Below are 144179 nucleotides of genomic sequence, written 5' to 3' on the forward strand. Positions count from 1 at the left end.
TACAAAAATTGTATTGGCACTTATTTTGACCTTAAAAAAGTAAAATTCTGGTAATTATTCATAAATTTGTTCAGCGCGAAATACCTTGCGAGTTCTGTTTCAGGAGGTCAAAATTACAAAAACCTTGGTGGATCCTTGGATCTCGATGGCCTACGGCCACGATGGAGCTGCGCAAGGACTAAATCTTCAAGTTTTAACATTTTTAATTTTTAAAATACTTAACTTATACATTTTTTATTAAAAAAAATTGTTATTACAATTTTAAATAATTGCAAATTTTGTTAAATGTTGCAGTTTTCTACGATAATGAAAAGCCAAATGTTCCAGTTTTCACGTCGGGAGTGCGAAAAGTACCAGTTTTTGCCTCGAGCGCGCGAAATGTACTAGTCTTCGACGCAAAATTGCGTAATGTACTAGGGTTTGACGCAAAAGTACGTAATGTATGAGTCTTCGACGCTAGAAATGCAAAAGTACTATTCTTCGCTGCGAGAAATGCAAATGTTCTAGTCTTCGTTATGAGCGACAATACAGTCTTTAACGAAAGAGTTAACAAAATTAACTATATCCCTATATAAAAAAGTCATGTCCGGATGAAGTGAAGCCAAGAATGCGTCAATATGATTGGCTTATGTAGTGCGCATGCGTCAAAAGTATCGTTAGAATTTTTTGATTTGTTTTTGATTTCTAAAATTGATTCTAATATTAAAAATGTAATATAATACTATAATACATATCAAATTATAATTTGTGTATTTATAATATTCTAGAGACATTCTACTCTCGAGACTATTCTATTTTCGAGACATAACCTTAAAATTTTAAAAGGAAGTTGGCGACGAAACCGCGGCAATTTTGAAATTTATATGATCGCGAAATGAATCATATATTGAAAAGTTTGATATATTTCCGTGATAGAAAACAAATATTAAAAATATCAATCAAGTATTTATATTCCATTTAATAAGTTAATGAAATTATAGTCTACTACAGTGCGCGCAGCGCACTGCGCCAAGTCTAGTCTTAAAAAAATTACGTGGTCAAGTTGACGATAAAAAATTGAGGTACCATGTAAAAGCCACTAACCCTTTAAACTTAGATTTTCAGATGTTGGAAATAGCTAAAAAGTGTTTTGCTTACTGGGTTTAACAAGATAGCCAAATATGTATCATGTCGGCGATTTACGTTGTTACTATAGTGAAGAGTGCAACGAAAAGACGAGTGACGGACCCCGGGCTTGAACCGAGACAACGAATTAAAATCGGTAAATTAAAATATTTTGAAAATGTATGAAAAAAGTCGTTATTGAATTTATCCATATAGATCGATCACTATCTATATAAAAAAAGTCACTTTTACAAAGTAAGTGTTTGGCAAGTTTGATGTATTTTGTACTGTCGTATATGCCATTTACATAATTTTGTTCAGAATGTTATTACAAATTAAAAAAGAATTGAAATCAACCAAAAAGTCGAGTTTACTTCCCGAATGAAAATCCAATATAAAAGTAAATAGTGTGACAGTTGCCGCAAGTCGTCTGCTTCTCAAACTCGGCTTTGCGGGGCTACCGCGCCGCTTGATTATATTTATTTTCATTGATTCAACTCTTTCGAAAGTTCAAAATAAAATACTTCCCACGAAAAAAAGTCTCTAGCAAAGTAACTTCTTTATCAGCACTTGTAAATCAGTGTACATCTGCGCGCTTGTTTTATTTCCCTCGATCCATTTTAATTCTCCGGTTTTTTTCAGATCAAGCGGACAGTGCATGGTGGATCTCTCGCGACTACGATCGCTATATAAGCCGAGTAACAGCTTAGGCGCCTCGATACAACGTTCAGGAATGCGTGTTTTGCGTGTCTATAAATCCAGCCAGCATCGTCCGCTCAGGAACTCGAAGCTCGAAGAGCAGAGTAACGTATTCTTGTACGAAACTGGCCTTGTCTAGTTTTATATCGCTCCTGCTTCTGTGTGCTCTCTTTGTGGGGCATTTATCTGACTTCTTGATGAGATTGATCTCGATTCCGATTTGGAAATTGACGCTCGACTTTTATTGGATGTTTAAGGCGCGTATTATATACTTATACGCGCTGATATGATGAATGTATGGAGTCTGTGGTGAGTATGTCTTGTATTATGAAATGGAATGGAATTAATTTTTACTTTCTATTTATTTGGGTGGTTTTTCTTTGAGAATTCGTCTATCGTCATTATTCAGGCGATACATGCAGTTACCGATGCTGATATTTGATGGAATCGGGGGGGGGGGGGGGTATATAAACATTGAAACATGCTCTGTCAACAAAACACATTACGTATATCTTATATTCAAAGGCGATTCTCCTATTGGCTTTTTTGCCAGTCTACGAACTGAATTGCATGTGTTATTTTAAGGGTCGTTTAGGCGTGAATAACTCACTTGTCTATTTTAATTGCTATAAAATATGTTGTGAATCCGATCCTTATGAATCCCTTATGAATCCGATCCATTTAATCGGTTTCTTGATTGAATCGATTATCTGTTGCGTAAGCATTATATTGTTAAAATGCTAATAAAAAAGACAATTTAGAATAAAAAAATCGCGATTTGTATGAGGTTGGCTATCAGTGCCACTTAGATTGACCTTATAGACTTTGCTTCGACGTCATTTGCGTCGCGCCTAATAGTCGACGATATATATATATATAATTGCTCAGCCCATGATATTTCTATTATACATATGGCATTTATTTCTTAATGATCATTGTGAAAATCGTATGAGATTATGATGACAACTCGCACACTGATGAAAATTGATAATCAATAAAGCATTCAAGTTCTTGAAAAACATTCATTCGTAAACGACGCCGTTAATATCAATAGAAGTTTTCACTCAACCAAGCGATCGCATAACAACCTTAATATATTCTTACAGCTATACCAATGCATACATTACATGAATTTTACTCAATCGCTTCCAATAATAATAAGTAGGGCAAAAAATTAAAAAATTGCTGTTTAGCGATTAACTAGAATCGCTGCGGACATCCGTTGCGAGCGCTATTATTACTTACGTGCTGGCGTGTGTGGCTTATGCCACGGCGCTGCACAGCCTGGAATTATAAATCGCGGAAGGCGCTCTATATACTTGCGCGAACAAAAAGTGCGCCTGAACCCATATAGCCGCGCGTACACACTTACCGCTCAATCGAATCGACGCTGTATATATTGATTAACCGATCCCGAGATTAGGTGTGGTAATCCGATTATGATCGCGCTCTGCTCTCTCTCTCCCTCTCTAGAGAGCAGGCATTTTCTCGTTGCGCCGGTTTCTTTTTCCCTCTGCAGCTCGCGGTTAAACTTTTTCACACGCTAAATTATACGAGCGGACGTCGGTGCGACTGAAAAAATTGAACGTTTACGAGCTACATAAATTTCGCTTTTTTCTATTCTGCTAGATTCAGCCACTTTTTCGGCTGCGTTTGACTTCTATTGTGCAAAGCTCTACTTTGAAGTAACTTTCGAACTATCCACGGTGCATAGCTCATCTTTTTGGTACCGATAACAGTTTTTGATATAATCGCGGTAAAGTTATTTCAAGGAGGAATGCAGCATAGGGTGTACGTTAAACGATAAGTACAAACACAAAATAAATAACAGCATTCTAATGCAATTTACGGCTTGTGCCAAAAGCTCGTACGTACAGCGTGTCTTTCAATCAAAAGCATTTGTCTAATCTCCATCTCTCGGCTAAATCCACTGCTAAATCACCGCATCAGTCGCTGAAAAAAATTCGATATCAACGGCTCGACTAAAATTCTCTCCGTTCTCGATCGCTAGGAGATACTTACACACAACTGTAAATAAATAACACCATGCGCGCACTCGTATACGCGTGTATAACGCGCGCATTCCAGGTCCGCGTAGCCTATTTTTCCCTTCGATGAAATTCCGTCCTTGTGAATGTCGAACGCAACCGGCTTGAAAATACGCGCGTGGGCGAGTTTAGTGGCCTACAGATACACGAAAGGGTAGGTCGCGAGAGAGATATCGCTGCGTGTATTGCACCGCTTTGTGCGCCGCGGAACTGTGTGATTTACGTTAACCACGTGCTTCTATATAATGTCTCTTGGCTGTGGCGGCTGATTACGTGACTTTGAGACCAGTGCGTGCGTTTTAATATGCAGCGCGAAGGTGTATAAGTAGGTATACGCGCGTTTGATCGGCCGCGGCGCTTTTATGATTTCGGATCATTGTACGCGCACTTTACGAGGGCTTTTCGCGCGTGGAATCTTGTTACTTTCCTCGGCTTGGTTTTATTACGAAAGAATTTTCGTCTTCTCGGCTGCGTGTATAAGGCTATGTGCGTCGGCGAACGGAATATCGGAGCTATAGGAATTCCTTTGTTTTTGCTAGTTGCAAAAGTAGAGCAATTCGCATTGTATTGCTTTAGATTATAAGTATATAATGTTGTTCCGAGAGTAGACGAATATTTTTTAGAACGTTACGAACTACGATGTATTACTTTTTTCTGTTGCTAACCTATGCGTCTATTCAAGCATACAGAATAATTTGCAAACAATTAAAAAAAATTGATGAAATAATTAATACATAAAAATTTGAAGTCGATTATCGCATAAATATCAAGCCAAAAATTCACTAGGTTAATTAAAAAATAAAAACTTGAAAATGCAGTTCACAAAATTACGACGTAGCACACAGGCGTCCAGGTGTTTTACCTTTGCGCAAGGTGCATCGCCAGGTATCAACGCATGTGAGGTAGAAAAAAGTGGTCGACGCTGCAGACGCCCTTATTCTCCACCTCTCTTACTCGCTCACTTTGGACTCGGGGTCAAAATAAATTGCGCAGCAGAGCCGAGTCACGGCGCGTGAGCTAGCGCACATAACGCGTTTCACAAGAAACACGTGTTTACCGGGCGTTTTATTGTTGTTAACTCGGACCGCCGGGAGCAGCTCGTGCCGAATATGCAAATATCGCGAGTGTTTGGTCCCCCCGTCCCCGGCAAGGCTTTCGCCGGATTCTGGTTTTTTCGTCGATTTCTGCTCCTCGACTCCTTGCCGGGATCCAGTTTGCCATGAATTTACGAGACTGCAGAAGAATTCGAGCGCTGAGGACACGATGCACCGTTGGCTTTTAACGAGGCGGAAGTGCGACAAGAGGCGTCGGAAGCGCAAAATTGAAAAGAAATATTATTTAAACGCTATGTGCTCGAGGCCCCCAGTGTTTTGAGATTGAATGGCGTGAAGCATTTTGCTCTTTTGTACTGACTCTAGTCAATAATGAAAAATGTGTCACCTTTCGAAAACCAGTTTCGATTTTAATACAAATACGTGGTCTATAGGTAAGTAGAGACCAGGAGGAAGTATTCTTTAACCATTGAAGCTAGGTATTGCTATAAGTACGTAAATTAATCAAATACTAGCTAATCTTACCCAGTTATGCTTACCCAAAGTTATATGTACATTTTTTTGGAATTCTTATAGCAATGACATAAAAGAAGTTTTGTTGTTGTGTTCTACTATAATTGAATATTTTATTAAATGAAAATCTCCGCACAAATTAACAAATCGCCCAGAGCTAGATCACCATGGGTTAGACTATTTCAAGCTCCGAAGAAAAATCTAGCTTCCACATTTGTGATGCTTATCGAAAATAGTTAAAGCTGTACGCCTCCGATCAAATAACTATATTTTTCGATCAATCGAGAGTAATCCGAAACTTCTGCGATGTTATCTGATGCGACTTGGATCTTATCTATGAGGATGAGCATAAAATGACCGAAGCGGAATTACATGTACCAGGCATACCTTATTGCTAGCTACCCGCGTACGCATATTTTTTACGGTGACATAAATTGTTTAAGGCATCAATTATATAAGCTTTACCAATAACATGATGCAAATTTTTGCATGGTGCTTATAGAATTTCAAGCAAAAAGTTATTTAAATCTAAATAAATAGTCACAAAAATGTTGCTGTGATAGAACTATATTTATTATTGATATTTTACATCGATTGATCCATGTAATTTTACGTGAAATTATTTTCAATTATCTTATTCTAATTTTTTATTCATCGCATTATTTTTTTAACAACTATCCTCTTGTTGCAGTTTAAAAATAAAGGTGAAATTATTTGCAATAGACGTACAGAGTATATAAAAGCACACTTACTTCGCATAATTTTCTACGTCCTTCTTTTTTGCAAACTCATTCCAGATCTTGACACTTGCTAAAATCCGCTTACTAATAAAATATGATATTTTATGAAATAGCTTTATTAAATTTTAAATCAGTTTGCAGCTACCAAAAGAATTGCAAGACGAGTGCAATGTCATTCAGCTTTGAAATTTTACAAAACTCTTACAATACTAAGAAATTTAGAAAAATTTTGATGCATAAATAAAATAAGTTACCACGGTACACTGCATAGCTAAGATCATTAGAATCATGAAAAGTAAAAAAAAGTAAAAAAAGTAAAAAAAGTAAAAAAAAGTAAAAAAAAAAGCTTCTTCATTTTTTGAGTTTTCCACAAGTTTCTATTCCTGCAGCTGACTAAAGTATTATGAAAACTATTTCAAGTTTTTATGAGTTTACTGCAATTTGAGTGGCTGAAACCTGTGACGCAATAAAACAAATAATAGACAGGTGGACTGCCCGTGACAAATATTGTTAACAAATTTAAATGTCTTTGAAGACTGAAAAACGAAAGGAAATCTTTCTTAAAAATGTTTGGTACATGGGATTGTGAGAAAGCTTTTCATTTTAAGAAACTAGCCAGTATCATTAAATGAAATAGTTAAACAATTTATTCTCAAACTGAATGCTTTCAAATTTATTGCGACGTATAACTTGCTGCTATCTATTTTAAATTCATAAGTAGGTCTGCGTATGCACAACATCAAGCATTTCTAGCTAAAAAAGGGAAAAAAGAAATTTCATTTTTTTCTTTTTTTTTGTTAAAATGATGTGAGATAGCACGCTTTTCAACAAACCTAAAGAGGTTAAATGAAACGAAAACAAGCTAGTTCATCTTTAAAGTTATACATATATAAACTCTTTTTATTACGATTAGACTCGAGTTTTTTTATTTCCAAATGATATGGACTATCAAACGTACTGCCAGCTCCATGATAGTCTTCCTATCACTTCTGCGTAAATAACTGAGGCAGATTTATTGTTTTGAGATTACTAGAGCGCAGACAGTGCAACTTGGTCTTCTGAACTAATCACATCGTCAATAGTTTTCTCATATTACATGAATAAGTTGTAATCGGTGGCTACTTAATATACCAAAGTTGAAAATTTTTAGATATCATTTTTAAAATACAGACGAAAAAAGTATACAAGTGCTTAAAGCATTGTGCTATGCGTTGTTCAGTACACCACACTGTATAGAAATATTTTTTAATCGAAGTTTTTAACATCACAAAGCTTTGATTTAACGTGCATCACGATGTTGCAGACTAAAAGACTGTTTATATGTTTTGCCGTTTTGTATCTTCACTCGTATTTTTGCGTTTCGGAGCATCGAAATTTTAAGAAAGAGTGGAAGTTTCACAGAAAAGCACTGTTTAGATATGGCCGACATATAGCATCAGAAGCCAACAGTTTCCTTTTTGCCGTATGTTCAGAAGATAAACTACCCAGAGAGATGAATTGTAACGTGACGATCGACACTCCGATTCTTCCTTGGTAAATCTCAACTCTTATTAATTATAACTCTTTATAGATAATTTAATTCCTTTTATGCTTCTTTTATTATATTTTCAACTCATTATTTATTAACAACGATTATAATTTTATGTAGGAACGTCAGTAATACACATCGCCAAACATGCCACTTGAAACTCGTTGGAAGCGAAAAAGGCGAGGTGAAGCACGAGATCACAGGAATATCCTCATTAGATCGCTTAACCAGAAACAGAGCTATAATGGTTTGGTGGGAGCGTCGCCAGGACAGCCAGTTCAAGATTCAAAATATCATAGTCAGTGTCATCAACATGGCCAAGTGTACGACCATTCACTTATCTTTTCCCATCGAAGAGCATGGCATGATTCTTCTGGGCAACGTTGTGATATATTCCAATTCTTTCGATGTGACGATATCCAATATAGCCATTTGCAAGAATACTCCTACCTGCAGGATAACTTATGACGTCGAAGGCAAGCAAATCGGATACCCAGCGCCTTTTATACCAATTTTCACCAGTGTTCATACGGAGCCAGTTGCTGCTTTGTCGCCAAACAAGGGTTTCTATGCCTGTGGAGTAGACTCTAGATCTTGGAGGTTCAAAGCGATGCACGTCAGTCCCACCGGACATGGAGTTAACCTCATGAGGGTCACCGTTTCTGACCCGACAAAGATACACTATGCGGTTTCCAATGCTCACGAATTATACGGGATATGTCTGATGGATCAGAAGAGGGCCTTCTGCGCCCAGCTGGACGCCTCAGCTAATGTAAAGATGAACGCGACAATGAGGATTCCTGGACATGCACAGGATGCACATTGGATAGGTGTACACAATCTGAAGGATGGAGGAATCCTTTTGTTGACGGGAAAATGCTCCGGTTACAAGTGCAGAAAGTTTCGAATTATCCGAGTTTTGGATAACGGAGAGGAAGAAAAGGAGGTTGATCAAGAACTTAACATCAAGTGCTCTAATGTGCCAGATCAATTGTCGGTGGAAGTTGCAGAATATGAAAACGATTTCTGTTTCTACTTTGCATGCTCGCACACACTAAATACAGATGGCAAAATAAAAAGCAGCGTGAAGCTCGTCAGCAAATGTGTGACAAAAAGTGACTTGATGGCGTAGCTTATCATTTTAATCGTGTTTAATTGATTGAGAAATCATGTATTTGTTGGTTATTTTCATTTTTATTGAGTCATTAGAGAAGTGATGCGTTAGATTTTAACTTATTGGTTACGCCGATTATAGTGACTTATTTTTGACTAGACTGCGTGTTATAGTACTTTAAGGTTTAGCATACCTAAGCAAGTTGGAAAAATGTTTTTAGGTATTCGAATAATGAGATAATTTTTTTTATGTATGGACTCTGTGCATAAATTAATGTTTATAATGGTTATTTTACAATAAAAGCATTTTAACAAAATGGTTTTATATGAGACACTTTGGTATATGAAGTGCGGTTTACACTGAAAAAAAAACACAGCCATTTTAACTGAACTCGCACCAGTAATCTGTCATTGTACGAAGACTCGCCAAAATGATCGTAGTTTTTGCTGTTGTCCCGCGTAAGCGACCAATTTTACGAGTCGCGACTCGCCAAAACTACCAGTGGCACACCGTTGTTCTTATTGAACAGTCGTTACGGTAGCAGAACGGTTAATACTACCGGACTTTACGGCAGAAACGACTGTGTTTTTTTTTTTCAGTGTAGTGTCAACAGATATAAAAAAGTGTCCAAGAAATAATTGATTACTGTTGACGCAATCTTTTTACTAGTATTTAGTCAGAACTTCAGTTCTTTTACCTACAAAAAAAAAACGTTCTGTATTATAATATTCAATGATATTGTTAGATGGCAATAAATTATGAAAATGTCAAATCTTATTAAGAATTCATTAATTCATGTTTATAAGTATAAAGTTAAACAACAATACAATAATTTCATTGCGAGTTATGTAAAATTATAAAATTTATCAAAATCAAGTTATCTGTTAGAAATAATTCCTATATGCAGAATTCCATGGATGCTAGGAATTTCACTTATTTAAATATTTGTATTTGTATAATATAAATACGTTAGGTTGAATTGCTTGTAAAAAATAATTTTAACACTCCCCAATCATTCTCTCTGGTTTGCTGATCCAACCAGGTCTCGCTGTGTACTTCTCCACGCACCTGGTTAAATATCAGTGTGGCCTTATGTTAATCATTAAGCGATAAAAATAATTATCATTGTGTATAATTATAACTTTTCTTATAATTTTAGAGTGTGAAGAAAAATGGCGAAGATAATATTAAATAATGAAATAGGATATAGAAAACAAATATTAGTGAGTAAATTCTTTCATCTCGTTCATCTCAAAATTTATCATCTGAACTTCGAACACGCGATATTAAGTTAAATATAAAAATAAACAAATTGTAAATATTTTTATTTTGTTTACTAGAAAGATGTGTTGTCTGTAAGTTATTTAGTATAATACATGCACATGACTGAAATATGCACGATGAAATTTTTGGGTTAACAGAAAAATCAAGGTTAAAAAAAAACTGTTCATTAGATGATGATCCAATTTAGTTTAATCAAAATAAAATAAATATTTTTATTTCATTCCTGAAATTTTTTACTTAACATTTTAAAATGCACGTTTTATGCTAGAATGTTTAATTAATTAAAAACAATGCGTACACTGTGCTGCACAAATAATATATGATTCACGTATAGATTATTATGAACGATGGTTTATCAAATTTTTACCCGTAATGTGTGTAGTACGCATTGGCCAAATTCCAACTTATAAGAATTAATTTTCGTACAATATATTAAATTAAATAGAAGAAGATTTGTTTATCCAATCCTTCTGTGCATACTTCTTCACGCACATGCGCAATCTTTTCTGCATTCTCTTGTTCAGCTTTTTATCTTCCATGATTTTGTCGGGAGTAGGAACCATCTGTTTCAATATCCGCAGTTATAACTTTGAACATGTAGGCACAATGAGGAAACTCCACAAAAGCGTCGATTTTCAGTCTTTTTTCAAACTTTTTTCTCGCAAATCACTCTGTATCGCATTTGAGCCGCCTTAAAAATTCAACTAAGTTTTCATGGTACAAGTTCAGTAATTCGTCGAATTTGTGATCCATTACATCATCGTTTAGGCTGGTCATAAAAAAGAAGATCAATTCACGAAGTGGGCTCATATACTGATAATTTTGGAAATCGATGAACTTGATGTTGTTGACTATGTTAGTATCCGGATTTTTTTGGAACATAATATTATTGACCCAAAAGTCTGAGTGAATGATAGTCGACCAGGATTCAACTAATCGTACTCCCCAAGATTTAGCGGAATTCTGGCTCATTGTTGCCTTGGCAAAGTTCGAGTAGGCCGAAGTTTCGGGATCATTGCTTATAACGTCAATGAATATTTTAGTAAGTTTTACAAAGACACTCTTATCTGGAGGGGTCAGACCTTTGCAGCGCTTCTTGAGTGTCTCGAAATATTTGGATTTATGGTGCTTCATCGCAAATCCCAATACTTGAAAACGGGCCAAAGCTTTCAGCGCGATCTCCGCATGCTCGAAATCCAATCCTGTATATAAACAAGTACATGCAATTATTAATTATGATGCCTCAAACACAATTTTCGAGCATTGTTCATAAAATCTAATACTTTTACGTACACATACTATCTCGCAATCATGTAATTTTTTTCTGAAATTCATCTTTCTCATGGGTAACTAAAAACTAGAGCTTACCTTCTCGTCGGTTTCGTGTAGTATCCCAACACCTTGAGATTCTGCATAACTATAGCAGCATCGTCATCAAAATCTATCTCGCTCCTCAGTGAATATCTTGCCCCATAGAACTCTGGTACGATGTCAAAAACCTCGTCATCTTTGACTCCGAATTCTCGTTCCAATTGTTGGTATGACGGTATGAGCTCCTCGTACAAAAAGGCTTCCTTCCTGAAGGTATAAGAGCTGTCAAATATGAGTCGTTGGATGTCAGTTGGTGGCATCATCTTAGCTACAAGGTCAAAAATGTCCAGTTCTGCATCTTTTGTTTTCTTCACCGCTGCATGCACTTTCAGTATGCTACTGCCGTAGTTTTCACCAGGAGATAGGAGAGATTCAACGCTAAAGTGAACAACAATTAACTGGTCACCTAACTTCTTTTGTAAAAGCGATTCCAATTCTCGAAATTTGATCAGGTGTATTTTGTTTTCTTTCACCATTGTTTTGCCAATAAATTTAAAATTTTGAGAAGTTGGTATGTAATGCAACTAAATTTTGTAGTGGCTATCAAACAGCTCTATCTAATTTTTTGGCACGACTGATAGTTTAGATTTTCTGGCTTGACATGAAAATTAGCAGCTGTATTAACGACAAGTGTTTGCGGATATCTCGATCATAGCGACCATGAAAATACAAGTGGCATTAGAAAGATATCGTCGGTAACTTTGTGCTCTGTCACGAATGTCAAAAGATAAATGGACCACAAAATTTTCTATTATGCACATTAAGTAAAGGTGATTTTTCTACTAATTGTTATCTAGTATACGTGACTGAAATGACTAATAAGGAACATTTGATAGACATTTTTGTATTTAATACCTTTTCCTTATTTTTATATACGATAGGATTTTGATATCTATAAAATCTGTTAGATATTGATCAGATAATCAGTCATAGTTGCATAATATGTCGAGATTACTAACAAAAAGCTGTATCCGTACTTTTAAAATTCTTAAATACAATTTTTTCTTTCATATATTTTGTTAGAATTCACACTATCTTATTTTGAATCGCAATAGCATATGTTAAAACGCAATTTAAAACTTTTTCTTTGGCATTATTTTACTCTTGCTCTATCGCAGATGTGCCTTATTTGGAGTGATCTAATTTAAAGATTCGATCAGTTGCCAATTCAAAAATTATTTCGTCATCTTTACTTATTATAAATTGAGTACAGTCACGATTAGCTGGAGTTTATTCAATTCGAGGACAAGCTATTTTATAAGCAGGTGGCAAGCATTCGAATAATTTTGGTGAAAATTTTGTAAACATGGTTTGAAACAATAGTGTTCTATTCGGGTCATTTTGTTCGCAATATTGCTGGCATATCACAGTAGCTTGCAAATACTATGCCGAAAAAAATTAATCATTATAAATAAAATACTACAGTTAATTTTTGGGCACGATGGCGACATGGAAGTGCCTTATAGTTTTGTCAGCGAAAAATGTGTGACATGCGACATCTCACGCAATTTTTGACCGATCGGGCTGAATTTTTAGGAGTCTCCACTTGCATAAACTAAAAATTTTTTTCTTTTCATCCCGATCCTCTATGTTTTGTTGAGATGCGGGCATGTATCCGCAGAATGCGGTCACCTCTAAAAATCGCTAAAAACGGTTTTTTGGTTTTAACTCGAATTCTAAGCATTCTTCAAAAAAAGTTAAATAAAAAAGTTGTAGATCTTTAAAACAACTTTTTCTTATTAACATTAAATCATGAAAATGCTTATAACTCGAGTTTATAGCCCCTGGTAGAAAATAGACCTACTAAGAAGGCACATTTACCAACGGTTGGCCAACGGCGTTTGTTAACCGCTGCCCAACCAAATTAAACTATTAGAAGCCTGCTCTGTGTGTATTAGCAAACATGTGCTCTGTAGCTGATGCCGCGTATGCGCACTACAGTCACTCGTGGCGACTCGTGCGTACACCTTTTCACATAACCCCAAAATTTAATGAAAGTTTATACTTACTTGAAATCTAATTCGACGATGTCAAAACCATATTTTTGTTCGATCTAATGCTTGTTTATTAATAATAGAGTTATATTAATAAATTATTTGAGCAGGCATTGATGATTTATTATATTTTTGTACGAGTTTTAAAATTGGACAGCCGTTGCTCAATGGATAGTGTAAAAGCGTAACGAAATAAAGCGTCTTTTGGCCAATGGCTGCTAGAACTGTTGGTCAGACTTAATAAAATTGGCCCGCCGTTGGCGAATGGCTGGCGAACGTTTCTACAAGGGGCTCAAAATCGATTTTTTACAGCTTAAAAACCAATTATTTGCCATAATACTTTGCGGATTTACACATTTTACATAAAAATGTATGTATGTATTTTCTCGTCGTGGGAGTACAAGGCGTATACACCGCTCTGACCATCGCAGCGAGAGAGAGAGAGAGAGAGATAGAGAGAGAAACACAAAAATCAGACGGTTATTTCTCTGTTCCTTTTCATTTGGTAACACTTTGGTGTATCTAATAATTTATGAAAAAGAATGTGAACTAGAGTCCAAATTAAACTCTGATGAATCCGCTCTAAGAACCACCATTGCGTAAAGTAGGATGTGCTCTCCGTTCTAAAAGAGTGCTCATACCCAAACCTCCCCTGGATGATGTATCACTGTTGCTTCCTCTTCAACCTTGCATTTCACTGTTAATGTACATTATCAAGATTGACATCCCGTTTTCAATCAACGCGCATCATAAACAACTGCCCACGCGCGGCTAAATGTATGCATTAGCCGGAAAACTACTCATCTCTCAACAAAACCAAGACAAAGCTTTATGAGATACACGCATCGCAATTCTCGTCCATCTGCCTCGCTGAATCCACCTGCACCAGGGCTGTAATAATAAATTAGTCCTCGATAACCTCAGCCGACTCCGTTACGAAAAGGCACCATCATGCGTACGTTCATACGATTTCTGTATGGATTTTCCTATGATAAAGTATTTCTCAAGCCTTGATCGCCAGCTTTTCGAATACACTGAAGAGTATTTCCCGTGCGTACTCGTACAAGCACACTTACGCGATTGCCCAACATTTCTTCTTTTAATCTCCGAACACCCGTGCATACGAAAGCATAATTCGAACGCCTCTGTCCAGAAAACGACTTTCGCGAGAGACGATCATTATTATATTTTGATCGCAGCGCCTACTACTTTAGCTCGCGCGCGAGCAAGCTTTTTAATTTAGCCTCGAACCGCACCCGGCAACACTATACACGCCTATACGCAGCTCTGTATAAAATGTATCAAGGATCGCGGTAGGAGGAAAGGATGGGAATTATTTTACGCCCCCGAGGTACGAACGGAAGCACCGAGCGCGTTATCTGCGCGTGCGCGCCTTATTGCTTTGGAGAAGGGCGTGTATCGTTATGCTTGATGCATTCATATATCGCGGCGAGGCAATTAACCCTCTTGTGATTCGAAGCCGCATTCCAGCTGCATTTCTTTTTGAACAAACGAATCGCGTTATTCCCCTCGAATTCAATTAAACAATAACGACGCCGCTGCGCATGCTCGATACAAATGTCTGGTTAATAAACAATGTTCGAATAAAGGATGAAGAGGTATCGCAGTAGGAAAATGCTGGAGGGTGACGAGCACCGGAGCTACCTGAGCGAGAGATAATTTCAAGTACCGAGAAGGATTCAGAGGAGCGGGAGCGGAGAGAAAGCTCCGCGTGCTGATAAACATGTGTAGCTTTTAGCGTGGCATCCCAGGAGAGAGAGAGAGAGAGAGAGAGAGAGAGAGAGAGAGAGAGAGAGAGAGAGAGAGAGAGAGAGAGAGAGAGAGAGAGAGAGAGAGAGAGAGAGAGAGAGAGAGAGAGAGAAAGAGAGAGAGAGAGAGAGAGAGAGAGAGAGAGAGAGAGAGAGAGAGAGAGAGAGAAAGAGAGAGAAAGAGAGAGAGAGAGAGAGAGAGAGCGTAGATCCTATCTCGCCGAGTAAAATATGCCCGCGGGAGACAATATTAACTGCCCGCTGCAGCTTCTGCCTGTCCCTCCCACCGCGGACTACAACCTCCTCTGTATGTATACATATGTCTAAGAGAATCCGCCCTAATGAGCCGTACCCACACTTTGTAGGCTTGTGTGTGCGCGTGTCGCGCAGCGACTACACGCGACGATTCGCAATATTTGTCTCGGCGTTATTTTACTTTTGCTTCATCGCAGACGCGCCTTATTCGAAGCGTTCTAATTTGAAGACTCGATCAGTTGCCAATTGTAAAAATTATGAGTAATCAAACGCAAGAAAAGGACACAAACACGAACCCCTCGGCGGGTAGGTCCTTAAAAAAGCGCGAGGTCCTTCCATAAAGCAGGTCTATATCGTGGATTTTCAGCGAGCCTCGTTACCGCTGTCATTGTCCGCGCACCTGCCATAAACTTGTCGGCCTCGCTCAGCTATGGAGTGCGAAGATCGCGCGCTGGATTATGCGACGAGATAAGGAAAGGGAGAGAACTCGCTTGTGTCGCGCAGTGCTTTGACCCGCCGTTATTATAAATTCACCATGAGCGACGAGTCGTCGTTAGGCTCTCCATTAGACGCCGGCGCGTCGTCCTACTCCCGCATTTTTCGTTTCGGCGTCTCTCGTCGCCGCAACGGCACGCGTCGCGCTTCCTCTCGATGCGCTGGCATACATCTATACAACGCGTGCGTGTAATTGAGATAATTCCGAAGTAAGTGCGTCCAGCGAGAAATCCTGATCGCTCGGTGCGGTATGCGAATTTTGTTATTATACGAGAAAAAAAAAGACTGGCACTGTGCGCGCAGATACACATCGGCAGGCGGCGGCTGGTAATTGCGCGACGAAATCGCTCGGCGGTTAATTTATGCATGAGTCGCAGTGCTATATTGCCGCGGAGAGTCGTGTATTTTTTCAAGGAAAGCACGCGCGCGCGACAGCAACGACGCGTGAAGCAAAAACAATCGCGGCGCGCGGCGAACCTAATTTCGTCGATCGTTTTCTTTGCGCGCCGACCGCGTTGCTTAATCTATGTACTTTGATCAAGTTAATGAGCTGTGGGATATATCGGTGGAGGAGGAATTTTGAAATTGTTTATGAACGAACTAATTTGCGCACGTTGCAGCGTATAGATGTATTGCGGAAAAGCCGGTTGCCTTTTCATTTTTCGCGCGCGCAGCTTATTAAGTCTCTTAATGCGACTGGTGAGTGCGTGTGTGTGTGCATATGTGTGAGAGAGGACGAGAATTTTTATGATTAGACCGGGACATTATGTGATTTTTTTCTCTCGGCTTAAATATGAGATATTTAGCTCGCGATACTCGACATCTATTTACATTCTCTCCAACTTGTATGATTTTTTGCACATGTACGCGATTTGAGGGAAAGTCGAGTTGACACATTGTTTTTGCTAATAAACTTGAAAACTCGTTTGTATGCCAGAGAGTTATACCTTATCTATTGTTAATCTGCTGAAACGTTTTACATGTTGCCAGATAAAGAACAATACGGTTGTCTTTCTTTAAGATTTTTCACGACCTGTACTACATCATACGTGTTAATACAAATTCTCTCAGTAAGAGATAGACGAGAAGAATTTTATATTTCTGTATACAAAAAACAATTCCGCAAACTTTCACACCCGCATTTCTTTGGAGTATTCCATGTACTTCCCTCACGCGTCATAAGAGCTTTTCACGGATAAAAAATTTTCTGGTTTAAAAACGACTACTATAATCTTTTGAAAAAAGTTATGAGAATGGTTATACGAGTAGAATTCACGTAGTGTGACTACAGTCAAAATCAATTAACGATTGCGTAGTGAAGCAAAACGTCTCCCCTTATTCTTTGTCTTTTCTGTCTCTCCCACAAGTCCGACCGCAACTCTCTTCGTTTTCCCTTAAAATACATATCTTCACGAGAGCCAGGACTGCTTTATATCCGCGCCGCCGCAACTCGCGCTTGCGCGCACGCCCATTGTGGAAGGTGATAGATCCGGACAGCCGGACAATGCGATCTAGATAAGCGGAGCTTCTTCTCTCTTCCTACACACACAGCACTCACACAGAAGCATGACGCTGCCGCGCGTAATGGCGCCGCGTGTCACAGCTTCGGCCTCTTTAAGACCCGCGAAAAAGGCCGAGAACAATAGATGACCGCTGCCAAGCCGCGCGCGAGTCTGTATAAAATGATGCTGAACCTCGATATTCCGCGGCGATCGAAAGGGCCAGCTAGCTTGTGTCCTGTGGAGACGACGGATATAATTGGATTTCCATGGATTTCGTGCGGAAGAATTGGAGAAAAACCCTTTGTTTACGAAAAAAGCAGCTACTTCCGCTTTCAGCAAACCAAACGAATCTCTCCCGCTATCGAGTCCATCAACCGGCACTCAATAGCCGCGGCGCTTATAAAGTTGATCGCCTCCTCGTCCTAGCTCACTGTATTTAATCGCGTCGCGAAGGAGAGAGACAGAGAGGTCCATTAAACTCTCGGCGGTGCGATAGGTACACAAGTAGCTACACGCAAACGTGGGAAGTGCAAGCGCCTTCGCTGATTCTAGAAATAAAGCTAATGAAAATTTAGTGCCCGCCGGACTTTTCGCGGATTTGCATGCGCGCGCGACAGCGGCGGCGACGGCGGTGTTGCACAAAAGATATAATACGAGAGTCCCGGCGGACGAGAGAGTGAACGACGCTAATTAACATTTGTTTCGAGTACGTAAATCAGAGCCAATGATTTTTTGCCACAACAGCGAGAAAGAAGTGGACGAAGGCGTGTAATTAACGAGCTTGTGCTGTGCACAATCGAATAATATCGCTGCGACTGTAGTGGACGCGATTGGTCTCTTGGCGGCTGATTAATTAATAGGACTTCTGTGTGCAGTGTGTGTATCGATATATCTGGTAAGTCCGGGGACTCGAGCACTTACGGATTGATTGTTCGGGGTTGATAATAGAGACAGGTGTGCGGTATCTCTTCCGAGAATGCCTTACATGATTGGACGCAGAATTTTCGTAAAACAGCTTCCTCTTGCGTAGCCGATGTTATCGAAATCAAATTAAGAAAAAACAAGTGTTCCCATCGCAGGGGAATCCTTCATCGAACCATATAAAGTCGGGGTAGTCATCCTGCGCACTTTCTCATGTCAACTTTTCATAAGACCGAAAAAAACTGAGTGATCCTCTTTCGCGCGAGTCATCGAACGAGGCAGTACTACTTCTCGTGGTGAAATACCTCAAATCTATCGGGACGGAGAAAAAGCTCGCCGAGTCGACGTTCCCGTACTTGTCACTGCCTACTTACACTCCTCCACCTTCGCGCGCGGCAGCTTCGGCAGCCCCGAGAGATATGGCCCGTGTTCGCACTGCAGTAATTCTCAACCGGTGATCTCTTGGTCCTTTGATGGAATTTTTCTTTTCCGTTGCGCCAAATGATCGTGTTTTCATACGACAATTATTTAAAATTCCACGACGATTTCAGCCACAAAATGCGTATACTAAAAGTAACGGTACTCAATCGCGATGTACACTCAAAAACTGAGCGTTCGCATAAGGTGCCGAAATTTCTGGCAACCTTTTCTCAGAGTTTCCAAATAACCCTCATTATACTCGAAAACTGCGGCAATCATCAGTCGCGGCGCAATCTCGTGCGGCGGCTTAACCGGGATTTCGAGAGAAGCCATCAGTCGCCCACGCAGGTTTCGATTCTCCGCGGCAGACGTAAAAACCGCGCAATTGAGAACCCGCGAGGCTGATTGGGACCAATTACAGGTGGGCGCGCGGGCGTCTCTGTCGCGCCGCAAGGAGACGAGTTATGCGATCGCGCGCCGCGACTGCACGCAGTTATGTACCCGTGCACTTCTGCTTCTGGGGACAGGTGCGCGTGAGTGCAGCGTATGCATGCCTGAACGCGACGCGATGTTTTTTGTGCGCTACTTCTTTTAGACTTGTAGTTTTGCGAGTAAATTTTGAACGTCGACAGCGTAAGAGTAGCCCGCCGGCTTGTGGATTTTGTTGGCTTGTATTTCGGGGAGTATGCCTTAGCCCTCGAGTTCGAATTAAAATTCAAAAATTTTAAAAAGCTTCGAACGCTGTTTCCTCTCGGTACACCGCATATTTCTTCATTCCACTCCTCCCTCATTCCCCTTTACCTCGTTCTTATATCCCCAGAGTCCTTCAAGAGTAACATACAGCCGCCTCTTGTCCCCTTTCCTTTCATGACCGCCCGCACCAAGGAAATTAAGGCCCACTTACCTGGCTGATTATCGTAGTCACGTACGGGCCCGTTCAGCTCTCTCTCTCTCTCTCTCTCTCTCTCTTTCTCTCTTTCTCTCTCTCTCCTCTTGACGGGTGCAAAAACATCTGCGGAAAAAAGGAACGAGTAAGCGCGTGCGCGCTCCGAAGGAAAACGCGCGTGTTTTGATAAAGTCTCAGAGGAATCGGTCTGCCGCGTTCTCAAGTTAGGTTTGATTGATGAGACGATTGGATAGCCGGTTGTCGGGAATTATATGCGGTGGCGATGTCGAAATTTCTCTCTCCGCGCGGCTCAAGCCCCTTTTGCGAGGCTCGAGAACAGTTTTACCGCTGTTCTCGATTTTCACTGTTTGAAGATCGTCGTTGGAGATAGTTTCCGTTCGATTATTGCGTTATGAATATTTGAGCAGCGGAATGAGAACGTCGCGTGGGCTTATCAATTTTCTTAACACCTGCGCGGTTAATAAGGAATGCGTACTTTGCTGCCAGGCGCAAATATTTTAATTTCGATATGATTCTGTGTAAATAATTATCTGACATTGATCATATTGGAATTCGATACTCGCTTAATCGTTTTTCGTATAGATGTATGAGCGATTCCGATTAATGAGGTTCAACGCACTTACGCGTTTTTTTTTCTTGCGCCAAAGCGGACGTGTGACTTTGAAAAAGAGCGCGATTTCCAATTTAAGAAGCGATTCACAATCAATCTCTTCAGATTAAATCTGCTCATACATGCAGGTGATGCTCGCTCCCTTCAGATCTACCGCGGTGTCCATACTTTTATCGAATGATTCATTTCTGAGGTAAACTTTTACTGATATCAAAAAATACTTCCGACTGATCCGTTGCTCATCCGCTATTCATTATGAAGCCAAGAAGGCAAAAAAGAGCTCAGCTGTATACCCAAGCGCGGTGCGATGTAACTCACCGGTGTAGTCCATATAAAACACCTCGAGCAATTTAGCCGACCGCAGCGCGCAGTTCACCGAAAGAAGAGACAAACCTCCGGTGTATATACACGCGCTTCTTCTTCTTCTTCCTCCTCTGCTGCTGCAACGACTAGCTGCATGTATACCTATAGGTGTACGCTCACGGCTCGTCGATTACGAATTGTGATCCTGCGCGGGCGCATATAACTCCCGCAGCTCCTCTCGCCCTCGCAATTATCTCCTCATTAACTTTTTTTTACTCGGCGGCGCGTATACACTCGCGAGGCTTCTTTGTTTTATTCTTCCTTCTCTCGTGCGCGCACGCGGCTCAGATGTTTTGGATCGACATACATACAGACTTGCTAAAAGAGCAGTGCGCGTGTGTGTGCTTTTGTAGGATTTTTGCGTAGTATAGATTTTACCGGTAGTTTTAATTATATACTGATGTATTTTATCCCCATATTCTCTGTATGTCGTTCTAGTGTAGTTGCAAAGGAAAACTAGAAGGAGTTATGGTGCAAAAGAAGAATTTATAAATCCGAAAATCAAAATAGTTGGATTCGACAACTATATGAATCAGAGTGCAGATCAGGTAGAAAATTATCTAAACTCGAGGAACTTGAGCAGTTTTCCAAATGAAGTCGCAAGTTCTTTCCAAGATATACAAGTTTACCAAGGAAAATAAAAACAGAATCTTTGCAGGATACCAAAGTTGCAAAGTTCACGATTACATAAACATAAAAACATGTTTTAACCGTGGAAGATAATTATGGCCACAATGAAAACATTGTGAAAATAATGCTGCGCGCCTAAATTGTGCATTTCTTATCTTGTGAATCAAAACGAGAGTTTTGCTCACGCCGTAGGCCTCGGCTTGAGCGAATACGAGAACAGCAAGTGCGTTGTAGTTTTCGCCAACAGTAAGGTGAACATTTTGGTTGAATGGCGTCCACCTATTTTATGATTTTTCCTCAGAGAAAAGTAAATCGGCTCGTATTCGGATCTCAAGTCGAATGCAGACATCTGGCTGCGCACGGCCGAGTCGGTCTGAGTTGCGCGCAGTATTTGGGCTCTATAGCGTTAATTTATTGTTTTATGGCGGCAGGGATTAGCGCCGGAGACAGTTTCGACGCCAGACGTCGGGATTTTCTTCGCATTAAGGATTTGGTAGCTTCTATCGGTTTACCCGAGGCAGAAAGCCTAATCCTTGTTAATAAATTTACTTTTATAACTGCAAGGGCAATTCCCCTAACTATAACAACATCAAAAACACAAGTACTTGGAGCGTACTTCAAATAAATTAATTCTATCTTATAAAGTCATTCATTGATAAATATACGACTGTGCGCAAGTAGCTTATTCTTTCGTTCCATTATCAACCTCATATTCCAGCTTTCAATTATAATAATTATTTATCTTGCTTCTTTATTCGATTACTTCAGAACAACTCTCGCTCTGTGTGTATCTCTTTCTCTGAGTTTCGCATTTTACAGTCTCAGTTCCTCAACACAGTTTCTTTCTTACGCCGGTTCATCATCCTCCCCCTCTATACGTATATACTATACATACTGGTCGTTGGAGTCTCTCTCTCTCTCTCTCTCTCTCTCTCTCTCTCTATCTCTCTCTCTCTCTGCTGTTAAAGGATTTCGCCGTAATGAATTCCACCCTCAATGGGTAATCACTGGGCTCGATGCCCCGGGGTAGAAGAGCAACAGCGAGTGTATTACAAGGAGCACAGCCCGCGAACAGGAGAAGAAGAAGAAGCAAGCGGGCGAGCAGCGGAGGAGGAGGTGAGCCTCGGGGATAGCACTTAAGGCTCTACGTGCCTCGGAAGATGCCCTACAAGGTATATACACATCGCCGATAATGGGCCAGCAGTGCTCGCGAGCTTCCAAGGCTGCTGCTGCTCCCGCTTCTGCTGCCGATGCGTAATGTTTCATGTGCTCAGTGCGGAGGTGTCTGCGGTTTATACGCGCGTTGCGGAGGACGCTGTTGGGAGTTTCGATGCTGTAGTCGATTCTCTGATTGAGACTTGAATGTAAGTGGGTGGATAGAACGAGTCATTTGACTAGATATTTTGATCACTGTCGTATCGAAAGAACCGATTCTGTCCCGATGTTGAATGTGTGCGCTGTGAAGGCTATCGGTTATCAAACTAAATTAAAACCGCGTACTTTCTAAAACTTACTACGAGTTCCCGCGATACAATTCACAAAGCAGTCCAATCAAAAGCTTCGCAGTGCACATACCAAACCTCCCGCGGTCCAGCTAATTACCGCAGTGATGAACGATCGTCCATATAATCCTTAGTTACACGCCTGTCAAAAAGCGCAATCTCCTCTTACATAGGTATACGAAAGAGAGAAAAAGAAAAAAAATGAAAACCATCGGCCACCAAAGAGACTGCTAACGTATCATTGCTCGCTGTAGCTGATAATGGTAATCAGGGCCCGAGTATAGCCCCCTACGCGTCCGGCAGTCAGGTATCCACACTTGGCACATGCGCCGGTATATTTTCTGCTACCTCTCTCCCTCTCTCCTCACATGCATGTATATATACCATACACGTCGCTCCCGTACGCTATCATTAGCGCCGTGCGGCGAAGCTGGAGAGAATAGAGTTCGCGATGGATGGATGGCGGTGCACTTTTCTGCAGCAGCAGTGGCTTCTTACCTTTTGTTTTTGCAGCGGCAGAGGCAGCTTCTTGGTTCGTTTTCTCGAAAAAGCCGGAGAAAATGAAGAGGGAGTGGCGCGAACGTGTACGTATACGCGTATACGGGGGAGATCGGCACTTCGGTAGCCGAGTCGTGCCCTCGAGGCAGCTTCTGCCGGCACTGCTGCTGTTGCGCGGGCACGTGTGTGCATCAGAGGTGATTTTCGGGATCGCCGGCTTCTTCTTCGAGCCGCTGTGTCTTTTTCTTTTCCTTCCTTTCGAGGGAGCTTTTTTTGTCGGGGGAGAGAAGAGCAGGCAAACTGACGCGCTGTTGATGCTGAAGTTTTTCTCGTTCGAGGAGCAGAGATACGAGTCTCAGTCGGTGTGAATGTTGCAAAATTTTCAAAAACTTGTATAGTGATGCAAATGCGCGAGTAAATAAAACGAGGATAATTAGCAAATGTATAACGCTACTTTCCATATCCCAAAAAGCATATTAGTACGCGGCATTGTACGAAATGACTCCCCCCGAAGCACTGTCGTCGTGAGCTAATTTTGAGAGTCATTTTTAACGCCGAAAAGCCGCGCAAAAAAGCACGCGTATAGGCAAAACAAGACTGCAGGGCACAGACGCAAAAAGAGAGAAGAGAAGAGAAGAGACACGAGCGGCAATTTTTCGCAAGACTGCGCCGGACACCGGAGGGAAGCGCAAATATCCCGTTTTAAGTCGAGCGTCGGAGTTTTGCATATGCTCGAGGCTGGGCCAATAAACGCCGCGCGCGCGACGCGACGGACCCAAATCCAGAGGAGAAAGGCGGAGAGAGAGAGAGAGAGAGAGAGAGAAAAAAGTTGCGTGGACGCGAATTATAATGAATGAGAGTGCGCGTATAAAGTTTGCATCGCACCGGCCAGTTCGATTTGACCCGATGGCTATGTTCTGGAGGACCGCTGAGAGAGAGTGGGGTGTATACTCGGTGGTTTGCATAAATTTCGATCGGAGTTTGGATATTGAAAGGACGGGTCGTATAGTGTGTTTATACACATGCTTTCTTGGAAAGAGCTTCGGATTTTCAGCTGATACGAGCACTTTTGGAATTTTCTTCGATTGATTAGAACTGAAAAACATTCGCAACTTACAGAAAGTACTTTTTAAAATTCGAATATTTTCACATAATATTAATTAATAAATGCCGACATTTAGCATCACGAACAACCATAACAAAGCATCACTCGATCCTTTCATTAAACGCGAAACTTACACCATCAGAGCCACATTTTCGAACAATAGCGACAACGTCCGTTACACATCGCTCGCAGCTACGCAATAAAAAATCTCTCTCCAATCTGTTCTCCTTCGACTGTACACACCGTCGAGCTCCGGGTTCTCAAAGAGCCAAAAACAGAACAAAAAAATCTTCAGCAACTCACGAGCAACGGGTAATAAAAAGTACACGACCCCGCGGGCGATTCGCCCATTCATGCGTACTCTCGAGCCGATCCCATTGAGCTGCTCCGTTCGCGGTATCGGGATTTCGCGATATAGGAAGCATTTAATTGATTGCTCGCTTGGCCTCGTTGGCCGCGCGGTTAATTAATTGTTTATGTGTGGGAGCACTTGTAATAAAGATACCCTGATTATATAGAGCGCGCGGTATTATAGCAGGGTAACTTACGCTGTCCGTGGTAATAGGCGAAAAAGGAAACGCGGGAAAAAATATGATTTCGCGATAATGCGCCTGCGTGTAACGATTCGACTGCGATTCCGCGTAAACGAACGAATAAATCGGTGTCGGTGAACGGACTCTTTTTTTTAAAAAAAGCTTTTCAATAACGTGGGATCGATACGCGTGTGCGCCTTGCGTCACGACGACAAACCGGTTCGCGGCTCGCGTGACGAAATTTCGACAAAAGTTCAAAATTCGAGTCTCGCGTTATACGTTGCGCGGCGAGAATATAATTTCCTTCGGCGCGAGAGCTCGAGCCACGGGCGGCGCGGAAAGCGGGCCGAAACTACATCGCGAATTACACGCTCCGAGAGTGCCAAACGCGCTATTCGGTACGCGCGATGCTCCTTTTTCCTTATTCTCGGAACGTTTATACTAGCGGCGCTCCAAACTCCGCTGCCCGCGCGTCGCGTCGTTATATCCACCATCGGATCAGAATATACGCCCCCCGTATGCAGGCTCTCATCCGCTACTTTCTATATATAATTCACGCTCTCTCTCTCTCTCTCTCTCTCTCTCTCTCTCTCTCTCTCTCTCTTCTCTCTATAGCTCGCTGGCTTTGCAACACGGATATGTATATATATTTACACGTAAATAGAGTGAGCGGCAAACAGACGTTATTATCCGAGGCGACGAAGGAAGCCCGATCGGGTAATTAAGAATAATGGCCGGGCTAATGCTTTTAACGAGATGAACAATGGACAGGTGCTCACTGGATCCGCACGCGCGGGTGGCTACAATTATAATGATACGTCGCTTTTCGTTTTTGGATCGTAGCTCGACTTTTTGTGCGGAGTTTTGTAAAAATTGCTGACGTTGCGTACAGAGTTTTACAGTATGTTTGACCTCCCGGGACAGGCTGCTAATTATAAACAATCTAATTTAACATGCTCGTATTAAAGAGCGATAATTTGAGTTGATAATCATTAAAAATGAATAAATCCTAATTTTCTCCTGCTGTATGTATACCTTATGTTCAGTGATAAATACAGGTCATAAGTAAATCTCACATAAATATGCTGAATAACTCCGCATACACGTGCCGATCTATAACTAAAGTCTGTACATAATATAGGTCTACACACAGTATACTGTGAGAGTGGCTAATTAATCTCGGTAATTTAATAAAGCAGGATAATAACAACAACAATCTCTTAATCACCATGGCTTTCCAATTTTTCAAAACACCCCTCGTTACGCAATTTTGCGATATAATTCTGCCGCCGCAGCCTTGTTAAAACAAACTCGTCGTGTATGCGGAAGCACCGAAAAAAATCTTCCCGGAGAGCAGCTCATTAATATCTTTCCAATTACGGTTGACAAATAACTCGTGGCTCGAAAAGATGCTCTATACTCCCTACTTAATTTCTCTCTCTCTCTCTCTCTCTCTCTCTCTCTCTCTCTCTCTCTCTCTCTCTCTTTCTCTCTCTCTCTCTCTCTCTCGCGAAAGCTACCACTTATATGTATATGTACACATCGGTGACGCGCCCGACGAACGGCAGAAAATCCACTCGCGCGAGCGTGTATGATTTATGACGCCAGCACGTGATTTATTTCCGAATGAGGAAAAAAATCGGCGACTCGATCGAAAATTTCTTTCTCAGAGCAAGAGCGCGGTACGTACACTAACGATCGTCACCTTTTGTGTGTGCGCGCGCGCGTGTGTGTGTGTGTGTGTGTGTGTGAGAGAGAGAGAGAGAGAGAGAGAGAGAGAGAGAGAGAGAGAGAGAGAAAGAGAGAGAGAGAGAGAGTAGATGCCTCTGCATGTACGTGGGCGTGGCAGCAAGAACGGTTTGGGAAAAACGTAATTTAGCGGGCGTGACCGCTCACGCGAGCAGCGCAGGCAAGGTGCAACGAAAATGAGATTTTTTATCGTGACTCATCGTGTGAGTGCGCGGAAAGGAAATATGACGAGGGGAGCAAGCGTATATACGAGACTGGGCTGAGTGGGTGTCATGGTCTTGGACGAGGATCCGAGGAAGAACGAATTGTGGGTGCGATTCGCGAAAGTATTTAAATTCAGATACTCATTTGTTGAGGTGTATGGAAAGGATTAAGGGATTTGCGATGCCAGCGATATTCGAGCATGTGGAATCGGATGTAGTAGCACGTATCGAGTCGGAGAAACCGTACAATATATAGCTCTTGGACTGGCCTTACTCCTGCATCACTTCAGGTGTACTACCTGCGACAAAAGTGCCTTGTAAGGTCTGATACTTTGGGCCGTTCATGCTATATTTTGTTTTAAATGTATAGATTTTGCAAATACATTTTAAAATATTTTAGAAAATATCAGCATAATGTTATAATATATTACATAACATTGTAAATTTAATTATTAAAATATACGTGTTTTCCCTCTCCAAAGATTGAATTCTTAGCATCAGATGAGTCGCTCGATGATGAAAAAAATCAATAATTCGTACTTTAATTCATGAGACAATTTGCAAAACGGAACCGGCCACTTATCCCCACCCTATCAATAGACCAGAAGTTTCGACATCGACAAGCGGGTCAGAATCTGTACACCGTTGTCGGGAAATAACCGTCTCCGAAACTTCGCATCGCCGTCTCGCACTTGCGCTTCTCCGAAAAAAACGATGCCAAAAGACGGATGCCCCTTCAAACGGCGAACGTGTAATAAAATTCCGCGACCGCTGCGCGGCAGCGGCTAATTTATCTCTGGCTGCTTAATAAGCGCGCTCCCCTTTTTACACGCGGGGCGGCGCGCGAATCATTAATTAAAATCTTCTCTCTCAAAATCGTGACAATTGAGCTGCCACCGCCGCCGCATCGCCGCGAGAAAATTCACGCCGGATGAAAAAAGAGGCTCGTTAATTAGAAAGAGAGGCTCGATTGATTTCGCACCGCTAGCTGTAATTTTTGCGCGCCGATCTGATAAGCCGACGGATTGCGGAATTTTAAAAACGCCGATTAAATTCGTCGTCTTTTTTGGCTTTTGCTTGCGCGCACATATGGGCACTCGCGTATTATAGGTGTGTATGTATGCGTCTCTCGGAAGGTTTCGAGTTCTTATAATTGCGAGCTTTCCGCCGCTCGAGAAATTGATTTCCATCCGGGAATATTTTATTCCGCGCGTGTGTGCACGCGCACGCGCGCGTAAAACCGGATTTATCGATGGATTTCGCTACAAATTATTCTTATGTAGAATTGCTCAGTTGCGCGAGCATGGAAGCTCGAGAATCGCGGCGAATTTGAAAAATTCGTAATTGCGGACATGATTCCCTTCGATTTTAAACTTCCGTACGCGCGCTTGCGCTTTTAATCTTGCGTGCATATAGACAAGAAATATTTACACTGCTGTAATTTTGATTTTCAGGAGAGAATAGTATTCATCAAAAATTCCACTTATAGCTTACTTCAAGAAAACTTTGATTTCAGGCGAGCAGTTATAACGTCTCTATAAATTCTGGTCTCCAGGTTTCGTTATATAACTCGCCTACAAGCTTTTATCCCCCTTTCGAGATCCCACATAGCGTCTTCTACGTCGTTAATTTGATTCTCCTTTCATTCACGTGATTTTCGATTCAGAAGATTCCCCGTAATCGGACTCATCGTCGGAAATGCCGCTATAAAAGTTCGGTTTTACGACGTTTCTTTTTCCCCCTAACACCGCACACTAAAGCGCGCGGCGGCTGACTGTCCGCGCCGCAGGTGAAGGTGGATTAAGGCTCTTCAGGGAAAAAAATGCGCAGGCGGCTCGTAAGAGTAAATTAGAAATCAGGATTAGAACTTTAGCCGCGTAATTTTGTGCACCGGCTTGATTTCCTTTGAATTCCGCTCTCTGTATGGGTGCGCGTGTATTATAAATTCCGTCATTAGCCGATAGTAAAAATGGTTTATGGCTTTGTCATTAATTGGAATTTTCGGTATGTACTTCTATGAAGAATTCTTCTGTATATACACTTTGTAAAAATCATTGTTTCATAGAGGTGAAAGCCGTAAGCTAAGCAGCCCTAATGGCAGAAAAAGCTGGCTAATCTTTATTAAAATAATTATAGCCGTACAAAGTGCGCGCGCGCTTGCAAGAAAAATTTACGCAACACAATAAATTACGCTGTTCAAACACACAGTGCACTGCAGCCGAAGAGTGTGCGTTGAGAGTCGTTACATCGCGTATAGTAGGCGTAATAAACGCGCTCGCAGAGCGAGAGGGAGAGAATTATAATTTTACACGTCAATTTCGTTTTCAACTCAAAGGCTCGAAGTTTTCGTTAATAAAACGCGATTTTAACGACAGCCGAGGAGAGGAAAAAAAGGATCGGGGAAAATGAAAGTCACACACATGCGAGCGAGAGTCATTACCGCGCGAGAGCCGCGCGTCGCTGACGTAATCGCGATTCACTGGCGCAGCGCATACAGCTAATAATAAAACGGTATATGACGCAGTCTCGAAATAGATTAATCGCTCTCTTGTATTTTGCGTTTTGCGCGGCGCGTATTATTAATCGTGCGACACTGCTTCACGTGTCGTTTCATCGATATCAATCGATAGCGACAACTTCGATGGATGTAATACCTGTCGCGATCATCAATCGCCGACTTGTTGTGCTTGCGGTACGCCCGTTATGCAGGATGGATTTTGAGACTTGATGCAATCGATGCTCGGCCTGCTCGTATAATTATACGTGCCGGGTGAAATGTGCTTAATAGTATAGTCATTACGTAGACGTTTAACGATGATACATCGCGCGTTTCGCTTGCTTATCCTCGGCTCTTTGCTATTACCACACAACGCACTACGCATCGGCAAATAAAAGTCGATGAAGTTCAGCTCCGCAAATAGATCAAACTTCTCCGGGTGCATAACCTGTATACGAAGATCCGGCTCAGCAAGCGCTAACCAGGCAGTAGCTCGGCCCATCACTCCACACCTAGGCGAATTGGCCGAAGCGCGAATCAGCTGCGCGCGTCCGTCGCAGTTCACGAGTAAAAAGCCCGCGGGAAGATCCGTCATACACTGCAGGCGAACTTGAAGCGCGCGACGCGTATCATAAGTTCGAGACGAGGCCGCGCTGCGAAGCTCTTTTGAAAGTGGAAACGCACCGGTGGCTGAGTGTGCATAAGCCAGTTTGCGAACGCTTGAAGGATGACGCGAGTGGTGTGTTGCGGCGTACGCACATCAAAGCGGAGAGCTGCGCGCTGCCGTGCGCGGGATAATATTAGATTGTGACAGGTCGATGCCGAGGAAGACCGACGACGAATTTAGATGTGCGGGATGCACGCGCACCCCCGCTTTCGGGGATTCGTTACTTTTTTGGCTAGTCTCGTTGATGTGTTAGCTGAAGGCTTGCTTCTTTGATAAAAATTAATTGATTGTCAAAATATAGCAAAGTCTTTAGTACCCAACGACATGCGCAGATACACGGAAAAAATGGTTAGTTGTGGTAATCAAGTTATAATTGGTTAATCAAAAATTGGTTGTGAGAACTAAGTGCTTGGTTAATTTAACCAAGCCGATTTTTTTACAATGAAAAAGTCGGCTTTATAGGTTACTAACCAATTTACTTGGTAAGGACAACAATTTTTCTGGTACATCGCTGTTTTCATAGTGGGTGAACCAACATTTTTGTTGTAATTACCAAGATATTAGTTGAAATCCGAGTTGCAGCTTATATTTTCAAAAATTTTCTTATTTACTAACTGCATCGCTATCGCGACGACAGTCTCCGCCTTTGGACTTGAACGACCCGAGTTCGATTCCCCATTGAGAGAGAAATTTTTTTTTCAGATATATTAATTTTTATTATAAAATTGTAAACATGTAAATTAAATGTAAAAAATAATAGCACACTTGTAAACGGGCCTATAAAATAAATCTGCATGTATAAATAAATAATAATAATTAATAATAAATAAATAAACAATAAAAAAAGTAAAAAATCAGAAACAAATTTTTTTCTTCATCGTTCTGGAAACAAATTTGACTATTTTTTTAGTAATCAGAACTAAATTATTTCTTGAACAAACAATTATCTTGGTTGTACTGACAAATTAATCATCATCGTCAATATATTTTGTTTGTATTACAAACCAATATATTGATTAAGATAACCAAGATTAAATAGTGTTTGTCGCCTCGCGACTACACAAAATACAACCATAAAGTTGGTTATGGTTACCAATTTTTCTTAACTAAGTCCACTTGGTTAATGATACCAACAAAATAGTTGGTGCGTATTTTCCCAAGCAATTTGGTTATCCCAACCAAGTACTTGGTTATCACAACTAACTATTTTTTTCCGTGTACACACGGCAAAGTGACCAGCGAGAGCCTCACCTACGTCCCACATAAATTCTGCAACTAAACATAAGCTTCTCGGGCCATACGTTATAAAAGCAGCATCAGTCGACAGAGGCCTCGCCGCCACTGCATCCCACTCGTAAAAGTATCCCGGTAGGAGACAAGAGCAGAGACGCGGATCTCTCTGGGGTCCAGCGACGCGCGTAAGCAGCGAGCGCTAATTGCGCGGTTTAACGCCGCCGCCACCGGCCATGTTAATCATAATGTGCAGTAATATTGCCGTCATCGGCTATACTACTATCCCTTCTTACCCTCCTCGCACATATATTTAGAGCTGGACGTATATTCCGAAATTATTGTCGCGCGAGAGAGCGGTAGCAGTGCGCGGAAACAAAAGGAGAAGATCTCTGCGAGGAGGAAGAATAATGGCAAGAAGATGGGTGGAGAACGAAGGAGGCGCGGAGAGACGGTAATGTCTCTCATGATTCAAAGCAGAGGGATGTGTGTGATGTTGCATTGATTTTGGTGGAATTATTAAATTTATGAATCATAGCTTCAGTCCAAAGTTCAAACAAAATGGCTTGCAGACCTCTCCTACGCCATCACGACAAGGCGGTTCTCTCTCCTTGCACGTCTCATTGTTCATTACGTGGCGGGAGAATGTAATTTATGAAAGCGCGCGTAAGATAGTCGTTTTGCCGATTTGCTCGTGCGATGTGCTGTAGTTATTTATTCGACCATAGACGACGATTATTCATTTCCGCACAGTCTGGAGAGAGCTTGGATTAATTACGTATTTTAATTACCGGCGACAAAAATGTTATTTATCAGCCTGGGATCGGGTATGTAACTTGAGCTCCCAATAATCAAGCAGAGATGGAGTGAGTTGATAGCACGCATACGAGTGATTCTGCTGAGCCGCGAATCTTTAGCGTTTCGTTAGCGCTATTTATTCTTTTCAAAGTGCAGCTGCCTCCACGGAGAGTCTGTGCTATAAGAAATAAGTAACGTGATTGTCGGCGTTATAAACTTTTGCGTGGTTGAGCGCATCAACGCCGGATTAATAAATTTGGAGAGTTTATTGCTTATTGTTTCGTTTTGATGTCCATTAGGAACGAGCTTACGCTTTGATTCTTTCCTAACTTGATCCAAGTCTTATTTGAGATTGCAGAATTTACACCACTTTCACCGTATCGCTAATTGAAAAACCGGTTTCAGTTACCCATGATCACAAAGTATCAATCACAACCAGGAGATACAAGTAGCAATCGATGTTTTTCAAAACTGTGTTTCAAAAGTAAACGAAATTCGAATCTGGTCTTCGACACACATCGTAACCGTATGCAAATTATCTGGAGAATCTGTCTCGACGAATAAAAATACATCCATCCCGCAGAGTATAAAACGCTCGATCACTTTGATTGACTCGCGCGCGTCGCGGACACAAACAAGGCGTATCACTGCGCGCACCTGAGCTTTCTAATTCATCCTCTGAATCGTCTAGCACCTCATTCAAGCGTCAAAATACGACTGGCGAAGGCGTTATCTCGTCCTCTTTGTTTGCGCAGAGCCAACTGGCCCCCGCGAGTATTCATGAGATCGCATAACAAACGGTAAAAGAATCGAGAGATTAGACGCAACGGGAAATTATGATGCGCGTGTGGTGTACGTCTCGAATTTATGTAAGAGGAGGAAAGTATCAAAACACATATCGCATGTGTGAGAAAACGTATATTGTTGTTGTTTCTTGAAGAGAACTAAAGTCTTTTGTCGTTGCCTTACGTAAACATGTGGATCAAACTTATCCATCATGACTATTATAATTTCATTACGTGCACCGCGACTTAAAAAAGTCGCATAACACACGCTTGGACAGTAAACCCGTGGACAGCACCGATAAATCAATTACGAATGATAGATCAATCCCGAACGACTTTTCGCACAGCAAGAGAGCCGGTCACAATTACAATTTTATCAACCGGACCCTCCATATTTCTCCGTACTACACTTTCCCGCATACCTACATTACCTGCTGTACAACGTACACGTGTCTCGCGAGCACAAAACGAGCGAACCGTAAAGAGAGCCCAAATGCACAAAAGTCGCACACGCACGTACAGCATAATAATAAGTACACCGGAGTCTATGTCATCCATTTGCTCGGTCGTGTCAAAGCTTAAGCGCGTGGGCGAGCATATCTCAACGCAGCGGAGCCATTCGCGCGTGTATTGTACAGGCGCTGTACCTAGGATTGTACGTACACGGGTGTAGATCCTCTGGCTGTGTTTCGCGAGAGCCGTTAGACTGGCGAGGATTTCCTTTCTTCTCCGAGAAACTAAATTAACGAAATTCAATTTGCTCATTGTTTCTATTATTACTTTATGATACACGAGTATGTATTAATGATTTTCAATGATGACCGGCATGGTAAAATTCAAAGTATATAATAGATCATATACGTGTCGTACGATGTAACGGAACTGCAAGTGTTTCGCTCGACCCGAAAGTAAACAAAGTTTACTTATAACGCAAGTGTATATTATCGCCGACACCTCGAATTACCGAGTTAAGAGAAGAATAACTCCGAAACTTCATAACGGAGACGTCATCAAGATTGCATTATTATTCTCGCCGACTACTGCGCTGCATATAACGAACAATATTAATCTGTAACGATTTTAACGAGCCGTCGTGGACGAGATTCACTCGCGAGAAAGAGAGAGAGAGGGTGACGAATCGCAAATGTAATTGCACGAGATAAGTGAGAGGCCATGCGATGGTTTGAGAGTCACTGACGAAAATAGCGACCTTATTAATAATCGCGAGCAGAATGTCGACTCGCTGCCGCGACACAACAAGCGCGAGAAACAAAATCGTAGAAATGACGAGGGAAAGTGGGTAGCGCGCGTATACAGTCGCGAGGGAGATGGACGCGTCGCAACGACGACGACAACGACGACGCGACGATGAGGAGGAGAAAGGTGAGAGGGAGAGGAAGAGAGAGATAGAGAGAGCTGGACATGCGCTCATGGGCGAGATTTATATTTATGAAGATGGCGATATGCACGCAGGCGTTTTTTCTCCCGGTCACGTTTATTTGCGGAACGTGAGAGGAATTTTGCGAGCTCGGAAAAATGCCGCGCGTGCCGGGAAATCGAGGACTCGCGAAAGTTTACATTCGAAATTGATCTGCGGCTGTATACGATTTTACAAAAGCAATTAATTCCGTTTTATCTCCAGCAGTGATTTTGCGATGATGAATGCAGAAAGAGCAATCCCGAGTGGCATTCACATCAGCGACGGCGACGTCAACGGTGCCAAAACCGCTTAAATCATCAAGGTGGCAATTATTTTCCAAAAGAATCAACGCATACCTCCTCGCTCGTCTTCGAAATTAAACGCACATGCGTAGCCGGAGAAAACAAAGACGATGTTAAATGGAACCGGCGGAGAGACGAAATCCGCACATCAGAGCCCGAGATTGTCCGCTACTACTGCAGCGGTACACGGGGGTGTAGAGAAAGAGCTGGGAGAGCATAATAATAGCGACGATGATGTACGACTCTAAAATCCTTCTCTTAGCGAGTCGTCTCATTCTCTCTCTCTCTCTCTCTCTCTCTCTCTCTTTCTCTTTCTCTCGTCGCTGCACACTTAGCCCATGAGAAAGCGAGAGTATTATGCGGAGGAGTGGGTGGCCCAAGTGCGACACAATGGGACACGTGTTCGGCATCACTCGTCCGCGCGAGCAGCCCACACGTATATTACGAGATGGCGCTCGTCGATCGACCTGAAGAAGAGGTGACGACGAGGCCCGCCGTTTGTCGTCGTTGTCTTACAAGTTTTGTTACAGAGCGCGCGAGCTTCTTGGCTCGCGAGATTTATGAGTGATTACTTTTGTTTCGCGCCGGCGGTCCAGTCCCGCCGCGCATTTGTCTCTCGGCTAAGCGATGCGCGCTTATGAGCGAATGAGTTTATTTGCCAGTGCGCGGGAGATGACAGACGATTTCGGATTTAATGGTGACGCGGCGAACTGACTTTCATGTCTTTTGGGCGAGTGCGTGATGTATGCATTGGAAAATGCTCCTGTTAGTCTGATTTTGCGTGTTTGGGCGAACGAATGTTTTACTTTTGATATATTTTACGGTAATTGTAAAGAAGTTTATTAAGTGTTACCATGTTATGCCATAGTCATAAAAATCATGTGTTTCAGTTGTTGGAATTAGCAGGATTTTGCTCACTGAATTATCCGGTGTGGTGGTTGGAAAGCACTCGTCCATTTTCTAGATCATTTTCGGAAAAAGTTACAAATTATTTACAAGGTTTAGTGGCGCTATCGATTTAAGTAACGGTTTTGAACTTACGTTGCACTGCACAGCTCGATACTCACTGCGACAATAAGAATTACGATCTTCGCATTCTGGTAGTGGATGACACTGAAACTATATAATTAAACGGTACTTAGACTTTCATTGTTGATCAATGTTTCTAATATTTTTCAATAAAATACAACTTGAGTCAAACTACTTACGACATTCCAGTGAAGAGATATAACCAACGCGAATATTAACACAAAACGCATTATCAAGCTGAAGACGATGTTTGAATTTGAACAATGTATAAAACAGTATTCTTTGCATGCACTAGTGTCGTCAACTAATGCTTTATTTTATAAATGTACAGCTTTTATATTGCAGTTGTATAACGACTCTGTAATAATAAATATATATTAGTCAAGTAATTATATCATAATATAGCTCACACTGTTGAACTTCGATCATCAGTCTTAGTTGGAAATTTAGAAAGGATTCCCTTATACTTTCTACAACGACTACATACTATTATCGTTTAATATCACGAATTCGAAAATTAAGTATTATGTATATTTTTTTAATTAAAAAACGTATGAAGCATTGCTGATTCTACTTCATGCTGTGTTCGCCAACTTATAACATAGTTTCATTTTGCAAAGCTTTTATCACAGTTCTAAAATTATGACCTTGTGATAGAGAAATAATGGACATATATCTATTTATATTATCTTCTTTTCTCGAATAGAGGTTTACGAAAAAACAATAACAATACGACGTATAATTTATTTATGATATATTGTAATAGGAAAGATTCAATCTTACGATGCAAAGCCTTCGTCGTCATTGTCAAAGCATAACTTCTCAACAATAAAATTAGTTTAAAAGGTGAAGTCGGAGAATATTTATTAAAGAAAAATAAACTATTAAACTGCATAAAATAATTAAAACTCGTAACAAAGCAAGAAATATCAACACAGTCCGTATAAGCTCGCACATCTAACGGGCATATAAAGAATAGCTACCATTAATTATCGTGTTCAACCAAAACAGCGTACCCGCATCTACTCCCTCAAAGCGACTCCCGCGCAAAAAAATTAATAAAGACCTCGAGACAACAAAGGCTTGCGTCTGAGCGATGAAGAAGCACTTTTACGCACTAGTGTCATCGCGGACTCGAAATTTCACGCAGTGCCAGACTAAACATTTTAGTCGCAAGCTTAAGGTATAAAGGACTGTCTGCCCACGGCGTCGCGACGCTAAACTTTAGCTAAAAAAGCATCAAAGTCGGATGAGCAACGGAGAACAATATAAGCTTACGCCAAGTTTGAGCGATGTTAGTGCAAAAGAAAAGCAAAAACGACATACGAACAGGAATCATTAAATGTAATAAGGAGATGAGGAATACTTTAAGATTTCAGGTATGTTTATTTATTTGATTGTTCAGAAATAACTAACTTTTATATCGTCTCTTTTGCTTAAGAAGAGGGCAACGAGCTCCAGAATGTAGACTCTTCTCCAGAAACAAAGCTCGAGCTTCATCCGCGCAAAAAAGCGTGTATAAAGCAAGCAGCAGCAGTGGGTGGGAGTATAGAAGGCATTTAACCCGAACCGGGACTGCGTAAAAAAGGTACACATACGCGCGGGGGCACGCTGTCAAAATCGCTGGAAGACGGAAGGCCCTTATTTATTGCGCTCGTCTGGCCGCAAGAGAGGAGGCTGCCGGCGTCGCTACCGTCGTTTTGCACAAGAGAGCGGTGCCGCCCCCGACGACGCGACGTCTCGCGTCGGTGTGTATATATATGTTATTGGTGTATGCACACTGTCAAGGTCAGTGTGCTCTAGACATTCGACTGCAATGCACAATGCCGTGTCGTTCGTTTTGCTTGCGTCATCTGTTTATGGGGTGAGTTCGGAGATTTATAGTAGAGTTGGGTGTGTACCTTTGGAATACAGAATTTTACTTAGATATGTGATTTGATAATGAATTACGGTCATGTATGCGTAGATAAATATTTGTTAATCTGCACGCGATGAATTCTTAGCATCTTTGGCACGCTCACTTTTTTGACTTTCAAATGTAATTATTGCCAATGGAATCTTCGCTCAAGGAGATCCTTACACGATCGTTAAAATCATATTAATCGAACCACACAGGCACACGCAGCAAGCGCATCGCGACAATATCTTTCCGCAATTCTGCTGGTATAATTTCTCCATCTGCCGTTTTAATGAAACGCGAATGCTCGTGTGGCGTAATCTCTTCATTCCTAGTACGAAAAAAAAGTGGCCCGCGAAACGCGAGAGGAAAATTATGCAAATAAATAGTCCATTATAAAATCTTGAGGCAGAACAGCTGAAACCGGATGCCTCGTTAGCCGTGCGCTTCTGGTGATGCCGAAGTGCAGCGCATTTAGATGAAAGTCACAAAATTGCAGGTGTGAGCGATTTTTAAGTGGTCCAATTATGCGTGTACCGCCTCGATCGTAGTCTAGTCGACACGGTGGCGCTGAGATGAATTTTTGCGGAAATTAGGAGCGATTTACGTTGACTCGAAAACAGGATTTTAAATAATTCAATAATGCGAAATTAATGTTCGCAGTGAAGTGACTCTTAAGCGGAATATCGCCAACGGTATCTTATTAAAAATTACTTAAATCAGATTAATATGGGAGGAAAGTAATTATCTCTTCTCATATTTATACATGTAATTCCACGTGAAAAACCGATGTAAAAAAGTATGTACTTTATCCAGGGAATATTAACGAATACTGTAGAATGCACGAACGAACCTCGGATTGCATAATCGAAAATAGAGGAAGGTGACCTTGTAAGATCGCATTTATCAGGATGCATCTACAATTCATGAACATTTTTTTCAATGTCATCAAGACTCTTTATCAGAAGTTATTTGGTGAAAGTTGTAAAGCTGGTAGGGGCCGATGATTACATTCTTTTAGCTGTAGACGCAGATCGACTATAAAACGTGGGGAACTGCAGCAACTCATCACTCAGTTCTCATCGTCCTTCAGCTTCAGAACTTCTAAGTTCAAACAGATTCTCACCATGAAGATGGTAAGAACTTTTTGACAAAGTTATTCTACTTTTATTCGTTTTTAGCACAGCCCTTGTAGAAATTTTGAGCAGTCTTGAGCAGTCACTGGCAAGTCCTGATGAAATAGAGCAGTTACTGGCTAGTAGTGCCCAGTGATTGTTAAATTTCTACCAGGGAACATAGTACATGTTTAGCCTTGAAAATACATGAAATATACCGTTGATATATTGTATAACTCAATCAAATTACGTATTTTAGATCATAGTTCTCGCTGCCCTGGTGGCTGCCGCCATCGCCGCTCCACCAACCACTACGTCGCCACGTAAAGAAACTCCAAAACCTGTAGTTCTACTACAACGGACGCATCATAATAACATAGGCGTCGTTGGTGGTTACCAATACTCTTACGAGCAGGATGATGGTCAGTCGCGTCACGAAATTGCCGAACCCACTGAAGTCACAAATGAAGATGGAAAGCTGGTCCCTATTAACCGTATCTCAGGACATTACACTTTCATTCATCCGAAAACCAACAAAGTGTACAAAGTCACCTACGTTGCTGATCACAACGGATTTGTAGCTACAGTTCCAAAAGTCGAAAATGCCCATATTAAATAATTCTTATCTTTTTAATAAATGTATTGTCATATTTTAAACATGACTCTTATTTATGGCCCACCTTTTGTAATACCTTAAATTAAGCTGCTCAATAAAAACAACAGAAATCAATTTTTTCGAGATTATTGTTTCAACCTAGCGAAATTAAAAAGGTGGAATACTAAATAATCCTCTCTTCGAAAAGTGATGGCCATGTGTTGCAAATCCCGTTAATGTCATGTTTGGTCGCTGTAGTGATTTAGAAACATGAATATTAAACGCGATTTTTTAATTCAAATTAGAAATGCATATTATATTCGGTTTATATAGAGCAAACATTTAAAATTCAATACTGAAACTCGAAAGTTTAAATGATAAAGAATTAATAGAAACAATCGCATTTGGTTTTGTATTGTTTTCAATTTCGGGATTGTGTTGCATTGAATCATGATCCCTGCTAACAGTTGCAGATTAGAACAGATTAAAGCAGGCCAAACAAAACAAATTTAACCATTTTACCATCACTATATCTAGATTTAGCTCGCATATCCTTATGAGGAAAATAGAAAAGTGCCTGTGAGCCACCTATTTTCACCTGCCACAAACACGGGGAGTTTAGGTGGTGAAGACGAGGCCAACTGCTTTATTTTGATGATTGATATTGTTCCATAGCGATCGACGTGTACATATTACGTACATTAAAATTAAATTTGTTTGATTAAAACTCGCAACAGTGTTTTAAAAATAAAAATGTTTATCATAATAGTGAGTAATAAACTTTTATTAATTGTGAGTGATATAAAATTCCTCTGATGAGATAAACATGATCAAAAGCTCACTACTTTTTATTAAAAGTATGTGGATTAAGTGCCGCATAACGCAAGGTCTTGTCACAGCAGAATTAGCAGATGTTTATGTAGATTTTCAGGGCGCTGCAAAAAAAAAAAAAAAAGAAAAAACATAGAGATGATCCAGATAGAGTGGTGGAGCCAGCCTCAAATGTGACTCCCTGAGAGAAACAGATAGAAGACAGAACACATAGAAGAAGGTCATTTATTACCTGTCTATTACTAATGGCACATGCGCACGAAATCGTTTACACCTTAACATACATAAAATTAATCATTAACAAGGCAATTTTGGTATAGGTATACATGTGGTATAAGCGTTAGTGGTATTGTTAGTAAGCAATTAGAAATCCAGAAAGTGTATGCCGTAGAAGAGAGATCAGTCCGAAACCGTTTTGTTTTAAGGCGCTACTCTTGCTTGGTCCTATAACTTCGGTTGATTCCGCATGCGCACCTACTACTATAACTGTTTTTTTTGCTTTCTCCTAGAGGAAGCTTTGTGATGATAAAATTGTCAGTTTTACTAAAATTTCATAGAAACGTATTTGGAGGTGATTGAAGTTCGAATCATGGGTTTTTAGTAAATGTCTATGCGGATGGCTGTGTGAGTAAGTATGTATACCGTCATAATTCTGGAAGTACGCGACTGATCGTAAAGAAATTTGACATGCACATTCATTTTCTGATTCTGAAATCAGGAACATTTTTTATTATTAATACCATTTTATGGCCATTTTTCGATTTTTGAAAAAACATATTTGCTTTTTTTTAATGGTACGATTCATACAATAAATTTAGCAATAGTGTCTTTTTGAAAGAGCAAAGATTTTCGAGATTGACCATTCCGTTTAATTGTTATGATAAAAAAGGTGATTTTTTAAAACAATTTAATATCTCCAAAACTAAACTATCAAACGTTTTAAGAAAATTTATGACAATAAAAAATCATAATATCTATCTCGAGAATAGCGCCGGTCTAACAGCTAGTCGGCGCGATTGCTTGGTAGTGCGTGGTTGGAATCTTCGCTTTGTCGCTTTAATCTTGTGAGATTTAGTTTCCAAAAACCCCGATAAAATATACAAGATGAAATATGGCTAAGGTGTCAAAGTAAGTGGTGGAGTGTGGTGTGCTGATGCATTAAATAGGCAAAGTGTCAGTGGGAGACACAGATTCCTAAAAAGCCTTCCCTATTTTAGTTGACAGTTACCTTTCATACTATTATCTAATAATATGTAAAAATACAGTAAATAACATTATAAGTAAATAACATTTTATTCGTAACGAATGAAATGTTATTTTGGATTTAGCTAGTTGGGGCTATGAACTTAGAGGAAGCTACGTGCCAAAGAATTGGCAGCGGTTTTTTATCCGTGATACATGCGTATAAACCTATACTATACGCAGTTATTGTTTTAGTTTGTTCACATTTATGCAGGATTCATTTTTGAAAGTAGTAATGAGCTATGGGCTACTGAACTGACTAGTCAAACTTATTAATTATCATTCAATGATTGCATAATCTTTCAAAGTATTATTTTAATTTTGGGCAGACAAGAAAACGAAATGAATTCGCTTACGTATTCACAACTGAACATGAAACAGGACAAGCCTGAAAGATAATTCTGTACATATCATTACGCGCCTGCATCTCATGAATTCCGTTATCGGATCCAGAAGTAAATGCCGATATTTATGCTAAAAATTATTTACAAAAACTATGGGTTACTGTTTTTTAACAACTTTTTACATTGATATTTTAGCAACTTTTTACATTGCGATTTTTTCCAATTTTTTCAATAATTTTTTGATTCGTGGTATTGAAAGTAGTCGACGATTCTTAAAAATTAATTTTTAAATTCAATTTTATAAATAAATCATTATATTTTGATTGATTGTTTTTAAACAATCCTGCTAATCGTCAAATTAATTAAATATAAGGCCCTTATACGATTTTCAGAAAAACTGAAAATTGCTCCGATATAGTTTTGTCCCATACCAAATAATTTTTTTAATACTGTACCTTAATCGAATGACGAATTTCAGATCGTAGTTCTCGCCGCCTTTGCAGCAGTCGCCGTCGCTGCACCTCGGACCACCACGTTACTAAGTCGAGTAGCTCCTAAAACTGCGGCTGTCGTCAAAGAAGCGCATCATAACAACATCGACACCGGTGGTTACCGATACTCGTACCAGACGGACGATGGTCAGACGCGTCATGAAACTGCCGAAGTTGTAGAAATTCAAGATAACGAGGGAAATTTTGCTCCTTCTCAACGGGTGTCTGGAGAATACAGCTTTATTGACCCTGAAACTAACCAACTGTATAAAGTCACTTACACCGCAGACGATAGGGGATATATCGCTAAATTCCCAGTACCCATTGATATCTATGGTTAAATGTTTAGATTATGTGACTATTATAAATTGCTGTGATTTTTATGTTTGTGTGTTGTTGTACGTGTATCTGTTATGATTTCTGTATTTGAAATATAACGTTTATTTATTAGATGAACTGTATATAAACTGTCTTTATTCGGTAAATCAGTATCTGATCTTTTCCCGTCTCTGCATAACAGGGGTAAGTGATAAATCCTTCTCTAAAAAAGACATGGTAATCATTCTGTTGCGAATTTAAATGAAACATAATTTTAATGTACATATTATTATGTAGTATGTAGAATAAATATTGTAAAATGCGCAGTGCCCATAACGAATATCAATTATCAAAACAAAGCAGTTTATACCCTTTTGCGTCGCTTTCTTTCTTCATCGTCAAAACTATCTGTGTCTGGGGCCGTATTAGAATATTTATCCGCTGATCTTTGTTCTCACTTATATCCGCTCCTGCATGTCGGAAACATTCTCACCCCTTACAAACTCTTCTGTATTTGTACCTCCACGAATTTAACTAATTTTCTCGTAGGTATTTTAATGACCACATTGATAATTCGCCAGACCGTCACCATTGAAAAATACCCTAGTTATTACTCTTTCAGATCAACCTTTATATAATTTTCCAGAATTAACACTATCTCCCACTTCCATTGGGACCTCTGCTTAGCGCATAAACTGCATCGTTTTTCGTCTCATGGATACATGAGTCACTCCTCCACTTTCCCCTGAATATGTCAAACGAATGGTGAATTACACATTGAATATTGTAAGAAAAACTATCGATTTCTGCGATCTTTTTAAAAACGTGCACTTTTAAAGCTTTCTACGTAACTCAAACAATGCTTAAATTATCATAACACAGCGCCTCGTAAGCTTACTCTGCATTAAAAAAATCATATATTTGATAAATCCGGCTGCGTTTTTACAGGTTTTTGTAAAACATCATCCGAACTTTGATCTACCATAGTCGTTATGCACTATTTACTATTTTTTTTTAATTTTTTGGGCCTACGAGATAGAGGACGACGAGAGGTACCTCGATGTCAAACTATGTTGAAAATATTATCCATAAATTTCCGAAAAATAGATTCTAATAAGCTTTCATCTGCATTTATCCGGGCTAAAGACTGGCATGGTGATGCTTTCTTCTGAAGAACAATTACCATGGCAGCTACAAGCACACTCGCAATCATACATGTAGATGCATTTATCAATCATTTTTATAGACATACATACATTAATAAAAGTAATTTATATCAGATAAATATAATATATTTTTTTGCAAATACAAAAAGAAAATAGCTAAAAATAATTCTGTACACCTTTTTTCCTTACACGGAAAAAAATGGTTAGTTGTGATAACCAAGTACTTGGTTGGGATAACCAAATTGCCTGGGAAAATACGCACCAACTATTTTGTTGGTATCATTAACCAAGTGGATTTAGTTAAGAAAAATTTGTAACCACAACCAACTATATTTTGTGTAGTTGCGAGGCGACAAACACTATTTAATCTTGATTATCTTAATCAATATATTGGTTTGTAATACAAACAAAATATATCGACAATGATAATCAATTTGTCAGTACAACCAAGATAATTGTTGGTTCAAGAAATAATTTAGTTCTGATTACTAAAAAAGTAGTCAAGTTTGTTTCCAGAAGGATGAAGAAAAAAATTTTTTCTGATTTTTTTACTTTTTTGTATTTATTATTTATTGTTTATTTATTTATTATTAATTATTATTATTTATTTATACATGCAGATTTATTTTATAGGCCCGTATACAAGTGTGCTATTATTTTTTACATTTAATTTACATGTTTACAATTTTATAATACAATTAATATATCTGAAAAAAATTTTTCCCTCACTGGGGATCGAACTCGGATCCTTCAAGTCTAAAGGCGGAGACTCTGTCATCGCGCTAGCGATCCAGTATGTAAATAAGAAAATTTTTCAAAATATAAGCTGCAATTCGGATTTTAACTAATATCTTGGTAATTACAACAAAAATGTTGGTTGACCCACTATGAAAACAGTGATGTACCAGAAAAATTGTTGTCCTTGCCAAGTAAATTGGTTAGTAACCTATAAAGTTGACTTTTTCATTGTAAAAAAATTGGCTTGGTAAAATTAACCAAGCACCTAGTTCTCATAACCAATTATCACTTGGTTACCACAACTAACCATTTTTTTCCGTGTACCTGCTCCATTCGCAGTTTGTGAGGAATTTTGTATTGCTTAAGATATCGCATCCTCTTGAATATTCCTCTATTTAACTTCGTAGGCTGTGACAACTTTGTTGCCACAGACGATATAACCCTCTGCCACACGCACGACTGCACGTTTTTACCGTGCTTTAACAAAGCCAACGGGAATACGTTGACGTGATTTGCTAGGAATCTTGTTAATTTGCTCAAGAAAGTTGGATTAGCAGCAGCGAACAATGCATTTCTAACTGACGAAACAATCAAACTGCCGATCATCGTATTGGGTTGAAGTATCACCCGTGAAACCTCATTCCCCGTGCAGGAACCATTGATTTTTCCTCTAATTGAGGAAGTGCGAGCTTGTGTTGTGGCAAAATAAGCTCGTACTGAGCTTTCTTTGAAAGCTTTTCGGTGAGATACTGCAAATGTCTCAGCAGGAGATGACGCTGCTTGAAACTTCCGAGCCAAGAATGGTAAAAAGCAGTATTATACGTTGTTTGTCGAGGGACAGAGCATCACACAGTTTATGTTCGACGCTCAAACTGAGCAGCATAACGGCTAGAACGTCAATCATCTGCGGAATACCATGATAACCCTTTACACTTATAGAATCTCTTTGCGTTGAGATTTGTTGGTCATTCTCTGCGTCCTCGTCTTGTGTCAAGAGGTCAATTTCTATGCCCGTATTGGTTTCGACATCGATTGTTGACACCTTCTTCGACGTTAATTAAGTCGATATAATAGCATGTAATGAATTCATATTCTTCGATATTTTATGAAACAACGTGCAAAAACTGAGATTCAGCAAGTGAATTTTTGCATGAGCGTGACTTGACTGAAGGGTAAATTGAGGTTTATGCCAAGGCGTATCAAAAAATGATTGAAAGAGAGTCTGCCAAAATTTGTACTTTCACAAAAAAAAGTATAATGCTAAAATCATAGAAAGATGGATTAAAATTGGTGACTCAAGTTAGGTGGGTCAGGCTTGCCGGCATCGGAAAGTTACCGACCATGTGGCGCTAGAAGCAACTATGTGATATTCTACCTAAGCGTAGGTAAATGGCGTACAAGTATAAAGCATTGAAGGGAGGGGCAGTCGTGGATGTAAAACAAGCTCTGCTGCACAGATTTATTTGCTCTCTGATCTATAATCTTGGTCGATAGTATGAACTGTGATCCTTATCTACCGTTCAAAGTGCTTAAATTACTACTCGTCGTCGCTGTTCGAGGGAACTAAGGTATTTCATGGCCATTCCTGCTCAGGCGTGTTGAACACAGTATGTCTCCAGAGTCAATAGCTACTTGGCATATCAGGCAATGCTTGCTGTGAAATATCCATGTGTTGATGCACACTTTGCAAAATGTGTGATTACACGTCAGCCTTCTTGGCTCTACTAGCAGATCTTATTGGCATATAGTACATGACATATGCAATTATCGTAACACAAAGTCCACCAATACCACTTTACGCCCATATAAAGAGGGGTTTAGTAAGGAGGGGTGGGCTGAGGTACATCATATGGACATCTTTTACTGACTGTAATATTTCTGCTGGAGTATTAACAATTTTTATCCTTTTTACATTTTCAGAATTTTTTAGTTTTTCTGATTGAATGTGCTTAGAAGATCTAGACTGAAGCTCTGTATACTGTACATCTTCACCTACAGCCTCATTTGCAGAATAATCTATACTTTAATTACTACAGATATGTTCTTGAATATAAGGATAAGCGTCAGTTGACAGGTTCTCAGCGTCACATTATTGTAAAAATCAGGAATGAAATAAGAACCGTATATATCGTCAATATAGTTTATTGCAATACATTTTGTTGGAGGATCATTGCCATTTGTCGATTTATTTAGATAATTAGGGTCCACTGTAAGGTATATATAGATAAAAATTAAGTACATAGACACAAAAATTGAGTACACGAAACAATGTATAAATGAATAGCATTTTATAAGCAATCACCAAGCTGAGGACGTATGAGCGACTGAGAATTAGGCTGAAGAAATCTGGTTAAAGGCTAAGTAAATGTGTTAGACTGACTAAATCTGTTCGGCTGGTGAACTCTAATATTAGGCGGAGGAAATCTATTGTGCTGATGTGGATTTATAATGATGCAAATGATTTTTGTGCTGTAAAATATAAAATTAAAAGCATCCGGATTCCTAATAATCTTTATAAATACACAAAATAAATTATGAAACAGAAAATATATTTAAAATTAAAAAAAAAACTAAAAGTCTAATTAACTTTTTCTTTCGGTAGAATGATTAATTAAACTTCATAGAATGGCGCTGTGCTATTTACATTGATAATAATTAAAATAATAAAAAGTTTATTGGTACTTCTTAGTTTTAAGGTTAGCGCTGAGATTGCGCTAAGATCGTGTAAACACCCATTCGTATTTCAAAACTTGTTAAAAAACTAAAAGTCCAACTGACAATTTCTTCCTAGAAAATGATTCTTTTAATAAAACACTATTGCGCTCTGGTCTTACTTTTTCATTGCACGCTTTATTTAAAAAGTTTCATGGACCAGAAAAACTGTGTTTTTTAGCTCCCACATCCCCTTAAGGGGGCACACCACCTTTGAAATTAAAATCAAAATTTTTCATTAAAAATGTATAAATATTTATATAAATAAACCAAATTTTTATTACTATTCTTAGACATAATTACCTTTATTTTTATGGTTTTAGACCTTCTATATACCTCTATAATACCTACGTATAGTAGGGAGTCCATAATTCACTTACCGTAAGATTCCCAAGGAACGAATGGCGCAAATGAGCTCAAACTCTAGGATATTGTTTAAAAGTACATTAGTTATGGTATGAATGAGGGGATTTGGTTTAAATTTCATAGAAAAAGTTTTATAAGCATATTACTGATTTTTTTATCAATTTTTGATTAATTTTAACATAACTATCATGTAACTTTTTTTCTATTGATTATTTTACGCAAATAATTTATTTTTGAAAGAGTTTGAGCAACTTAATTATTAATATTTTAAAACTTTATGCTTTCATGTGCGCTTGAATTAAATCGACGACGCTCTTACTACAGTCTAGCGCCATCTGTAAATTTAATCATTTTTTGGTTATATACAATACGTACCCACCAGCTATATTGTAAATAGATGCTTTTTTTTAATACTGCTATTTTAACCTATTTACTTATCATCATTAGCGTTTAAATAGCATCGATATTATCCCGTAAGAATCATTTTCTGCATGAAATAGCTATAATCGCGTAAATTAGACAGCACCCGAACTGCAAGCGAACAGCAACCCGATACAGTTACTGTTTACCCGCCATGGTAACGGCGCCTTGAACTGTCAGTATGCTATGTCTATCATGCCTTTTGCATTGTATTGCAGCTAGATATCTTAGTTTTTGTACGCATGTTTTTTAAATTATTTAGAATCAATTCACTGTATCAGATTTTATTTAAATGTTCCAGTTGAGATTTTAAGCTCGAGGCCTACAGGAAATTTTGGATTTGCCAGAGGATACAAAAAGTTGGTAATCCAAATTTACAATATTCCTTTCCGTGGCACAGTTAGAGAGTATAGGGCTCCTGCAACAGGTGGAAATACAGGCGCATATATAATGCGCTTTTTCGATTCTTTTATAAGAATATTTGTGCCAATTCCAGATGTAGTGCTGTGCCACCAATACGAAAAATGTCTTGTTTGACCTGCTGCTTTGGCTGATCATGCTATGCGCGCAAAGCGTGTCTAAAGTTGTTATAAAGTCTGAAGTTTAAACACGATGCAGGAAATGTTACTCGCTAAGCTAATTACCCGAAGGTACAGATAAAAGAAAGAGTAAACAATAACAGCGCATTAATAAACACAGATAAGCTTTCATAGAATAATATCAAGTGGCGCGATAGCGCCACAAAGGCGAGTTTAAGAAGCAGACGTAGCCGAGGTGCTCGTAAAACTATTTACTTCTATATTGATGTTCGAATTTTTCATGAAACAGAAAAAAATGCTTATCGTTACTATTCGTGATTTTTTTGGCTTATTAGTATCTTTTCTAAGCTGAAATATGATTTCAAACGAAAATTTTTATAAATAAGCCGTTTTTTTTAATAATAAACGAGTGTATATATCGCGAATGCTCGGAACAGTTTCTCTACATTTTTCTCCAGTGTGGTAGGACCGTGAAGTTGGCTTTCTAGCTGAACAGTGGTAGGAGCGTGAAGTTGGCTGCACAAGCTGTTATGTGTAATACAGTTGGGTATCGCTTTCCCACATTAAGCTATTATGTGTAATACAGTTGGGTATCGCTTTCCCACATTAAGCTATTATGTGTAATACAGTTGGGTATCGCTTTCCCGCAGAGTAAATGTGTTTACATTCTCTGCTCGAATTTAAGGTTATGTTTTTGAGGTCTAGGTGGTGCACTCTGTGATTTTTTATGTCTAGGTAAATACATCATTCGAGGGCGGTGTCTAGGTGTACAGGGTGACCAATGACGACGTCTAAGTGGGGCACTCCGTGGTTTTTCGTGTCTAGGTGTAAAAATCATTCGAGAAAGGTGTCTAGAGGTACAGGGTGGTCGATGGCGAGGTCTAGGTGGTGCGCTTCGTGGTTTTTGGTGTCTAGGTGTATAAATTATTCAAGGGCGGTGTCTAGGTGTACAGGGTGTCCAGTGACGAGGTCTAGGTGTCGCGCTCCGTGATTTTTTGTGTCTAGCTGTAGAAATCATTCGAGGGAGGTGTCCAGGTGTACAGGGTGGCCGATGACGAGGTCTGGGTAGTTCGCACCGTGGTTTTTGGTGTCTAGGTGTAGAAATAATATAAGGGTGGTGTATATCAGAACAATCAGTGATTTCATGTTGGTTATAAAAATTGTTGGGTATTCGCAAATTAAGGCGCCGCAAGAGAGTGCTGTCATCGGCTCTGAAAGTTATACCATGTCACGTGTTCTTTGTAGGCAGGTTTGAACATGATAATACTAGTTTAAAGAAATAGAAGTTAAGAACAAAATATTATGTATATACAACATTTTTGAAGATTAATACATATATAATGAATATTGATTTACAATTTATTATTAGGAACACAAAAGATTCTGTAGAAAAATTAGGATGTACTGATTTACGCCAACAGTGGGGTCAGATCAAAGAAAAAGTCAACAGTGCTTACGTAGCTGAGCCCTTTTATCAATTTTGTCATGGCGAATAATTTCCATCAAAACATGATACAAAAAGTCTTGAGTTCAAACAACAGATATTTAGAATTCTTTGTAGTAATGATGAAAGCGAGCTTGGTCAGCACACCAAAATATATAGATCTTCAATACTTCAAAAAAAGCAAACTTCAAAGCTGCCTGAAAGAGTTTTGAAAAATTTATGTAAAAATAAAGAAGCTGGAAATAATAATGTGCGACCAATTTATGATTTGAATGCTTTGTACGCAATTAAAAATCAAGACGAAATTGAAAATATTATGAATCAAGTTTTACAGTATTCTATTTGGAATTCACATTTAACAGATTTTAAATTAAAAATCAATTCTAAAGAAGAGGCCATTTTTACAATACACAAGTTGTAGTAAATAAAGTAAAAGCAAAAGATATAATGTTTTCTACCTTAAAACAAAACAATGATACTTGGCACTTGGAGCGAAGCAAACGCATAACTGGTTCCATCACCTATCAAATATACACCTATATGAAAAATAACCACACTCAGCAGGAGTGGGACGTCAAGGTGAATAGTTTATTAAAACCTAAATTCAAAGGTAATGCTAATACCCTTCGAGGCAAAGAGAGCGAAAGCAAAGCTAAAGAAGCCTACGAAAAGATGACAGCGCAGAAAGTTGTTGAACTTGGCTTGATGGTTTTACCAACTTCACATTGGTTCGGCTACAGTGCTGATGGAATTACTAAAATAAAAGATCAGGATAAACATATTTTACTAGAGTTTAAATGTCCTAATAATGAACATAATTTGAATACTGAATAACTAGTGAAATCATTACGCTACATAGTTACAAATGAAAATAAACATACTTTAAAAAAACATCATCCTTACTATGGTCAAATCCAGTTAGGTATGTGCTTGTATAATTTGAATATGTGTCACTTTGTTATTTATAATTATGTTAACGATACCTGTGAAATAATTGCAGTTGAACGAGATGATTTCATTGTGTTTATTAGAGAACAACCAAAATTTTCTTCTTATGTATTAGAACGTCATACAAACACCATAAGTACAATAAAACGGGCATGGCAATTACATAGTGATTATCTTGAGAGTTGTTCCTCGCTTTATTACGATTAAATATAATAAACTTGACTTTGTTTGATTGATCTCAGTTCTTTTCTATCTGTGATTTCGTTGCATAATATATCAAACTTGCCTAACCTTTTACTTTTTCAAAAGTTAATTTTTTTTAGATTTAATAGTTTAATTCATTTTTTAAACAATTTGGGAAAAATATAAACAAAAATTGAATTTTTTGACTATTTAAGGTGTATCCGTCCCCTTAATACGCGCACAAATACGCGCTCGCATAACACAGTAGAAAGAGGCGGAGAATAATTCTAGCGAGATTTCGCACGGACGAATTAACGCCTCGTTACGCGTCTTAAACGATCGCACCCGCGCACTATAAACGTCGCGACCGCAGCGAGAAAACAAACAAGAATCATTTTCGGAAGTGGCGCGGGTGGCTCGAAGCGAAGCTTGCCAGGAAAGCTCGGCTTGCAGATAAAGAGAGAAAACCGTAGCGGCCAAGTGACGAAACACTCTTGTTTGTGAAACGCGCGGGTGTGTGCATTAAGACGAGCGAGGAGCTAAGAATTATGACGATGATTAATTTATTCGTAGTTGAACGTTCGTACAGCGCCGCATTGATACCGGACAGCTGACAAATTGCTCGTTATTTTTCTTCTTTTTCTGCGTATTGTTGCATAAACTTCGCGAATGTGTTTATTGGAATATGTGAAAAAGATACAAGTGCGAGAATAAATACATGGATGTCGCGTTGTTTGTTGACAGCTGAATCGTTTGAAGGCAGAATAAGCGTTGGCAGAAGAATGATGGATCAAACGACTGCAGCAGATTAACGTCAGAGACGCGGTTGTTCAGCAGTAGCGACTTTCCACTGTAACCGTAGAAGCCACTATTGGCGCACGCAACAACTTCATCGTATATAAACAACCTCGGAGCTTCTCTCTTGTGGTCCCCGACAGCTTCTGTAAATCAGTGAAGAAGAAAGAGAAACGGTTTCACACGTTATAGAGATGTGGTTTATTTTCAGACCGCGGACAATCGAAAGCCAAAAGATCGTCGGAGCTTATCGTGCCAGCTTCTTTCTGAGGCCAGATTCTTTAGATTTTTATATCACATAATAAATCTTAACAAAGCATGAATTTTTACAAACAAGCAATTTGTTGGTAGCAAAATAATCGCCCCATACGTGCGACACGTTGCATACAAGAGACCCTAAAACAATTCCCGGCCGGCATCAATCATCGGCGCGCAGAGCGAATCGAAAATAAACCCAAGCTGTATCCCGGGGCCGCCTCCGCAAAAATCGCCGAGAATCTTAAGTAGTTCCAGTCTATCTCGGTCAGCCGGCGACGCTCGGCGGCGTCGCAAAAATAGTCGGCGGAGCCGCGCGAGCAATGCGGCTTCTCCAATTCGTCACACCCACGGCAGCCGCTCATCTCTCGGTCACACAAGAGGGCCATTCTTCGCAAGCGAGCGAGAGAGAGAGAGAGAGAGAGAGAGAGAGAGAGAGAGAGAGAGAGAGCCAGCGCTAGAATGAAGAGCAGCCAGCGGTGTTAGTGCTGCGCCCGCGCCTCTATGAATAATCGCGACAATCCTCGAAGCGCGGAAGACGAGCGTCATATAGCCTCTCTGGAGAGGTTCGTTATAATCAGCGTATGTGTGTGTTGCGCGCCCGAGTGGAGCAGGAGCTCAGCGTTTTTGTTTCCTTTATCCAGCGGTGGCCTTCTCTCGTTGTCTGCGTCTGGAAGCACACGTCTACGCGCTCGAGTTTCATTTCGGAATGTCGATACGATCGAGTATCTCAGAGTCGCGCTTGCGGCACCGGAGAATAATTGTTGAAAATTTTGATTCTAGCGATAAATTTGACTTGAAATATTTTCTCGAACATTACTGAAATCGCGCATGAACCGTCGATCACCTTCGATCGATCACTGAATTATAGTATTCCCGTAATAAATGAACGAACTCCCATGAGGCTCTCTCCCGACACATCTCACAGTTCACTATTTACCCGAAATTAATATACCCCATTCGCCGGCGACACCGCATTCACGAATTTCTCGCTACATTCATAACTCCGTCTTCCAAATAGACGGCTGCGCATCCGCACTGGCGAAAAGCTGAATGCACTAGCCGGGCGCATCCACGTCGCCTCATTGTCCGACACGCGCTATTCTCGCTCCAAATTATTATTACCATCGCCTCGCTCGACGCGCACACGCGTCTCTCAGGACGACCGTACTCCCCCGGTAGGCTGCATTCATAGTCTCTTCGGCGATTCAAGCTGCGGCTGGCTTTCTCATCCATTAATGAGGAGCAGCTCGCTCGCTCTCTCTTTCTCTCTCCCTGGTGTCGCCGTCGTCGTGGCCCACTGTTATTATAGCCCTCTCATAACGGCTTTGGCAAGGATGCTCGCATATCTCGCAGAAGCCGGGCATTCACGCGGCTATTTCCAAACAGCGCGGGCCCTTGTATCTGTTGCTGCGCTGACTTTTTGCTTCTCAGATGTACCTACGTGTATCAGCTATACGCTCGTTGCATATTGTTGCTTCTGGGCGTCTCGTTTGCCTCGCGCGCGAGAGGCGACGCGGCAATTAGACGCGAGCGCGCGCGGAAAATCGGGAGAGCGGGGGATGCTAGTCGTCGTGTATAAGTGGTGCGTTGCGGCTTTTTGTCGTTTCTTTTTTTTCTTCCCTCTCTACGTCGAGTTGGATGTGCGCCTCGAGAGAGAGGAGCTCCTATTTTCGTTTTTGCGGCGGGCGCGATGATATGCTTCGTTCGGCTCCGTGAATAATGAATTGCCAAGCTCGAGCGAGCCGGAACGCGATGTATCATTTTTGAGAGGTGCTGAGCTGCGCCGAGGGCTGGAATACCGTTTCTTTATTTGCTTTACTTATATATACGCTCTCGCGCGCTTGTCGAGGATTTGTTTTTCGAGAGATTCTTCATAGGTTTCATTTAGTTAACTGACTGCTCGATAATTGGTGTTGCTTTTGTCAGAGAGTGCATGGCATTATATTTATTTTTTATTCATTATTTATTTATTTATTTATTTTTTTATTAAAATTATATCAATCTGTGATATGTACAAAGAAACGGTACTATATACGTATACCTTGCACCAAATCTTGAAGGCATAGAAGCGTAGAACTCTAAGTTTAAATGATCGAAATATACTTTAGTAATAAGGAATTGTTTCAATCGTCCGACGCTTATTTTTACGCTTGCGCCCCTAAAATTTAAGAAATCGAAAGATTCGCTCAGAAAATAAACTTCGAAAAAATTAAGCTCGCGTAAAAAGCAAGCGGATGCAGCTCGAGTACGAGTTTGCTGTAGAGAGAGTAGTATAGCAGAAGAAAAAATTCTTAGACAGCCTAAGGGCGTGGGAGAGGCATTTGTAAATTCTTCTGGGAACGCGAGAAACTTGCGCGTGATTCAGTTAGTAGAGATGGAAAAAAGAGGCTTCGTGTTTGCGACTTTTAGCGCGTTTCTTTTCGCTACTTTCCGGTGTTACAGGATGTTTAAGAGAGCGCCTGCTCGTCTTTCGACAAAAATGTCAAGCCGTTAATCACGCGCGTAAAGATCTGCGAAAAAAGATCGAACGCTGCAGTAGCGCAGTTTAGGAAAAGATGTAGTGTGGTAAAGTGCTCTGACACTTTATCATTTATCAGTCACGTTTAAGGAATGTGCGGATTCTAGCTGTAAAAAGTATGAGTAATGTAGCTGCTGCTGCGTTTTGATAAAAAAAAAATTGATAGAATCTTAAAGATATGTATGATAAAAAAAGTAGCGTGCATTTTATCGTTCCTATTGGGACTGTTAGAATACGAAAAACATTTTTATATTTAAGAATTTCCTGTATATAAAAGTGTTTATTGGAACATAATTTGATATATTATTGTTTGTGCAATGTCTTTACATTTGTTTTGTAATACTTTGTTTTTTTTTACAGCACATAAAAAAACTTACAGGCATCAATATTACTTGATTGTTTGTAAAATAAATAAAATACTGGGTTACCATTAATACTGCTTCATACTGCATTTGTGTCACGTATACGTGAGCCTTGTTAAATTGACCAATTGTATACAACTAATTTCTTGTTTCGTGTGATTTTGTATCAAATTTTTATTGCAACTTTCTTCTCACTTTGTCAAAAATTTCTTTAACTTATTTTTTATCATTCGTATTAACCACTAAAAATAAAAATAAAAAATTATACGTTATATTATACTATATTTTATGTTCTATCAACTTTGCGGAAAAGTAAACTTACTGCAATAAGGCGTTGAACCAGTTATACTGAAAAAAGTACCATTAGTATTGTATTTTTCAGCGTTTATTCCCATTTCAATACACTTATGGCTATGGCATTTACTTGGTAATATTGAATCATTTTTGTACGACATATCCCATTTATGAGCCTAAAAACTACAAGAGTCCCTCATAGAAGCCATAATCGAGTCAGTGAAGTATAAGAAAGATCTTCCGTGACTACATATTGCTTCATTTATTTCTGCAAAATGTAGCAAATATGTTGCTATTATATTTTATTAGATTATAGTAATATATTTATATTTTATAACATACTTTCACTTCGCAAAGGCAAATAATCCCAGATCGATGGTTTGGACAAAAAACAGCCTGGTTGTAGTTTTCCTCCGTTAGGATAAAAATCGACGTGACCTGGATAAGTTATTGATGTTTTGATTATAATTATATTTCGTCAAAAAATAGCAGGAAATAGAGTGATGTTAAACGAAATCGATTTACCCACTGGATACGGTAGCCCAAGTCCAAGCTTCCACAAAACTCTACCGTTGATGTGAATTACGTCGACGAAGGGTGCGTCATCGTTGTCAAGTTTTAACGATTTGTCCGAGTTCTTGAAGCACGGCTGAGCAGGATCTAATCCCGTGATTCTCTGCACAAGCCACTTGCTCTTTCGCCTCTTGAGTTTCTTAGAAGCATGACCACATATGTGAGAGCCTAGACTGTGCCCCATGAAGTAAAGCGGTCCGTATTTGCTGCTTTCGATTACGTTCGCTGCACAGATTTTGCAATATACTCTTCAATGTGATCGTGGGTATGAAAAAGAGCACTATATAATAGGAAAAAAAAGATACTAATGACAATTTTTTAAAATAATTTTGATTAACACTTACGTTGCAATTTATAATCTCCAACGGTTCTTGTATTGATGGTGGCTTTAAAGTAGTTCCAGGTATTGGATCCATCGCTCCAATCAACGACGAAAATATTTACGTCATCCTAAAAGATGATTACAGATTAATGTGTAATGAAAGTTAATAATAATATACATTTAGTAGTGGCGGTTATAAAGACGTACCCATTTCAATAAAGCTTCTGTCATATCAAAAATCCACTCCGCATCCGCACTCGCCAAAAACCCATGAGTAATGAGCATAGTTCTTCGCGTGATATCAAAGTTCACATTATTCAAATTGAAATTCTCTCCGAGCTGAATAATTATTCTTTTTGGGCTATTTCTTGAAATTGCATAAAATTTAACCTTGAGTGCATTCGTTCCGTTTGAATCTTTTTTTAAAAACCAATCCAAAGCTTCAGAAAATACGTCTCCTAAACCAAGACAGTTCAATGCCGATTTACTAGTTCGAACTATGTTGTCACGAATTTTACTCGTCGAGTTTAATTCATTAGACGTGATCGAGTCCTCTTCAGAAAAATTGGCGGGGTTCAAATCCATGAATTTTTTGTATTCGTCGACTTTGATAATTTGCAACAGTAAAAAGACACAGTAAAATTTTGCAAGAAGTATCATAAAATGAAGTTTCATTTTGCTGCAGTTACTGTTACAAGTGGAATCGATACTGCGACGCAAATTAAAATTATATTTCACTGATAACATATTAAAGCAGTAGTCTTCGATATTTGATTACCTTGTCAACATTTTATGTTGATATTGCAATTTTTTCGACGAACCGGAAAAGGTAAAGCGTCATAATGTTACGAAGTCGCCAATAATAATAAAACTTGTTAATGTTTATTAAATCTACGTAGAAGTTTGGATACAAAATAATTAAGTTGTCAGAAAACCATTCTGTCAAAAATAGTTTAAACACATTCCTATACAATACCCAATTTTTTACAACAGCCAAAACATCCCAAAGAAATCTGTAAGCTTCACACAACGAATGCACACATCTGTTCAACGCTTGCATCTCCTCTTTCCCGAGCGTAGCGGTAGGCGTAGTCTCGATCGCCGTTTAGCGTAAAATTAGTGGCCGACAACAAGCTTGCGCCACTAGGCATATACACACTCGCGTGAAAACTCGACGCGATAATCCAGCGTTTCCGCGCGAGTCCAAGATTATTTACGTCGGCTGTCCGCCCTCGCCATATCCGTAGCGGAGAGTCGTGTTCCCTTTTTGCGGCCGCGGGCTTGTGGCCTCCGATGCAACGCGCGGATGTGTTGCCGGATGGTGCGGGTACACGCATTTTAAAGGGGGTGAGAAGTGTGGATTTCCCGGAGATAGAGAGTGAGTATATAGCTCTATCGCGCTGGCTAATTTTCGCCTGCCTCGGCGAAAATAGGCCCTCGCGTGTTATGCAATGTGTAGGAGGTTGGATTGGTTTATTTATCGAAATCGAGGCTCTATAAATACGCACACACAGATTTTCGTTTCCGAAAATCGTCGCAGAAAAAAGCTCGCTTTTATCGCAAATTAAATTTCCGCTCCTCGACAGCCAAAAGTGCCTCGAAAAAAGCAGCAGCTTTTATTTCAGCGCTCCCTTTCATCGCTAGCACACAAAGACCCACTTAAACATCTATGGGCTCGTCGTCTTTTCGTGGGCGGACAGTAGCGCGCCGTGGCTTTTTTCGCCGAACCCTCTCTCTCCGCCGCCTCTCTCCGTTGCCTCGTCTCTCGCAAATTCCGTTCCGCGTTCAACGCCTCGGCGCGTGTAGTGGTGCCTCCCGCGTTCGTAAATCTCTCGGTGCCGCTACTTCGTCGTTGCATTACGTTCGGGATCCCCGTGTAGCACTATTTATAAACACGTGACACGGCTGGCGCTTTCTCGCGCCTCGTGGACGTTGGCGCGGGTGGCCGTCGTTGCGGCACGTGGAGGTGTAGAGTTTGATCTTATCTGTGCCACTTTCAGTCTCTCCGTATAGTCTTCGCTGCAGGTGAAAATAGAGAGGTTACGCAAGAGATTTTCTCGGAAGATTCGCGAAGAGGAATTTGGAAGCGGATATTTGTGCGTTTGCATCGAAAGAACGCTGGGGTGTATAAATAAATTAGTCGGGTTGCATTTTTGAAAGAGGTTTTTTGCTTTAGCGAACGACAGCGATCTCGACGTATAGAGTCAGCGATCTTGACGTATAGAGTTTACGCAGTTAAATTTATTCCGCAAGCTTGTCTAAATACTAGCGCGTAGCTTTTCGCTTCTCCAACACTAATTGCCGGGCAGTTTATTAACGGCGGCCTTGGGTGAGTAGTTTCCTCGCTGCTGTCAGTTGGCTTTTCATTCAGCTTTTCACGTATTAATTTTCCGATTTGTCATATCCCGCGCGTCGCGCATATATCATTAAATAGATTCAAAAAATCGTCGCTACATCTAAATCACGGTATTATGACGTATAAATGCGATGCATCATAAATCACTCTATTCCTCTCACTGGATCGAACCGCGAGAGCAAAACGGCATAGAGCTCTCCTGCCCACCGCGAATCATAATATCATTCCCATGACTACTTTAACATCGCACTGTACACACACACACGCACACATACACACACAGACAAAAGTCCTCTCGCACGAGCTCTCAATCACTCCAATTATACATCTTTCTCTGCATTTCTCTCCCGTAGCCATTCGTTCGTAAAATCGGTCATGCGCCTACACACCCGCATCGGCTTCATAACGTTCCCGTGTCACTCTTTCCGCATCACGCTCCACCTGCGCGCCTCTCGCATTCTCGAGGTGTACTGCTGCCGCTGCTGCATCAAGTTTCTCCATCTCTCTTGCGCGCGAGCGCGTTTAGAAGTATGTAACGGAGAAGAGAGTCTGCTTTTTACAAGTCTAATAATAAAGTGGTATAGCCGCTGCGGAGACGAGTCGAGAGTGCAGAGCTGTGTCGCGCTTAAATCAAGGCGACGCGTGCGCCGCATCTCTGCTGCTATTGTGTTTTTCGCGCGGCGTCGATTTCGTTCTGTCGCGATGAACGACGACACGAGAGCGTGAGAGCGCTTTCACTTGTACTATACGCGCGAAAAGATTTCCGGGAAATTAGGAGCGATTTTTCAATGCAGCGGAGGATGCGCTTGGCCGCGTATGTGTGCGCGCAGTTGTGAGTGCGAATGGATTTTGAGAGTTACGTGCTATTTTATGAATGTTGAGGGCTTCGGTTGCTTGGAATTATTGTTTCGAATAGTGGAATTTCGTCGATTGAAAAATCGATCTCAACGCTTCGTGGGAATTCTTCCTTCTCGATTGGAATCGCGTCGAATTCAGGATATTTCATTTAATACCACGCAACTTTATCACCTGTAGCTCCTAATCGAAAAGATCGCATCGAACGCAATCAGTCACCGCAATACAATAAAATCGAAACTGTACCGGGTCAACACTCCTTCCTTTGTAATACACGATCTCGTCTCTCGCCCTTCGCGTACGTCCCACATTTTTCTCTCGCTTCGCTCGCGCGAGTAGCTGCATCGCATGAAGACGTAATAACGCGGCAATTAATCTCCGCGGACGCGGCTTCCCTTCTCTCTCTCTCTCTCTCTCTCTCTCTCTCTCTCTCTCTCTCTCTCTCTCTTTCTCTCGGCGCGGCTTAATGCAATCATTTAATAAGTCCACGGAGCTTTGCAATAGCCGCGGGAGTCCGGACGCGCCTCTCGGAGCGCGCGTTTGATTCCTCGCGCGCCCGGCACATCATCCGTCATCTTTCTCGCTGCACGCGCGCGCGCTCGAAATCTCGCGGCATTAAGCGCTGCTCCGAGAGCTTGATTAGAGCTCCGGGATTTATGCTGTTTGCCGATACCCGGCGGGAATTATTGATTGTTTCTTTTGGGCTATTTACATAGAGTGCCAGAGGAGGCCGCGGGTGATCGATTGGATGAGGTAATGCGAGGAGAGATGCTCTTATTTTGTTGCGCGGTCGTGACGGAAGAGTAATTATTAGATCGATCCTTTGCTGGGATTCCCCGATCTTATTGTAGGTGCGAGGTGTTCTATTTTCGATTGAATCTAAGCGGTCGCTCGAGTCACGCTCATTTCAAGGTTAAGATCGTATTCTCTTTCTACGACTCATTATTCTATAGAGATGTACATTCAAACACGCTTTCCAAAAGTCAAATTCGAACGCCGCTCTCTGCAAAACACAAACAAACCCAAGCCTCTCTCCTCCAAACAACGAAGCAGCGAAGTTTGCTTCCCCATGACGACGGCGCAAGCACAGGCCGGCGTATGTTTAACGCTCGTCGCGGCAACGCGCCTTAGTCAGCCAAGCTCCGTCGACGTAACCAGACCTGTTTCCTCTCGTCTCCCCTTCACCAGGACTCCTTCCTTCTCGGCTGCCATTTGACAAAAATATTCTCGGATCGACCGTGCAGCATGGAAAATTATCAGTAACCTGGAAGAAAAAAAACGGAAATTTGGAAAAGCTGCTGTGAAGAAGAGGAAGCCAAGGAACTTCGCGTGTGACCAGAGAAGCCCCTCAAGATGAAGACGAAGAAGTCGCAGCCCAAGATGTCCGGACTGGTCGTCGCCGCCCTCAGGAACCTGAGGGACGCCCACGGATCCACCGCCAAGGACATCATGAAGTACATCATGGCCGAGTACAACGCGTCCGAGGCTACCGTTCAACGTCAGGTATGTCGTGAAAGCTTTTCTCTCCTCGCGTTGGCTTCTTTCGCGGTCGTGAATTCAAAAAGCTCGCCTCAGTTGGTAGCGACGGACATTCAGTGATCGTGATGTTGCTTATTTTTCTCTTCGAGTCAAAGCCGACTCTGCGGAATCATTAATCGCGGCAATCTATTCACAGCTGAGGACAGCTTTGAAGCGGGGCGTTGAGTACGGGATCTTGAAAAAGACGACCGCCGGCTACAGCCTGAACACGGACGCCGAAGTCATCGGGCCGCTCGACCTGGCGCAGATGGACAGCTGTGGCAAGAGACGTAAGCATCTCACATTCATTCAAAAAGCTCACATCAGCATAACCTCAATCAACCTTAATCTTTAAAAGCTCACTATAAGTATAACCTCAATCAACCCTAATCTTTCAGGAAAACGCCACGGCTGCAGCATGCGTCGCAAGCGCTCGGCCTGCGGCATGAAGAAGAAGCGCAAGCGCGCGTCTTGCGCCCCGAGGCGCCGGCGCAAGAAGAACCCGTGCGGCATGTGCGCGGCTCGCGGTCGCAAGGGTGACTGCAGCGCGACCCCTGTACAGCTGGTGCGCGAAGTTACGCCCAACCCCGAGGAGGAGGTGGCCTCGAACGAGGCCAATCGAGAGACGGGCGAGAGACGCTCGCGCAGTCGCAGCACCAGCAGAGCTAAGCAGACCCGGAATCGATCCAGGAGCCAAAGCATGGCCAAGAGCCAATACTCCGGCAGCGAGAACGAGGACGACAGGCAGGAGGACGACATGATGTAGAGCGAACGGCTGATTCGACGTTTTGTGATCCGTGTTGTTTCATTTTCGACTCTAGATTTTTAGTGACAGTTTGCCAAATATTATGTGTTGTTGTAGGATCTATTTTTAACTTTTGGACACGTATACATTTTTTTGACTATGCTCATTTAGAGGATGAATAAATTCCCTGTGGCTTTCGTGCATAATGTTCCTGCCGTTTTATTTCGTAGTCGAAAATGCGATCGATTCGTTCTTTGAGGTTACTTTCTTTATGTAAACAAAGTCTTGATCAGCATAACCTCTGCGGCACTTGGCGACAAACTCGCAATTTACAATCAATTCGTGCGAGATAATGTTCGGAGAAATCAAACTTCTCACAGCAAATTACGCAATCGCAAACAAAGTACCTGTGGCTAATCAAGAGAGGAGACTCCTAAAACGATTAATCGAAAGCTCATTATCATGACAAATCGTTGACCCCGACTTTCGACGACGCCGTTTTGCAGTTCCTTGGTGTATGTGCAAGCCGCGTGCTAAACGAAGCCGATAGATTTTTCGCAAACGTCGCAACTCGAGATAAGCAATATTTCTTGGCCGAGGGTCAGCCCAGGGGTTACAGAGAATCGAGAGGTCATTAGTCGTATACTTGCAGCCGCGCGTCGCGCTTCCACCTTGTCAGAAACGAGATAAAGAAGCGGCAAATAAAGGATGATGGTGATAAAGCGGCAAATGTTGTACTTCGCACAGTTAAATTCAGTCGGATAAAGATTCATAGACTACCGGTGGTAATCGTAGTTATATTCTAAATTATTATATTTTCTAAAATGCTTTGTCTATACATTCGGTGAGGTACGCGGATAGAGCGTTCGGATACCCAAATGACCCATGATATAAAATTTCTTTGGAGAATTGTAAGTATAACCCCTTGACAAGAGAAAAGACCAGCTCCAAAGCCACGGACAGTCAATCGCCATGGACGTCCCGCAGAGTCGCTTCGACACAATACCTCGATCCTTCCAACGCATACACATCGCGTCGCGATCGAGCCTCCATTAAAATCTCCTCGTCGAACGGCGTATTAATAATAATACCACGTCTAACGGTCAGCGACAGAGTGTGATCACTCCTTTTCTCCTTGGCTTGCTTTTGACATCGCTTCCGAGTAGGTACAGAGAGAGAGAGAGAGAGAGAGAGAGAGAGAGAGAGAGAGAGAGAGAGAGAGACGGATATAAAGCTGATGTTCTTTCGATTCAGAAGCTCGAGTGTGTGCGCGCGTGTGTACGCGTCGGTAATAACACGCGTCAGAGGCTAAATTATTAAATTTAATGATCGAGCCGCGGGTAAAAGGATCGCCGGGCGCGCGTCGCTGATTGTTCGATTTCGTGGCAAGCGCTTCTGCGGAAGCAAGAGAGGGAATGAGACGGCAGAAAGAGAGGAAGACTGTTGCAGCGGGGAAGCGTTTTCGTATTGCTCAGTTTGACGTTTTCATTCTTCGTCGCGAGAAATTATAATCACTCGGCAGGCGTTTTATGATTGTCTCACTTGTCAGTTATTGAGAGCAGCGATAGGGATTGTGAACGCATATTTGCTCGATATTTGTTCTTGCTGTTGTTGAATATTACGTATTTGAAATCGAATCACTTCGGTATGGATATAAATGTTACGTATGGTATGTTTAACGTGTACATCAGAGTGAGTGATTGTAGTATATTCGAAAGGTTTATAATAGATGTGGAGAATTGCTTCATTGCATTATTTTGGTGGTCGTCCGCAGTAGATCAAAGCAGTTGTGGATTGCCCACACTCTTTAATGCGTTTTCAAATTTGCTAATAATAAGTCGTACACTCGCTCGTTTGCAGAAAAAATACATAGATGGTATATAGGTGCTTTTCTATATTCCCTAATTACAATCTGTTATTTTATTACACTGCATAAATAGCGATGCGCCGCACCTATTCCAAAATAGTTAGCTTGCAATTGGCATACTGACATAAGGCTGTTCATGCTATAACTGCCACATGAATGTTTACTGCTCCATACGGAAACGTTGGCATATTAGGTACAAGGGAATGTACAAACTTCAGGAATCATTTTTGCAGCCAGTTTATTTTCTACTATTATATGAGTCTTTTAAGCTACTTTTTCGAGTATAGAAAGAAAACGTGCCGTTTTAGAAAAACTGCCAATCTTATCAAACAATGCAAATCGAACCAAGATATGAGGCTAGTGATTAGTATCTAGCACTCGAATGAAGGTCTCCATTCGTCTTGATCCGCCAGTTCATACTTACCACTCCGATACATCAAAAGTTCTGAACCGTCGCAATTTAAATTTCCTGCATTTTTAAGCTCCGTAATTAAAGTAAATTGCCGCTCGACCTTATCAGCCGCTCGCTCTCCGATAAATCGGCCGTCGGATAGCGCGCACACACGACTAATCTCCGCCGAACAGCAACAGCAGCAGCTCTCGAGCTTGGCATTTAAATATGCGCGCGCATTTTTCACTCATCGATAGCGCATAGGTACTATCGTCCTGGTACACACGCGCTGACTCGCTCGCGCGCATCGCTATAGATAAGGCCGACTTGTCCTTGTATGTATAAGGAAGGGCGTGGAGCAGTTGCGAGAATTGAGCGACTGCTTGAAATATAACGTTTGAAGTGGGCCCGATAAGCTGTGCGTGTAAGTCCAAGATATAGGCTGCACATGATCGAGAAGTAAGCTTATTAGAACTTCGGTTTATGAGTTATTTCGCCCGTTAAACCCGTGCGTGCATCACAATAATGATTTACACAAGCGTTTGTTGTTGCTCTGATAAAAATAAAAGCTTCACGATTAAACTAGGGCGTCGAAAGCACTCACGCGATCTGTACATAATTAAGCCGGCAATAATAACGCAATGCCATCTAAAAATAGAAAATCACCGACTGTTACGTAACGGTATCTCCCCTCGCCGAATTTTTCTAGCTCGGAGCTTCGGCATCCAGTTCTCTGTGCGCGCACGGTACGAAACATCGTACTGTGCACACACTGCCCGAAGGCACCGGCCGACAGGATCAAGTGCATACAAAGGTCTAGAGTATACGTACGCGCGAGCGCGTCCAGAGATAAGATAATGGAGGCGGGGTGAGAGGCGCTCTTTCTTGCCATTGAGACGTTACGTTGCGCTACTCCTTGTTTACTATTTAACGAGCGGGTTCCGCGTCTATATATTTATATATATATATATATATATATATATATATATATATATATATATATATATATATATATATATAGTTCACCTGTGTGCGCGTATAGCAGAGGCTGGAGAATTGAAAGGGGATAATTTGAGCGGTTCCGGGATCGACGGTCCGAGGAAGGCAGCGAACGAAAAAATGGAAAAATCGGTTGAAATATTGGGAGGGAAACTTTGGTGTTGACAAATTTACGGTTGGCTTTTTGCCACTGCTGAGAGTGCGACCTGCGCCGAGGCCGGGAAAGAGAGAAGTTGGCTTTCACTTTTTGTAATTCTTTTCTGAATATTGAATAACGATCGTTCGTGCGGAAATTCAGTAGAAGCGTTTCGAACCACCTATAGAAAAAACACCAAAAACCTCCGAAAATCTCAAAAAAAATGCGGCCAGCGAACATCGCACCCGCAGCCTCTTTTCCACGCTCCTCGTCCTCTCGCGACATAAATCCTCCTTAATGATATCGCGTACATGCGGATCCAGACCGCTCCGGGCTCGACGCTATCTCTCCTCCCTCCCTTATATATACATATACCAGCTCTGCGGCGCTCGACTCGTCGCGCGGCGGAGAGACACGCACGTGAGAACCGCTCGCGCTTTACACCTCTTGGACTTTTTGCGCGAGAGATGCTATCGCGGCTTCGGATATTCTGAGGGCTCGAGAGAGAGTAAGTAGAGTGCCGAGGAAGAGAGAGAGAGAGAGAGAGAGAGAGAGAGAGAGAGAGAGAAAGAGAGAGAGAGAGAGAGAGAGCGAGAGAGAGAGAGAGAGAGAGAGAGAGAGAGAGAGAGAGAGAGACAGACACGCCGTGGGTGGTGCTGCCGAGAGATTCGACCGAGAGATTGTTCGCTGAGTGATCCAGTTTGCCAGGAGAGACGCTGCTTTTGAGTTGAGGTACTGCAATTTTTGGATGCTTTGGATTTTTCAGAAGTGCCTCAGGTGTCCGAAAGGTGACCGCCTTTATCTACTTTTCCACCGCAGCTTCATTCTAGCAACCTTGAGTAGCAAAACGGACATATCGTTATTTTTTCTCACAGCAAGAAAGTCGAGGACCTCCTTCGCGCCCCTCCTATACGTATCGTCCATTCCGCGCTGTCGCAAGAAATATTAAGATAAAACGCTGACTCGGAGAAAAAAGAGAGAAGAGAAACTCGTGCGCGTCTCCAGAGATAAGTAGAAAAGTGGAGTGCAGGCGTGTCGCGTCGCGCGTCCAGCCGAGTTTCACACGCGCCTACAGCTCTACCTAATCTCGACGCGTACAGCCTGAGAATTTAATTAGACGTCGGGCTGCGAGTATACAGCTTCGGGCTTTACGCACCTCGAGAGAATGAGAAAGAGAGAGAGAGAGAGAAAGAGAGAGAGAGAGAGAGAGAGAGAGAGAGGGGGAGAGAGAGAGACGTATACAGGAGTCGTTGAAAGTTTTGAATGCCAGACTGCTGATGATGATGGCCATTGTGAAAACGGCCTGCCTCTAATTGCCGTAAAGTCTTAATTGGCCGTAGATAAGGAAGCATTTTTTAGACAGCCGGACGGAGGAGGTTGAAGAGGTTTATAGTCGTTTGCGCGCGCGGTTTTTTATTTGATGTTCTAGGAAGGCGTGAGCACAAAACGGTGATAACAGTTTCTCAAATTTTAATTAGGATCTCGACTGGAGCTTTTATAGTGTTCAATTAGAGGAAAGTTCTGGTTTGCAACAATGTATCGAGCTTCGTATTGATAAAAATAAAGCGCGATACTTAAGCATCGTTTACATGCGCGCGGTTACATCGAAGCCCAAAAGCTATAAAATTCATAGGCGCACGGTAGAAGACGATGTAGCCTCTCCCGCGACTATACGATCATACGGCTCTTTTTGCGACAGTTCACTTTAACGCTCATGAAAACGGTGGCGACGCGCTAGACCTTCATTACCGGTTTCAAGGTGCGCTCTCGCACTTGCCCGCGCTCGCGCGGGCATCACGACTCCCTCGTCGTTTACTCTCGTCGCGCCGCGCGTCGCACGCCGTCTGATGGATAGCGCGTTCGCACGTTATTACGCCGCCGCCGCAGTTTTACGAGGCTAGATTGGGTCTGGGGCTTTCTTTGGCTTCGGTTAATAGCGCGTTTACCCGATAATGGGACCGCCACCGTGTGCAGCTTTTAGCAGCAAAAAACTCACCCCTGCTTCCTCCCGCTTTATTACGCACTCGACGCGGCTCTCATCTGGTTCGTTGTTGGTGTCTTTGTTTTTTCTCTTGTGAGCTTTTATAGGTGATAGGGATAGGGTCGTAGGCGAGATTCTCCGGAGATACTAAAATTGAATGTACTGCTGCCGGAGACTGGGTAAGTGTTGTCAGTCCAGGGGGGAATTAAACGTGACGAGGTTGTTTTGTCGGCTGGCAACTCTTTGATTTTCATGTTTTTTCTTAATTCGAAGCGATTAAGGACGATTAGCCGTACAGGACAAAGGGTAGCAGGAAAGAGAAGATTTCCTCGTCGATGCTTGCTCGTGTCTTGCACAAATGCTTTATTGAATTCGCACTAGTAGTCGCCATTGAATACTTTATAAATTCTCGTCGAACAACGCGTACCCGCACACACTCGCACGCGAACCGCGGAATTGTGTGTCCGCGAAGGTATCGGATGAGTCGAGGAAGAAAAAAATTAATTACCCGTAATTCCGCGAGGCCGCACATACTGGAGATCGATCTCCTTTTGCGTGGGCCGCGAAGCTGCACGCTCACTTCCGCTATTATGGACCGCCATAAATCGCTCGAGTTAAGCGCTGTACAGGCGAATCTTTTTTCTTATTTTTTCATCCAGGGGTGAGGTAACGCGAGAAGAATGAAGAGTTTGAGGTTCACGCGAGTGGATTTTTACTCACGCGAATATTTTTATCGACGATACGGCTTGACATTAAAGTCGAAATTACCATTTGTGATCGTACTACTTTATCAGTGCACACTTTAATTTACAGCTCGAGCGTCGCTCTTAAACGCGCCAGATGGTTCCTCGTAATTTTTCCGAGCGAAGCGGGTATAACGGCACGATTGAATATCCGATCGATACAAACCTTCTTTTAATAACACCTATACGTGCACGAAACACCTCCAATTATGTTTCAATGCACGAAACTGAAAAATTACAGTTTCGACTATATCTACACACACGGGTCGATAATTTCCGAAAATTCGTTCCTTCATCGTGCGAGCTATACAGAGCTTCGCAGTTATGAAAATTTATCGGCCTCGCGGCCTTAATACTAGTTATGTACGCGTACTTACTCACTTCTCTCTCAAGGCGAAATGAAGAGAAATGGCAGCGAGGCAAGGGTTATAAAGCTCGCCGCTCTCGGTCTCGAGGCATATTTGTACTTTTCATCCTGCACGCTCGCAGCTGCGCGAAGACGCCGTGGCCCGGAAAGAGTAAGTCCCATCGATAATTATTTAGCCAGGACCCTAATTAATGGCACTTTAACGCTTCGCGCGCGTGCGCGCGCGTATGTGTGTAAAGAGTCGGCGTAATTGCGCTGGCTCGTGGGTATAGTTTACGCCTGGTAATTGGGTGGGAATAAGTAGCGATGCGTCGGAACGATATGTTGATACACCTGCGTTACGTGAGGACTGCTAAACAATGAGCGTATTATGACTGCTTTTTTCTTGGCTTTGACCCGTTTATGTACAGCGACATTGAATTTTAGCGCGAATTATATTCCACGTTTTGTAAATTTTCTGTTCTCGGTTTGTCATTATATAAAACTTAAAAAATTCATAAATTATAAACTTTACAAACTCCTCAAATCCTCTCTCTATCTCCCCTGCATGTACAATTACATCAGTCAGCAACAGCCTATCTCCTCCCGCAACAGATAAACAAACCGTGCATCGAACAAAAGGCCTCTCGCGCACAAGCAGCTCGTTTATACACGGCTCATTACACCCGATCCGTCCTTCCAGTCGCGCAAGCACACCGCGTCGCAGGCTATCGCGATGCGCACGAAGGTGCGCTTTGTCCCCGCTCAAGACTCGCGTTCGCGTATTCTCATTTGCATGGTTAATTGCGTAGAAAGTGTTCGTATGTGGAAACGCAGTGCGAGATCGCGATCGCGACTCCTCGATTTTGGAAGCTCTTATTTATCGCTATATATACACACACAGCAAGGGAGACTACCTGTTGAGCTGGGAATATAAATTTATGGTAGCAGCGCTTTGGGGATCGATCTATGTAAAAGTGGCGAAGAGGCGTCGTTAATTACCGTGCCGTATGTGATAAGGTCGGCGATTATAATGCTGCAGCTTGTAAGTGCCGCTGTTACCGTTAAATTGGCTTTTTTGACTTCCGGATCGCAGTCTCGGAAGGCTTGACTTGTGTAATAAGATACAATGAAATCGTGCGATCGATATGAATTTTTTCCCCTCACTGTTTATATAATTACGTAATGTGCTCATTTTTCGGTAAATTTAATTTTCAAAGCGATGCGATTAATGAAAGCAACGATGAAAATAGTGTTATGCACAGTTCGTTGAACATTTCTTTTTTATTTCTATTTCTCTGATTGAAAAGTGAAAATTGAGAAAACACGATGACAATGGCTATAAATATATTTTGTCGTTTAACGCTCAAAAAAAAAAAATATATATATATATATATATATATATATACTAGTGGGGCTTCGCCCCCCTGCTCGCTTCGCTTGCCAACCCCCAATTTTATATTTATAAAAGTTTATAAGCTGATTTTAATATAAATAAACCCAATTATCTTTTTATGATAATCGATTAACGTTACGTATTAATATAGTTTATTATAAATAAATTAATTTACCTACTAATGTATTTAGTGGGTAATCAATTATTTTTAATATAATAATTTGTTTTACAATATTATTTATTTTATTTAATTTGCGAAAATTCTTATGTTAAGTCTTATACACTTATTTTTGTTCAGGTTTAATATTTCTTTTAACTATATTTTGTTGTAATTTTCTACTTTATCTTTTAATAAATGTTGTACTATCGTTGTACTAATTTTGATTTTATTGATTGTTTTGATTTTAATTATTTTCTAATATATTTATAATCTTTGCTGAGATTTCGATTAAATATTCTAATCGATTTTTATGAACTATTTTCACGAATATCAAATTTTACTATATTCATGTTTTTTATTAATCGTTAACCACTATTAATCGTCATCTGTCTAGTGTCTACGTTGATTAACTAAGGTAAAATCTTTTTTTATTTATAAATATTCTTTTTAATTAAATAAAATATTATAAATTTAATTTAAGATGGATTCTCTAAAAAAGCAAATTTTATCAATGGCATGGACTGGTATAGCTTCAATATTGCTTCCAAAAGGAATGACAAGTCATAGAACTTTTCGATTACCTCTAGATTTAAGTACTATAGAAATATCATTTTTACAATTTCAATCTGACAAAAAAAAAATTACGAAAAGCTGATGTAATAATTTGTGATGAAGCTTCTATGATTCCTAAAAAAGCATTAGAAATAGTTGATAAAACTTTACGTGATTTATGTGATATAGACATTCCTTTCGCAAATAAATTAATAGTTTTAGGAGGAGATTTTCGACAAATTCTTCCTGTTTTAAAAAATAGTAGTAGAAGCCATATTATATCTGAATCAATAAAATCATCATATCTTTGGTCAAGTTTTTATATTTTAAAGTTAAATACAAACATGCGTTCAACTAATAAACATTTTTCAAAATTATTTCTAAAAATTGGAGAAGGAATTATAAAAAAATTCAAAATACCTGAGAAATGGAAAACAAATGACATTTGTTCAAAAATTTTTGGAGATATAATAAATTTTTCTTTAAATAGTGTAATTCTTACGACACACAATGAATATACCTATTTTTTAAATAATAAAATTTTAAATCAAATGGAATGAGAAAAAAAAAACTTATTTTAGTATAGATACTGCAACATATAAAGGTGTTGATAAATCAGATGATAATATTTATATAAATTTTCCAATGGAAATATTAAACAATATTCGTGAAGGATTACCACCTCATGAACTTAATTTAAAAATTGGAGCAATTGTAATGTTAATAAGAAACTTAAGCATTAGAGAAGGTTTATGTAACGACACACGATTAAAAATTACAAAATTATTAAAGTACAATATTGAAGCAGAAATAATCACAGGAGAAAAAATTGGAAATAGAGTTTTTATTCCTAAAATAACTTTAAACACTAATAATTCATCTTCATTACCACTTATTTTATATAGAAAACAATTTCCTTTAATATTAGCTTTTGCTATGACTATTAATAAATCTCAGGGTCAAAGTTTCGATAATGTAGGATTATATTTTAAAAAACCTCTTTTTTCTCATAGTCAATTATATCACTATCTAGATGCAAAAATCCTAATCGATTGTTTATACAAATAGAAAGTGATAATAATTCAGAAATCGAAAATATAGTTTGGAATGAAATTTTTGATTAAAAGATTAATTATTGTTGTTTTATGTAATTTATTTTGTTATTTTACAGAAATGGAATGGGATATAGTTCAAAATTCTTTTGTTATAGTAGAAAATAATGAACATAGACAGTATTTACGTGCATTAAATAATCAAGTAGAACAATATGAAATTGATCAAGTAAATTATGAAATTTATTTACAAAGCATGATGGATGAATATGATATAGAACAATTACACAAATTAAATTCACTCATTAAATTCTACGAATGTTTTGATAATAATAAAATCATAAAATCTTATTTTACTTATTTAGATGAAATGCCTACTAATATTACTATTACTACAAAACAAATATTATATTTTCGTAAAAAAAACAATCAATTGCCATCATCATTAAAGAATGATAATGTCGCTTATGTAAAATATATTCTAAATATTGGCAATATTATCAATCATATTCGTGAGAATGAACACACTGAACATTAATTTTTTTTTAAATTAATAATAAATAATAAATGATAAATAAACATTAATAGATAAATTATTAGTAAACAACGATTTTTTTATTAAATTTTTTGTTTACCCATAATAAAAAATTCACATCAAATGTAAAAAAAAGACTTAGATAAAAGAATATAAAATATATAGTACACAAATTATTAGTACACTTTTTTTGTCATTTTTTTGGTCATTTTGAACACAAATAATACATTAACAAAAATAGCTTTTTTATGAATATTATTAGTATACGTATTCTTTTTTTTCAATTTTGTGTTTAAAACATTAATATTATAACTAAATTTATTTTAAGTTTTCTTATTTTCTAGAACTTCTTGAATTGAATTAACTTCTTCGTAACTTGAATTTTATTAAGATATTCATATTAATTTAAAGTATGTTTGCTTAAAGTATTATACATTTACGAATAAAATACGTGAGCATATTTAAATTTATATGAAAGACTGAATACATAAAATTCAAAGAAAAAATTTTTAAATAATCAATCTTAAAACAATATGTGGATTAGGCCTACTGGGGATACCACATAACAAAAAAAAAACGCGCCATTCTATTTACCTCATAGGTGGTGTGGAAATAGTAGAAATATTGTTGTTTAAATTATTTCTATACTTTATCTGTATTTATTTTTTTCTAATTTTAATTTTCTACTAATTTAGATTTTTATAGATTTTAGTTTTTAAACTCATTTCACTGGTAATTAGTATTTGAAATACATTAAAAACATGAAGGAGTATGGTGGGGGGTGGTGGGGGGGGGGGGGGGGGGTATATGCATTTTCAATAATCACGTAAAAATGAAAGAATTTTACGTTATTTGGTGGGGGGCCAAGTGGGGTGGGGGGGCGGTGGGGTGGTGGTGGGGGGAGTGTTGCCAAAATAATTATATAATATAGGAAGATATATATATATATATATATATATATATATATATATATATATATATATATATATATATATATATATATATATATATATATATATAATTGGCTGAGTTATCGTCACCGGCACCGTGTCTCTGAACAGCAAAGATAGGTGTCGCATCGGTTTACCCTTACTCACAAGGCTAATCTGCGTGCTCAGTGCATTTATAGCGTTATGGCACCTAATATGCCAAAGCTGACTTGATGAGCCCACTGCTTGGGCCGCTCATGCTGTAACTGCCTGGTAGAATAGCAAGGTAGTATAACATGATACCAATCAAATCTTTTTCTTTGAAATTTTGTCCACTGTTTTTATTTTGACAGTAACAATAACAAATTAACGAATGTGAAAACAACACTTTTAACATCTTTCGGAGTTCTGCCACTTTGATCAACGCTACGCAGAAGAAAACTCAACATAATAAATCCACATTAAGGTTAAATCTTACACAAAAGTATAAGAGTCACTATTTTTATTGCAATATTTGTTAAGTAATATTGTTTTGAAAATTCGGTTTCCTAATGATACGTTTAAACGATTGAGAGCTCACGTGATCAATATGGCGGCGCGAAGGATGAAAATATATATGGATATATAAACGCATGTAAATTTTAATACAGAAAATAACCTTATTGTTTTCTCCAAAATCATTATAGAGATGAGAGATAATGCTTCAAAATCAAAATAGATTCATGATGACTGAATTTATGTACTCAAATGGCCGTACGTTAGGTTAGGTCGTTATCCTTTGAGCCGCCATATTGGAGAGCTGCCGTTTTAAAAACTACTCAAACATAAAAATTTTTAATTAATCATATTAGGGCCTAGAGGTATTAAATCAACAAAAAATTGATACATAACGTATTCTTATGCTTTTTTCTACTGTATATAAGTATTTATATGTATATAGCAGAACCATACCGTTCCCTATTCCGCAGACACTGCACGCCACGTACTCCCTTTTCATTTCTGCTATGCCGTCGAAGCTCTTCTTTGTGCCCTGATGCTGCAGCATGCAGCAGCAGAAACAGTCCGTCGCGTGACGTCCCGATAATTCGCCGGCGAGTCTCCGGCTAATAACATAATGCGTCACCCGATATAGCCGCCGCCCCGCCGCCACCGCAGCACCTGCTCTCGTCCCGCATTATGCTAATGCGCACCAGGCCATCGACGCCTTCTGCAGTCATCCGCGTGCAAGGGCACTTTTTTGCCTGGAAGGACGTGCGCTGCTGCAAAGGCTTTTCGCTGCGACTCTCGCGACGAGCCTTGAGATGCGAGCGTGCGTTATCTTTCTACATTATGGTGTGGGTTCAACTACATTTTTATAACTCATAAAGCCCGCCTTAAATGGGTTATGAAACTGTCGAGTCAACATTTCGAATGAATTAGTTCGGTTTTGGTACGCGATAACGAATCGCTGTTGACGCCTCGAGTGCTTTTCGTTACACGCGTTGATTTGTACGAAGCAAAAGAAAGAGAATCGATAAAACGTCCAGCATAATAAGCAATACGAGAAGCACGAGGCACGTTATCTCTCACTCACGAGAGCCGCGCGATTGAAAGAAAGAAAAACTGCAAGCATCTAAATTCACGAACGCGAACGCGCGATTCGCGTCACCTCTGTGTGTATACGTATACCTATGAGCCAAAGATAAACCTCGAGAGCCGTATCCCATTAGCGTCAGCGCGCGCGCAGCAAAGTGCACGGGCGAAAATTTTCCTCTTATCTAACGCTTGTCAGTCAGCCCCTGAATCATTTCCTCGGCGTGTATATACAGCGCCAGCACACACACATACACTAATCGTCGTCGAATCAAACATTGCAGACATTCTACCGCCGCTCTCGGCTGATTATTACAGAGGCCCGTTTCACAACAGCGAGTGGTTACAGCTTTGGATATAAAAAGACAGAAGATTGTTAATAAAACTCTCGACTAGTCGAAGCTGATTGTGTCTCGACGGTGAAAGTGTCGAGTGCGCGCATAAGAGAGCTGCACCACGCGTATACAGTAGAGAGATCGAAACTCGATCGAGACGACAGATACGTGTGTATATAGGTACAGAAAGCCGCGGGGGGATAATATGTAATTGTTATCTCGCGTCTTGATTAAACGCTGCCCGAATTATTGTCGCTCTTGAATGGGAGGTGTACATGTAGCACGTGTTTCGCTTGGCAGGAACAGGATACGCTCCGTATTACATGATGAAACACAGATAGAGTAATCCTCGTCGCTGCGTTACGCTGCTGTGATTGTGCCGATTGTTGTGATTACATCGAGGGGTTCGTTGTGGATAATGCGTGAATACGCGAGTGCAATGCCGATCAACTGGTTGACCCACTATAATTCGACCTGTCATTGATTTTTGTCGGAAACTCGTGGAAAAATAGAAATTTATTTATCCTCCATTGCTCTTGGAAGTTTTTTGTGTATTTATTAAACAGATCGTGTACGGTAAAAAGAAACTGGTCCAAAAAGCCGTATCTACTTACATTACCAACGCAGCCGATCTACTCCTACGTGTCCAAAGAATAGCTCGATATTTTTACATTAATAAACAAACAGTCGTTTCCGGCGAGCTGCATTCAAAACCAGTGGCATGTGTATCAAACACACACGTCTCACACCCAAAGGTGTACGAAGCTACCACAACTCATACCGATCATATTCACGTACATTACAGCGGGTAGCATAAATCGAGCCGCGCCGGCGGCAGCCGATAGACGGCTCCATTCAGATACACCAGACGACGACTCAGCGCTTTTCCGTGGAGCTACATTATACGCGCGAGTCATGGACCTATAAGGATAAGATTCGATGCAAAGATCGGTACGAGATACGCCGTGTAGCCATAGGGCGATCGCGGCGATTTTTCGTAGGTGTCGAAGGTGTGGACCGGTGTCCGCAATTAGAAAGCCGCGAAAATGTATAATGGGACCGCAGCCTGTGATCGTTGGGGTGGATAAGCTCGCCGAGGAAATTGCTCACGAGGTCGCGCGCAAGGTGGGAGGAGTACCGTTCGGTATTGTGGATCGTCGAGATAAGATTCGAGAGCTCGACTCTGTCGTTCTTTTTTTTCGATGCGTGCGCGCATTGTTTGGACGGCGAATTTTGCGATGTCCGATATGCCGTCATACCGAAAGAGATGGCATTCCGAAACCAAACGAATGTATAAAACAATTGATTCGCGAAATACGATAAAAATAAAAAAGACTCCTTGCAACAACTGCATTCCATTCCCGTGTCTAAAAATAGCAAACCTGCACATCTCCTTCGTCACCCGAAGCCCGTCTTTCGAAAACTTCATCGAACTCGGCGACGTCCACTCGCTGAAATTACAGAAGCGCTGCAGGCTTGTCATAACAGGCGAGAGAGCAAAGTCCGCCACCGACGCTGCCGTCGGCGACATTCCTTCCAATGTCGCTGAGAGGCCGTCGCGTCGGCACGAAGCTTATTGTTAGCTGGACACACGCTCGTTCCCACAGTGTTGTGCGACATTTTCCGCGAAGAACTTCATCGGTTTCGACTCATTCTCGAGCGGGGGTTCCGCGAAAGTGTAGTGGAGGCTCTCGGGTATCGCGGCGTAGGATTTTCGTCTGCCCACGCAGTGCAGCTGACTCTTCTGCGAATTCACTGCGCTAAGAGCTGATGCGCAAACTTTTGTGGTGGATATCATGTGTTTCGCTTCGTTGATTTTGGAGTGGTTTTAAAACTAGCTATTATACCAATTTTTCAGTAGTTGCGAGAATAAAACATATCGTGCAATAACTGCATAATCCTATACTATATCATAAAGCAACGCATTTCAATGTTCCACTTCCTAATCATCGCCATCACCAACATCAGTAAGTAATAGCAACGCCGTAACACGCGTAAGCTCGAATAACCAGACCGCCATCAGCAGCCGATTTTCCCGCGCGTCTCCATTTCCACGTCATCCTTCATCCTCGTGCCCCCACGGCTTTATTACCTATCCGACTGGCTTACCTGCCAAATAAATTCAAAGCGTCTCCTTTAATCCTCGCCGTCATTCGATGTCGTGCTGGAAATCAATTAGTCAACGGATCGACTGAACGCGCGCGCGCGTTGCCACTTCACTCGCGCCGTAATTAACGATGATTAAGCGACGCCGAATGCAGAGCGAAACCGAGGGTTCGTATATTTTCCGCGCTCCTGTGCGTGCACGCGCACGCGCGTGGAGGAAAGAGAGTTGCCGCGAGCGTAGGGTTCGCATACTTGTAGGTACGACGCGTGGAGCGCGTGTTTTGAAGATTGAGGTAGAAGATCGGTATATAAAGAAATCTCTAAAATAGTTGATTGTTGCAATCGGATCATCAAATCACTGACGGCTACAGGGCTTTTAAAAAAATTTATTTTAATCACTTTTTGTTTTACAATAAAATTGCGACCGATGCGCATGCACACGAGAATTTCAAAGCAGCACTAAGTTTCACAGCTTAGTTCATAAGGTTTTCGTCAAGATTCGTTTTTATATGGTCATGGAAATCGTATGTGAATAATTTGACCGCCAAAAAACACCACTGTTCTGCGTGTATCTTGAATAAATTCCAAAATAATGGTGCGGGCGGATCTGTTGTAATATTCTAAGTAGTAACGTAGCTGTATCTATCCGATTTTTTATCGTTTTTTTCCAGTAATTCGAGTTGGTAATTCTGGCTCGTAATAGTAGTCCACTTTTTCTCTGTAAAATATTAAAAATCTGTTAAGCGACTTAGAGTTAAAAAATGAAAATACAAAACATTTCTGTCGTTTATACCCGCATGACCCATGTTAGGACTTTCACCTAAGGAAAATAATAGACTGCCCTTACTGTAGTCGAATTCAGTCGAGGTAACTAATATTGCCAAACGTTCAATATTTACAGTAAATTGTAATCCTATAACAATTTTATAATCCATCATTTTTATATTAGGCAAATCTAGTGTATTCGGCTTGTTCTACTCTAGCGTATAAATCTCTGTAAACATAATAATAACGTTAAAGTGAATTTTTAGTTTTTTGTTGCTGCATATAGATTTGTACGGAGTACAATATTGTTCTTACGAGTAACATTTTTCTTTACCGGTACCAAAGTGACTGTACTAGGATCATTCATACCATTCGGTAACAATAATCCGTCCTGTATTCGAATATGAATGATATTATTCTTTTTTACGAATCGAGATCCTGCGACGACGCTGAAACAATTCAATAAAAGAATTGTTAATGTAATAGTGGACTGCTCCGTGATGGACAAACAAAATGTAATTTGGCCTGAAAGCTTCCAATATTAAATTCGAAATACATGGGATGGTTAAAACTTACTAATGGTTTTTGTATCTAGCGATGTTTTCTTCTCAACTAAAGTATCGATCAGAATTTTCCGTTTCAACACAAAGACACGTACAATAATCTCATCTCCTGGTTAGTGATGCAATCGGATACCTTCTTGGTTTAGCTTTTTGGGAGTGATGGTGGCGCTGGAGAGTGAAGGAGTGTAAGTTGCGTGTGTTTATTAGTTGAAGATTTTCGCGTTACAAGGGCTGGATGTGATGCGACTCGTGTCGTGGCTCCAGTTGAACTGACTTTTGGTTGGCTCCAGCGTCGACCGTCGAAGGTCTCGATCGTTCCGCCTCCTGTACCGATCGCCGATCAGATTGGCAGGGACGGAGCACGCGCGGTCCGGATAGCGCGTCGGTGGCGAGGGCAGCTGGCCCAAACGGCCGGCCGTTTACTGTTTTATTACGCCAGGGATTACCCGCGCCGGCGAGCTTTAGCCGCCCGCGTCGACGTGCGGATGACTGCAATAAAAGGGTTCGAGCGCGGGCCCGAGCGTTTTACTGCTTCCTCGATGCGGAGAACTTAATTGTCCTAATGCGCTCACCCGGGCCGGAAAAACCGAGTTCTAATCCGGGCCGCATCGTTCGAGGCACGAACGCTGGAGTCTTCACGTGCGCGTGCGCGTGAGGTTTGTATATGCGTGCGCGCGTGTGTGAGTGCGAGTGTGTGAGCGTGTGTGTGTGTGCGAGTGTGTGTGCGAGTGGGTGCTATGTGGCCACCACAGCTTCAATCATTTTTGTTGAACTAAGCTTTCTTCGGGCCTTTTTGCAATCTATCGCCATCAATTAAAAATTCGTGTCTTCTATCGCTACTATTATACTACAAATAAAATTATAAATACTGTTACTACAAATAAAATTTTAGCAACAAAAATATTTTTTTTCAATGCTTTTACATGTATTTTAGTCAATGCTATTGACATGGCTATTTTACAATATTAAAAGTTCTGACTTATCTCCCTTATATTTATATGTAATTCGTAAAATATAGGGTTTTCTTACAGTAAGACATATATCTATATCGTTTTTAATTACATATCCGCATTCAACTATGTCGCCGCGACACGGTCGCTGTACTTCACAAAGTCCACCGTCAAAGCATTCGGTAACGAAATTAGTTTTCTTATAGCTGCTACAACTACTAGAACACCTATCCCTTTTATCTAAATCTATTGCATTTACAATGAAAATTTGAAAAGCATTCTCAAGCTTTGTTTAAGTTTCGTCTGAAACAAATAATTCTTTTTCAATAAATAATAACTGAAATGCATTATAAGATAAGCTTTGATCTCATTGGTGTACTGCATAAATAGCTAAACAAGATTACATTAATTAAATATATTATATTCTATTGACCATGAAGACTTTGTAATTTTCTTCCAATAGAAATATTATCTTTGTATACTACTCTATAATTTCGAAATCACAACTTTAATATAATTTTTCGGGTCTCGTGGTTACTCTTGTACATAAATCACACGAAATAAATAATCTATTCCCACAGTCAGAAACAGGTTGAGTATATTACTATTACCAAAAAGTTTATTCATCCCAAGCAGAAGTGCATTGATTTCTATGACGAGCTCCTTTATACCACATGCGCCAGGAGAAATTATTGTAGTAACGAACCTTCATATAGTAAATCTTTATTATACATTCCTGGTTTGGCAGTGAAATACTCCAAAAAATCTATGTATATTCTGTCTAGTTTGTACATGTGCTTTGACGCGTGACAATTGCTGAGCTAATTCCTGCAAACCAACAATTTCACTAATCTACGTTGAATTTAAATCATTCTTATCGTAAAGCTCGATTTCTATTACAATCTCCTGAGTTTCGATAAATTCCAATTGCTGATATACTGATGTAGGTGAGTTATCAGCATTATTACTGAACGCTCTCTTGGCCTCATTTCACAAGTCCTCAACGCTGTCACAAATACCCTCAACACCTTGGAAATCGATGTCAGAATGACTTTGTTTGCTCTTAGATTCATCGTAACGTCATCCAATTGCGTATACGCGAATATTAATAAAAAAATAATGCTGCATTTTGTAAGAAGGAGCATTGCGAAAGTATATTTATAATTTATTCAGATGATCGTACTGTCTTAAAATTATCAAGCCGATTGCACTTTCACTTTTTCTATAATACTTTAGCTTCGTTAAAAATGAGACGAAAATTATTGTAGTTCTATTGACACTGTGCCAAACTAGTTGCCTTCTTAAATAAAACAAGTATATTTTCAAGACTCTTGAATATAACTAAAAAACTGGATTTCAAAGCAGAATAACAAATACACACTTCGAGATTGCTGTTTACGACGATACTTAATTTTTATCGCGCTGAAGAAAACTGTTGAAAAACAAAACATCCGCAGTGTAAAGCTTATGTTCAATCGTCCGTATCTATTAACTGAAACAAAGTCACTGAGACAGACTTATGCCAAAATTTAGAAACATTTATTTATAAAACGTAACTCTTATTATTCCAGAAGAATTTGTAAGCAATATAAAAAAATCAACAAGAAGATTCCTATCAAACTATCGCCGAACACGCGTGCGCGCTCGCTTTCATCTAAATCCCTCTGAAAACTTATCAAGCGTCATTTCGCAGCGATCTTCCTCAGCTTATCCTCTCTTTCTCCGCCGCGCGGAGAGAAGTAGGTTTCGGCTTGCGTGTGACAATAACCATAATTCGCGCGTCTTTATACGCTCGGCTATCAAAGCCAGAAATCTGCCGACGCGCTCGTGTCAGATCAAGCGTGGAGCGAAGAGTATACACGCGTGGAATTCCGGCGAGATCTCGAGAGACTGCGAGGAAAAATTACAGTTACACTCGACACGCGCTTGCAGGACTATTTCAGTAAAACGTGCGCGCAGAGCTGAGATCTTCGCCTCCTCTTTCGCCTCGTAGCTTATCTCGCTATGCGAGGGAGAGAGCACAGGGTTTACGAGCAAAATGCAATCGCTCGTCCGCGCAGTCTGTTTCTGCGAGCGCAGTAGGACGCGATCGGGAAGATTCGTCAGTGCCTCGCGAATGAGTCGGCGCTGCATGCGATTGTAAATACCTTCGCTATGCCGGGACTGATACGCTGAAAATTAAGATAGAATTGTCCAGGAACGATTAGAACTTTCTACTCTCTGCCGGGAAAGTACACTTTGGAAAAAATAATTAAGTTTATTGCATTTTAAAATAAGCTCGCATCGCATCTGGCAATGAATTTCTCGTAAACGCACATCCATAATGAATAAGATACAGCCGGTAACACGACATCCGCGCGAGCTATCTCTATCCAGCTCTTTCCCAGCCTACGCGTCAACCAGCTTCGATATTTCTCCACAAGCTTCGAACTCAATTCCCTCCCATAATCCGAGATACCGCGCGACCCTCATTCTTCTCTCCTCGCCATAAGTCGATCGCCGTAGGCTCGGAGCATAAATTAGTCCTAATGCGAAAACCCGTACGTACCGCGGTGCACCTCATCAGCTGCTACTCGTTTCTCGCTCCCGCGCATCGAAACCCCGTCCTCTCTCGCGCGCTCGCGCGCGTACAAATCATACGTTAATTGCTGCAAATCACCGCGAGGCCCCCGCGGCCCTCTCGACAATGGCCCCGCGATTTATGGTACAGCTCGCGGCGCACAATCTTCGCATTGACACGACGCGTACTTTTTTCTCCCGCTTTCTTTGGCGGCAACGGCCTGGGTAGGTAGCTGCGGCTATTGTTCGTCGGGACTACTTATGCTTTGTGCAGTTTATTTTTTTCGTAGGAGCTTGAACAGCGGACAATAGGCATTGACGCTGGAGGTATTATATACTCGAATCGTGGATTTCTGCGAGCTTTAATCTCTCGTTCTCCGCCGGCTCGTATTCTTGAATGATAAGAATCGTGGGTGTGCTGGCAAGGAAAAAATAGCGAGTGACATAACTTTTGATTAACAGGTTACTCAGTTGTAAATTCGTCACTTTCATCGAGATGGAAATCGAAAGCAACGATAAATAACGCAATAATCGTTGCGCTCTCCCTCTCGCCGCAGCTCGCGTATAAATCAGCGCGGCGCGCGCACACACACACTCACACACACGGCTCTTTCTCTCTCTCTCTCTCGCGCTAACAACAAATCCGCAATGTCACTTAAATCAAAATCAGCATTTTTCCGCCACTTCCAATATCTTTAACGGGCCGCGCTGAACGATATACCGCAAGCCAATGATATCTCAAGTGTATATCGAGGATTTCGCAATCGCGAGCGTATTGCAAGCGCGTATCCCATAATACGCGCACGCGATCGAGCAAAAATCGTCGGCTGTCGCTCCGCTTAAATCACACGACACCTACTCGGCCTCGATAAAGATAGCAAAAGCTCGCGCTCGCGCGCGCGCGTAATCGGCGCGAAAAGCCGCGTGTGTAGCGACCTACACGGGACCGATCGAGAACAATGCCAGATAATGCTCGGCCAGACTAGCGGAGGTGCGCCTGTATACGTGTGTAAATAATACGAGCCCTTAAGTGCGGATTTTTTCTCTGAATTATGCTCTGTCGAGAGAGAGAACCGCGCGTGTAGGTGATTTCAGGGTTTATCGTTACACACCACGCGATTGATTTACATATAAAAGTATGTCGCGTCGTTATGGTACAGGCAGGGATTTTTAGAAAAGCAAAAGCTGTTCTCAAAATTATAAATGAACGAGAGCTCGGTGTGAATTAAGTAACACCCTGGCGGTTAACGATAATCTAATGATCAAGTAGAACAAGTCCGACGTGGCAAGACTCCGCGACAAATGTGCACGCGCTGTATACAGACACTCTTTCGGTCATTTAATCAATTATCGATGCCGGTATGCGTCGGCCGTAAGACCATCAAATTTCATTTTTATACAATCCGCACTATTAATGGCGCAGACCTGTATAATCGTACTCGCATAATCACCCGAGCGCGCGACTATAATATATTGTATTTCGAAATTTTTGCTCAACTTTGAGACGGCAAAAAAAGCCGACGACTTACATAGGTAATATAATGCGAATTCTCGAGAGACTGCGCTTTTTCCTCTAAACACCGCTTCCAGAGCGACAGACGTCGAAACCTTCGAGCACAGGTGACATTTCTGAGATACAACTCTGCTCTGCATGTCGGAAGAATGTTAATGAAATATTAACGTCGCTGTTTAGTAATCGCGAAAATAAACATTGAGGGGAAAAAACGTCACGCTCACGATGCAATTGCCAACCACTAGCCGAGTCTTGCGCAACGACGGTGACAAGGGATAGAGAAAAACGTTGTACGTATGTACATACGTTCGTACGCTCGGCGTCACAAGAATCGCCGTAGGAATGAATGAAGTCATAAATCCGCGCTGTGCGTATGTATAAAGAGACACTCATACACACACACGTTCGATCGAAATCGAACCTACAGCGGACTTGCGATCTCGAGAGATTCTCTCTTGCAAAATTTCCATTACGCGCAGCTTACCTATATTTTTCGCGAATTTTTCAGTCTGGAGGTAATTACTCCGCGATCGGAGATTGCGCGTGTCGTGTGTCGAGCGATGCGCGCAACGGAAAAATATGGCGGCATTGTTTTTAGACAAGCGCGCGAGAGGAGGATAATTTACGCGATTGCCGCGAGAAGCGCTAAATTATCATTCCACTGTGCACACGGTTGAAATGAAAATTGTTCGTCGCGAGTGTGTGGGGAAATCGATCGTCCTTTCACCTTCGCTCCCTTTATACACCTAAAAATTTCGGCTGTATGCGCCGCGAATTAAACGACGACGGCAGTGAGAGGAAGAGAAAAGCGGGCGACAATGCAGAATAAATTTTCGCGAAGGAGCCCGGCGACTACACGCCCACGCGGCTCTTGCGCAACTCGTTCGGTTCTTCTGCCGTTATTATTATTATTATTATCATATACGTTCGGCGCGCACTGGCGCGGGTGAAGCCCTTCGTGCGTGGGACGACGCGCACCAGCCCACGCGAGAGAACGTCGTCGTGTATTGTAAATATCTCGAGTGTATTATGTCTCGGCTCGCGCTTGTACACTTTCGGCAGGAGGATCCGATCGGGCTCCGGGTAATTTAAGGTTTCCGGAACGCGTTGACGTTACTTTGGGCTACAAGACTGCTGGGACTGGTTAAGCGTCTAATTAATAAAATTTTTAAGCGTAATGATCGGTGTAAGTTTCCCGAGAAACTTTCCCAGGCTCTAAAAACCCGCAACTATGACAAAAACTGCAAAACCGCATACTTATAGCACACTTATAACAAGTGTCTCCTTAATACGATCCTCGCGACCACCCAGAGCATCCGTCGTGGAATCGCCGCCTTCAAAAGAAGAGCCATACTGCAGCCTCAACGCGAATCCGTCAAAATTATACATACCCGTCTTTTTCCAGCGGTCTCGCGTATCGCATCACGCGATAACTCTCCGCGACAAAGACGGTAGCCATCTCGCGCGCGTAAAAGAACACCGTCGTCGCGATGCGGCTTTGTTTTTGCGTATATAAGTATAATAATGTCCCTCGCTAGCGCGCATTCACAGCTGTAGGCCAAGTGCAAGCGTTTCACACTTTAATCGCGCGGGCATTCGTTACATGATTGGGGCGAGTGAAGGCGCGGATTTCGCCATGGGAAAGTGCGAGCGTTAAAGTCGTTAGGAGTTTGCTCGTTTGCTTGGAGAGGAATTTTTCGAGGTTTCGACGAGAAGGGCAGTTATTTTTAAACTAGAGATACGAGAATTTTATTTGCTTGCGTATAATGGATGGTAAATCAACGCTTGCACATATAGTTTTCGTGGAAGGTACCTCGAAGTTGCAAAATTCCCCTGGCTTCGTGCATATATAGTTTTCGATGCATAATGCATGGCAAATCGTTTTCCTCCGGAATTTCAGCGTAGTCTACTTATGAAATATGCCCTCAACGCTGCCGGTATAATACGTATAGTCCGGTATAGTCAAAACAAAGCACTTTTTGCCCTCGAAATTTCGTTGGACAAGAAGCAAAAGATATTGGCCGCGGTAAAAAAGCATTGTTTTCGCCGTGAAGCATATTACGCCGAGCTTGTGTGCGTTGTGTATAGGAAAGGAACAACAACAAATTCTCGTCGGCGGAATAGACAAGCGGCAATTTGTGCCGGACGCGTAATACACCGTAATGCTTCTGGGTGGTACTCCCAGTAAAGCGCGTGTAATGAAGACTTGCGCCTCTATGATACTTCGCCGCGTCTTTACACTCATGGCTCGCTGAGCCAAGCGTTAAACCTTTATAGATCGAAAAGTTAATTGCTGCTCTATTGACGTATTAAGACGTTACGTTGCTTCCGCGTTGGACGCATCGAAATATAATATTTCCGTGTGAGAATTTTCTGTTGTAAAACGATGATCGTTACGATTAAAGTTTCGCTCCATTCGTCCCGAGTCGGATCGCAATAAAAGAATAATCCTCTTTAGCCACGGTAGCAATCGGACGGCAGTCGAAAAATCTGGCAGAGTTCGCAAAACGGCTGATGGTAGACCGAAGAATACAGGCGCGGACGTATTAATTAATACGTCGAGCATTGTGCCGCCGCTTGTCGAGATGATATCACAAGAGCCTCGAGGCGCCACTGCTCTCCCTTCTCCTCCTCCTTCTCCGCTGATCTTCGAGAACGATAAGATCGCGACCGCGTGATTACATCCCGCGGCTGCGCGTCGTCCTTTGTGCGTGAAGCAGCAGCAGCAGAAACAACAGCAGCAGCGGCGGCGGCGCTGACGAGGCGAGATTCCGAGAGATCGATCAGCTGTGCGTTCATATATGTATATACACACGTGCACGCACTGCACTTTCGGACTTCCCACGCCTCACTGTCTCGAGCTGTCGTTGCAAGGGTTTTATTGGCCGTGATGGAGAATGGTTTTGAGACTGCTGGTTAACGGATATATTTTTTGAGTATTGTTTGATTTCGTAGATTTGTTATACAACTATGATTTGGTTTGCCTATTCAAACGCTGACATAAAGGCATGTGAATGATTCTATTAGTTTTTGGATTGACTGTTTATTTTAACGTTCGAGCAATGCCCAACCTGGATAACAGAAGTATTCGTTCACAGTAAACTATTTCAAATTATTTTGCCTTTAAACAATACTTTACCTTTTTTCATTTATTAGAAAAACTAAAGCTACGATTCCACGTTCGCTAATTTTCACCACAAAAATCAGCAGTACTTACCTACAGAAGCATACCAAAAAAGCAGTTTTTGACTGGCAATGGATATCGTCCATATCGATAATACCACCCAAGGGACCAAATCCCGTAAATGAACCCCAACAAACTGCTCGCCTATGCGCGTCATTTACTGGACATATCAGCAACGAACTAAGCCCATCTACTTTCCAAGCCGCCGTTACCTCCTTCCCCTCCGCGGCTGCAGCGAAAAGGACAATTGGGTATTCCTCAGCTAGCTCTCGGGGTCACGGAATGTCGCGATCGTATAGCGGGTGCAAACTCCGCAGCTCGCGGGCAAAGGTCGTCGCTAGGCCGTGTGTCGTCTCACGAGGCTCTTCGCCTTATACCGTTGAAAATGAGAAAAGATAAGGGAGAAAAAGAAGAAGTAAAGAGAGAGTAGGGAGAGTAGGAGGTGCAGCGCGCGCGCTGCGGGGACCGAGACCGGCTGATGACCATCGTCCACCTGACTCCCAAGATTTATCGCGCCTGAGATATAGCTCCGTTGCACGTGTGGCGACCGAGTGCACGCGCGCGTGTGCAGCAGGAACGAGGCTCTAGGCCTAATCACTGCTGATGCTGCTGCCGGTGAGGTTTGCACGACTTTTTTGTTTTCGGGGTATTTCGTTGGGTGTGCAGAGGATTTTCGAATTGAATTTTTGCCTGAAACGAGTAAGTCGATAAGTATATAATCAATTAGAGGAACGTCGCATTACGAGTTAGCTTAATCGTATTTGAAAATTCATAAACTGGTCTGGCACGACACGTCTGCTTTTACTGAATCAGCGTTATCTATTAGCGATGAGGATTAAGTTCAGCTGGCGCATTAGTTAACGATCTTACACGAGCATTAGGAATAATGGACACGCTTGTATAATTTTATGCTTTAAATCCGATAAAGGAATAAACGTTAATTCAATCGCGCAATACTTTGCAATCAGTCACAGAAAAAATTCCACTTAATCAAAAAGGGTGAATTATTCCTTCAAGAAACGTTATAAATAGACACTTGCGCCAACAATCGATAAAAACTGCCAAATTCGAGCACGACAGATGATGAAAATGTAATTCCATAGAAATTTCAATCAGCCAGAAAAGCTTTGATAGAGTAATCCAAGCTAAAGCCAAAGATAAAGCTGAACTCGATCGCTCTTGGTTTTCGAAGAAACTTTACGAGAGCATAAAGTCTATCCAGCTCTCTTATGTTCCCTCGTCCGCTTTCGCAAGTGCATAGCACGCGCGGGACGATGTTTCATGGATCTGCGCAGCGTACAGTGCGTCGTTATTCTTCAAAACACGCCTCGCATAAAACCCGCGAGAAATTGTGTCTAACAGAAAAACGGTAGGCAATAAAACAAACATTTATCTTGCGGTGATTTACCGGAACTTGCCCACCTCAACAGCCACTTTGCATTAAAGGAACGGCTGCAGCGCGGCTAGACATGTGTGTTTGCTGTCCAACAGAGAGAGGGATATATGTGTGCTTTCTTTGTTGCGCGAACGCTCTCTGCTGCGAATTAAATTATTTTGTATACATGACGGAAGTGACGCAATGGAAAGTGAAAACAGCGCTGTTTTGAGCCTCCTGAGTATATGAGGATGGAATTGAAAGTATTAGTTCTTTTCCACTCGTATCCGTGAATTAAATCCATTAATTTATTTTCTAATTTTTTCGATAATCATTATACGCAAAAACAAGTCTTTTAACGTTTTTCAATATAGATATAGACCCGATATAACTGTTTTGCATCATACAATAGAACTCGCACAGACACTATGTCTTATATTTTTTACGAAACTCTATTTTTGTACTATATCGCACTCATGTTTTCACTCTGAACTTGATCCCATAACGTTTGAATTATTAGTCCAAATCGAATGATATATTCGACGGTATAAAAATACAGTTTCGCGAAACATTGTAATCTGTAGACGGCTTCCGTTTATTTCCACACATTGAGAACCGCCTCGCAGAAATCGACAGCTCGCTGCCAGTAGATGTGAAATTTCCCGAAGCCTCGTGTACGCGTTATCGCTCTGATTTACGCGCGTCTCGCTTACCTCACTGTATGCAGCACACACTCTCGCGTCCATACAAGTACACCTTACAGTCAAATAGCCGACAGAAGTACACTAGACAATAATGACGCCTGGCGCGAACGAAAATAATGTATTCCGTCGCGGGCGAACGTATCGCCGCGGTTACGTGGGTCCAACCCCTGCATCTGCAGGTAATACATAAACATGATGCATCGGGTGGGAGGAAATTTACGACAGCGAACACGACAAAGACGACGATCTCACGAAATTTCCACATCCGGCGCTGCCCACCTTCGTAATTAGAATACAGTGGATGGGGTCGCGGTTTTTGTGCGCTATAGCCTTTTTTTGCAGGGGAAGGACTTTTTGCCGAGACTGGAGTCTTTCACTCGAAGTTTTGTAAATTAAGATATGGACGGCTGCTAATTTTGCTGCAGGTACGCGTGCTCGTATTATACATTGAATATTATACGTTTGGATCTGTATGGAGAGTTAAGTGTGTGTTAGGTGCGACGCGCGAAAGTCTCCTAGTTTAGATAAACATGAGTTTTTTTTTTAATATTTTAATACTTTGCAGGGATGTAATTTAAAAATTACTAAAAATGAAAATTAGTAAACGTAATTTTAAAGTTTCGGAGCTAGGGGACGTATTTCTTGCTGCAGCGTGCATAAATAAAAATATGTATTACAGGGTGATCGATAAATATAAAATTTGTCGTAAAAATCGAGCCGTAATTAAGGAAACCTTTTTGCGCTCGAATTGCTGCGCAGAGCCGAGTAATTGCCTCTCCGACCCAGATGTATTTATCTCCGGCGTTTAGTTGCACAAAAGTAAATAATTAAACTGAATTTCGCAAGAGCGAGCAGCAACAATAAGCAAGGAAAATTTAGTAGTCAATTAAATTAAGAATCCCCATTGAATCGCAATCTCTCCTCAGCTCGGTGCTTTCGCGGAGAGTCAAGTGTTATAAAAAGTAAATAAATTGTCCGAGCGCGTATAGCCATCATCTCCATTCTCTGCTTCGCGGTTCTCACGCAGCGAGAAGTTCAGCTCGGCGTTGTGTTCCAAAAAACGAATCGAGGAGCTGTACTCGTGTATACGTATAGGGATATAGGTATACGTCAGCCGCGTTGTACGACCATTTTTTGGTCTTCAAAGCCTGGAAAAACGCCGCTTTATAGCATTCGATTTTATTGAGCGATTTACTTACCAGGCAGGTTACGCTTGCGCAAATATACTCGAAAAATAAAGCGAAAACTTATGGACTGGGCAGCAACGGAGGCCGGTAATCGCAGCAAAAAACGCCCATCTCTTCAACGAACTTGTTGAGCCATTAATTTCTCGGCGTCGAGAACACTATTAATAGGCGCGTACATAGGAAGTAACGAAGATCTTTTCTTTCGCGTCCGAATGGGCTAACGTTTTGCCGACTTTTTTTGTCTTTGGGAAAGTCAGTTATGGTTCAGTATGTTTGTTCATTATCTTTCAAAAGGAGAAACAGATTCGTAGGAAGATACGGTTTTAGAAAAAAAATCAGCGATACGCCGAGAGAGATGCAAAATTTAATTGATTGCAGCATATATATTGCGACGTCAAGTAAAATTGAAATTTTCAAGAACAAGAAATAATTAATCCGTAGCTGCAGCGCTAGGGTTAATCTTAGGTATAATTATAAACTGTAAGATGATACTGCCAGATTTTTAAATGCACGAACAAGAGTAATATGCTAAGGGAGGGAAAAAGACAGACGCAGCTCTAGCATTTATTAATGAGGCCGTGTAGCGGACGCTCAGACGTATTTTATAGAAACATGCTTGAGAAATGCACGACTGTAATAGGTAATTTCCCTTTCGTGTTTTTAACTTACCGCGCAATTACACGTACTCTACTGACCACTGGACAAGATACGTGTTTCGGACGGGTAGAAATGAGCTTCGAAAAAAATCATGGACTTTTTTAGTGCTTCTTTTTACAAGGTGTAGGAAGATTTAAAATAAAATAAAGAAGCAATTATACAAGATCACGTTAATTGTATTGATATAATATTGTCACAGTAACAAAATAAATGTTGATTATACTGTGTTGAATAAACTTGACACTAATTTTCGCGAAGAAGTAATCACGGAGGCAGAACCAGGAATCACAAATTTCTTCGCACTGATGGGGTCACCAGTTTTCAGTCCAGATTTAACGCTTGCTACGACGACAGTCGTTTCTTCAGTTGGATTGATTAGCCATCGATCAATTATTGCTTCGTCCTGATCACTAAAATTAATAAATAATGCAACAGTGTCTTGTCCAGGATAATATCTGACGATAGCTAACACGTTATCTTTGATGAGCAGAGTCTTGTAGTATCCTTTAGTCATAATTGGTAGTTTCTTTAATTTGGACAAGGCTTTAAAGACCTGGAAGTGCGAAACTTCTTCTTTCTTCTGTGCAGCTAGATTTAGAGACTTGTAATTATCGTGTACTGGCAGCCAGGTTTTGGGATTTGTCGAAAATCCGGCACTCGCTGTGTCATCCCACTGATAAGGTGTCCTCTCTGGATCCCTGGACTTTAGCTGGTACCTTTCAGGACCTGCGTTGCAGCCAGCTGGATCCACGGTCTCTTTGTAGGTGAAAAATCTGTTCACCATACCAATCTCGTCGCCGTTGTAGATGATGGTAATCCCTGGTAGTACGATAGACAGCATCGACATCTGATCGGCCCTGTTGTTGGCGTAGCCGAATCTGGATGCGACTCTGTGAACGTCATGATTGCCTACAATCCAGTTGGCCACTTTACCTTTGGGCATATTCTGCATCCAATTTTCAACGCTTTTGCCAACGTCCAACGCCGTGGAGTCATTATTCAGATGGTGAACGAATCCAAAGTTGAAGGGATCTACATCAATGTCGTAGTACTTTAAAGTGAAATTTAACTTGGAACCAACTTCCATCAGTAGCACCTTTCTGTCGACTCCATTAACCTTGGAGTACTCGTCGAAGAATTTTCTCCATGAACTGACAACGTCGTAGGTTTCATTCAGGTCCCGGGTATAGATGTGTTCGAGATAATTGTAGTCGTTGGGTAGAACATCTTGATTGGATCTGGGTTCGTTCCGCCATTCTTTGTCTTCGATCAAGTGAGCGATTGCGTCTACACGAAATCCATCAATGCCGCGATCCAACCAGAATTTTAAAACGTTCTGCATCTCCTCTCGTAACTTTGGGCTGCGGTAGTTCAGATCTGGTTGTGAAATGCGTAATTGTGGTAGTAGTACTGTCCATGCTCTTCGTTCCATCCCCATGCCGGTGAAGAATGACAACCAATTATTTGGAGGCAATTTAGTGCCATTAGGTCCTACCTTGGCGTCCTTCCAGATGTAATAATCGTCGTAGGGCGGAATACCTTTGATGCTCTTCTTGAACCATCCGTGTTCATCCGAAGTGTGATTCGGCACGAAATCCAACAAAACTCTCAATCCCAAACGTTTGGCTTTAGCTACAAGACGATCAAAATCTTGTAGCGTACCGTACTCAGGATGTATGGCTGTGTAGTTTGAGATGTCATAGCCAAAGTTTCGTTGGGGACTATAAAATATCGGCGAAATCTAAAACGTATCGGCGATTTCCGCGATGTGCTCGAGTTTGCTGGTGATTCCATTGAGATCGCCGACGCCGTCGCCATTGCTGTCCTTGAAACTACGAGGGTAAACTTGATAGATGATGCTGTTGTCCCACCATCGCAATGACTTTCTGAACGGTTTTGTGGACGAGATGGAAAGTGCGGAGAGCGCAAGACACAACACCAACGATTTCCACATCTTTGTGGAGAATGAATGTTTTCTACGACTTTGTACTTTATTCTTATCCGAGTGAACATTATCACTTAAGATTATCAGAATTGATGATCTGACCAAGTTTCACACTTTATCAGTTTCGCGAGATTACCAGTCGAGACAAACGTGTCATCGTGTAACTTTTATTTGTCAAATTGCATTTCAAGTTGTAAACAATACGATTAAAGTGTGTAACCCATATCTTTTATATGAGATCTATAGCTTCTTATTTATAAGATTTTTAAATGCCATTTTTCAAAGAAATAGTTTCTTTTATGATTCAAAAATGTATTTAATTAAGGACTTCTATAAAAATCCACAGAACTAAAATCGTTTGCAAATCAAAAGATTAATTAAAAAATCGAACTTTAATTCGTTTCGTTTGCACATTTCGTTCGATCGATCTCGCTGGTAATTATAGTGAACAACACACCGACGGGAAGCCCGATTATTGCAAAAAGTATACTATCTCAGTTGGCTCAATGGTATGCAAATGTCAACTGTAGAAATTCGCGGAAAAGAACGTCAAAGCTCTCGGCAAGTAACGAAGTGTAGTTTTTACCATCGAACTCGTAGACACATGCACACGTCGCCGCGCACCTCATTAACTGGAACAAATTTAAATTTTCCGTATAATAGGACGCGTGAGCGCGCGATTTCCGTGTGTAGTGCGTAATTTTAACAAAAACTCGCTGTAACGCGAAATGACACAAACATATCCCTCGATTACGGCTTTATTTTTAAACTCCGAGACGGCAGCCGTCACCGCAACGATTAATAATTTTGCATATAAAATTAGTAGCCGCCTCGGTGGGATTTTCGCGGACGCGGCGCGTGCTGAAAATCTCTGACGTGTCTCGCATTTGTCAGAAGCTGACGCGTTAGAGATTAATATTCGTGGGTTTCGCCCGGTGTTTCCGCGGCTCACGTGTGCGTGAGACTTTTTGCTCGCGCTCACCCACTTCCTCCTCCACCGCTTGCCAAGTGCGAGCGATTATTGTTAGTGTCTATGTGGGTTGGCCGGCGCTTTTTCAAGAAACTGGGTCGCTTTCATCAAATTCAGAGGCTTTACTCGGAACTTAATGCTCAAAGCAACGAATAATTATATTAATGTGTTGAGTTTGCGCCTATGATTTCAGCTATGAGGTATTTATGACATGTTTAGTTTTGACTTGATCAACGTTTAAACATTTTCGAAAGCAAAATCTTAGAGGTATGTGAGGTATCGATTTAGATCATATCAAAAAGTCTCGAAATCGTAGCGATATTAAAGTATCATAGTTTCATATCGATGTTTACTATAAATTTAATCATGTAATCACAATAGTTTAATATATTATAGACTGATACAATTTGTTATCTGGTAGGCCAAGTGGATCAGCTACTACTTTGATTCTCTTTATATTTTATTTATTCATTTCGCAATTTCGACTGTTCTCGGTTTTCTCGTTACATGCGCGAATAAATTGATCAAGAATCACAACGTTTTCTCCGTTTCATTGCGATTATGCATTATGCGATGGATAATATCTCGTAAATCAGTCAATTACTAAACTAATCATAAAAGTGTTGGCTCTTGATCTATTTTAAACGCGATAATACAAACAAGTGCGAGAAAATTGACGTTTAGCATAAAATATGCGAGGCGTTTATACGCGAAAAAGCAGTTTATATTCATGAGTATAATAAGAGATCACATGAAAACATTTTTTTAAAGTATTTCCGTGTACTGTACTATTAAAACGCTTAGCGCGTATCATTGGACAATCGCATAAAATAGTGTTTATTAAAGATTTAACGCTGCCAACTATATCAAATCATACGTCGGAGTCTCTTTGAAGGCGCGAAAATGATGTATATTTGTGGCTGGGAAAAAAAATTCTCGTAGTTTTTTACAGATTTTTTGTCACCAAGTCACCGAGCTATATGCATATTCAATTCATGTAATTGTGAAAATCATATGAACGTGTATTTTCATTTGAAGTCAATCAGGAAATAAATTATTCTTTTAAACAATCATCAAGATGCATAAAAAAGCGTTCGGATGTAATTCTCAATCGCTGAGAATGCGATGAATAATAAGGTTCGGCAAAAAATATCCTTACAAATTCAAATTAAATTGTTGATATCTGCATATCAATGTTGCTAAAAATTGTGAAACTTATAATTATGTCTAGGACAAGCCTCGGCAAATGAATACTCGGAAAAATTTATCACTATTGATCCGGCATTGATTTATGATTGATTACATTCGCGCGTTGAAAAATTCATTATCATCGTCCTGTTTTCACATGTTCTGCGCCATGTACGCACGTCGTATTTCGCGACAGTAATTTTCAAGAAATTCAAGAAATACTGCCATTTTCATCCGCGAAACCGATATTAATAACAACCGTCTCTCTCCCTCAATTCCAGTTTTCGCATATATAAAATCGATATTAAAATGTTGCATACAACACTGCCCGTTTTGATAAGTCGAACGATAACTCTTAAAAATTGCTACGCATTATTGCTCTCCGCCTTGACGAGTGCGTTAACGATGTAATTTCCCAATTAGAGGTACACCATAAGCTGAAACGTTATGAAACGCATCTCGATCGGCGCTTGCCGAAATCCCGAATGCAACGGGCTCTCTGTGGATGGATAAAAACGTTCGCTCGCCGATATCTCTTGCGAGACTATATACCGACTCCACAAGCCACGAGTAACATTACGTTAATAATAGTCAGGCTCGCGGCCATCGCCGCGCATGCGCCGCTCTTTTCTGTTTGAATAGCATTAAGGATAATAATACCGCGATATGGTACCGCGGGCGGCCGCGTGCGCGCACGCGTTATTATTATAATTATGCGCTTCGTGACTTAAGCGCGCGTTCTTGACTTGTCGTTGTTCATATTACGTGCGATGGATGTAGCTGAGCTTCTGTGCGCTTCGTTGCGATTCGTGTTGAGTGTAGCGACTCGCGTTGTTGTTAAATATTCCTTTTGAATTACTTTCGTTTAACAGCGAAATGATTCAGTGTACATTTCTATGTATGAAGAATATAGTTTTAGTTGTTTCTTATGAGCTTCACTCAATGATAAATTTAATGCTCTAATATCAATGTTTAATAACAGTAAAGGCAATGATTCAGAAAAAAAAAATAATAAAAGTTCAGAGTAAATCATTTTTCTATATGGATGTGCGTATTGTTTCAAATCGTTCAAGGAAAGTTTATGTAACAAGCCGTGCATACGAAAAATACCGCTAAAAAACGCGCGAAGCCAAATTACATAGGCTCGCTTTGATAAATTGTCTTTCTATTCACAACACTCGAATCCGCGCACTACTGTTCACCTACTTAATATATATATTTATAGTCTCGGGCAGGAACTCTTGCTCATTTACTGCAGTTCTATAAAAATTTAATTATTTAATGCGCGTGATTTATGGAACAGCCTTATAATGCAATCCGCGCTCGTAGTGTATTACCTTCACGATATTTTTCCCGAAGAAAGTCGCCTTTTTCCACTAAACTAAGTAATAACGATCTACAGCGTCATTAACAGTACATCTAATTTCAATTGAATTTTCTTTTTTGCGTCAGCGCCGTCAATAGTTCTCCAAGTATACAAACCGATCACAGCACTTACGAAACTCGTCCACTCGATTTATGAAACATGTCGACATTGGAAGAAAAAAAATGTCGAAGATAAAGCATCCATCCGAGATATTCCCCTTTAAACTTGTGTTCCGCGATCGGCTGTTCGTTATCGCATAGCTGAGATGATTCTCCAGCCCACATTCGACGAGCCAGCTGCATTCAAAACGCGCGCGTCGACTTCCCGGAATACTCGATAAAATTTCTTCGGATGATCTCGGCTCGCAGAAAAACTCGGAATCAGGACGAAACCATCCGCGGCAACTGAAGTTATCCGCGCGCCGCACAAGCCCAAAGCAGATCAGCATCGCCGGAGAGAGCAAATGAGAGAGAGAGAGAGAGAGAGAGAGAGAGAGAGAGAGAGAAAAGCGCTATTTTCTTTCTTACCGTATGCACGCGCGAGAGTCTATCCGCGATAACGAGGTGGTTCCCGTATAAATAACTGTATTACTCTCGATAACATCCGGCAGCAGTTCGAATAACACCCTCGTTTGCGCCCCTTTTTCTCTCTCTCTCTCCCTCTCTTCAGCTGATCTCTCGTGTTTCTTCTGCATCTGTGCGCGTATATAGGAATACTGCTGGTCCGCTACTGCTTCCTTTAAGGCGATCGAGGGAGAGCCAGTTTGCATGAGCGCGCGCATATTTCTATAATTATTGCCGGCGAGCCCTTTGATGTTCGCGGCCGCGCGACGGGCTACCACCACCTTCTTCTTGATCGCGCGCATACGTGTGCGCGTCTGGTCGTATGTGCGGAACTGCGGGGAAGACTCGTCCTGGCTACCGTCGATGTACTCGCTTGATTGTTTTTCTCTTATCGCAATGATATAGTAGCCGTCGGCATGGTGCTCTTGTTGTCGTTAACTCGTCGATAAATAAATAATCGAGCGTTTACAGATCGAGATTTGTTCGTTCTTTTCTCCTTATCTCAGGTGGGAAATAAATTTGCTCCTTATGAAGACGCTTATACGCGCTGCCTCGCCAGTGAAAAAAGTCGAGTGCGAGAGACTGCATGGGAAATTACGAGGAAAAAGAAGATGTCGACGATGCCGATGAGATTATAGGATTCTTCATTTCAACGTGTGTCTCGCTCGATTTATTTCGATGATTTATGAAAGTAACTTTTCCAAAATTTTATTGTTCGCGTGTCACATCAATATTTTCAACAGATCGAAGATAGCTAATCTCTAAATCCAGGATTAACTTCTCTTATTCCGAAGTAACGTACTAATCTCTCCGTTTTATAATAGAGGGACTAGCTTGCATAATAACATTCCGCGAATAACCAGCGACAGATAGTTACACTCGCGCAGACTTTCATCCCGCGTGATTTATAACAGGCGATGGCGCGCGATTATACGTTTCCGCCATCTTATCTACGCCGCGCGCGTGTTGCGCGTCTGTCGCGCAAATTATCTTAATCCGGAATAAAGAAGACCGCTGCGCGGAAAGTCTGACTCTGCTCAAAGCAGCTGGACGTCTTAATGGCGGATTCATGCTAATGCGAGCGCCAAACTTCTATTGCGGGCGAGATTTATACTTTCTCGGTTTGTACTCCTCGCTATTTGGGAATACCTATTTGAGGATGACGAAGTCCGACGACGTTGATTTTCAATCTTAAAATATGCAACCTATTAATACGTACTAATATACGTTCTCGCATCATCGCTAAGGCGGGGCACGACGTTAAACAGCGACAGCGACATTAACATACAAATTCAAGCGAAGATCCGCTACAACTTGTCGCTCTTATCTCGCGGCTCGTGTTCCCCGAGACTTATCGATCAACGCTTCTAACCGCGTGTACGAGTGTGTATGCAAAAAAGGAAGCCGTCACTTATGCGCGCGCTCGCGAGCAGCGGCAATAACAAGAAAGAGACAAAGGCGGCGGCCGGCGACACCCTTTTAAATTGCGCGCGCTCGTGCTCTTATCCGCCGATCTCGGTTTTTCGACCGACGACAAAAATCGAAAATCGCGCGTCGCCGCATATAATGCGAACGGCCAATTAAGCGGGTATTTCGGCTTGTCGATTAGGGCTGCCGCCGCCGCCGCCACCTTCGCCAACTTGCAAGAAGTAGCTGCAAGAGCTGGCTTTCCACCTGCCGCGGGCGGACGACTCAAGGCAGCTGCGTGTGCTCTCGGCTGTGTGGGTATGATGATGCTGATGGGGAAGCTTAAGAGAAAGAGAGAGAGAGAGAGAGAGAGAGAGAGAGAGAGAGAACGTTTTTGCCGAACGTTTTTGCCATCGGTATGGAATGTAAATAATTTAATTTGCAAATGCTTGTTAACGTTTACCTTTGCGCTCGTTATAATTGAATACTCCCAATTAGCGGTCGGCAAAGCCTGCTGAAAATTAAAAAAAATAAATTTCATACAATAAAGCAAAATTTATTATGAGATGCGCTTGATTTTATCGCGAGTTTCTTTAATCTTTATGTGCTAGTTTCGTTCGAAAAAGAAAAGCAAGAGCGACGCCAGAAGGAAGGGAAAAAATAAACTGCAAAAAAGCGAGAAAACGCCTGCGTTCATACTTGTGAGCCTTGAGATTCTGATGCAGCGACTCGCACGTATATAGTAGCGCAACGCATTTACACTCAGTGGTGGGAGATAGACGAGGCTCGAGCCGTTTATCAGCCGACTAATGAACGCTCGGGAGAATCGAGCGCGCGACGTAAAATCACTCAATGGGAGAGCACGAGCATTGTGCCCGCGGAGAGGTGGATCTCGACTTTTATCCTGCCCACTGCGCTACTGCGCTCGAATCGTAGTTGTGCTTTGTAGAGTTTGTTGAATTTTGTCGCAGAGGCTGCTGCTTTAGATTGCTTCAGTGAACGATTCTAAACAGAATTTTATATCAAAGAAAAGAGTGAACTTTTACGAAGGACATGAAAAATATTATTTTAAAACTATCAGCTTTGAAATTCAAGTAAATTTTTTGTCTTTTTGTCATTTTCTGCCCTTTTGCCAGGAATTTATAGTAAAGAAAAGAGTGTAGAACGTTGTAATGGGTATATACTATGATTCACACACACACACACACACACACACACACACACACACACCACCCTTAAACGTACATTTGAACGATCCATTTCATATTTACACAACGTATTTCTATCTTAGGCCGACCAATGCGACAAAATTCTCCTCTAAATACCGTCGATAAATAAAAACAGTCTCCGATCAATTAGTCCACAGTAAATTGAACCTGCGTCAACGATTTAAAATAACGCGGCGAGTTTATTTAAAGCAAGCGTTTTCCAATAACGTCGGTTCGCCGCAAGAAAAAATTCCTCAACGTAAATAGTATCAAAAAACGATACAAAGCCTCATGCAGCCTGGTACAAAAGCTCGCGTCACAGCGAATGCACTTCCCGGGCGATTATATGTATGCGTGCGCAGTCATGTGTGCAACGGTATACAGCGCGATGCGCACCTGAGTTTGTGTATTATACACGTAAATAAATAACCGTGCAGTACGCGGCTTAATGACGCACGCGACTTCGCCTTGTGCATGCACGCTTTTATGCTAAATCGTTACAGTTTATTTTAAATATCATAGAAAATTAGCGCGGGAATTCTCGCGATATTTTATATGCATACACATATATAGGCATGGAAAAATATTATTTATGTGAAAGCTTATAGTTCAAATTATTAGCGTGCCTTATGTATTTTTGTAAATAACTTCGCATAGTTGTAATAGCACTAAACACGCATCTCGTGATAATGTATCGATTGGTATCAATAACACGAAGCTGGAACATCGAAGGCAAGAAGTCATCATTTTTATGTATAAAGTATAAGTGCATGCAGTGTAAAAATGGAGTTTATCTATTTCTTTTTTATTTAATTGTACTGTTTTCTCAAACTTTGCACTCATATTTGGTATAAAAATGAGAAACATACATAACTTTTGAGTGATTTTCATAATTTTTTAATGAAATATTGCAAAAAATCGTTAAATAATGGGGTTACTTGCAAAAGTCTCCTGCACACTAGGTTTCGACTTTTTAAAAAAGCTTTTTATCATTTTTGGCTTAGCAAGAACTGATTTTTGAGCCACAAGGTCTATAGCTTTTTGCTTTAAAATTTGTATTAATTATTAATAATTACTTTAAAATATTGTAGCGTCCCTATGCTGTTACAGTTTATATTAAAATTCTAGTAATGGTTACTATACATTTTAGTATAGAAGCAAGAACTCTGACCGTAGGATAAGTCGCCTAAGGTATTGCTTGACCAGCAGTCTTCTGAAAACAGTCCAATTTTTGATCAAGCATAATCGATTTCTTTTCAAGGCCGGTTGTTACGCTCGAATCCCGATTTTTTCAAGAAATTCCTTATAATACCTCAGCTCGACTTCCATCCCGCATTACGCCGCGCCCGCAAATCAAGATCGCGGCTACACTCTCGCGTGCCAGCGCGGCATTTTCTTCTTCTGCCGCTCGGAATACCGCGGAGCATTCTCCGCTTTCCTCTCTTTTCAGTTAATCGATTTTAAACCGTTTCGAACGCGCGCAGTGAACGTTAATAATTCGCGCGCGCGGAAGCTCATTTTATACAGCGTGTGCATGCAAAAGATACTCTGTGTGGATAATATATAATCGAGAGCTTTACGGTCTCGTTATAATTGAATGTTAATTTTCCAGCCGAGCAGCGAGAGGATCTTAGCCGATCCTCGGCCGATTCCTGCATCTCAGGCATATCAAAGCGATTTTTATTTCTTCTGCGGACGAACATGAATCTGACTGAGAAACACAAAGGACGTCATGATTTCAATTTTGCGCACATGACAAGGCAGCAGCAGCAGCATCCAAAGAAGCCGGCCGCCTTTCGAGAGATGCTAACGGGATGAGGCAACGAAAAAGCCGGACTACCAGCCCACGCAGGGAGAGAGAGAGAGAGAGAGAGAGAGAGAGAGAGATAGAGATATTTATATTCGGCCGGTGCAGAGCGTGTGTGCATTACGAGGCGAACACGCTGCGCTTATAATGTTAATCGCGAGAGACACACGGCATCCGGTCTCACGCGCGCGGAATAAGCAATTCGTCTTTTATATTTGAGCAAAGCGAGTATTACAGGGCGTGCGCAAATAACGACTCCTTTTTCTCGATCGATCGCGTCCTTTGACATTTATCGATGGCCGATTTCTCATCGGCCTTTTTCGGAACTGATCTCTCGTCGAGAAGTTCGCGCTACATATAGCCATACTGTACGTCATTCGATTTTGCGCCCCACTACGGAGAAGGTATAGTGGTGCACGTACATCGAATTTACCGAGGAAAAACACATTTAACTCTGCGCGGTCAGGTCTCGGGTATGCATTTATTTGTGGATTATTGCAAAAGTCATCAAAAGCCAATCACGACCGAGAGCGTGTGGAAAAATATGCACGACGTCGATAATAATACACTGTGAACTACCTGCCTACTGCGAGAAGAATGTTATCAAATTCCTATGCATAACTTATGAAAGCCAGAGATTTATCGAGGCTATTAAGAGGCCGTTTATAAATACGCAAGAGAGAGAACGGTTTTGTTTCAGGTTCTATTACTTAAGGTATTAAGCAGATACTTAAATCGAGAGCCCCCCGCGGCACACTACACCGGGACTCGGATACGAAAAAGCGACCAGTCGAACGAACGAACTAATTTACTCGCGCGGGATTTATATATATATATATGTATATACATGTATATAGGCCGGTAGCCCCCGCCTCGGCAGCAAAGAATTACAACCGCGTACTTCGAAAAATAATCTTTCGGAGAATCCGTTTAGCTCGGAGGGGAACAATTATGCGCCGCAAGTTGGATAAAAAGCTGCTGAGCGTTGCGCCGTTGAATGACGTTTAAATGTGCCGTGAGTTGGTAGTTTTGAAAATTCGGCGGGTTTTCGACTGAGTATTCGACAGTTGGAAATATTGAAAGTATGCGCTGAATTTTTTAGCGTTTAACGACGTTGCTTGTTTGTAGCTCGATACTTATCGTCTTCCTCATAAACGTCATGAAAGCGCTAATTTCTCACGCTTCATGCTATTGCAAAAACTTGCGCTTATCATGCTTTTATACAATATTCTTATAACAGTGCTAAACGGCAAACAGCTCGAGGGCTAAACCGACGAATCCCCGCTAATTTAAAGAAGACTCTCGACAAGGATCGTCGTTTTTAAAAATTCCGCATAAAAATGCATCCAAAACTCATTAAAATAGTCGTATAACAATCGCCTCATCTATAAAATATCAAACCTCGTCGTTTCCCCGAAGAAGCCATAAACCAAAACAGCCACCTACGTATACCTGCGAGCCAATAGACGTCGACGAGGCAAAAAAGGTAAGAAAAGGATCACAGGGTCCGGTGTGTAATAGAGGCGCATACTTTCAGAGCGCGCGCGAAATCGAATATCGCCCGGGGCCACCGCCGCCCACGCAAACTGGCCTCGGCTATTATGTTACTCACGGTGGCATTGGGGATATACCTGCATGGCTCGCGTGCGTAGAGAGCCCTTTCGTCCGGCGCGTTATTAAGAGCATTAAGGCACGATATTGAATTCCATTAAGGAAAAAGTTAGTTTTAGTTAGTATTAGTTAGTTTGATGAAAGTGGTGTCTCTGAGAGTGACCTGATGACTTTTTGATTGGAATCGTGCTTTCGATTGGTGAATTCTTCTAATTTCGTATATGAAAGCTTCGATCGTAGTTACTTAACTATTCTGATGTTTTAAATAATATTGAGAGCATCGGAGCGGTATGAATTAGCATAAAAATGTAGTTAAATAAATGCAGCGACCGCTCACCCACAGCAGGCATAAATTAAACGAAAATTCCTAGTACACCAGGGCGCATTGTGATTCAAATCTAGAAACAGCCAAAGGCCCGAACCGCAAGATTCGTCACTAGCTCGCAGCACGTCTCGTTAACCCTCGAGCCTCGCAGATACATATATCTACGCGCGACGTCTGGGCCCAGGAGCGCCGCGTTCCATCAGCAGCGAAATTACGAGGAGCTGCAGCTCGCGCGCACGAGCCTTTTAAAACAGCATAACGTAGCCGCGGATAACATCGTGAGCGCGCGCGCGCGTGTGCACGCGTTATAATGTGCACACAGACGAGGCCCTTGGGGCAGAGGTTTGCGTGCGCGGGTGCCTCGTCCTTTTTGTTCCTTTTGCTGTGCGCGGGCGAGCTCGTGTATATATGTATACATGCACGCGCTGGGCGTGATGCGGTTCGGTTACTGCTCTTTGAAGGCGGGGAGAGCGGAGGCACGAGCGCCTTGAACTTTCGCCGGGCTTTGACTCTTATACGGGGTTTGGCTGTTTCGTTCTGTATGTTTGGTTATATCGATGGTGTAGGAACTGCTGTTTCGGTCGAATTTCAGTTTTAAAATTGATCGAGGTCCTTTGCACTGCAATGCTTTCCAAGAAAAGTTGTAAAATCAAAGTATTTCGCTCTTTTTGATAATTTTCGTTACTTTTTCTTCTTCGGCGAAAATATGTAAGACGTATTTATCGAACAAAAAATATTAAAATGTTTACGTTACCTGTACATTGCGCTCTTTACGATAAGCCATCGGGAAAAAGAACAAAAATATTCTCCTCACTTCGCGAAGTTCTGCGGAACATACCTGCCAGCGGAGCAGATGAAGTCATAAAAGATACCGTGAAATCGTTCATTAAGGCGAAAAAAATCGTATCTTATCCACTGCCCACGCGATCGAGATACGAACGAGCGTTAAAACTCTCCCGCGGCATCTGCCGCCTCCAGATTTTATTGGGGTGATTCCAAAAGCGAAGGGACGATTGCTTTTCGGCGTAAACGCATCAAGCGCGCGCGCTTAAGTTCAAATTCGAGTTAACGGCGAGAGCTGATGCGTTCGAATAAAGCTGCGCGGATAAAAATCGTATGCTTGGGCTATGTGCGTCACGAAGAAAAAAAACAAGCAGCATAGTTCATACAACTTTGATGAACCATTACAGCAAAGTGTTTCATTCAACGCGTAAATTTGTAGGATGAAAAGATCGGACCTCTTTACAATTTGCACTCCACATCCAATATAAAATTAATCAGCCTCAGACCTATAAATCCCCACACCTACAGCATATTAATCCGCTCTCGATCCAACTCCTTCATCGTAACAAAGTGTACCGGTCGGAGACTCCTCACGGCGAGCGAATCACTGCTACGAAACACTGGACGTCTTAATTATTCGCACGGTGCGCGGCCTGCTGTTTTATAGGCGGCCATATATACTGGATCGGGGGCGCGGGTGGAGTACATCCGCGTGCGAGTGCCTCGGTTAATGACGCCAAGGGCTCCCGTCGCGCGATGCCGCGGCCTTAATAAATCGCCGAGATTATGCGCCAACGCGCGTCTCGTCGGTGCCCTTTTACTCCTACGTATATTAAGGTGAATCTGGGCCTCTGGCGCTATTTTCAGTAAAAGGATAAGCCGGCTGCGATGAGCGAGACGTTCGGAATTTTCGTTTTGCAAAGGATATCGACTGGGGTACGTTATTGTTGTTTTACAAGAAAGTCAGAGAAAAAATAAAATGTAATTACCGTTACATGATCAATCATCGCATAGAAAAATAGCTCTATTTCGAAGCAATTAATGGTTCAATGCTACAACCTACTATAAAAGACGTAGGATACAATCTGTTGATTCTCGCCGTAATAACTGTATACCACGCCATAAAAGAACCAAAATTAGGTGTGAACGTCGAAGCGATCGCAAAAATCACACGCTCTTCTCTCTCAATCTCTCTCCCTCTCGGCCTCTTCCTTCGTGTGCCCCCCGTCGCGTCATATACTCTCTTGAATTTTATTTCGCACATTTCGTACATATACATCTTTCTCTCGCAGGCCCTCTCTCTCTCTCTCTCTCTTTCTCGACTGCGTCCTCATTTTTCGCTCGACTTTCGCTCGCTTTTGACTTTTTGGCGCCTCTTCCTTTAATGTCTTCCGTACGCGCGAGGAGCTCGATCCTCGATTGCTTTTACCTTGGATACGAGCGCGATCGCTTGTCTCGCGCCGATGAATGATGAAGATGTACGAGATGGCGCAGCTTCCTTTTTTTCGACGTTCATTGTTTTATACGCGAGTCTCCCCTGCGCGCGCGTGCGTGAGAGAGAGAGAGAGAGAGAGAGAAAACTGTTGATATAATTAATGCGTCCTCTTTCGGGGTATTGATTTATCGAGAGCAAGCTCCCGCGCGGCCTTTCGTTATTGCATGAAGCCGCCACGTCGATTGTTGATTAAATTATTGCAGTTGGATCTCGCGGCGAAGTTAATTCGGTAATGATTTTTTCATTACGCCCTGGCAGCGTCGTTTTGTACTGGCGAATTCAGTCGCGTTACTTTTTCCACTTGAGAGAGTGTCTGGCGATGTGCAGTCTCAGATTCGATCAATCGCGACTTTCGAATTAAAAAAAAATTTCTCTATAAAAATGAAAAAAACTATCCGACTCCATTGATAAATACCTTCAATATCGACATTAGCCACTCACTCATCGTTCCCACAGCCAGGGCAGCCATTCATCTCTCTCTCCCCTAAGCTTCTAGCTCTCTCTCTCTCTCTCTCTCTCTCTCTCTCTCTCTCTCTCTTTCTCCTCCCCCACAATCACGTCGCCATTGCTTGTATAGGCATAGTACTCCCGTAAATCAGCGGAAAAGCTCTCTTCAGCAGCTATAGTGTGTATGGTAGCGCAACAGGTGCAGCATCTCCCTTCTGAAATAATCCCCGATATTGGTTTTGACGCTCTCTACCCTTCAGGTAAATCATCCTGACGGTTCGGAAGTAAGCCGCGAAGCGAAGCTCTACCGAGAGCTGCAGAGTGCGATAGAGCGCGAGAAGCTGCCGCTGCAGTCGAGCTGAACTAAGCGCCGAGATATGTTGGCTCATTATCGTGACGCATAGATATACGCGGAGCCCGGTGTAAAGTTTGCGAGGCCCGATAGATCGGCATAGAGAAAGAAGTGAAATAAACGCCAAGTGAGAAATGCAGAGTGCGAGGAAAGGGGGGAATAAAATAGGGGCGAGATATAGTCGCAAAAGTAACTCTGGTTTGATTTGAAGATAAATTCAGAATGTTTGTTCAATTTTGTTTATTCTAGATCAAGGGGTGCGCTCCGATGACAAGTATACGAGCGTATACGTGTGTGCTGAACTGCAAGATCCTCAATTTTAATATTATTCTTCGCTGCTTTATCAAAAGTATTTAAATTGTGTTTAAAAAGATCGTTTACTTTAGTCTTTTTTTGAAGTTGTGTCTCTGCAGTATTCTTTTAAAGCCGTTGTTTTTTTACGGCTTGGTTCAAGGGTACACAACACCTTTAAACCCTGAAAAAAAAGAACTTGAAGAAAAATTCATAAAATTGAAGTAAATCATTTCAAATTTTTATAGATATATTTAGCATAAATAACTTTAATTTTACCATGCTAAAACCTTCATTATCCCTGCTGGCCCATTGTGGCACTCGGTGCAAGAATTTGTGAACTTTTTCACTATCCGTAGGATTCCAAGTGAACGGTTCCAACGAATGGTTCTTTTGGGCTCAAACTCAAGGATGCTTTGTACACCTGTAGTTTTGGTATGAATTTTAGGGACATAGCACCTGTAAACTTAGAAAAAAATCAATTTTTTTATGCTTATTTTGGCAGGAAATATTTCGTAGAACACTCTCCTGAAACCCGTTTATCAAAAAAAAAATTTCCCGCAGTTACAAGCAAAATACTAAAACAAAATTTTTATCGTTTTTTCGTAAAATTGCGTATTTTTCATTTTTGTCTAATACGACTAATAATTTCAATTTTAAGTTTTATAAATTCAATCTGAATGAAATTTGTATTGTAAATGTTGAAAATACTATTTTTTTACCGTAGTATATACGTATATTATGCTCCGCATACATATTTTAGTAAATAAATTAGTGCCTATTGATAAGATTTTTTTGCGTTATTTTCGAGATGAATTTCTAGTTTCGTTTCTTATATAAGGCTCCGATGGATACGTAGGGACATTTATTTGAATTCAAATATCGCGCGCCCGGGCGCCACCTGTGGGCAGATAAGAATCAATGTGCCTGAGAAGGACAGAGCGAACGTTCTGCTCTTCTGTTAGCAAACAGCAAATATTTCAAAACACAGCTGATATAGTCCTGAGATGTGTTTTATACTGAGTAAACAGTAAACTCTTAATACATAAAAAAAGCTAATATTTCTTAAAAATGTTTGTAAATTAATCTAAGTAGTGTTTGCAGTATTTTTGGGGTTATAGCTTATAGCTTATAACCCTAAAAAGAAAAAAAGTGAAGTGTTAGTGTAAAAGCAAAGCAGTGCAGTTATTTAAAAAAGTGCGAAGTGTAGTGATTTTAAAAATATGTGTGATAATTGAGATGCTAAGGGAAGGTTTGCGAGTACCCATCCTGACAAGAAGTACTCTCGAGGAAGAGGCAAGAAGAGGCCAAGAAGATTTCTAGGAGCAACGTGTGAGGATGAACCTGCCAACAAGACAAGACCTTTAAGTTCAGCAAGAAAGATACAAACTCCAGCAGCGGAAGGAACCTCTGTGGTCAGGAATAGATTGATTGATATCAACATTCTATTTCCTGCTCTCGAGGAACATTTGACTTGCAAACAATGCCATGGTCAAGTTAAACTTGGCGAATCTGAAGCTCAAGGATTAGGATTCAAGATTGAAGTAGTGTGCATTGAGTGTGGTCAGCTGGCAGCTATCAACTCATGCAGAAAAGTTGGCGTCTAGAACCATGCTTGGGAGAACAACAGAAAAGCAGTGGTTACTTTTCGTGCTCTTGGACTTGGACACGCTGGTCTATCAACGTTTTGTGGGTTGATGGACTACTTAATACCCATGGCTCAGTGTGCATGTGATGCAATTAGCAAACAATTAATTTATGAACAGAACAGGTAATTTTCTATCCGTTTCATCTTGAAGGTTCAACACAGTAACTAAAAGAAAAGATAAGTATAAAATGTTATCATTATCAAGGACAGAATAACCTTTTCATCACAATTTTATAAAAATTCATGAGATGCCTTTTTTTGGTTGCAGGTAAGAAAAAATTGAAATCAAAATCCCTGCACTCATACCAGAACTACAGGTGTACAAAGTATCCTCCTTGAGTTTGTGCCCAAAAGAACTATGCGTTCACTTGGAATCCTACGGACAGTGAAAAAGTTCACAAATTCTTGGACCGAGTACCACAATGTGCCAGCAGGGATAATGAAGGTTTTAGCATGGTAAAATTAAAGTTATTTATGCTAAATATAAATATATATATATATATATATATATATATATATATAATTTCAAATGATTTACTTAAAATTTATGAATTTTTCTTAAAGTTCTTTTTTTTCAGGGTTTAAAGGTGTCCTTTAAAGGTGTTGTGTCCCCTTAATGATAATATGTCCTTCAATTTTTTTTTTTTATAAAAGCATTCGCAACGCTGTTTTTGGCAGTATTAATGGTTGTTACCCTTTTTATTTAGCTTTTATATGCCATAACGAACCCAAATACGTTGCTACGGTGAGTGTGCCCAAAAAAATATAATACTACCACTTTTGGTCTAAAAAGTGTCTAACTAAATAGTAAAATTAAGTCTTTAAATATTTTATATAAAAAAATAATAATTGGAAAGGTGATTTTAAGTTATATGATCCACTTACTTCCTTCTCCAACACTTTTTCTTACAACCCTAGTCACGGTCTTTTCTCAGAGCCTTATCAGATCCTTCTTCGTTATTATATCTAGATCCGTATTTATTAGTAAAACGAGCACAGCCATGATTTGGTGGCCATGACAGAGCTAATGCGTACTGGCCAGGGCAAACATCCTTATCCTGAAAGATAACGATCGTTGTAGCGGCGTAAGAATGCGCAGATTTATTCGAAAATCTCATACATTATTTTTAATACGAAAAACGAAAATTACGTAGTTGACAGTTAGTTTCTTCGGCCATTTCTTAATTCGCATAAGCTTGTCAGTGATTCGTAAGAATTATTTTTTCTATAGGTATGTGTAAAGCTGTTACAATGCCGCTACCCTAAGCGGGACTTGGGCGTTGTCGTCCAGATCGGACGGGTGGGTGCCTATCACCACTACACAGCGCGTCCTTAGGTTGCGGATAGAGGAACAGCCCCTGAGAAAGAGGTTAGCTGCGAATAAATTGAATAAGCAGCCGCGGACAGCCGATAGGAACAGGCGTGGGTGTGATGAGCCCACACTGTCGAACGCATCTCTCAATCTATCTCTTTCATCACACATTACAAAAATGGGCAAAAATCCTGCTGCCGAGGAGGATGCGGGAGCGATGACAACTGCCCCGAAAGGGGATGTGTAGAATGATTCGTCACCTAGTCTTACGCGGTAACGATGCCAGCGAAGGCGCGCTGCCTTGCAGGGGGGCGTTAGGATGCGAGAATGAAACCGTAGTGTGTCTGACGACGAATTGACACTGTCCTCGTCAAAGTCGGAAAGCTCTCATACTTAGTTCTAGAGAGGTATGGGGGTTATCACCTCTAGAACGGTGGACTCACCTGCGATCGGAACAGGATCCGAAGCGCGCGGGTTTAACATAACATCATGGCTCAAAAAAATCAAATCCGAACCAAAAGGGACTTAAGGGTCGGAACTTGGAATGTTCGCAGTCTAGAACAGAGCGAATTAGGTACCAGATAGAAATTAATAACAGGTTTCAGGCACTTGAAGAAGCAAACACATCGCCGGAGGGGAATGACGAACCGAATAGCTTATGGGGGGACATCGAAAAAACGGTAAAAGAGGCCGCGAACAAAGTACTGGGTAAAAAGAAAAAGCCAAAGAGCAAACCATGGTTTGACGAAGAGTGCGAACTCTGGTTTGAAAGGCGCAAAAAGGCTAAATTAGATAGCTTACAAAATAGAAGCGATAGGACCGTAAAAGAGTATTCTAACGTAAGGAAACAGACGAGCGCGATCTACATCTATAAACTAGTATGTGCCATCTGGAAAAATGAAACAATACCCGAAAATTGGAAGGAATCTATCATTATACCGATTTTTAAAAAGGGGGATAAGACAGACTGCAATAACTATAGGGGTATTTCACTTTTAGCAACGTGCTACGAGTGCTAAGTTCTGTCAAACGTAATACAAGCTAGACTCACTCCATTCGCGGAAGATATAGTAGGAGATTATCAGTGCGGATTTCTGCGCAACAGATCGACGAGCGATCAAATGTTTACCATAAGACAGTTGTTAGAGAAAAAGTGGGAATTTTGCGAAACCATACACCAACTATTTATAGATTTTAAAAAAGCGTACGACTCTATTAAGCGAAGCAAAATGTATCAAATTCTAGTACTTCTCGGTGTACCGAAAAACTCGTGAGATTAATTCAAATATGTCTGAACGGAAGCACGGGAAAGGTCCGAGTAGGCGGTAATGTATCAGAACCCTTCATGATACGCGATGGTTTAAAACAAGGGGATGGGCTCTCTACGTGCTGTTCAACTTAACGTTAGAGTATGCCGTTAGAAAAATGCAGGTTAGCCAGCTGGGCGCAACGCTGGGCATCTGCAGAGGGGAGGAAGATTTCAGAGTTGGGAATTTTACTTTTGAAAAGGTTGGCGTATCTGGGTACGACCATAAATGATAGAAACGAGATTAATGTCGAAATAAATAAGAGACTCCATTCGGGTAATGCTTGCTTCTACGCCGTGAGTAATTTACTTAAGTCGAGGCTGTTGTCTAAAAACGTTAAAATAAGAATATACAGGACAATAATACTGCCGGTGGTTCTGTACGGGTGCGAAACGTGGGCTCTCACTAAGCAGGCGGACAACCGTTTTAGGCTATTTGAAAATAAAGTCTTGCGAAAAATATACGGGCCGCAGAAAGATGAGGAAACCGAGGAATGGAGGAGACTACACAATGATGAGTTACACAATCTGTACGCGTCACCAAATATTAACAGAATAATAAAATCGCGCAGATTGGGATGGGCAGGGCACGTAGCGAGAATGGGAGACGACCGTACGGCAGCGCGTGTCATGAAGGGCAGGCCGATGGTAACGCGACCTCTAGGTAGACCTAGACGTAGATGGGAGGATAACGTAAAAGCGGATCTAGTAGAAATAGGACGGGTGGGTGTCGATCGGAGAGGTGCATCTTGGGTGGGGTTGACACATGATAGGGCAGCGTGGAAGGCTTGCGTAGATGAGGCGATGAACTTTCGAGTTCCAAATGCCATGTAAAAAAAAAAAAAAAATAGGTATGTGTAAAGATTCAATACAAGATTTTATAATTACATAATTTTTATTGTCGGATAGAGGGGTACAATATGATATTTGATGTCAGTAGGTCGTATCAAATAGTCGTTTCGGCACAGCAAGCCAAAAGTTTGAAAAAATCATCAGTCCCCATGTAGTTCATTAATTCATGTTGCATGATTTCGTACATTTCTGGCCGCTTTACCGTTTTGGAGACCACGTAAGCGGACATATTAATAAGAGAATTTCGGGGCATCACCTCGATGAACCTACGCCTCGTTCGTGCACAGTAGTTTGGAAACGAACGGTGGCATTTGGCATTGAAGAATGCTATGACCAACTCGGACTTTTCTGCGTATTTCGTTAATGTAGTTTGATCTGCTAACAGCACGTCCCAAAACGATATGTCTTCGTAGAATTTTATTTCGTACATCAGCCTTAGCTGATGATTGCAGACCCTCAGGAAATAGTTCGCCCTCTCGCTCCGGTCGAGCACTTCGTTGCATAAATCGATGATCGAATCGCCCAAAAACTTCCTACTGCAAATCTCGGCGACGATGTCCTCCAGCCAGGAACTGTTGTTCGATACCGCTTGGTGAAGCATTTTCGTATTCTCACTGTCCAGGACGTCGTAACCGTGTTCAAAGTATAGTTCGGCTAGCTCCGGCTTACGCATGCCCATAATCAATTTATCGAACGTTTCGTGAAATGTGACGCCTGCTTTCAGCAGCATTTTCACGGCCTTGTAATTCTGGACATTGCAGGCCGTCATCAGAGGTGTCTCGAGATTCAGGTTGAACGCGTTAATGGCCTTATTTTTCGACGTCTTAATTGTATTGCGATGGCCCCTAGCGGGGTTCCTAACGTTGCGTACCTTCCGTCGGTTTAGAATCAAAGGTAACCCCTTTAATGCTTCGATTACGTACTCTTGGTCACGGCCACGTGCAGGCAATAATTTCCGCTATTTTGCGAGTATTATTTTAGGTCGCCTTTAGCCTCCTTTACCAAAAGCTTCACTATGGCCACGTTGGCGGATTTAATAGCGTAGATCATAGTCTTCATGTCGGGAACGCCTAGCTTGGCTCCGTAGGACACCAGCAGACGCGTCATTTGGTAGCACTCGTTCAAGTCAATGTCGAACCACTTTGAGTGGATAGCGTGGAAAAGAGCCATCAAAGGATATCGCTTAAATATATCTAGTGCGTTGGGATCAGCCTTGCCCTGCAGCAGTATTTCTTCCATCTTCAGATTGCCTTTGTAGCAGGCCATGTGCAGGGCTCTAAAATTACCCGTCGCAGGCTCGTTGGCGTCGGCACCGTCGCTTAACATCATTCTTACCAAGTCCGCGTTACCGAGACCGACGATCAGTGGCAATGGGGTCTTGGCTTTGATGAACTCTAGGCTGAGGTTTTCCTTGGTTTCGGAAGGCACACTCAGTATCCTCACGTAGGCCCTGCCCAATTTGTTCCAGGCGCAGTGGATTAACTCGAGGTAGATGTGCTGCGTCTCATGTTGGTTCATATAGGCAAATTCATCCAATGTTTGGTACGACATGCTGGAATAATTTTCGTATAGCTGTTGCAACTTACTGTTTCAATAGCTTGCGCCGGCAACTGTAGACACTTTGGTATGGGCGCTTAGGACTTTACACTTCAAAATCTCGAAGTACACTGAGTTTAGCAAGGGATGCTCCTACTTATACTGGCTGGACGCACATACTATGGTGGCACCCCCATAGCCAAGCGGCCGCTACGGGTAGTGTTGCCAACTTCCACAAGAGCACGCGTTAAAACGACATCAGCGTCAGTCATTCCCTCCATGAAATAGTCTCGCAAGGCAGCATCGCTCCAACCCTGCTCCACCTGCGGTTCACCCACAGTATACCTTTTCTAGCACTTTTATATTAGGTTCTACAATCAGTAACTTACACGAATTTTATTTTCTATATTAAAAAGTTATGATCGAATGTTGTAAAGCCAGGACAACGCCAAGATAAACGTCATGTGACTGACTCATGTAGCGCGCATGCGTCTAAGTCAGGAAGTCCAAACGTCATTAAGGTTAGGACGCATAACGCTCGCTGTACAAACTCTAGTGGGTGTAAAAAATGAGCTTTATCGTATGAACAAGATTATTGTTAGCTTATATAGTTCAATCTTTAATTTTCATACATTTTTTTTCAGTCTCAGCCCGCTGTAGACTTTCCTAAATATAAAAGTAATACATGCGATGATATATGTGTACGATATATGTAATGCGCGTACTAACCTCGAAGACGTTTAGACTTCCTGGCTTAGACGCATGCGCACTACATGAGCTAATTACATAACGACTATCTTGGCTTCAAAACATCCGGTCACGACTTTTCTTATATAAGGGATAGGAATATTATGGTAAATTATTTATATTTTAATTGTATTGCGTAATTTTAAATCTTATTTCACGATTGCAGTCCAATATATACTTATGCTTCTAGTATACGTAGTAGATATCCTCTTGGTGGGCAATATCGGTGCGCACAATATATTGATAGAAGTAGTATGCCCTTTCCAAAATCCTAAAAGTGAAAATGTAATCGTATATATGTCAAACTGCTCACTAAACTGCCAACGCGAAGCGATGCAAGGCTGCAAGCCACCGCGACCGTAAGGCAGCGCGTGGCGCGCTAGTTTTTTTTATATCCTTTTTGTTAAAAAATAGCACAAAACTTTCAAATTTAATCGAATATATGTCAATCTGCTCACTAAACTGCCAACGTTTTGAATTGATTGTTGTAGGGAAATAAAAGTCCATCGTAATGTTACGGTATATAAGAAGCTTTATGCTACTTTTTTACTAAAAAAAATTATAAAAGAAATAGGAAAAGAGTAAAAATGTTGTAGTTTTCAATAATTATTCAATAGTTTCTGTACTGAGGTTCTGATTTACCTAAATGCCAACAATATGATACGTACTAAATCTTTTTAAGTAACTGTATCGATTAAAACAATGTTGTAACCTTATTAGTACTCACAAACGACTTGACGCAAGCGCAAAACGAGATAAATAAACAGCGTGAAAGAGAGCACGTCGAAGGGACGTGCTTCAGCGTCGATTTCATTACGCCGCGACTGTACAGCATTCGCGTAAACGCGCCCAAGCGTCTACCAGCATTATAGAGGCTAGAACGGCTTTGCATAGCTCAATGAATACGCGCCTCGTGCGTTCGGCTACTGAATAAGCAGTGAGCGCGCGCAAATACCTTGCTTCGCTCTCTCCAGGCTTATTTACTCTAACGGATTAATCAATCTGCCGGTTAATGAGATCTTGCAAGTGAGTCGTTTGCTTTTTCTTTGCGATGGACGAGAAGATTATTCTATCGGTGAAGGATAATGGATTATGTATATTTTTTGAGACCGTTGTGCTGCGTTCTCATGGCTAACTGAATACAATGACTTTTTCCGGTTTAAATTTAAGATTCTCGTGATGTTCTATTTACTTCAAAAAATCTCAATACCGATTCCTCTAATACTCATTCCATAAATATCCCCCCGTAATACTTCATCAAGGCCGCGCATCAGTGGTACATACAACTTCATCCTCGCAAGATGATGATGCACCAGGTGGTCGCGTGCGCGCAATTGTCAACTTCTTCTTTTGTTCCGTAATAGGCGTGTGGACAACCAATTTTCTCGCGCGCTTTGATTTATTGCTTGGTGGGTAACTATTATAAATCGTGGGGGAGGGGGGGGGGAATGTACGCGGCAGACGACGTGTTGATTGCTTTGGGACACCTGTTGTTCGATGACAGTTTGTTGATATCCAATAACTCGTGTGGGTGAATCACGAATGAATTGTTGAGAAGCAAAACAAGAAATTGTAAATGTCCATTTTAGGCGGAGGTTAATTGCCACCGATTAAAAATCAATCAGACTACGGGTATACACGCGCGTCTGCTTATACATCAACCCCCGTTATCGGCATCTCGCGACGTGTGCAGATAGCGTAATTAACGAGAGTTCAGTCGCTCAGTCAGTCAAACGCATCACCGCGTGTGCTCTCTCGCGATTAGCCTTTCGAGGTCGGATTATTCAAATGAGCCGCCGGAGAGGGATTAATGGGATCGAGCGACTGGACACCTTTTCTCTCTCGCACTTAATAAGCACCAGTACACAGATATTTCGCTTCGATGAAACTTTGTAGAGCGTGATTCTTTCGATGTCCACGTGCGCGGATGTATTTTTGAGACTCGTTTCTAAATCTAGCCAAGCTCAGATAAGATGTAATTTTTATGCCAGACCTAATTTTATCGACGTCTATTCGCCAATTCATAATGGCTCAGGCATCGGAGAAAATCCAAACCATTCACCTCTTAATGTCAGGAGTGAAGACCACCCCGTGACCGCACAGCGCTTTCATCAGCGCGGCGTCTTTCTTTCGCCTGTTCTCGCTCTCGCGTCGGCCAATCTACCGACGTCCTCAGCGCCGGCTCAGCCCGGAAAATAATTACGAGACAAAAACTCATCATCAGCCCCGCACGTGGGGCCCATTAATAACGATGCGCGCTGCAAAAATTTCGAGCGGGAGACTTATATCGACGAGCGAGAAAGGCCTAGCTTTAATCGCATAAATAGAATTAGCTTGTACCACTTTGTTTCCGTTTTTCACGTGGGCAAGTATGAAGTATTGGGTTTCATTTCGCGAATAGGCTTATTCCAATCGATTTATTATTCAATATTAGAAACGTCATGTTGATCATCTCATACAGTTATGGGTCAGCGCTCGAAACTAACTATAAACTCTAATTCAAAGTAAACAAAATCCCAAAAGTCTGCTCATTAAATCACGACCTTAGTCGTCCCTGAAAAAAAAACCAAACTCCGGCAAAAACAACGATGAAAACCCGAGACACGTCGGATGATGCATTGCGCGTTAGCGCCCTTTCCTGCCTGCGCGAAATCCACCATCTGTATAGTACATGAATGTATACCAAAAGAGATATTTCGACCTTGGAGAAGAGCCGCGCGCGCACATTAGTCCGTCGCGGCGCGGAGAGCAGGCGACCTGCTGCGCGGAAATTGGAGTCGTGGAGGCGCGCAATCACGAGCGGCGCGGAAAAGGCCCTTTGTGCTACGGGGCGCACCCCCGCTTCTTGACGTCAGCAGGAGGTTGCCTGCGGATTGCAAAGCTCGAGGAACTTGATTCGATTTTCGGGGAGAGGGTATTATGATGCTTTTTATTCTGGTGGGGCGGATTTTATCGCTTAGAGGAATCGATTGGCAGATTTTTGTCAGGAAATTACGCGCTGTTTGGAAGGCAAATAGAAGAGAAAGTAGGTCGCTTTAATTGTTCGTTTTTTTATGTGACATGAATTATTGATAAAGCGACGAAATTTTTCCTTCGTCACTAGCACTCGTCTAATTACGCAGTTAACACGCCTACTTTTATCTCCTCTGCGTTTCCTAACGAACGTAACTCCACACATTATTTCGAATATATTCCCGTCCCAAAAATGCACAAAAGTGTATAATAAAAACTCGGCGCACCGTTAAAACTCCAGCGTTGCGGCAGAGTTCGAAACGCCTCCATTTCCATATAATGATCAAGTCGTCATCGCGTAAACTCCAAAAAAAAAATCTTCCTCCCCCAAAATTACACGCGCCGCGCCGTAAGTAATGATACACTTATACGAGTCGTACATCACTACCACCGGCAACATACAAGCACCGCAGACAGAGACTTTTTTGGTTCCACGTGTCATTTCCACTTTTATTGTTATCGTTTCGCGGAAACGTTCCAAATTCTTCTGCTTCGATTCCCCTCGCAACATTGACACAGTCTAGCGTAAATGCACCGTCAATTTCGTTCCGTTTCTTCTGCGGCGCTTTTACGCTCCTCGGCTCTCGCGAAGACTTTACGATAGGCCTTGCGGGTGTATATGTGCCGGCTCCGAAAAATCGGCGATGTTGCAGCTCGCTAAAAGAGTGTGCATATAGCCTACGGAGGCTCTTGGCTGCTTTTAAACACAGTTGTTAGGAGCCGGCCTTCGTTGAGCGAGAGAGAGAGAGAGAGAGAGAGAGAGAGAGAGAGAGAGAGAGAGAGAGAAAGAGAAAGGAAGAGTGCAATTCTTGATTTTCGCTCGCGCGCACGAGTCCCGAGGGTATGCGCGAGCCGCGCACGCGCGCATCCTGACGATTTGCTACTTTGCCCGCGAGGGAGAGCTGAAAATAAGGAGGATTTTCGGAGGAGGAGAAAAGAAGGGGGATTTCGTTGTCGGAGGAACAATGAGCTTGGCGTGTCTGCGGGTAATCAGCAGTGCTTCAATAAAATAAGTAGGATCGTTAATGATCATGAGCCACGAGCGCTTTTCAATTATAAAATACGCGGAGTGGACGACGCGCAAGGAGAAGAATGAATCGTCATTGATAAAATCGAATCATAATTGTAATTCTGAAGAAGTAACTTTTGCAGAGACGTAAATATAATAATCGGCAATAACACCTACTCCTATAGAGCGCATCTCTTGCATCATCAAATCAATCGAAATAACTAGTACCGCAAGCTCCTACTAAAAGAAGTAAAGCCAGCTACTACCTCGAGGCTATTTTTTCGCGCACGAGCCAACTCCGCGAGACGCGCTATTAACGCCGACGCGCGTTTACAGCGCCCGTAGCGGAGTTCATTGAAAAAAAAAGAGAAGAAAAAAGAGTCGTGCGCGCGCCCTTTGAATTTAGCGCGGAATATAAAGCAACCTGACTGGCAACTCGAGGGGCTGCAATCATGCGCACGCGAGACTTGCACGGTCAGGCAGCGAGGCTTTTGGCTTCGATATTTTGCCGTACTTCTGATTTGATGGAAACATTGGTGGATTGTTGGAGATGGAGGAACAGACTCTTTCTACAGTGGAAAGAGTCTGGTATTATTTGGCGCGACGACGAGTGCGTGGGTTCGGAATTCGCTCACTGTTTATAATAAATATTCGATTTTTTAAATATTTTCTTGACTTTCCTAATGTTAACGTGGAACGAGACATTTATTTTACAATGACACTTGCCAGACTGCGGTAACACGTGTCAAATTTTCGTAATCTTTGCACAACTGGCTAACGTTTTCATTATTTACCTTAAAGTAATTAGGAAGATTGTTGAATGAATTCCGTTTACACTTGTCGGGGCAATAACAATATGCGCCCAAATATTTGATTTAATAAGTAATTCCACCCAAACTGTCTATCGACGTAAAGTTAACAAAACTCAGTGACTGGGAAATCCTTTTTGCTCATTCATGGCTTCGAAATTTCTCGATTATCACTGTTTTGAAATATAAACCGTAATATTTTGCAACGTTTCCGCAATCTTTAAATAATATTATGATGTATTTTACTATTTGCATAAATAAAGTAAGGTTATTTGAATTTTCCTCTACATGTTGCTAATGACAAATTAAAAAAATTTTCGAATAACAAACAATCGCGACAATACAAACTTTAATATTCAGCTCAAATTATCAAAATATACTTTTCAAATTCGTACAATCCGTAGAAGATGATGACGGGTAATGAGTCGCAAATTACGAAGGAAGCTCATGCAAATTTTATTCAATCCTCTGCGGCGAAGTAAATAACACGAATGACTAATCGTATTCAAAATTCAGCCAGCGGTATCAAGAAAAATATCGAGCTTCGCAGAGCAGTAGACCTAATTTGCCTATACACAGAAATCGAAGCCGCGCACGAGATACAAATCTACAAATTGCATCTCGAGGGTGCGACGCCATCGATAATTGCCGGCCGATTCATCCCTCTATACCTTTATATGTGTATACGAATCTGCATACACGCATCGCGCATAATACAACAGTCAAATCTGGCAACGAAGCGAAAGGCCAAATCTCCCGGAGGGTGTGTGTAGGAAAAAAGTCGTCGCGACGTGCGTGACCACCGTCGAGTTTTCGGGCGTAGACATGTGCCGGCGGTGCAGCCTGCAAATGATAGCCGCGCGCGGCATACGGCTGCAGTTTTGCAGGACCGAAATATGCAACGGAGACCAGTTCAAAACTCTTTTTCGCCAAAGGAGACTAGGCGCCTCTTCCTTTCAAATCTACGAAATCGTTTGCTATTATCTCTCTGCGGCCGACGGTTTCTTTTTCGCCTACGGTCTGGTCTGCCTCTGCCGCTGCTGCATTTGAGGTTCTATGAGTGGCTGTCTTTTTATGGGTACATTTTGGGGAATAAAAGTCGCTGACGAGCTGGTGACGCATCACCTTCGCTCTCCCTCTAGTCCTTGCTTTTTGTTTCTATGTGCAATTATATTGGCTCCTGTGGTTTAGGGGAACTTCAAATTTGTCACAATTATTGAAATTGGATAACGTGTATGTAAATGAAGCTTTTTTATTAGGTTCAGCTCGCGCTACAGGGTTCGAATGATTGCTAAAACACCGTCACATAGTAATTGTTAAAAAAAAACTCAAATGTGAGACAACGCTGGCCGTAGTTCGACGGGGAGAGAGGGAAGAACAGTCCCATCGTGCTCTCTGCAGTCGCTCGAATTCTGCTCGCTGATTCTCAACACTCACTCCCCAGCAGATTTCAACGACGTCGTCCAGCATTACGGTTTAGCGTCTGAAAAGAAGCAAACAAATGTTAATATTTTAAATAATAGTAAAAGCAATTTAGTTAGTTTAGCATGTAATTCAAAAGGTAACGCCTTTGTTGTAATCGAGCCTTTGCAGTCAGCAAAACTGGCATCTGAACAACCTTGTAAGTTATCAAGCTTTCCTTCAAACTTAAGACCCAGACTTCTGGTGTGTTTCAACTATCTGCAAACTCGTTTCACCATTTTCCACTCCTCATCAGTGGGATTGATTTGGTGTCTGCTTAACACATTCAAATATATCAATTTTCTTGTTATCTAACAAATTTCCTCAGTGATAGCAAATTTTCCGACAATGACTTAGCATAGATTACATTTTTCAAGCTTAAAAAGTCATCATTTTTGGTGTAACCAGATATGTTACCTGCGTGCCTGGCGTGACTTGGGAAAATAAATAACACCTATTTTTATATAAAACACTTTATTAATTGGAGCTTACCCTCGAGCTTACTTAACACAAGTAATGAACTATAAATCGAACAAACAAACAAAGGAACTATGTAGATACAATCGTATCGCTAACGCGTCTTTCTCGCATGAGAGCACACAGAGAAGTGAGTGCCGCCGCCGCAGCCGCGACGTTGACGCTGGCCGTAGTTCGACGGGGAGAGAGGGAAGAACAGTCCCATCGTGTTCTCTGCAGTCGCTCGAATTCTGCTCGCTTATTCTCAACAAATACTAAATTAAAATTAAAAAAAAACAAAACTGATGCTTATGGACTAGATTTAGATAGACAAAACGCTATTTTACACGATATGAGTGAATTTATTAAAGACTTGAGGATTGGAAATCACAAAAATCTTATAGATTGTCAAAAAGGAATTCTACGAAATAATGCTTCTTTTAAAAGTTTATTTACATATTTGAAAAATATATACAGTACAGAAAATTTCGAAATTGAGTATCTATTAACATTTAGACTGAATCACGATATACTGGAAACTTTGTTTTCTTATCTTCGTGCTATGGGAGCTGCTCACGACCATCCTTCTGCTTTAGACATTAAAAATAGACTTCGATTATATATTCTTGGAAAATATACGACAAACCTTTTTAGTTTAGGAACAAATACAGAAGCTGTAGAAAGCGAAGAAAAAATTATTCAAGTTGATGATGAGATTATGACTAGAATTTTCTTTGATGGAACTGAAAAAAATAATGATGATATCACAGAATCTACTAATATAAATATGGAATCAGAAATGGAAGTAGAAAGCGAGCAAACGGAATTTGATACAAACACGCAAGAAACTAATGATTTGACGCTGCAAGATTCAAGTTCTGTTTCAAATGTAACAAATTCGGTCGTAAGTCACTTAATAGATGCAAAAGTGGTTCTCTAATATATTTTTTTATATTTTTTAACTAGTATATAATTAATTTGTATATAATTTAATAATTATTTTAGACATCAAAAGTGATTTAGAAAAAGTCAAACCAATTAAGGTTTCCAAAAAAAAATTGATTTCATAATTTTAGATGATTTTTATACGTACATCCATGTTAATGTTTATTTTTTGTACATAGATTACTGATGATTTTCATGAAGAACATCCCCTGAGACTTAGTTTAGAAGATAATGTTATTGTTATATTCGTTATTTGAAGATGTCAACGAATTTTCAAATAATTATGCTAATGAGTACTGTGATAATGATGACAATCACTTTCAAAATGATGAGAATGTAGACAATTTAAATCTTCAAACAAAAAATGAAGGTAAACTTCAATGGTGTAATTTACGCTCTTTTTGAATGTTTATAACTTTATCATTTTCATAATAATGAAATTTTATTCTACATTTAACAAATAATTTTAAATCAATTTTGTTCGTTAAACAGATGTGTGCACAGATCTGGAAAGTCTTCGATACATTCGACAACAAATCAATGAAGAGGGATTGAAATATGTAGCCGGATACATTGCACATCGATTTAGATACAAATGCCCATATTTAGGTAGTAAAACTGGACCATTCATAGTAGGAACTCCTTGCCCAGATTGGGTAACGTTTTTATCAAGAGGAGGTCTCTTAATGCCATCAGCAGAATTATTAACAATAGCTAATATACACGAAGAGTGTTTTAATTCTTTTCATGGACTAACCGATTTATCAGCCGAACCTTTTATATTTCGAAAAGTTGCAAGACTGGTTCGTTTGCAACTGACTGATGAACTTAACGATTTTATTCCTGAAGTAGTTCTCAAGTGTTTAGTTCGAACCAGAACTTATATAAGACTAAGACAAATAAATAAAAGTGCAGTTGAAGAAAAATCAAGAAAAAAGATTAAAAAATTAAAAAAATTAAATGTTGTTGCGTGATTTGCACTGTATTTTTTAAAACAAATTATTATTTAGTATAAAATATATATTTTTTACTTTGTTATACGTATACTGCGAATAAACTTTATTTACTTTATACATTATTAAAATCATCTCCTAACTTTCTATTATAAATTCATTTATTCTTTAAAAACATTTTAAACCATTTTATGTGTTCATAAACTTAATTTTTAGCATTCTGACTGATTTACATAATTTCATATTGATTCTATTATTTTATTTGTTTTTTTCTTAATTTTTTTTATTGAAAAGGTGCTTTTTTAAAGTTTTTATTTCAAATTTCGCGCATAAAATGACGTCATTGCGGGCAACCTTCTGATTGGTTGTTAAAAGTAAACGTTGCGCATGGGCATACATTGTCACTCTTCTTCTACCATGTCTGCACGCAACACTACGCACGATAGCCATGAAATTCATATGTTAACTATTAACATACAGATATTTCCCACAATATTTTGTATGTATACTATAGAAATCTATAGTATACGTACAAACTGTTTTTGTTTCGTATAGAATATTTGTAAGATGTGCACGAATATATTAGCAATCATTGCTCCTAACGTGTGTACACGTTTACAGCAATGATATCTTTCTCTCAGTGTAAAAACACTTGATTTGAACTTCTAACACACCAAAAAGTATTTTCTAGAAGTTTTGACGAGATTCAAAATTTTACTATTACAAAGCTATCTCTAAGAGGGAGCAAAACTGGATCGACCCTAACCAATTTCTCATTTCACGCATAACATTATTATTTATGAAAAAAAAACTTATAATTTGCCCTAACGGAATATACTATGATTTACTTCATTAGTGACTACATTTTGTAAGTGTAATATTAATTTTTGGATCTGTGTCAACAAGCAGTGGAAATTTAAGATTGACACAATGATAACGCGCATCAAATTGACTCCGATGAGGAACAAGCCGGAACAACGTACACCTGTGATATATTTTGACTCATCGTCTTATCGTGTTTAGATCCATAAGTTTTAGGTATTGCAGACATACTGATTTTGCACAAAGCAAAGTCTGCTGATTCACGGTCGTTTAACTCGTATAAATTTCTACATGTTTTAAAACGACAATGATGAGCTGCTTTGGTAAATTTTGAAAATAATGTAATTCTTTTATTTCGATTGGCAATTCATAATTTTAAGAAATTTCCGTCGTAAACTATCTTATTACATATCTCCTCAGTATATTCAAGGACATTAAACGTCGTATTACCTTCGATCTCCTACGGCCGCTTTCGACTCTACGCCGAACGAGCCAACGAGATCTAGGAAAGGAAACGATGGACACTCAGTGCCTCGATACATCTTCCGCCAAACATAAGCGACGCTTAACAAACCCACGCAAAGTGAAAGGACTAATTAATACTTGAAAGTCATATGGCTGTGAAAGCATACGTGGGGATATTAAGCTTGATCGAGTAGGATAATTGCCTGGACAGAGAACAAGATTCAGAACGGTCGAGATTTCGTTCGGGATACACGACGAAGATTCATGAAATATCGCATGCATTTTTTTATAATTTTGGGTTTAAAAAGAGTGTATATTTTATGTCTTTATTGACTGACGGTACTTTTAACGCCATGAAATCCAGGCAAAAGCGAACGATATGAACCAGGGACATGTTTCTTGGACATATCATCCTCATAACTCGTGAGACTCATGAAAGGAAATCTTCATCATTCGGGAAATATTTTTATTAGGTGATCCAACGTCGTATTTACCGTGGACATATTATATTTTAAAAGTTTCATTCAACGTAATTATATAGAGGAACGATTTTTGCATACATATAAAGATAAAATACGTAGGCGAAGCAACGTTAGATTTAAAGTGCTGATTTTTGGCTAATTGTTGTATTAATAAAGATTGGAAAGCAGTTTTATGCATCTAGTTTACAGCTCAAAAATTTAACTTTGTATCACGATATAATTATTGTCGTAAAGATCTGCGCTTTAGTAGTGTAGATTTTAGACTATATGACACTAGTAATATATCCAATAACAGTTATTATATTAGATGATTGAGATGCGCATGAGAAAAATAATTATAATTAAATCTCGGAAATATCTGAAGAAAATATTTGTAGCTCCAAAAATAGTAAATATCTAAAATTATAAACATATACTTATGTTATCAAAAGGAGTACGCAGCTAGCTACATTCAAGATGATTTTACGAAGCAAAAATTGTTGTCATCACCGAGGAAGATTCCTATCAGATTCAGTTTAATGTCGTTCTGAGTTGCGCGACAGGAAGCTATTAAATAAATTTATCTTCTTGAGTTATCATCTGGATTTAAGATTTCTTACTTATGAAGAAAATTATGCATGCAAGTTAATAACTGATGATTGTCGATTTAATCGCTGGGTAGAAGTTAACAAAAATAATTCTATTTATATCTTAATTTACATCCATAATTAAAAGTGATGAAGTAACAACATTTTAAAATATTTAATTTTATTTTAAATTGTTTTTCTTTTATCGTGCATCTGTTATAAACAAGTAAATTTTTAGTGTACCTTATTCTTTTTTCTAGAAACAACCATAACAGTCAACCCATTAGCTTATTTAAGGGGACACAACACCTTTAACCCTGAAAAAAGAACTATGAGAAAAATTCATAAATTTTAAGTACATCATTTGAAATTTTTTATAGATATATTTAGCATAAATACCTTTAATTTTATCATGCTAAAACTCTCATTATCCCTGCTGGCCCATTGTGGCACTCGGTGCAAGAATTTGTGAAATTTCTCACTGTCCGTAGGATTCCAAGTGAACGAATGGTTCTTTTGGGCTCAAACTCAAGGAAGATACTTTGTACACTTGTAGTTTTCGTATGAATGCAGGGATTTTAATTTGAATGTTTAGAAATTATTTAGCAATGAAAAAACTGCAAATTAGTGCTTACCAAATCCTTTGGGACCAAGTTTTCTATGTTCCACACACATAGACCTTGACTCTCAGCAATTATGAGGTATATTCACGGTGTAATTTACGGAGGTATAATTTTACGGTGAAATAAAAAGAATAATTTTTAATGATAATTTTTCATTTTTTAATATCTGCTTTATTACCAATGATGTTGTGTTTCACTAAATTTGAAAGACGTTATAAGTCTATTTGACAATGTTATTAATTTTTATCAAATCAAACAATTCACATTAGGAACTCTCAACCGTCGGTATTATCAAGTATGTTCATAGTAGTGTAGAATACCGCCAGTAAATTAACAATGACGTTAGGAAAACAATGAAATTATAAATCGTATTAAAGAATAATTTGATAAATTTATTCGAAATTATACGTAATTGCCATTTAACTATTTGATTTCATATATTTTTTTATCATAGTTTGTCACTCATATAAATAATTATTTGAATGAATTATATCATCATCAAATTAAAAAGAATAGTAAATAAAAACCTGTTTATACTTGCCTACCTTTTACCTTTTAAAGAAGGTTTTATTTGAAAGATTTTACGAAATTTTAGGGTAATCAGTAATTATAATAAAACCTATCCTCTCGATAGGTATATTATATTATACCTCACTAACTTAAAAGAGAATCATCAAACTGTTGTTAAAATAATGAGTATTAGTTTTAGTTCAAAAGCACCGTCAAATAAGATTTGTAAAATAAATAGATGTACACGTTAGAATCTATCTCCACAGAAATACCTACAACCAGTATCTACACATACCTCATAAACTACGGAGTGATAAGTGACCCCCGAAACCCACGAGTAACGAGTTTCGACTTATTATGTTACAAATTCCCCTGAAACTCTTGAAGTCGACGTTGATACTGTCCACCCTGGGCACAAGGTACCTCGGAGGCCATTGCTGTCGCAATATTCGTGTTCAGTGACCCTAAAAATCCCCGAGTAACGAGTTTCGACTAATTGCGTCAAAAATTCTCATAAAACTCTAGGAGACGACGTTCATATTGTCCACCCTGGGCACCAGGTACCTCGGAGACCGTTGTCGTCGCGATATTCGTGTTCAGCGACCCCCAAAACCCCTGCGTAGCAAAGCTGAACTCATTTTATTAAATACAATGCACCGAATGCGTCTATTTATTATGTATACATTTTATTTCTAATTCGATTTGATTTTTTGCGCCACGGAAGTTTCGAGGATAAGAACGGAAGTTGGGAGAAGAAAACAAAATTGAAAAAAAACACAACACAAAATTTTGGTCAGCTATAGAATGATAGCGGATCGTTCATTTTTTATGAAACTTTTTTTAAATAAAAATTCTTTTAATATATTTGAAAGTAACATTGATTCGCCTGATAAAATGACGTATTTCTATAAGTTATAAATGAATTATGTTTGAATATTTTGTAGAGGTTAGAAAACTCCATTTCAAAGAATATAAGGTTGCGGTGCGCCCGACAGCCTGTATAGTACTCTAGTACTTATACTTGTCATCGGGGGCGCTACCGCGTCCCTTGATTACTTCATGAAACAAAACTTTAAATACAGAAGTTTTGAGCTTATAAGCATGAAATATATTCAACGTGCATTTAAGATTTGTTCAATAAAATATCAGCACGATCGTCGAACGTTTTTTCCAGTGTCTCGTTTCTTTTTAGAACATTCTGTACAGAACCACTTTCCAATTGGAATTGATTTTAAACCAACGCATCCAAAATGGAACCATACTATCTCGCACTGCATGCATGAAAAAGAAAAACTATTAACAATCTAGTTTTTTCAGATTTCAACTAGACTCACAACAAAATAAAAATAAAGACTCACCTCATTGTCATTGTCGTACGCAACCATATCTCCGTATGATACCTTTTGACAGTAGCAGTAAACTGGCTCATTAGGGTCAGAAGGAATATCGAACTCTTCCTCAGAGCTCGACATTGAGACTTTTCGCTTTTTAACGTCCATTTGGCTGGATATCTTATTGATAATCGAACTTTTCTCAGACTTTCTTCGCTTCATAGCATCTTTAGTTTCCTTTTGGCATCTACTTTCGGATGATGGTTTTTGATCGTTACTAGATTTTACTCTATTAGCTTTTTTTAGGGCCCAATCGCTTACATCGACGGATCTTTTGTAATTTGAGCAGCTACTTTTGTTCTTTTTTAACTTGTTTCTCTCAATAATCTTCTTATCGCTTGAAGGGCTGGTTGAGTTTTCATTCTTAGTCTTATGATTATTGTCTGATGATTCAACACTGCTAACGCAATCGCTGAGCAGATTCTTATTGCTTGCAGATCTAATGCTGGTTGACTTTTTGTTATTAACATTATGACGATTTGTTGATGACTCGCTAAAGCTGACTTGCCCATTAGATAGTTTCGTATCACTGGATCTGCTAGTTGACCTGGTACCACTAATTTTACTGTCACATTTTGATTTAATGCCACTGTGGTCATGACTGCTGCTTAGCTTTTTATTGTTGAGCTCTTGACTTCTGATTTGCCCTTTATTGCTAGTTCAAAACTAGCACTTGCAAAAGTCGGTCTCTTTTCTTCAGTTATGTGCATATTATTCATACAAGTATTAATTGCAGAATCACTAGCGTCTGACGTAGAAGACGTACCATTTATGTTGATTCTCTCAGCATCGACATCTTCATCCACCTCGTTAGCTTGTCTGCTTCTTTTTTCTACATTATTTGCATGATTATTATACAGTACAATGCATAAATACATAGTACGTTACGTACATCTGTACCGTGTACATTAGCCTTATTTTCTTTATAATCTTTCTCCTTATTTTTTCTCTCACTGGACTCTTGTAGTTTTCTTTCTTCCGCTTCCTTTTTATCTCGCTCAAGCCTCCTTTCTTCGCTATGATGATCAGGCGCATTGCTGATAATCTCCGCTCTCGTCTCGATTTCATCTTTGTAACGCGTCAAGTAAGAGTCCAAATGATGAGCGCTTTTATCAACTGAATTGTACATCTCTTTTGCAAGCATTTCTTTGGCCTTTGCGTGCCGATTTGACTTAGCAAACAAACGTCGGATGTACGTCAGACGTTCGGTTTTCTTTTTCTCCGAGTGGATTCCGCCTCTAAGATACTCATCTATACGCGGGTCCATGCGCTTCGCTATCATACTAATTTTATTGTCGAGATCGTGAATTTTGGCGAGTTTAGTCTGCACTTCCATTTGGAGTCCTGGCAGACCTATGTACAACATTATTAAAAAGCATATGACCAATTATTCCTCTGCAAAATTTGGTAGTACATAAAAATAACTGTGGTTTACAGGTTTACATCCTATAGGGATAAAGCAAAAACACGCTCATGGTCGACACGTTCGCGATTTTCAGGCCAGTTTTGAGCAAAAAATCCTCATACTGGTTGAGAAATGCCAAACGAACTGCCCTGAAAAGTGCGTATTTTACGCACTTTTAGTGCCCTAAAACTCGGCAAAGCTGGCGAATTTTTAAAGTAAAAACAATCATCGGTTATTATTGTTTATTGATAAGAATGTTACTGTTATACATAATTAAAATATCATTATTGAAAGTCAATAACTAACGCCATTATTCATTAAATAAAAGCTTCTTCATAGGATAAACGGAGTTCAAAAATTTCTAACCTAAGAATACGAATGAATTCAATTTACATGATAGACATAGTTAAAACATTAAAATTGAACTTATTAACAATGTTTGAATTGCCAATACGCAGCATAAAAAAATGTTAAACATTATTTTACATCCCTTAAGGTTATGATGGAAATTTAAGTTTAAGACTAAGTAAATGGAAGCCATATAGTATAGGCTTATCAGCCGATGTTCAAATCCATTAATCTCATGCCATTTGCATTGTATTAAAACTAGTTATCTGAATTTCTGTACAGATATTTGTAAAATTATTTTAAAATAAGTTACTGTGATAGTTTTTACTTAACTGTCTCCGTTGGAATTTCAGCACGAGTCAAATTTTATGTTAGAGTTATTTCAGAGGATCTACTAAATGTAGCCAATTGTATTTCTGGTTTATAGTGTATTTTTACAGGTAGACAGTTATTATAACTTTGCCTCTCTTCGCAATGCAATAATAAGAATTTTCACTTTAAAAAGTTTGAAGAAATTCTTATTTCGATACCGTTTTTCAAATTTTCCGATAAGATAAACTTTTAATTTCCATTCAAACACCCAAATAAATAATTTGGTTCATCACTGGAGATGAATTTAACATTAAATATTGTTTTATTATTGTAAAAGAAATGTGCATGTAAGAGATCAGATTTTTACGTATGTACATTAGTTTCTGAATAATAGCAGCAAAAAAATTTGAAAAACAGACATCGGAATGAGAATTTCTTTTGACTTTTGAAAGTGAAAATTCTTATTATTGCATCGGGAAAACAGGCTAAGTTATTATAACTCTCTACCTGTAAAAATACACAAGAAACCAGAAATACAACTGGCTAGACTTAGTAGATCCTCTGAAACAATTCTAACGAAGACAATTAAGTACAAACTGTTACGGTAACTTATTTTTAAATAATTTTACAAATATCTGTACAAAAATTCAGATATCTAGTTTTAATACAATGCAGATAGGCTGATAAGACTACATGGCTTCCATCATCATGATGTTAAAAACAGTAAACTTTTCAAAATTAAAAATACAAAACTTTTCTGCATTGATAACGATGAAGTCACAGATTCAACTATTTGTACTGTATTTACCTTAAATATAAGTATACGTAGTCCATTCTATGGACTTGACTGCACGATACCAGTATACGCAAACTGGCTGGCCTCACTGTGACTTTTTTGGAATCTAAGAAGAGTAAAAGAAAATGAAAGTGAAAATTGGTATTAAAACATGAAGCTTTCATACTTTAGTGATTTATTGTATATTACCTTAAATCATGATCCTGATGATGATGATTATGATGATGTGAAAGACAGGATAGTATAATTTCTCTGAGTAGCTTGAACACTTCAATAATTTATATAACCACCATTTGCGTTAATGACGCTTTGCAATCTTCTAGGCATTGATGCCGCTAATGTTCTAAAGTTATTTTGATCTTCCATTGCTACCCAGCTTTGGAGTATGCGCTCTTGTAGAGCTTCCTGATTTCGAGCAATGTTTGGAAGCCAATCTTTCACCATCTTGGCCCAGACATTCTCAATAACATTGAGGTCTGGTGACTTCGGTGGGTGTGGCAATCTAACAAACCTGGGATGTTGCTGGTACCAATCTCTTACTACTCGAGCAGTATGCACTGGGCTATTGTCTTCAATAACATATACCTGCTCTCTGCCTGGGAATCGGCCATCCAAATCATTCATGAGAACTTCCTCTATTATTTGAACATATGCATTGGACTTTAATTTTCTGTTGATTAGAACTAGAGACCCAATACCATGTCCTGACACCCAGGCCCAGCAAGACTTAGTAATCCTTCCAGAGTGCTTTTGTGGCAGCACATACGGCTGGAGATAATGAGACTGCGGTGGTCTCCACACACCAATCCTTCCTGTAAATAATTTATTTTCTGAAAACAACAATTTCTTTATAAACTGGTTTTTTAAAACATAAATTGCATTAAAATTGTAAAGTTATAAAAATAAATAATTGGATAATGTGAAAATATGGTTATACAATTATAAGATTACCATCTTTGCTAGTAGAAAAAACTTAATTCAACCTCTCCGCTTGATTTGCTACAAGCAATTCAACTTTCTTGGCAGGTTTGCAATGCTTTATTTGTCTCCTATATTTTAGAGATTTTCTTAATGTCTTATCTGTGACATCCATGCGCAAATTGTGTGGTATATGCTTCACAGCTTGAAATGGATCTTGTCGTAATACTGCAGTTATCTCGTCGAGATCGTGATTTGTAACTTTAGGTAAACCCATATTGTTCCATCTTCTATCGATAACTTCAGGACCCCCATGCAATTCTTCGTTAAAACGGTTTATCCATTTTTGTGCTGTTGATAATGAACAATCCTTTTCCAAGGCGATTTGTCTTGTAAGAAGACCACGTTCCCAAAAATTGCGCATTATGCCTAAATTTACTTCCGTAGGTTGAAAACCCATTTTTATTACAATAAATAATAGAATAACATAAACAAATTGCATTGCCCGGTATACGTTCGCGTCTTTCGACCTTATTGTCTCATCGGCGAGAAAGATAGGACAACTTTTCATCGGCGGCAACCAGCGCAAAATCTAATTCGCTTAAAAAAAATGGCGACCGCGCATGAGCAGTGACGTGACAACACTGCGGCCTACTTTACGACACAGCGTCGAGCCATCACAAAGAACTTGACCGCTACATAGTACCGATCATTCACGAGTGCGATTTCCTATCTGCAGTGTTTGTGTTGAATTTCGAATCGAACGTGTGGCGTAGTAACTTTATAGCATTTCTCTCACATGTAAGTCGCAGATAACCACCGCAAAGAACGTTGCACAGCAAGAACTGTGTGGAAGTGCGATTCTACTCATATCCTGCAGTTTTTTTTTACTTTGTTTCCAATTGCAAAATGAATTCCATCGAACTGACCATTTCACAGGAGGTGCAGGAAAGCCCATTTGTTTACAATCAGTTGGATAAGGATCACTTAAACTACAACAAAGTGGCGGAAGCTTTCACAGAGATCGCGGTTATAGTAAATAGAGTGCACGAAGAGATCGTAGATCACGAGGAAGTTGACGGTGAGTATCTGATTTAACGATTTAACGATTTACACGGGATGCGTTTCAGCACCTTTTTCTTAGAAAATAAGAAAAGCGTTATTTATTTTTCCCGAGTTTAGAGCTTCGCGCACATCGTTAACTCATACTGTAACGTTTTAGACGAGGTTCGTTTTCGTTCCGTTTTCTGCAAAAAACTACTTATAATTGCGACGCTGTGCCTCCCAACACAGGTGCGCAACACCTAGAGCCTCGCATGCACTAGGATTTTTCTAAACGTAGGATTTGACCGCGATCATCACGTTTGGGAGAACGCTAGGGAGAGGGGAAAATGATCACACACAATGGTTAAGTTTTATTGCACATGTATTTCGCCCAGCCCTTCCCTACAATACGGTGGCTGTAGTGCCTCCCGCGCACAGTTTAGCCACGCAGGGCTTACACTGGGACGCTTAAACACGAGCCACGCTCGTGCAGCAGACGGCTGGCCACAGGCCCAGGTCCAGTCCGCTGACGGCTGACTCTCTCTCTCTCTCTCTCTCTCTCTCTCGCGCGCGCGGGCTATGCCTCCCGCTTGTGGCAAGCCCGACCTGCTGCAGCCGCGCAGCTATAGGGTCTTGCGCTGTCTCTATCTCACGCACACGCGTCTCCTCGCACTGTTCTCTCTCTCTCTCTCTCTCTCTCTCGCGTGCGCTGGCCAGACGCCTCGCGCAGAAGACGTCTTGGTGTGCGCCCGCACTGTACACCAACACCCTGGTCTCTCGAGTTCTCTCTCTCTCTCTCTCTAGTGTGCCCGCACCACACTCGTCTCACTCTCGGATCTCTCTCTCTCTCTCTCTATCTCTTTCTCTCTCTCTCTCTCTCTCTCTCTCTCTCTCTCTCTAATACTTTCTTACTCGCTCTCTCCCTGGTGGACGTCCGTCGGTGCTCCCGCCGGCGCCTCCCTGACTCTCGTGGACCTAGTGACGGCTAGCTTCCTCGGCTCTCCCACGCCAAGGCTGCTGGTTGCTCTGGTCCTCCGGACAATGATGGCGGACTGGCTAGCTTCCTTCCTCTCGTGCGGATGGTTGCTGGCTCGTCCGGGTGTCGGCACTTGCTCGTGCCAACGCGCTGCACCTATGACTCTCTCACACTCTCACACACTCGCACAACCTCGGGAGACTCTCCCGATTCTCCTCGCAACAGAGGAGGCCACGTATCTCTCTCGCACGTCGACGTACTCCGTCGACAGTCGTGAGAGAACTCTCCGATTTCCCGCTCGTTCTCGCGCTCACTCTCCACTCGCGCTCGTCGGGCCCGCGCATCTTCCTCGCGCCTGATTGGCTGGCAGTCCGCGCGGATAGCGAGTCGCACATCGGCGCCCACTGATTGGCTCGCGACATGCGGAGGACCAATCAGCGCGCGCGCCGTCGAGGCTCACTCTCGCGCCAACGATGCTCACTCTCGCGCTAACGTGGACGGTTAGCCGGCCCGTTCCTCGAACTCGAGGTCAGGCTGGCACTGACAACAACAATCCAACTCGCTTGTTTCTTCCGCGCACTCAGAGCTTGGCCGCATCGAACGAGATTCCTCGTATCGACGCGGCTGCGACGTTTGCAACGTCGCAATCCCCTCCCCTTAACAATGCTTCCTCTCTCGGAGAAGTTGGCCTTAAACTTTTTACTGGGTCCTGGGTCCAAACTTTCCTCTTTTCGCAGCATCTCTCCAGCTCCACTCTCTCACTTCCTCTCTTCTCCATTCTCGCTGACTCCTCTCTCGAAGAAGTTGGCCTTAATCCTTTCACTAGGTCCCAGGCCAACACTCTTCTCTCCCCTGCACATCTCTCTAGCACTACTCTCTCACATCCTTTTCTCTCCACCTCCGCTGACTTCTCTCTCTTCTCATTTCCTTCCTCAGCTCTCCGTCTTTCTAGCATTGCCATTTTTCTCCGGCAATCTAGACACAGACCTGAGTGGCTCACTCGTCTGCAAAGTTGTCATGATGTCTGTGGCAATTGCCTACGCGCAGGACATTCCCTTCGTGAATGTCCTTTTTGTTGGCATGCCCAGCAGATCATCTCCGGGCAATTCAATGCCCGGTGCCCCACTTTACAGCAGGTGAAGCACGTACCATCTCCTCGCCTCTCCCCTCGAGCCACGGCATTAGCGGTCGGACGCACCAGGCCGCGCCATACGGTAGCTCTCTTTCTCCTCATTGAAGCTCTCTTTCTCTCACTCGTCCTCTCCTCAACCTCGATAGAAGGCAACTCGTCACCAGGGCCTGCATGCTCTGTCCTCTCGACTGCAGCGGCTCTCTGGGTCTCTCCTTCCTCCTTGTACGCCGCACCGGGAACGCGCATCTTCTCCGCTGGCAGCGGAGGTGCGTAATGGCTATCTAACTTTTTTAGCCGCTCCCAGCGTCGGCCGTACCTCTCCAACTCTTCCCAGCTGTTGACGCATTTTTCGCCAATAGCTCTCCGGTATTCCGGAAGGAGGTTCTGATATGCGATACGAAGCAAATCACGTTCGGATGGAGGTCGGCGAAAGCGCGAAGCCAGATACTGAAGACTCGCGATATACGCCGCGATCTTCTCTTCTCTGTGCTGCGTTCGCTTGCGCAGATCTTCCTCCAAATCCTCCCGACAATACGGAACCATGTATCGGCGACGAAAGGCCCGGCAGAACATCTCCCATGTTCGCAGGCTCTTTCTCTTCGCCCGATACCAGCGGCTTGCCTGCAACTTGAAAATGCACGGCAACACCGCTAGCAGCTCGCGGTCTGGCACCGCTAACGCTACTCTGCACTCACACAGTCGATCAAAGAACTCCTCCGCCTCCTCGTGATCACTCTCGCCCGAGAACTGGAGCTCCCAATGCTTCAGGAACTCCAATGCCCTGAGCGAGTCGGCTGATCTTTTCCGGCGTTCGGATGACGTCAGGTTCGCTGAGTTAAACTCGCAGCTCGAGTTAACTTCGAGCTCGCTGTCACTGCTCAGCAAACCTCTCTGTCTCCGTCTCTTTCTCGACGCACTTTTCTCTCTCCTCTCACTCTCCTCCTCCGACTCCTCTTCCGCACTCTTCTCTCCTTGTCCACTCTCCTCCTCCGACTCCTCACCCGAGCTCACACAGCTCCGTTGCATACTCGGCCGACCTCCAGAGTTGCCCCAAGAGACGCGGCGTCGCACCGTTTCGCGCTCTGGCTCTAGCAACTCTTTGTCCGCGTCACCAATATCACTCGTGAACATAGACGGTCTGCCTCTCAGCTGGTCTAGAGTAGCTGGGCGAACTGAATCAGTCGTTTTGACTGGGGCTCGCAAACATGGCTTTCGCCCTATTCGCTCTTCCTCCATTTTACGCATCTGTTCTATCGCCTCGACCCGTACCTGCTCTCGCGCCGCCTCCCTCGCCTCCTCACGGACTCGTTGCAGCCGCCGCTCATGCTCTAGCGTGGCTAACTCGTCCCGCAGCTTCGTTCGAGCTTCCAGGATGGCTTCCTCGTAAGCTTCTCGCCAAGCTACAGAAAGCTCCTCCTCAAAGACTCGAGCTCTCGCATCCTCAAGAGTGAGTCCGCATTCTTCCAACTCTCTCACACGAGCGTCTCTCTCGCTGCGATCGACACTCACTCGGCTCGCATAGCCGCTGTCTACGCTGACGTCTATGCTTGAGCCCGAGCCTCCTCGCAACACATCTCCCTCGGCCACGTCACTGACTGTGCTGGAGGTTGCGCAGGCCGCGGTTCTTGCTATCGTCCTTTCGGACAACCGCAAGTAACCTGGCCGTTCGCACCTCGGGATCACAGTATACACACTGTCTCTCTCACTCGAGCACAAACTTGAAGATCTCTCTTGGCTCTCATTGTCACTCGACAACGAGACCGAGGAGTCTCCTTGCTTCCGACTTTCGTCGAAAAGCTTTACTCGCGAGCCCCGCCGACGACGCTTATGACGTACTGTGTGCCAGTCGTCGCCGTTGGCTGACTCGCTGTCGCTAGAGCGCACGCGTCGCAGCACATCTCGTGGGGACACGGTAGAGCCTCCCACGCTATCACGTTTAGCGTTGGGCTCTACTCCGAGTCCCACTACGAACGGCCGTTTCGTCAGCTGATCACGTTTGGGAGAACGCTAGGGAGAGGGGAAAATGATCACACACAATGGTTAAGTTTTATTGCACATGTATTTCGCCCAGCCCTTCCCTACAATACGGTGGCTGTAGTGCCTCCCGCGCACAGTTTAGCCACGCAGGGCTTACACTGGGACGCTTAAACACGAGCCACGCTCGTGCAGCAGACGGCTGGCCACAGGCCCAGGTCCAGTCCGCTGACGGCTGACTCTCTCTCTCTCTCTCTCTCTCTCTCTCTCTCTCTCTCTCTCTCGCGCGCGCGCGGGCTATGCCTCCCGCTTGTGGCAAGCCCGACCTGCTGCAGCCGCGCAGCTATAGGGTCTTGCGCTGTCTCTATCTCACGCACACGCGTCTCCTCGCACTGTTCTCTCTCTCTCTCTCTCTCTCTCTCTCTCTCTCTCTCTCTCTCTCTCTCTCTCTCTCTCTCTCTCTCTCGCGTGCGCTGGCCAGACGCCTCGCGCAGAAGACGTCTTGGTGTGCGCCCGCACTGTACACCAACACCCTGGTCTCTCGAGTTCTCTCTCTCTCTCTCTCTCTCTCTAGTGTGCCCGCACCACACTCGTCTCACTCTCGGATCTCTCTCTCTCTCTCTCTATCTCTTTCTCTCTCTCTCTCTCTCCCTCTCTAATACTTTCTTACTCGCTCTCTCCCTGGTGGACGTCCGTCGGTGCTCCCGCCGGCGCCTCCCTGACTCTCGTGGACCTGGTGACGGCTAGCTTCCTCGGCTCTCCCACGCCAAGGCTGCTGGTTGCTCTGGTCCTCCGGACAATGATGGCGGACTGGCTAGCTTCCTTCCTCTCGTGCGGATGGTTGCTGGCTCGTCCGGGTGTCGGCACTTGCTCGTGCCAACGCGCTGCACCTATGACTCTCTCACACTCTCACACACTCGCACAACCTCGGGAGACTCTCCCGATTCTCCTCGCAACAGAGGAGGCCACGTATCTCTCTCGCACGTCGACGTACTCCGTCGACAGTCGTGAGAGAACTCTCCGATTTCCCGCTCGTTCTCGCGCTCACTCTCCACTCGCGCTCGTCGGGCCCGCGCATCTTCCTCGCGCCTGATTGGCTGGCAGTCCGCGCGGATAGCGAGTCGCACATCGGCGCCCACTGATTGGCTCGCGACATGCGGAGGACCAATCAGCGCGCGCGCCGTCGAGGCTCACTCTCGCGCCAACGATGCTCACTCTCGCGCTAACGTGGACGGTTAGCCGGCCCGTTCCTCGAACTCGAGGTCAGGCTGGCACTGACAACAACAATCCAACTCGCTTGTTTCTTCCGCGCACTCAGAGCTTGGCCGCATCGAACGAGATTCCTCGTATCGACGCGGCTGCGACGTTTGCAACGTCGCATATTTTACGAGTTTCGTTCTACAGCACTTCGCGCACATCGCCAAATATATAGCATTTTACACGAGGTTTTAAACAAAAAATACCGACTACTGTCACAACAATATCTTATTCATATCTTTTCCATCATTTTCACACAGGTACCAGGGTTAAGTCAATTTACAGGAAATTGAGAGAAAGATACTGTGCTATCAACTTGAAACTGTTAAACCATGATACAACTGTTGAGAGGTTGACAGTTCGATCAAGGACAATCATGATCAATATGTCATTCCTGCGATATTTTGTGAAGCATCGTCAAGGAGGAGACAACATCGTGGTAAACTAACAATATAAGGTAACATACAATAAATCACTAAAGTATGAAAGCTACATGTTTTAATACCAATTTTCACTTTCATTTTCTTTTACTCTTTTTAGATTCCAAAAAAGTCACAGTGAGGCCAGCCAGTTTGTGTATACTGGTATCGTTCAGCCAAGTCCATAGAATGAACTACGTATACTTATATTTAAGGTAAATACAGTACAAATAGTTGAATCTGTGACTTCATCGTTATCAATGCACATCTAATACTGTTCTCTCTATCTCTCTAGTCCGAAGAAAGATCAAAGCAAGAGTCACCACCTTGTCTTCTCTCTCCCTCTCTCTCTCTCTCTCTCTCTCTCTCTCTCTCTCTCTCTCTCTCTCGCTCACTCTGCACAGCACAGCACAGCTTCTCCTCTCTGCACTGCTAAACTAGCAGTAGTAGTCCCTGCTGGCTGCTGTTTACACTATGAGCCAGGCAGGAGATGCGTCATTCTCTTGCTCGCTCTCGCTCTCCTCCGGATGCAGCCTCTCTGAAGAAGGCTCCCAGGAAGAGCAACGCGTACTGTCCTGCGAGTAACTCAGCAGCTGCAGGCGGATCAATGATCTGTTTACGTTGACCAGGATCATAGGGCTGGAGGAACTGAACTATATCCTGTACGCATAATGTAAATGAATTGTGTGCAGTATGGAACGCAAAAACCTTGAGGAATTACAAAGTTTGATTGTATTTCAGCTGAGCACGCTGGCACTGTTTATATTTCAAATAAATACAGTGAGGCCAGTTTTCGTATACTGGCATCGTGCAGCCAAGTCCATAGAATGGACTACATATACTTAGATTTAAGGTAAATAGAGTTCAAATACTTGAATCTGTGACTTCATCGTTATCAATGCACATCTAATACTGTTCAATTTTATTTTTTCAGAATGAAGATACAAGCTATAAAATAGTATAACTTTTTGGAGTTCTGCGTAGTACTTAAAATACAATTTTGTCACTTGTACCCTAACGGTACAGTAAATTTAAAATATGGAGTGATCCCCAAGAAGAAACCAGCATTACACGTACTGCAGTATTTTGAACATTAATATTAGAATTTGGCACTTTATGAAAATAAACTGGTAACCCATTGTACGAGGAAGTGGCAATAAATGCCATCAAAGTACTACACTATTATAAGCGTAATATTGGCCTAGTTGAAAATCATATTAATATTTTAACGGATCATTGGACAGCTCAAGAAGACTCTGATACGGGTGCTGGGACTGACTGTGTACTCTGAATATTTAGCAAAAGGAACACTACTCTTTCAAGATCCCTCTTTAGCTGTTATTTTTCATGAGCATAGAGCAGCTATTAAAAAGTTTATTCGTCAAGAAGACTGGCATGATTGAGTATCAATGACATTACCAGTATTCCAATCTCTTGATGCAAACTGGCCTGATGTGTTATGAGTCTCTTTGGAGAAATTGGCATGCTATGAAATCACTTCATAATTATCATAGAGTTTTGAAAAGCTTACAACTGTTTTTAACATCATGATGATTCAAGGTAACAATAAATTATTGAAGTATGAAAGCTACATTTTATAATACTAATTCTCTCATTAATTCTCTTTTACTCTTTTTAGATTCCAAAAAACACATACAGTTTAAGTGAGGCCAGTTTGCGTATACTGGTATCGTGCAGCCAAGTCCATAGAATATTATACCCAGCTGGTATACGTATGCTGGTTACAGTAGAGGGAAACTTGAAAGATGAAGTGAATAGTTTGCTTATCGAATAGAAAGTCTGATCATCATCATTCATGCCAAGATTTTCAAGATTTGTTATAAAGTTTCCAAGTTTCAATTCATGTTATTTTCTCTTATATAAGTAATGTATTGTAAATTTTTATTGTAATAGCTTTAGAAAGCTGTCGAAGCAGTAGTTAGTGTAGTTCCTTATGATGACCAAACTTTGTATTCGATACGCAGACTATATTTTTGATATGCACAGTCTACATAAAGTTTCTTAATTATTATTTTATTACATCTAATTGTAATTGTAAACCGCATGATATTTATTGAAATATGTTGAATGTTTTTTTACTTTGTGTAATGCTTTTTATCATTACATCTTTTTCATGTTTTATAAAAGGATTGAAATAAATTTAAAAATAAAATCAATGAATTTATTGAAGTAATGTTTTATTTTTATTCAAATTATATCATATTACATGTATAACAATTAAAAATTAATATTTTGCAATTATTTTAAAGAAAATACTTGTAAAATCTATCAAAGCTCAAATTTTGAATATTTGAAATTTACGGGACTGAATTCTATAGTTCGCGTTCTGCGTTCCGTCAGACTCATCATCGCCATCTTTTTTTAAAGGCTACATCTCATGAGAACGCGGCGGTCATGGATTTGGTTACGATACCGTGGATCAATTCACGCGCAGTGTACATATGCATAAATATGTGCAAGGTTAGTTTGCCATGTATACAACGTTCGTCATAATTTTATGGCATATTATGCCCACTTATCGTCGCCTGTCAACAGGGACACATAATCTGGCTACTGATGGGGCATACAATTTGACATATCGTGGCCATATTAGCCTCAATTTCCTACGAGGGTTGGTGCGTACTTTCATACATCGATTGCACGCTATTTTTATGCAACAATAGGTGCACATTCCTACAGAAAATATTTTCCGTACACGCAGAAAAAATGGTTTTACATACACCACTCTGAATTAAAAATATGGTACTTACCTTGAGCATAACGGTCGAGGTCAGCAGAAGTAGGCAACATCTTCTGTTAGATAGTATACAAATTTATTACGGTAAAAATAATTGTACAGGCTCGCTTTTAGTGACTATAGTGATATGCTACAAAAGTGAACTTGATTAGATGTTCCTTAAATTGATGCGATCAATCGTAGAAAGCTGAACGTATTTTCTATGTAGAGCAATGTATAGATATGTATACAAATGCAGAAGCCTTCTGCTCTGTGTGACAGTTCGAATACAACTAAGTTAGACTAGATTTTCCAAAAGCCTTGCGTTTCCTGCCTCTGGCGGAAAATCTGCGTACTTTAAAAATTTTAGCCTAATTCATAATTGTTATAATTGTTGGCCCACCGGAGTCTGAGATAGTCCAGTAAAATTAGCTTTGAAATCGACATGCGATAGAAATGGCTGCATTTTAGTTATTAGGTAAATCGAGGTCGAAAAAGACGATTTTAAAATTTGCAGCTTCCTACGTCAACGCGTTCTATGCGAAAACAGTGTGCAAAAATTAATTTCGCTTATACCTCGAAAACGGCTAATGTATAGTAAAATGACTGGTTAACTGGGGCTGACGCGCATGCGCTCTGTATGAGAGCGGCGTTACACGCGTACAGCGCATGCGCGTTGTATGAGAGTGGCTCCACACGCGTACAGCACATGTACGTCGACTTCGGATATTCCCAATTAACCTGTGGCGAGCGTTGATGGGAATTTCTAGAATTCAAAGCTTCAATTAACGGTGTGTATACAATAAAACATCTGATAAAAGAATATCAAAGTATTCAATTTACATTAAAAATTAAATACAATTTCAACTACATTGTGCACGACTCGAAATGAACGCGTTTAATTATCTGATTTTTATGCATGAAATACATTTTTTATTTACTTTTAAAAATTATAAATAACTTCCAAAATACCACAAAAAATTGTAAGTAGTGCATGTACTCTTTCCTGAAATAACACTGACCCTTCGCAAGAATGACTTTGTGCAATATCGACATCTTATTAACTGTATATAATAAATATAATCAACCCAGTCGCGATTTATAACAATAAGTGAGCTAAGTACCTAAGAATATAGCTTTGTACGTCGTGTATAGCTCACTACTTCTCAATAGTATTTCTAGATCATTTATGAGAGAAAGGGAAAGGTTGGACATAATTGTTAGTAAAAGAAATATAAAATAAATTACAAGAAATGTCGCCAGCAAATACGCCCTTTCTATTTTACGAGAAGAATCAACCATTTTTAATTAATATATCTAGCATCAAGACAATAAATTAAGTGTTGCAGAAAGCGCAAAAATATAAATTCTTCGTTTGTAATATGTTTCGGCTTTGCATAAGAGAATTATTTAAAACTTTTAATTATAATCTGTAACAATTGCACTTGAAAGTGTCAGATAGGGGTGAGCCGTTTGAGTTATACCTTGATCGGAATGATTAATGAAGCTGAGCATATTTATGAGACGCAACTGAAATAATAGAATTCATTACAATCGCGAGAGAGAGAGCGTTGCACGTCGCATTATTAATTTCTGTGTCTTTTTCAATTTGCCGCCAGGGCGATAAATCGATCTAAAACCGTTAAATACGTGCGAGTTTTGTAAGTGTGCTGCGTGAGAACAACAACGGCAGCTCGCGCAGGTAGTGGCGCGTGTGTCTTACGATATTGCGCTTGTCTGCGTCTTGTGACTGAGATTGATATCAATGCAAGTGTTTACGGGTTCGACGAATCGGCCGCGGGAATAAACGGCGCGTCTCTACCATAGGGCCTTTGAGTAGACTGTGTCGCTCCGATTCGTTTCACTGATACGCTAATTTGATTCTGAATTGTTATTTAAGGTGTGTCTACTTGTCGCTGCTGATTTATGTTTATTAGGGCGACGAGCTTTCTTTATTCAGCTCTCGGATCGTCATAAAAGTCAGAGTGCAGTCCTGAACCTCGTTTGTTAAAAACGTCATAAATTTCGGTTCGTTGCAAAGTGAATATAAAATTAAATTAAAGCTAAGATATACGTACGTACGTTCATCGATTGGGTAGATTCGTATGAGAAACTTCGTATATAAACTCGTCAAAGCAGCTCCCCCGCAGGTCAGGGCTATTATCCTCCATTATTAAGCAGCGCATTCAATATAGGAGCAACATCTAATCAGCGCATCGACTTCTATGCGCTGCAGAGACCACATGAATAATAAGTGTCATATGCGTCGTCCGATAAATTCTCTTGCATATAGGTATACATATAAATCTTATAAAATCTCCATGCGACGCCACTCTTAATCCGTTACATATTCTTCATCTCTTTTCTTCTTTCGCTCTTGCTCTGCAATGAGATTATGACTGGTATATTTTCATTAAGCGAACGGTCAGTTAATAACAATGAGTTGCGCGAGTGGCAAAAACAAATCTTATAGCTAAAGTTTGAGTTTTATGTAATATACTAATTCAAGAAAGATTTATAATTATTAAGTATCACATTCTTGCAGAAACAAAATAAATATAGCCGTAAGTTTATAGTACAAAATAAAATTTTATAAAAATTCTCGTCTGAACCCTTTTTAAACCGGCACAGATATCTACTTTGTATGTATACTTATACGAAGCAAAAGAGGCAATCTTCGAAAAAGTCAACGACTGACCTTGGTTATCAATCATCCACGCGGTCGGAGAAAGAAAGAGGAGAGACACATACGGTATGTGGGAGGTAAGCAGCTCCCTCAGCCGACTCCGAAGGATTTACCACCAACCGAGTGCACATGGGTATATATATATATATATATATATATATATATATATATATATATATGTACCGTAACTCGCGTATACATATGTAAGCGTCTCGTAAGCGTTTCTCACTATTGTGCGCGCACCAGTTAGACGTGGACGGCATTTATGCTGTGCAGTACTTTCCGTGCGCTTCGTTTCGCAATGTATGCGCGGGAAACGAGTTGAATACAGCGAACTCGAAGCGTAGGAGCAATTTTCTTGTATTTTCACTGACTACGCTTTTTTTTCTTTGTTACAATGCCGCTACCCTAAGCGGGTCTTGGGCGTTGTCGAACGCATTCATCTAGAAAAACTACGCAAGCACCACAACAAAAAACACTTCACATTATCTCTTATCTCTTAATCTATCTCTTTCATCACACATTACAAAAATGGGCAAAAATCCTGCTGCCGAGGAGGATGCGGAAGCGATGACAACTGCCCCGAAAGGGGATGTGTAGAATGATTCGTCACCTGGTCTTACGCGGTAACGATGTCAGCGAAGGCGCGCTGCCTTGCAGGGGGGAGTTAGGATGCGAGAATGAAACCGTAGTGTGTCTGACGACGAGTTGACACTGTCCTCGTCAAAGTCGGAAAGCTCTCATACTTAGTTCTAGAGAGGTACTTATACTTATACTTACATACCTCTAGAACGGTGAACTCACCTGCGATCGGAACAGGATCCAAAGCGCGCGGCTTTAACACACTATCATGGCTCAAAAAAGTCAAAACCAAACCAAAAGGGACTTAAGGGTCGGAATCTGGAATGTTCGCAGTCTATACAGAGCAGACGCGTTTAAAGAACTCATAAAGGAAGCTGATATGTACAATCTAGATTTGGTAGCAATACAGAAATCGCGGTGGCCAGATGGCGGAGTACTGACATCGGGTAACTTCACGTACCTGTATGGGGCCGGGAGAGGGGGATCCCTAGGCACCGGATTTCTCGTAAGCAAAAGCATCATACATTCGGTTAAAAGTTTCAAATCCGTCAACGATAGGCTCTCGTACAGCATCATCGAAGGTGAATGGTATAGATATGTATTTATTAATGTACACTGTCCTACAGAGAACAAAGAAGAAGAAGCTAAGGATCTCTATTACGAAACTTTAGAGCAGGTAATCGATCAGTTCGCATCTTACGACACAAGAATAGTATTAGGCGAGTTCAATGCTGAAAGGAGGAAATGTTTAGGCCTACTATAGAGAAGGATAGCCTGCGCGAAGCCAGCAA

At 41.1% G+C, this 144179-nt stretch overlaps 5 protein-coding genes, 3 long non-coding RNA genes and 1 pseudogene across 11 annotated transcripts; 4 read left to right on the forward strand and 5 right to left on the reverse strand.

Moving 5' to 3' along the window:
* Positions 1-256: 256 nt before the first annotated feature.
* Positions 257-42628, forward strand: LOC107981956 (larval cuticle protein 16/17-like). Its single transcript, XM_031923338.2, has 4 exons — positions 257-431; positions 1097-1261; positions 1747-2112; positions 42140-42628. Exons 3-4 carry the CDS (start codon positions 2101-2103, stop codon positions 42491-42493), a joined length of 366 nt encoding a protein of 121 aa, XP_031779198.1. The 5' UTR covers positions 257-431; positions 1097-1261; positions 1747-2100; the 3' UTR covers positions 42494-42628.
* Positions 7135-10016, forward strand: LOC100678658. Its single transcript, XM_003427749.4, has 2 exons — positions 7135-7689; positions 7805-10016. The coding sequence occupies exons 1-2, from the start codon at positions 7451-7453 to the stop codon at positions 8814-8816; spliced, it is 1251 nt and encodes a 416-aa protein (XP_003427797.1). The 5' UTR covers positions 7135-7450; the 3' UTR covers positions 8817-10016.
* Positions 42629-54817: 12189 nt separating the features above from the next.
* LOC103317272 (pancreatic triacylglycerol lipase-like) lies at positions 54818-58936 on the reverse strand. 2 transcript variants are annotated; one of them, XM_016988909.3, is made up of 7 exons: positions 58854-58936; positions 56316-58127; positions 56131-56236; positions 55739-56011; positions 55556-55651; positions 55242-55481; positions 54818-55161 (listed from the first exon to the last, which is right to left on the reverse strand). In XM_016988909.3, the coding sequence occupies exons 2-6, from the start codon at positions 56853-56855 to the stop codon at positions 55390-55392; spliced, it is 1107 nt and encodes a 368-aa protein (XP_016844398.1). In that variant the 5' UTR covers positions 56856-58127; positions 58854-58936; the 3' UTR covers positions 54818-55161; positions 55242-55389. The 2 variants fall into 2 exon arrangements, with proteins under 2 accessions (XP_016844398.1, XP_031782438.1); XM_031926578.1 differs by lacking the exon at positions 54818-55161 and having other exon boundaries at positions 55366-55481; positions 55743-56011; positions 56316-58924.
* Positions 58937-59813: 877 nt separating this feature from the next.
* On the forward strand, positions 59814-61788 carry LOC100116183. The gene is made up of 3 exons (XM_001599141.6): positions 59814-60822; positions 60995-61127; positions 61236-61788. Exons 1-3 carry the CDS (start codon positions 60673-60675, stop codon positions 61601-61603), a joined length of 651 nt encoding a protein of 216 aa, XP_001599191.1. The 5' UTR covers positions 59814-60672; the 3' UTR covers positions 61604-61788.
* A 15260-nt stretch (positions 61789-77048) lies between these two features.
* LOC116416929 lies at positions 77049-80279 on the reverse strand. 2 transcript variants are annotated; one of them, XR_004227229.1, is made up of 5 exons: positions 79861-80279; positions 78024-79788; positions 77763-77896; positions 77476-77676; positions 77049-77400 (listed from the first exon to the last, which is right to left on the reverse strand). It is a non-coding gene; the product is annotated as an uncharacterized LOC116416929 (long non-coding RNA). The 2 variants fall into 2 exon arrangements; XR_004227228.1 differs by having other exon boundaries at positions 78024-80279.
* A 10015-nt stretch (positions 80280-90294) lies between these two features.
* Positions 90295-92116, reverse strand: LOC100116762 (alpha-glucosidase-like pseudogene; annotated as a pseudogene). Its single transcript, NR_027631.1, has one exon. The product of NR_027631.1 is annotated as an alpha-glucosidase-like pseudogene (transcript).
* Positions 92117-119355: 27239 nt separating this feature from the next.
* On the reverse strand, positions 119356-120228 carry LOC107981964. Its single transcript, XR_001729627.3, has 2 exons — positions 120082-120228; positions 119356-119611 (listed from the first exon to the last, which is right to left on the reverse strand). It is a non-coding gene; the product is annotated as an uncharacterized LOC107981964 (long non-coding RNA).
* A 6328-nt stretch (positions 120229-126556) lies between these two features.
* LOC103317274 (inhibitor of growth protein 3-like) lies at positions 126557-127401 on the reverse strand. The gene is made up of 3 exons (XM_008214751.1): positions 127307-127401; positions 126770-127241; positions 126557-126682 (listed from the first exon to the last, which is right to left on the reverse strand). Exons 1-3 carry the CDS (start codon positions 127399-127401, stop codon positions 126557-126559), a joined length of 693 nt encoding a protein of 230 aa, XP_008212973.1.
* Positions 127402-137028: 9627 nt separating this feature from the next.
* LOC116416206 lies at positions 137029-139438 on the forward strand. Its single transcript, XR_004226731.1, has 5 exons — positions 137029-137421; positions 137505-137598; positions 137679-138236; positions 138318-138943; positions 139023-139438. It is a non-coding gene; the product is annotated as an uncharacterized LOC116416206 (long non-coding RNA).
* Positions 139439-144179: the final 4741 nt, after the last annotated feature.

This window comes from Nasonia vitripennis, chromosome 1 (genome assembly GCF_009193385.2).
Source record: "Nasonia vitripennis strain AsymCx chromosome 1, Nvit_psr_1.1, whole genome shotgun sequence".
NCBI classification, from domain to species: domain Eukaryota; kingdom Metazoa; phylum Arthropoda; class Insecta; order Hymenoptera; family Pteromalidae; genus Nasonia; species Nasonia vitripennis.

What these genes read in the sequence shown, in the direction of transcription:
- LOC100678658 (XM_003427749.4), top strand. Translation starts at nt 7,451, where the DNA reads ATGTTGCAGACTAAAAGACTGTTTATATGTTTTGCCGTTTTGTATCTT. An exon ending in GACACTCCGATTCTTCCTTG is followed by an intron (nt 7,690 to 7,804) that starts GTAAATCTCAAC and finishes AATTTTATGTAG; the next exon opens with GAACGTCAGTAATACACATC.
- LOC100116183 (XM_001599141.6), top strand. Translation starts at nt 60,673, where the DNA reads ATGAAGACGAAGAAGTCGCAGCCCAAGATGTCCGGACTGGTCGTCGCC. An exon ending in AGGCTACCGTTCAACGTCAG is followed by an intron (nt 60,823 to 60,994) that starts GTATGTCGTGAA and finishes ATCTATTCACAG; the next exon opens with CTGAGGACAGCTTTGAAGCG. An exon ending in GGACAGCTGTGGCAAGAGAC is followed by an intron (nt 61,128 to 61,235) that starts GTAAGCATCTCA and finishes CTAATCTTTCAG; the next exon opens with GAAAACGCCACGGCTGCAGC.
- LOC103317272 (XM_016988909.3), bottom strand. Translation starts at nt 56,855, where the DNA reads ATGTTATCAGTGAAATATAATTTTAATTTGCGTCGCAGTATCGATTCC. An exon ending in TGGAGATTATAAATTGCAAC is followed by an intron (nt 56,012 to 56,130) that starts GTAAGTGTTAAT and finishes AAATCTGTGCAG; the next exon opens with CGAACGTAATCGAAAGCAGC. An exon ending in TGGGCTACCGTATCCAGTGG is followed by an intron (nt 55,652 to 55,738) that starts GTAAATCGATTT and finishes TAACTTATCCAG; the next exon opens with GTCACGTCGATTTTTATCCT.
- LOC103317274 (XM_008214751.1), bottom strand. Translation starts at nt 127,401, where the DNA reads ATGACCACAGTGGCATTAAATCAAAATGTGACAGTAAAATTAGTGGTA. An exon ending in CGAAACTATCTAATGGGCAA is followed by an intron (nt 127,242 to 127,306) that starts GTCAGCTTTAGC and finishes AACCAGCATTAG; the next exon opens with ATCTGCAAGCAATAAGAATC. An exon ending in CGTACGACAATGACAATGAG is followed by an intron (nt 126,683 to 126,769) that starts GTGAGTCTTTAT and finishes TCATGCATGCAG; the next exon opens with TGCGAGATAGTATGGTTCCA.